Source organism: Diceros bicornis, chromosome 11 (assembly GCF_020826845.1).
Source record: "Diceros bicornis minor isolate mBicDic1 chromosome 11, mDicBic1.mat.cur, whole genome shotgun sequence".
NCBI classification, from domain to species: domain Eukaryota; kingdom Metazoa; phylum Chordata; class Mammalia; order Perissodactyla; family Rhinocerotidae; genus Diceros; species Diceros bicornis.
In genome coordinates this window covers 2,908,310-3,052,488 of record NC_080750.1, presented here as the reverse complement: position 1 = coordinate 3,052,488, position 144,179 = coordinate 2,908,310, and the positions used below count along the sequence as shown (strand labels likewise).

General features: G+C 39.5%; 1 protein-coding gene and 1 non-coding gene across 2 annotated transcripts; one reads left to right on the top strand and one right to left on the bottom strand.

The window, feature by feature from the left end:
- Positions 1–36,040: 36,040 nt before the first annotated feature.
- DKK2 (dickkopf WNT signaling pathway inhibitor 2) lies at positions 36,041–136,178 on the top strand. Its single transcript, XM_058549870.1, has 4 exons — positions 36,041–36,368; positions 131,734–131,884; positions 133,079–133,234; positions 135,912–136,178. Exons 1-4 carry the CDS (start codon positions 36,147–36,149, stop codon positions 136,160–136,162), a joined length of 780 nt encoding a protein of 259 aa, XP_058405853.1. The 5' UTR covers positions 36,041–36,146; the 3' UTR covers positions 136,163–136,178.
- On the bottom strand, positions 82,963–83,076 carry LOC131411644 (U5 spliceosomal RNA). Its single transcript, XR_009221625.1, has one exon. It is a non-coding gene; the product is annotated as a U5 spliceosomal RNA (small nuclear RNA).
- Positions 136,179–144,179: the final 8,001 nt, after the last annotated feature.

The following is a 144,179-nucleotide window of genomic DNA, read 5'->3' as shown; positions in this document are numbered from 1 at the left end:
ACTTGCCCCTGACTTTTCGTCGCATGAATCCCCAGTTCTGCAGGTGCGTGCCCTTCGGCCCTGCCGAGAAGAGGTGTTCGGGGCAGACGCTGTCAGCCCGCTCACCGTTCCCAACCCCTACACTAGCCTCCTCTGCTGTAGGGCGGTCCCGGCACCAGCAGCACCGCTTTTTCTGAAGACTCATTGGAAATGCCAGTTCTCAGGCTCCTCCTCAAACCCGCCTAATCAGAACTGTGGGGTGGGGTCCAGCAACTAGTGTTTTAATAAGCTCGAGGTGATTCTGAGGCACTAAGATTTGAGAGCCTAAATACTGTTGCAAGGGGAACACTAAACGTTCTCCAGCTTCCCTTGATGCTAAAAAGCGGCCATGCGAGATAGTCCTGGCTAGCGAGAACTAAGTGAACTCAGCTGCCTAGAGTCCTGGGAAAGACTTTTCTGTCTTTGAAAAAAAAGACAGACGCAGCTAGGGTGGCCCTTGGTCTTTCTCCCTTCTTGCTGTCTAGAATATGTATGAAAAGTCTGGAGGTACAGCAACCACTTTGTAACCATGAGGTGATACACAGTACATAAGAGAGAAAAGCCAATACACTAAGAACGGCAAGATGGGGAGAAAGAATCTGGGGTACCTGATAACTTTGTTAAGTAGCTAAACTAGTTAGCAGAAATTAACACTTCTTTTGCCATTTTTAAAAAATTTTCTACAATGCAATATATGGAATAGTTTTGAATTTTAAAAAGTTTTAAAATATAAATGCAAGTCTATTTACAGCCATATGCCCTAGTAATTACCCTGAAAAATCCTTTGGCTCCCACGCACTTAGACTAGTTCCATAACATATAAAACGCCCTATTTAAATGTAGGTTACGGAAACAAAATGAGAACTGTAGCTGGAGAGGTATGTGGAGCCTAAGCGTGGCTTTCAGCACTGAGCGGTTGAGACACTGCCAGTTTTGCCAACCAGGGGCTGAGGTCTTAACAGCCGTGCAGGGACAGTAGATGTCTAGGGATCTCCCTACATGCCTGGGGATTCGCACTGAGTTGGGTGAGGTGCTGTAGAAATAAAAGCTTTCACCTACAGAGGTAGACAAGAAGGAAAGTTGACCATCGCAGCCCAGGCTCTGGAAAGAAAAACATCTCTTGACAGTACTCATCTATGACTCTTCCACAAATGGGCTAGGTGTTTTAATTTCCTGTTGTATCTTGAAATTAACATAAGAAGTGGTCGCAAGTTCCTCAGACTTTCAGAGCACGGGGCCAGAGCAAACCCAAACCCTGGAGGGATACACCTGGAGCAGGCCAGATGGTGCTTCCCAGAAACGTGACGTCACAATCTAAAAGCACAGTGAACTCGAGATGGCAATTCACTCCAAAACAGCAGATAGTACAAGGAGAAGAATTAGACCCCTCAAAATGTCTAACTCCTTAGAATTAAAAGATAGAGGATATTAACCACTACCGTAAGCTCCACCTCACCGGCCTGCGGTTCGCGAGTTCGGATCCAGGCGCGGACCCACTCGCTGCTTGTCAATCCATGCTGTAGCAGCGTCCCATATAAAGTAGAGGAAGATGGGCACGATGTTAGCTCACAGCCAATCTTCCTTAGCAAAAAGAGGAGGATTGGCAACAGATGTTAGCTCAGGGCTAATCCTCCTCACCAAAAAAAAAAAAAGGTAGAGGATACAAGATAGTATGCTTAAATGATTAAGGATTAAAAGACAAAAAATCTGTGACTTGGACTTGGTAGAAGTGGAAGGAGTGAGAAGTTGTTAAGTTCTGGATATATTTTGAAGATAGAGCTGGCAGGATTTGTTAATGGATTGGATCTGAGGTGTGAGAGAAAGGAGACTTCAGATTTTGGGTATGGTTTTGGTCTAAGTGCAAAAATAGACATTAAGATAAAAAGCATTATTAGAGATAAAGAAGATACAATTATTTCCTCAGTAAGAAGACACAAATAATGGCGCCGGCCTGGTGGCCCAAGCGGTTAGGTGCGCGCGCTCCGCTGCGGCGGCCCGGGGTTCACTGGTTCGGATCCCGGGCGTGCACCGACGCACTGCTTGGTAAGCCATGCTGTGGCGGCGTCCCATATAAAGTGGAGGAAGATGGGCACCGATGTTAGCCCAGGGCCGTCTTCCTCAGCAAAAAAAAAAAAAGAGGAGGATTGGCAGATGTTAGCTCAGGGTTGATCTCCTCACAAAAAAAAAAAAAAAAGAAGACAAATATTCTAAGCTTATACATACCTAATAACAGAGCCTTCATATATATGATAAAATTCACAGAATTACAAAGAGTTATTGACAAACCCACTATCACAGTGGAGAATTTTAGACAAATCTCCTATAGTAATGAAGAGAGCAAAGAGAAAAAAGTTAAAACATAAAGGATTTCAATAGCACATTCAAAACTTGGATCTAATAGATATATATTAAGTTTCTGTACTCAAATACTAGTGAATACACATTTTATGCACACATGTATTTACAGGAATCAAACTCAAATTGAGCGATAAAGCAAGGCTCAGCAAACATCAAAAAGGCAACATTTTCTGACCACAATTCAGTATAGTGTAGATATTAATAAAAGAACATATTTACACCCTCCCCTGTATGTTTAGAAATTCTAAAACATTTTCCAGATGATGTATGGGTTAAAAATTAATAAAAAGGAGCAAATATTTATGACAGTTATGATAACATTTCATCTATCAAAATTTGTGAGTTGCAATTAAATTAGTATTTGAGAAAAATTTATAGTGTCAAAGGCTCACATAAAAAAATGCAAATTTTGTTGTCATCACATCTGTGACCCCATGTAAATTATTGCTGAAAATGTTGTATAGACCGAGTGCTGAGAACTCTTTCTGTGTTAATATAGACGGTAACGTTTTTTGCATATGGTTTTAAAACCAACTATGAATACACTTGTCTGTATTATAAAAAAGAACCCTTTTGTATATGATGGATTGCATCAATTTCTAACCTTTCCATCAATATTTGCCTTTATCTCAATGTTCTGTCTGAATCACTTAGATTTTCCACGCACACCGCCTCCTCTGTCTGGAATGCCTTTCTCCCTGTGTCGTCCTGGAAAATTCCCACCTTTTTTTTGACCTCTGATCAAAGTACCCTTTCTCTGATTGTGGTCTTTGGCTTCACTCTCCACTCATCACATTTCCTCCTCTATAAATGTGTCTAGTATGTATATCTGCTATTTTATATTCAGAATTGCACTGTAATGATTTTTATACACCTATCTCTTCTATTGGCCTAAACAATTTGAAAGCAAACACCCTAGCTGAATCAGCATCACCATAGTGCCTGAGGTGTAGTCCGTGCCCGGTGAACAGCTACTAAACTCCAGCAAAGGGAAATCATACGATCCCTTGACATTCTTTCTTCTTCTGTGAAGTAAAATGGATATCTCCAAAATCTTCCTCTACTCTAATGTGCATAATTGCAATTCTATATCGTCGTGCAACTAATCTACTTCTCTAGGGCATCGTCACAGAAGGATTTAAGGAACTATACAGAGACAGAGAGAGAGAGAGAGAGAGGAGATAAAGATCCGTGTATTTTAGAGTTTAACATTTGTTTTAAGCACAGATAATGTCAGTGGAAGTTCAGGAGGGAGGGACAGAGAAGGGAGGCAGTGGACAGAAAGATGCGGAGCGTTGATATTTAGGAAGTGCAAGGAGTAAGGTCAATACGTGAAAGATTTAGATAGGAATCTGCATAGTGAGGAAGGCCAGGACACTGTGGCAGAGAAGCCAAGGGAAGGAGTGGATGTCACTGAGGGAAAGACCAACACTGTAAGAGAAGCAGTTAAGAGGAGGAGGCTTGAGAAAGAGCACAGGCTGGGCCGTATGTTAGTAAAGGGCCACCTCATTGTACTGACCACAGCCGACTTCATAAGAGCTAAACCGGAGCTGAATACTCCGGGAGGACTGTTGTAATTTAGAATGACTTAAAAGGAAAAAATAAACTTTGGAAAACCTTTTAAAAGTTTATTTTTAAAGCAAATACTTTCAAAATCTTTATCCAAAGTGAAAAAGGTTTAAAGAGTAAAATTTTCTTACATTTTACCAGAATTTCTCTAATTATCTACTTGACTTTATATGTTTTCTTTCTGTTTATTCAGGACAAATCCTCATTCTCTTTGGAGAGAAGAATAAACCCAATAAATGCTATATTATTTCAAAAGTATCAACTGCCCTTTCAGGACACACTCTTTTATTTTATGTGCCTCACTCCAAACGCTGACTTCTGACAGCTGATGGTTTCCTTGTATCCCAGTGAAAGCCAGGGTGGGCTTAAGAAAAAAAAGTGAAACCTTCAGAATGAACATTTGCTATTGATTACGAGAATGTGTCAGATATGTGTGTCGGGAGGAGGGGAGTGGGAGTGGTGGGTAGTTGCACGATCTATTAATGAGAAACAGTTTAATGCAGGAGATCACTGAAGCATGGCTAATTCTGAAGCCAAAACCCACACATTCTTAACTTTCCCCCCAGCTTTAGGACCAGTCTCCACACACTCAGTGCAGGAACTGGACCATTATTCTTTGAAAGCAAAGCCAGTGTTTAGAAAATCTGAAATTGAGCTAACAGCAGAGCATATAGAAGTCACACAGGATGTTATTTTAAACTCTAATGCAGAAATGTCAGCTCATTTGATATCTTTATTTGTTACATGTGGGCTTGAAGAAAGCATGTTATGTACATTTTTGCTTTGCAGATACTCTGTTACAGAGTATATTCAACCGTCAGGGAAGTTTGAGGTCCATCAAAGAGACAGAATCTTTCCTGAACAGTTTTTGGAGCTTTGAGAAAAGAACATACAATGATTTCTCTCATCCCTTCCCCTAGAACAATAAATATATTTAAAAATATCACTCAAGGGTCATTCAGAAGGACGTCTAACTGGGAGAATCGCGTAAGTGAAATGGTTACGCAATTTAAACATCTAGTTCATAGTCTATCGACAGACTCTCTCTCGCTTGCACATAAGTCGAAGATTTAAGAAAGAAAGAGTTGTGCACTCTCCAGAGGTAATGAACCTCGTGTGGAATTGGTTGCCCTTGTCTCTTGCTTGCGCTATCACACAAACACGAGGGTCCAAAGAGCTCACGTAAACCACACCCTGCATTTACATTTTCTCTTTTTGCTGCATGACCTGTTTTGACTACTTCCAAACCGTTAAATCAGACGCTTAATGGCTAGACTTCAACTAATTGATTAGTTGCTGTAAAAGGGAAAAAATGGAATTCCCAGCTTCAAATCAATGACATGTGCTTCCATGTTCACAGCAATCTGGAGAACATACATCTCTGTTTTGTACAAAATGTATAAAAAGGATAAATACATTAGTTGAAATCTTTTATGTCTCTGTACTACAGATAAGCAGAAAACTCTTTGGGATAGAACACTAAAATAAAGCAATCCTTGGCAATTTTCTTGGAATTGTTTCCAAAGGAAAAAGAAAAGCAAAGTTAATTTTCTTTAACAAGGACATAGAACAAGAAAAATATAACGTGAGAAAGGACTTCAATTTTATCAGTAGACAAAAATGAGAAATGAAAGTCTGTAGGCTATAGTTATACCTGTATGCTGTAGCTGATGGGATATAGAAACGGTAATTTAGTAAAGGGTCTAACAAGGCAGCCTAAATACTAAAAACATAGAATTAAATGTGGAGAGATTTTGTAACTATGTATATTCCAAAAAGTAAAGCACACCTCTTTACAAATGACAGTATTGATTTTTTAAAATATGCAAAGCCAAAGATACTGAACAAATTTTAAAAAATTTATTTATTTAAAGCTTTGCACAAAAAGAGGGTAAATTTTTTTTTGCAAAAAAATTTAAAGTATTGCAAAAAATACTTTTTTTGCAAAAAAAATTACATAGCAATCATAGACAGTTTTGTTGACAACCATTAAATTACGTGCTCGTTTTCATTGCTGTTATTTTACATTTCTATGTTTTTACTTATATGCAATTATTATTTGTAGTGAAGTGGATGATATTTTATTAAAGCTTTAAACAAACGTAGGTCATACAAATCCACTGTCAAGAATACATTTTGACAGTGAATACATATTTTATCCAAGAATCCGAGAAACGCTTGTCTTTAAAATTATTTTATTTATTCATTCACTGATCCAACGAATGTACGTTGAGTGACCTTTATTTACTAGGCAGTGTTTAGACACAGGGGGCAGTGCATTCACTAGTTAATGTATTTTGATAAGTTTGTTGTCAGTCTATTTCCTGGGATTTATGTCTTGATGGGAGAATTTCAGTCTGTTTTGAAGAGAATAAAAAGGAGAGATTGATGACAGAGAAACATTGAACCATCACATGATTCTATTTTTCAATTCTTAGAGTTTGTGAGTTCCCCCTGTGGTCTATATTAAAACCATTCCCTTTTTCATGTGAGAAATATCCAGCAATGACTGAGCTGACTTTGATTTGACGAGACTTGAGTTTTCCACTTTCACTGGAAATGGGCCGTAGGAGTTAAATTCATAAAGCTAATTTAAAAAAGGCACAATTTTTGCAAATATGAATTTGTGATTGTAAACCATATACTCATTACATATACACTGCAAAGGACTTTGTGAAAAGTACAAATACACTATGTATAAACCTTCGCTAAATTAGTATCCTATTCTTCTTTGAGAAGGGAAAATTTTTGAAATTCTGGCCTTGCTCAAAGCCTCTTTCAACAACTCAAGAAGTCATGGTGTTGTTAATTACATATGGACTTTACCAACGCATAGAGATTCTAAGAGACAGAATCTCATATAGATATATAATTTTAAATTAAAAATTTAAATGGTAAACAAAATAAAATGCATTCTATTACTTTTGAGAACTTTGCATAAGAAAAAAATATGAGGAAGAGATTTTGGATAGAAAAATGGAAACAAACACTGGGCGAAGGGAGCATACTTGACAGCTTCAGAGAATATCGCCTGTTTCAACACATCAAATTCAGTGTGAGAAGAGAACCTTCAGGAAAGAACTACAAGAGCCACCCCAGACTGCACTGGCATGTCAGCGCAAATGGGCCCCACCAAACATTCGTGATGTGGACCCTCGAGGCCTGTCTGCCATGCTGCCCACGGTACAGTTGTTCAGCACGCAGACTCTGGAACCAGGCTGCCTGCGTTTCTGTCTTGGTTCTACCACTTACGAGCTATGTAACTTTAGGAAAGTTAATTTACATTCTTCTTTCTAAATTCCTTCATCCCCAAAGTAGGCTGGGAAAATTCTATAAATCATTGAGCTGCTCTGAGGTAAAAATCCTCGGCACTTGAAACAATCTCTAGTGCCCAATGGTCATTAGCGATTATCACTTTGTTTCCGTTAGTATCTATTTGAAGTATCACCACCCTCCTGAGATGTCTTATTAACCCTGCCCCATCTTATCCACAACTGACAACCTCAATGTCCAATTTACCAAAATTATTGAATTCCTTGGGTGTCATCTCCCTCTACTTCCCACTTCTTATTCATTAGCTTATCTATAAAAACGAACTCCATTACCTCGAGTCTTCTAGACTTGAGGATGTGGTATCACTCCAGTTGTGGGCGAGCTCAGCTCTATCCTTAAATTCATCTTATCTTTTTCTTGTCTCTTCCATTTGTCTTGTTTCAATCTCTTATGTTTCCCTTGGATGATTCCAACTTTCAAACTAGTTTCCTTGTCCTCTTCCAAACCATTCTGCACAATGTGGTCTGACCGGACTTTTTGTGTTATTTTTGTTCGAGTTGCTCCACTATGTGAATCCTTTTGGTGGTATCCGTTTGTTCTTAGAATGAAATCGTAATTCTGTTACATGGCCTAGCTGGTCCGGCTTCTGCTGCATCCTCTCCCACCACCGCCACCTCTTCTACTCTGTGCCTGCAGCTACCCTGCTGTTCTCTGGGCCACGTTAACAGAACAAGCTCCTTCCCACTACAGGGCTCTGCTCATGTGGTCCCCTTTGCTTGGAATATTTTTCCACCACTCCAGCATTTTTTTTTTTACTTGACTTCGTGCTATCCATCTTATTCCAATTTCAATATTACTTTGTCAAGGAGAATTTCTCTGACATTCCACACTCGTCGATCATTACTTCCTCTTAAAGTATCCTGAAATTTCTCTTCTCTCCCTAACGTATCCTGAAGTTTCCCATGATAGTTACCTAAATTGCAGATTTAATATTTACTTGTTCAATTCATTAATAACTCAACCGAAACTTCAACTAAGTTTAAGACTGTTTCTTCTTGCTCACTGTTGTATTTCTGGCACAAAATGACTTGTCAATTATTTTTGAATAAATAAATGAACCAATGCTGCCGCCATCACTAGGAATTTTGATGTTAGGAAAATTCCTTCACCCTCCTCTTCAGGCTCTCAGATTTCACAATTTACTGCATGCGTTTTGACATTAGCCTCAGCTTTAAACTCTCTGTAACCTGCAGAGAAATTGACTAGGAATTTTAACTACTTTCAATCAAAATACGATCACTCAATCTCCTCACCCTTCCAAAATTCTTTCATGGATAAGCTCTGATTTTATAACTGAACTGTACCATCAGTGACTGGGTGCATTATTTGTGGCCGTCTTATAATTTTATGCTCAATAGGTGAAACTTGGGCAGGTTAATCTCTCTTTGACTTGATTTTCTTATTTTTAAATGTGAGGATGTGCTTGATCATCTATCTAAAGTCTTTTTTTTTTGTGTGTGTGAGGAAGATCAGCCCTGAGCTAACATCTGTCAATCCTCCTCTTTTTGCTGAGGAAGACCCGCCCTGGGCTAACATCCATCCACCCATCTTCCTCCACTTTGTATGGGACGCTGACACAGCATGGCTTGCCAAGCGGTGCGTCTGTGCGCACCCGGGATCCGAACCGGCAAACCACGGGCCACCGCAGCGGAGCGCGCGCACTTAACTGCTTGCGCCACCGGGCAGGCCCCCATCTATCTAAAGTCTTTAAAGGCATTCTTGATATGTAGTAGGTAATTGATAAATGATAGAAGTTCTTTATTATTCTTATTATTAATATTAAAGCCAGATATAGCAGCTATACCTGAGGCCTGATATAGATATATATATTTGAAAAGTCTGTAAATCAGAGTATTACTTGCTAGGATACTCATTGTAATTAACCAAAGAGCAAATTATTCCATAGGAAGGGGCCAAGAACAGAATTTGGTATAGGGTAGGTATGAAGTACATTTTTTGTTGAAAGAATGAATTAATAATAGAGTGATTAAAATATTACAGATCTTCTATTTCTTAGAAATAGAAGGAAAAATGGAAGAAGCTTCAAAACTAAAGAGTTAACTTAGCAAAATTTGGATATTTTCAAATCTTATATATCCACGTTGGTTGGTAAATTTACTTTTATATATATTACTTTGGATTTTAAGTGTAATTTCAATGTAATTAAACATTTAAATTAAAAGTGATAAAAAAGTCAATAAAAAGTAATATGAATTCTTATTAATTAAAAAAACTCTTTAATACTTCCTTGTTTTGGTGGAATTCTTCTCAAAATGTTTTAAGTCCTGTGCTATCATTTCTGACAATGGACCTTGTACAGGATACTTTTTAAATGTCTCTATAATTTTCTTATCTTGGAGGTTGAGAAAAGAGTCTAGGTATCTGTCTATGGCAAATGCCCCAGGAATAATGATAAACAGGACAATGACCATGCAAGGCATTCTAGGTCTATTGTGTCGGGTGGCAGCTTGAGAGGCAGCTCTGCTCCCCACTTCTCTCAGGGAGCAGTTCTTCTCTCTCAACTAAGTATTGATAAATATTGCCTTCCTTAATAAAGTTATTGACCCCGTAGTAATACAGCCTCTGCTTCTCTAAATTGGTCTTAGATGTAGTAAGTAGATGAAGGGTAAACCCCTGCTTCTGCTGTAACCAAGTCAGGAGATGGAACCACTAAGAACACACTTTCTTCTGGCGAATTAGAGTTGGAATTCGTGATGGTCATAGTGAGAGGAAGCTCTGTGGAGTACATGAGTCCTGGTCACACACCAGGGCAGCCACAAGTGACATTCTAGAGCTATACAGTAGGGTGGCAACCAAGAGGCAACCCCACTCTCCATGTTTCTCTTTGCAGGAGCAGAGGATTCATATAACCAAACACGCTAAGAAGAGGCATTAACATCACATTAGTCAAAAGTCACAATTATTCTTAAGAAGACTACCCAGAGCTATTCTTGGCATAGAACCATGAGACAGAAAGGGAAAATTGGGAATAGATATTACTGATGCCACTTCCCTTTGTATTCACTGCATGACCTCTCTCCCTCCAGAAAATAAACATTTTAAAGGCCTATTTTCTAAGTGCTATGAGCTGAATGTTTGTGTCTCCCTAAAACTCATATGTTGAAACCTATTCGCCAATGTGATGGTATTAGAAGGTGGGGCCTTAAGGAGGTAATTAGGTCATGAGAGTGGAGCCTCATGTAGGATTCATGCCTTTCTAAAAAGGGAAGAGACATGAAATTTCTTCCTCTGAGTGTACATCCCAAGGAAAGGTCATGTGAGGACATAACCAGGAAGGGGGCCCTCCCCAAGAACTTGACCACAGTGGCACCCTGATCTCAGACTCCAGCCTCCAGAATCATGAGAAATAAATGTTTGCTGTTTAAGCTTCCCAATCTTTCATAATTTTTTATAGCAGCCCACACTGACTAAAACATGAAGTCTCTAAGATTGAGAGCTCAATTCATTCAAACTTTCAAGATCATTTTGAGGGCAATTGTCTTTCAAATTGCTTAACTTTCTTGGGAGCCACTCTGAAATGACCTCAATTGAATTAATGAAAATGTTAGACTGGAAACATGCGTGTGCACAGAGGTGGAGAGTTGGAGGGGGTGCAAATGACACCTGTCAGGTTTCGTACTCCTGAGTAAGTTCTACCACGGAGCTCCATGAGCAGAAGCTGCACAGCATAGTCATCAAGAACTTACAAGGCAGGAAATGTAATCGTTACAAAAACCCAGGGATTTGGAATCGCTCCTGCCAGCCTTCCAAACCTGGCTCCTCCACTCAGAATTTTACGTTAATTTAAGACAATCCAAGTGAAAGTTTAAATAGCAAAACATGGAAATTGGTGGGAAGAGGGGAGAGGCATATTTTATAAAATAATTTATCACTTCACAAAATGTTTAACCAAAGAATCCCTGTTCAAAGAGAATAAAAACATGAAATTACAAATACTGAACTTTTTGGTAATGAATCTACCATCTATTGTGATTCTTTCTCTTATGCAAAAAATATCCATCTCCTATGAAATTAAGAATGCAATAACTTCAGACCAACAAATTTCAAATTCTATTCCATGAAATTCTGGAGTTTGAGCAATAATTTAAAGAGGTTCATTGAAATACAATGTGGTCAGGGAAGTCATACTTTAATGCCACCACTTTGGGGACTTGATGCTGATGATGAAAACACCCGAGGGATAGCAAATAAAACTGTCTTCTCTGGTTTGGGGAAATTTGGAGTTGTGTTAGGGAAACAGTGATTAATTTACGACAGGTATTTGGAGAAGAAATTGTCTGTCAAAATAAATGTATCTTCCTCTTTTCTTGAGAGGAAGCAAGCTGTTTTATGGATTTCCTTGGAATCCTTAAAAATCACAGGAAGAGAAGCGTTTCCATCATTCATGGCACGCTTTACTCCTGCGGGTAGAGCAGACCAAGCTTCTGCACTCGTGCGGGTAAAGCTGGAAAGCCGCCCCCGGGGCAGGATCTTGAGCTCTCCAGGTGTGATCCACACCGCAGCTTCTCTCCACCGGGTCCAGTTCCCTGGGCTTCCTCAGCGTAAGGACTGGTGCCCAGTTCCATACGGGTTCTGGGATTCTGGCAATCAGGAAAGGCAGGCACAGTGGGGAGGAGAGCAGGGCACAGGGTGGCCCGAGCATTGTCGCACATGAGGTCTTGCTGTCCTCCTGGGTATAATAAAGGCAGAATTTCCACTTCAGATTCCTTGGTCACCTGGCATCAGACTGTTTAATCTGCCTGAAAAGTCTCCTGTCCTCATTAAATGTAATCCTATACTTTGTGAAGCTTCTGAAGACAGGTAAGTCTGGGGTTCAAAACTTATCCTGATCTGTGGATTGGCTGCCACATCAGCGCTTTGCAGGGACGTGATAGAGACTCAGTGAAAAGGTGTGTGCAGCCCTCCATGATTGGCCTGGCACGTCACAGGCACTCCACAGACGACAGCTTTAAATCACATATACCAAGACCCGCATCTCTATTCTTCTAACTATTGTCATAACAGTCTTATCCCAAAATGATTTTTCCCCTATCTTCAGTTACTTCAGTGAGCACTATATGTACCTGTCTTCTTATGGTCAGACAGGTAACCTGTAAGAAGATTTGACCTTGAATTTGTTCTCCACCATACATTTTTCTAGTATGCTTATAATCAGGTTGAGAAATAATCAGCCTCCTTTGTTTTATCTTTTTTTTTTTTGGCTGAGGAAGACTGGCCTTGGGCTAACATCCTGCCCATCTCCCTCTACTTTATATCTGGGATGCCTTCCACAGCACGGCTTGATAAGCGATGCGTAGGTTCGAGCCTGCGATCTGAACCTGCTAATCTGGGGCTGCCGAAGCTGAGCACAAGATCTTTAACCACTATGCCACTGGGTCGGCCCCAGCTTTGTTTTATCCTTGAGCCTATCTTAGGCACACAGTAGGAGAGCACGTGATGGGTCTTTGATTCTGAAAATGAACTTTGAGTATTTAAAGGCATTCGGGTCATGCCCCTGACCATCTATGGAAAGTGGTGCAGCTTACAGAAACAATTTCCACTCTACTAGAAACAAATGTGCAGGATAAATTTGTGGATGGTATTTGGCAGATTTAGATCCTTTTGGAAGATATGGAGGAAAATAATGCTTCATAATGATTGTAAATTCAATTTAAAATGGATTCAAAAGTCTTCCCTTTGGTTATTAGGATTGTTTAAGTTCTGGCCCTCCTCCTCTAATTACCATGATTTCTGGCCCCTGTAATCCTCCTTTACGTCTTGCCAAGGAATAAAATCAAACCCGCTGTGATGATCCTTTCTCATTTTCCCAACAAGCGTTGTCTTTTCAGGAATAGAGACAGTAAAACAGGGGAAGTGAACTTCTGGTTGGTTCTATTCGGTTCAGAAGTCCCCTCCTCTGAGAAACGTTTTTCTACACCTTCCCTCCCCGAAATCTCTGCAGAAGCAATTGCTCATAATTATTGATTCTCTGTGCTATCTTCGCCCCCGTGCATAGTCACTCTTCTATTTCCCCATGCTGCACTACCCCTTATTTCTTTGCATACCTGCCTCCTTGCCGGGATTGGGGGCCGCTGGAGGGTAGAGACTGTGCTGAGAGCATCTTTGTATCCTGAGCTGCTGTTTGAATACGCAGGTGGCAATGATTTATGGACTGAGCTCTTGAGTTCCCGAGTTGTTTCTGTCACTTTCAGTTAACACATTTTCAAAACGTCTACATGCCCATTTTCACAAGTGATCAGTGATAACTGTGTGGCTAGGCCATGATTTTGAAAAATTTTCTTTGTAATACATTCATTTTTTCTACTTTTAAAAATTAGTGTTGCTGTTGTTATGCTTTTTAATCTCTAAACTCTTGGCAATGAATTCCTTCTGCTTCACATGCAGCCCTAGGCTCTTGGTGAAGCGTCCTGCCTCTTCCGCCTTTCTGATGAACGTTTTCCTGCTGGGTGTGTTTAAGTTATTTGCTTGTTCTGTAATGACACATTCTGTCCAATGATTTAGAGCCTCTAGACCTAAGTCGTTATATAAACATCCTAGATTTAATTGCTCCCAAGGAACTAGCCTGATATTTAAAAGATTTATTTTCTCTCTTGTTTCTCTGATAAATAAATTCAGCAATTACAGAAAGGCTGTTCTTTGGAATATTATGTACCGCATTTGTATGTTTACCTTAATTTTTTTAAAAAGATAAAGGTGAGAATATATAAATTAATAACTTAATTTTGTTTATCTCTCTTCTTTATTTTCAATTTCATACTTTAATTTTTTACTTTATAAACTTCCAAATGTAATTGCATTAGAATGTTAATACTAGGTTTTTCCTATACTCATAAGAAAGAGAATAAAACAGGATATATATATATATGTATATATACATATATCGTATGAAAATGATTAATGATATGACTGCATACTAATAAAAACAGTAAAATAATTTTCTACATGCAGTTAGGGAAAAGGGCAGAGATTAATTTCACTATACATAGTGAAATTTATAGAAAATAAACTATTTTCTGAATAATAGCAAACAAGTGACATCAACCAGTGTTTTGAATATATTTGAAATTATATTTAAAGTGAAATGACCTCTGCACCTTGTTATATGATGGAGTTTAAAGGGATGTTAACATTAGTTGTCATTGTAAAGGTGAGATTAAGTTACTTGTCCAGGTCACATACCTGGTTAAGTAGCAGAGGTCTGACTTGCAGACTAAGGTCCTGTTATAATAAATCAGGAAGTCACATTAAACCACTAATCGTCCGTGCATTTCAGTTCTGTCCTTATTAACCATGAAAATTATATAATGGGCTATGTTTTTATTAATGCCAAATTTCTATTAATGCCAAGCTTCTATTAGTGCCAAATTTTTATTAATTTTCGGACTACTGTAAAATGCAGCAAGTTACTGCTGAGTGTTAGCTTCTTTCTTTACTCATTAGACATTGATTTAGCATCTTCAGTGTGCTGCACGGTGTTAGGCACTGAAGATACCAGAGCGGCGGAGACACACCTAGGCCCTGGAAGAAGAGCCGGCCACGTGAGCACATATTCTGAACATTAAATTGTCCTTTTTAATATTTGATGAAGAATGCATTTGAGCAAGCACAGATGATATTCTTGGAGTTGTCCAGGTGTAAGTAGATAAAACTTTTAGAGGAACATAACTGGACATACATGACTTGGTGAAGTAAGTCAGTGGGGCTCTCTTGTCCACACCTGAGAGACAGTTTTCCTGGGCTTGCTGCCTTTCCAGCCTCCTCTCATTTGTCCCTCGTGGATTCTATGCTCCACCCACCCAGGAGTAGTTGCTCTTTGTTAAGCTCCTGATGTGCCTTTGCAGCTCAGCATCTCTTGTCCTGTGGTCTCTGCCACCTCCCTTTAGTTCACTAATACCTGTTCTCTCCTTAAACCTCAGTTCAAATATCATCTCTGCTTGGAAGCATTTCTTGGCCCTCCAAAAGCTGAAATGCTATTTGAAATGCTACATCTTGTTGAAGTGACCACTATTATAAAATCCTGGTCTATTTACTTTGTTTTATTGTGATTTTGCACTTCATTAACTAATTTAAATAAGAATGACTCCTAACATTTTTCCAATCCTACAAATGATACGTGGCTCTCATTAGCAAAAATATGTCCTCTTCCTCAGAAATTAGATTGTTATAGTTTAAACAGATCCTGGGTTGTTTCCTACAGCGATTATTTAAATATTCCCTCATGGTATGGAGAGATGGGTTGATAAGAGTTGACTTCAGAGGTTTCATAATTTTCTGACTTGTCATTATAGGAGTGAGTCAATTCCTCTCTTGCAGTGTGGGCTCTGAAAACCTGGATCTTTGCGCCACTGAGGAGATTAGCCCACCAAGGACAGCAGGTAGAGACGAGTGTCTGCCTCCAGGAATGACAAATGGAAGATCCTTTAATCAATCTATTTCTCAAAGTTTTTTTCTATCTTTTAGCGCAAGAAGAATACTTTTATGTTCAAATTGAATTGCCAATTTGCTTTATTAATAAAATATTGTCATAATCACCTTTATAAGTTTTAAATACCAAGCAGTGTAGGCACTCTCAGCAGTTATAACGGTGTTGTGCACCATCATTTTATGTTACTTATATTATTGATTCTTCAATACGTCATTTGCCTCTTTCATCTTCTGAACTAATATCGTTTACTCAATTACCTCATCATTGCTCCTATTAGTAGAGATTATTTCAATATGTCACACTTCAGGAAAAATATCAGATCTTGGAGAGCTTGAATTTTTTGCTTTAGTTTCCTACAAAATTGCTTTGTATATTAGGTCATAAAGATTTCCTGAAACTAAATCAGACACATTTAAGTTTGTATGGTTATAATTTTTTTGTTTTAGATAAATATTATCTATAGAAATATGAATATGTTTTAAATTATTTTATGATGTCTTCAGAAATTATGTCTATTGTAGCATCAGAAACAATTTTGACTTTTTCAATTGATCACATAGGTTAGTCACTGATGTTTTTCCATTTCCCTTTCTTCTCCCTAAACTTTCCAGTGAAACCAACATCTCTAAACAATTATCAGAGTGAATGTAATGTCTGCTTTGTTTCTGAAATCCTTATTTAGTTCTGAAATATATTTATACCACACACCTATGAATGCTATAGAGGTAATACTGTCTGTTTTAAACTTTGTAAGACATAATGGGCAGAATAATTTCAAACGTGTCTAATAAATCTTCTAAGATACTTATATTTTAGTTTACTCAGTACAAACCAAAGTCTTCTGTATAGAACACAAATCACTCAATAATACTCTTAAAGTATGAATTAATGTTTCATATCATGATGCTTTATTTCTTAATGCTATCTCTTATGATTTTATCCTGTGTAAGTATTCCTGTGGTGATCAGAACAGTTTATATTACTTTTGGCAGTAGAAAAACTAATCACTGCCTCCCTGCTCACATCCTTCTGGAAAGTACCTGTCCCCCCTGCAGCGTCCATTAGGGGGATGGTGAACCCAGGCAGCTTCTTGGTACCAAGTGACCCTGCCCCTAAAGGGACCCAAACAGATTCTCTTAGCCAAGAATTTGGAATTTAGAACGATCAAACTGAATGAACTATCCAGCTAAGAAAAACGGAGTCCAAGATCATGAAGAGATGCGACCGGAAGTTGGCTCTAAAAAAAGCCAAATCCAGTTCCGGAGAGAAGACAGCCACAAGTCAGCAAAGAAAGGCGGTTTTCGCAAAGAAGCAGTGGAGTGAGCAGAAGCACGAGGCCCGGGGGAGCGGGAGCAGGCGGTCCCGTGAGACGCGGGGGGAGGGGCTGGCTGCCGGCCCCCGGGTCCGGGCAGGTGTGACGAGCTCAGCTGTGCCCTGTTTCTCGCTCTCAGATGCTTGTGCTTCAAATTTTCTATGCAAGCTTGAGTAAATTTTTGTTAACTGCAACCTAATAATCCTGAAACTTATTTAAAAATTAAAAAGTATTTATAAATTTAATAACACCTGAAGGTGTTATAAACCAAAAGAATGAAAGAGATTCTCCTTACAGTTCCATTTTGTATAGAATTACCAGATCCAAAGTATGTGAATAATAAAATATATATACTTTAATCTGAAAAAGAACTTTTCAATCTTAAGAACTTGTCAATCCGTATTAGACAATCATAAGCACCTTTTTTTTCACATGATGTCTATCACACAAGATGATCTAGTCAGAGGGCCTCTAGTAAATTCTCAAACATCTTCTTGCCCCCAATCAAAGCTAAACTCTAGCATGTGTTAAGCTTGAACTTAATGGAAAGTATGCTTTTTTGCTCAAGTAACACATTTTCTTTATGTGTTCCTACACTGGAATTTTTCCAAGTTGTGCTCTTATTTATTCTAAATTCGGTATATTTTTATATATTAGGAGTCTTTTGATTGTAAGTGACAAAAACCCCAACGTTGAAATGGGTTGGACAAAAAGGGAAATTTATTGGCTCTCATGATAGGATTCTCTAACATTAGACTTCAGGTCTGGCTCAGACCATAACTAGTAATCTTTCTCTCTTCATCTCTTCACCCTGATTCCCCCTGAAGAACCTTCTTTCTTGGGTAGGTGCTCTCCTATCTTACATCCTGCCGGTTAAGAAATCCTGGCAAAAGGAAACTTCTCATTCTCAGTGTTTCCGGCAAATGTCTAACCCTGCTGCTAAGAATCGACTTCTGTGGCCGGGGATAGAATGCTCTGAGTAGTAGGTCTGGCTCCTGTGTCCACTATGGACGTCTCATGAAGGAAGAATGGGGCAATGTGCAGTGAGTAGTTTCACAAAGGAAAACCAAGGAGAAGGACAGATGGTGCTGGGAGGTGTAGGCAAAGGTACCCCCATAGGTACTCAGCACTCGACCCATTTCTGTACTTATTCTGACTCTGCAGGCCCACCACAGTTACTACTGTCTTCCTGTTGTCAGTTATGGCCTATTGACTTAGACGTTGTTATGCACAGACAGTGCGTTCTCTTTCAAATGGGATCCACTGACTCAAAAATCATTCATCCAGGGATAGTCTTAGGAGCCGGGACCTTTTATGTGATGTGATTCAAAGAGTGACTGCAGATTTCCTCTTTTTTCCAGATAGTCCTTCCCACTACCGGACACAGAGATGCACTTTTTTGGAACCTAGGGGTCTCAGAGTTTTCCAGTTTTATTTAAGCACAATATCGCCTGAGAGCAGTAGTATCTTAAGCCACTCAAAGATAGTGCTCTCACAGGATTAGTTGATGGCTAGTGATAAAACATTCTGAGGGGCAGTATCTAAGGGAGATGGAAAAGTAGATGGTTTTTGTTGGCACAGCATCAAAGATTCACTTGGTCTAACTTCACAATTTTGCTTATGGTTATTCCTGCTCTAAGCCATCTTTTATTCTTGTTCAACTCCAATGGAAAAATACAGATAAATTATAATGGATATAAGAGAAGAGAAAAAAATGACAAAAGGATTTCTTACTCATAGATGTTGAGAAAAATGAAGGTATTTCAAGTGACAAGGAAGACGATATGATAGCTATCCATCAGTTTGTGGGACTCTAGGTCTAATAAAGAAAATGTTATTATCTTTGCAAGTTTTTCTGGTAGGAAAATCTCATTTCAGTAACAGATGTCTAGAATATGAAAACTATTATTAAATTCAAGTACAAAGCAATAATGTTTTATAGAATTGAATTGAAGAGGATTTAATTAAGTCTTTTAACAATTAGTGCCTTCTATGTGCTAGGCATTAATGTAGGTGTTTGGGATGCCTTGATACATAAAAGAGACTAAAATCCTCATCCTCATTAAGCTTACATGTTAGTAGAGGACACAGACAATAATCAACACAATAAATAAGTAAAATATGTAGAATAATAGGAACTTACAAATGCCATATGAAAAAGAAAATATAGGGTAAGTTCACAGAGATAAGGAGGGCTAGACAGGAGGGCTAGGGGTGGTAATGGTGCAATCTTAAGTAGGGTAGACTTGAGTGGGAAGATGACATTTAGGCAAAGACTTGAAATCACTGAAGGAATGAACCACACAGATGTTGGCAGGAAGAAGCTGTGGGTGGAGGGATCAGCGAGTGAGGAGTTCCCAGGTGAAGATGCATCTGGAGGGTTCAGAGACAGAAATGAGGCTGGTGTGTCAGGATTGAATGAACAGGGAGGAAAGAAGGGGGAGATGAGAATAGAGAGGACGTCATACATTTTCTACCAAAATATTTTAGTACAAATTGGTTGTAGCCTCTGAGGTTCTAAAAATTTAGCTATCACATGTTTTTAAATGTGTTTTGCTTTGTAAATATGATTAGACTGACAAGGTCTGAGCTATGGTCTACTTTAGTTAGATATTATTTTTACCTATTTTAAATTTCCTCAATTTAGCATCTATTTTACAAATAAATGTGAACTATTTCCTAAATTGGTGTCTCTCCCATGTATGCTAGAAGAGTGTTCTTAAAAATGTGTTTCCTTGACAGAGCTTAAGGATGTGAAACTGTCCTATGTGATCGTACGCAGCCACAGACCACAGAACGATAAAAGGATGTAGCCTTGCTGAAAATATGCCTAAAAGTGGATACTGCAAACAATCTCCCTCTAGTGTCCAAGAAAGAAAATGTGCAGACGTTACTTGAGAAGAATCTGTTGGAAACATTGCTTAAGTGAAGTCAGAGGGTGGAGTTCAGGTTGGGCCTTGACACCGATGCCCTGGGCAACTAAGGACCAGTTATTGACCAGAATCTTTAATAAATGAAGAGGTTTGCTTGCATCATTGTGAAGTAACTTACCAGCTGATAACATTTATTGGAGATCGATTTTTACTATGTTGTGTTTGTCAATTCTAATTATATGTAAAATTAATTTCATAAACATTTATCAGTTTCAAACTCTGTGGATGGAGCTAAGGTATTTCGGGAAAAAATTGCAAAAACAGAAAATTAGGGTCCCTGCTCTTGATAGCTATAATATACTTTGGATTTTCTGTCCTGAGTATTTATTCCCAGCCCTGCCTCTGCCACTAAGCGACACAATTTATGGTTTCTTTCTTCCAGGGAATGTAAATGCTTAGAGAATAGCAATTCTTTCAGTGTCAGCCTAAGTAAACACAAGAAAGTAGGTCTATGAAAGGAATAAAATATTATATTCCAAAAATGGGTCTTATGCTATCTCCTGTCTCTGTCAGTGGTAAAGTTGAGAATCGATAGAATATTTTTTTTGTGTGTGAGGAAGATCAGCCCTGAGCTAATATCTGCTGCCAATCCTCCTCTTTTTGCTGAGGAAGATTGGCCCTGGGCTAACATCTGTGCCCATCTTCCTCTACATTATATGGGACGCTGCCACAGCATGGCTTGACAAGTGGTGCGTCGGTGCGTGCCCGGGATCTGAACCTGCGAACCCTCGGGTTGTGAAAGTGGAGCATGAGCACTTAACGGCTGCACCACCAGGCCAGCTCGATAGGATATTTTTAATTGACAGAATTTTAGGTCTTTTACTAATTGATGTAAAGTCAGACTTTTTTCCCTCTAGGCCTTGAGTTCTTGCTTGGTGTTTCCAGGTTATAAACATTTTTAAATTTTGTTTTTCTACCTGCTCAAGTAATACTTGAATATAAGTATTTCTTTACATTTACATAAATAAAACAAAAATACAAATGAATTATAAAAATTTAAATAATATTTGAATGTATATAATAAAAAATACCCCTCACTAACCCATTTCCCTCCATCCTACTTCCCTGCCCACATCAAAACCAATGTTAGGAGTTTGAGTTTCATTTAAATATTTGGCTTGTGAGCACACACACAGACACAGTTAGACTATTTCTCTGCATTGTGCTTTTCTCACTTAACTATAAAACTTGGAGATATTTGCATGTGATAACTATTCATTTATTTCTATTACTCTATCTCTGTGTATCTATTTACCTACCTATTCATCTATCCCTCCATCCATCCACCAATCCATCCAACCATCCATCCATTTATCGATGTAATCTATCCTTTTTGACATCACCTAGAAAGTCCTCTCTCTCCATTATTCGTCTTCACCTCTTTCTGCTCATCTGCATCCATCTCTATCACCAAAGATTGACTTTCCTTCCTTCCTGTTCACAAGACAGAAGATTCTACCAACAGATTCTGAGTTTGCTGCTTCTTATATTAAGAATGCACATAGATTTATCCAGTTATTTTTAGTGCTAATTCCAAGTTTCACAGGGAAGGAAGGGACTCAAAAGCCTTACTGGGTCAGATGTAACACCAAATCCATTACTGTGGCCAGGAAGGCAGATGGGGTAGCAACATGGCCACCGAAATGGAGCGTGCGCACTTAACCGCTTGCCCTGCAGTTACAAGGACTCTAAATGAGAGGCAGTTCTCAGGGAAATGGGTTCTCTGAGAAAGAGGTGGGTCCGGGCATCCAATTCAGTAAGTGCCCACTTAAAGGTAAACTTCCCCTTAACAAATCAACTCAGTTGTAAAACCTTCCTCTCAAGGCGAGCTCTAATACCAGCAGCGTTATTTTGGACATCCTCTTTTATTCCTCTCTAGCTTTTGGACCTGCATTACCACTATCCAGTCCACACTACAAGATGCACTGCCTTGGCGTCTGAGCCAGTGAAAGCATACTGGCTATTTTTTTCCCCAACTAAAGAACACATTTTCTGAAGTGTTATTACTGAAACAAAAGGATAGTATTATTGAAATCAGGTGCCAGCTGAAAAAACTCAAAACATATTTCTTCTAGGTATATCTCCTAGTAAGGAATACATAGGGATAGTGGCGCTGAAGCCAGCTCATTGCAGAAGAGTTTAGGAGAGGTTAATTCCTCATGAGGCCCTTAGGATACTTATAGACCCAATGTTTCCAGTTCTCTTGAAGAGGTTAGATCCACACATTACAGTTGTTTAATGTGTCTCTTAATTATCTTTTAATTTATGGGTGTCTTCCAACATCACCCTTCTTTCTTTGCATTTTGTTGTTGCTGCCTTCATAAAAACTGAGTCATTTGTTATGCAGAGTTTTGCAGGTGATCAGGATTTTACTGATTTCAGCCCCATGGTGCTATTTAACATGTTCCTCCATTCCCTGAATGTCTGAAAATTTGTACTTCTAGAGGCTTGATTAGATTCAGATTCAATTTTTTTGACAAGACAACTTGATAGGTGGTAACGTGTACTTTCATCAAGCAGCACATCACGTGTGGCTGTCTCGACTTCTGTAATGTTATCGAACGCTGGTGATGACTGCCAAGTTTCCACAGCCCCTTAGGAACTGCAAAGTGGTGATATTCTAATTCTGTCATTTACTCTTTATGTATTAACCACTATATGAAGAAAACTTCTTGACAATTGATTTGGTTATCCTGAGGTCTGGTGAGACTAGGAAAGGCAGAATAAGTGCTTATTTTTTTCTCCTTTTTCATTTTTCAAAACAGTAACCTGGTTATTTTGCATCCTCTGGAGGTGACCAATGATTTTTTAATATTGTTAGGGACTGATGGGTCTAAGTCTCTTTCATATGTTTCAGTATATTGCCCTTATTCTCCTTATTGGTGCACATTTTCCCAGCAGAGACTCTTTAAGTTGGCTTCTAAATCCTTCAGGCATGATCCCAGTAGTTTATAATTTCCGTGCTGATTTGTCAAGATGATTTTGTGTATTTCCTACTTCAGACTTGTAGTTGGCCTTTTCTGGAAAGAGCCCTGGATCCTTTCAGTAGGAAGTTAATAGTGATACTGAAAATTCAAATTCCAGTATACGGGGCTTATGTATACTTAGCCTCATGGATCTTACATCTGGTTCTCCTTTCTCCATTATAAAGTCCTGGTCCCCCACCACACAAAAGTAGTTATGATCCCATGGAAGCCACAGAACAGTCTCAGGATAATGATACCACCCCTACCACTAAGAATTTGATTATTGAAAATAGTTCCATAGTGAATAATTATTTCATAGTTACGTGAGATATTTGTATGGTTACACAGCCAACACTGTCAAATAAGATGAGTTTACACCCACTGTGTCTTCCACGCTATTCCTGTCTGCCATTTTATTTTTGTGGTGGTTTAAATTTTTTTTAAATTGTAAGCAAAGACACAGATGGAGATACAGTTACAGATATGTATTTGTAACCCATGCTTTCTTAGTTAAATGATAGTACACAGTTTTCTATTTTGCTTTTTTTCACTTAATGATACAACTTGAAGATCATTCCATAGTAATATATAAATATATTACCCATTCCTTTTTACAGATACCTAGAACTCCGTTGTGGAAATGTCCTGAGTTTATTCAATCAATGTCCTACTTATGGACGTTTAGATTCTTTTCACACCCTTGATATTATAAATAGTGCTACAATAAGTACCTCTGTGTCCATGTCTTTTCCTATTTTTATTAGAGTATTTTTGAAATATATTCCTAAAAGTGGGATTACTCACTAAGTCAAAGGGAAAAAGCAGGTGTAATTTTGCTAGATTGCTAAATTCTCCTCCATATGGGGTAATGCCATTTTGTATTCCCATACACAATGTATGAGGGTGCTTGTTTTCTCATAGCCCTGCTGTAGAGACATTGTCAAACACTTGGATTTTTGCAGTCTTATAAGTAAGAAATTATTTATTGGTGTAGTTTTAATTTGCATTTCCCTTATTATGTACAAGCATTTTTTAAAATATTTTTAAGAGCCAATTAGTGTTTCCTCTAAAGTCCCTGTTCATTTCTCTGAGCTGTTTTCTTTATAGAGCTGTTGCAGTTTTCCTTTTCCATTTTTAGAAGCTCTTTATACTTTTGTCTCTGATATAAGATGCAAATATTTTTTCCTGTTTTCATTAATCTTTTAGCTTTGTTTATAGCGAATTTTACCATGAAAAAAAATCATCTTTATGAAATCAAATTTTTCAATCTTTCCTTTTATTACTCCTGGTTTTTAAATCAGAAGAGCATTTCCCTGGTTATGGAGGAATTCAGTTTATGGAGGAATTCATCCATGTTTTCTTTTTACCTCTTGCATTGTTTTATGTTTTTTTACATTTAAATTTTTGATCCATTTGGAATTTTTCTGTTAGAGCATGAGGAATAGATCTAGTTTTAACTTCTTCATATGACTTTCTAGCTAAACCAATGCCTAAAAAGTCCATCTTTTAGTCCACAGATTTGGGATGCTGCTTCTATCGTATACTGAATATCCATATGCTGAGTATAACTCTGAGTGTTCTATCATGTCACACTGGACTGTGTGTCTGTTTATGTGCCAATAACAATTAATGCCTTTTCTAGAGACTTTAATTTCTGGTAAATTTATTTTCATCTCTCCAATCACTGCTTTTCTTTTTCAGAGTTTTCCTGACTCTTCTTGTTTACTCTCCCCAAAGATTTTTGATTCAATCCGATGAATTTTTAAATCAATTTTCCCAGTTTCAGGGAAAAAGAAACGTGTATTTTTACTGAGATTATATTAAATTTATTAATTATTCCAGGTATAACTGACATCTTTATAATGTTGAGTCTTCTACTCCAAGAATATTGTATAACTTTCTATTTGTTTAAGTTTATTCTTTTATCTTTTGGGAGTATTAGTTGTTTTCATATAGATTTTGTACATTTCAGGTTGTGTTTACACCTAAGAATTGTATTATTAGTTTTTGGCAATTGACATGGGGTCTTCTCTTCCGTATAACCTCTGAATGATTTTTTTAATATATGAAGACTGTTGATTATTAGATATTAAGTTTAAAAATGGCTTCTTTAGTAAATTCTATTTTTCAGATTTTCCAGATATATACTTACATTATCTCAAAATAGAAAGAGTTTTACTTTAACCTTTCCAATTTTTATGGCTGTAATTGATTTCTGTTGCTCAACTGAAGGACTGTTACTGATGCCACAGTGCTCTGTGGTAGTGGAGACTGTGGTCATTTTAGTTTTGTTTCTGACCTTCTCATGTAAGCATCAAGTGATTCCCTATTAAGTAAAGATGCTAACTTTTGTGATGAGGTATATATATCTATGTATCTCCATAATTTCACCTTCTATTGGGTAATTTTTAACATGAATGGTGTTGGTTGGGTGCTGCCAAATGCTTTCCCTGCGTCTATGGAGATGATCCTATTATTCTGCTCCTTAGCTTTATTATACTGATGGAGCATAATAATGGATTTCCCAAACTTACAATTCTGAATAAACCCCATTTAGTCATGGTGTATTGTTTAAAAGGGCTGTTGGATTTCGTTTACTACTACTTTATTTAAGATTTCTGCACATCAGTATTTACAAGGACATTGGTCTGTTGCTCTCTCTCTTGCTCTCTCTCTTGTATAACTTGTTACTACATATAGCCATTACATAATACCGTGTCTCTTTCTCTCTCTCTCTCTCTGAAGACCATCATGTAGGCTTAGTTCTACAGGTAATCATGTATTTAGTACCAGTCCTTATTTCAGTGTCTCCCCAGTCATTGTGGTTGTCTAAATCTTATTTTCTGGTAGATTTCTAAGGAAGAGCTTATGTAATAATATTCTCTGACTTCTTGGATTCACAAACCATTTTGTCTGGAACTTTTGTACACAAAGATCAGTTTAGTTGGATTCAAAATACTTGGTTCATATTTTCTTTCTTTGAATATCTTACATATGTTACTTAATTGTCTCGTGGAAGAAAACATGGTTGTTGAAAGTGACATGATATTTTTGCCTACTGGCCAAAGGATATATTTTCAAGTTCAGTAGTTTAACTGGAATATGTTATGATGTTTTCCATTCTGGGTTGACTATTCCCTGGACATACATAACTTTATGTATGCAGTCTCAAACTTTTTGTTTTTGTTCATGATATTTTAGAAGATTTTCTGAAATTATTTTAGTGCTTGTTTTGTTCCATTGCTTGGGTTTCTTATTTGGGAAAAACTATTATAAGTATGTTGGATCTTCTTTGCCTGTCTTCTATGTTTATTATTTTTCTTGAACTCTTTTTGTCTCTTTCCTTACTTCTTTTTGGTTAATCTAAAGTCTTTCTTTTTCATCTGATATCTCTTCTAAAGCATTACGTGTTGCTCTTTTGTTCTTCCTAGTTCAATCTTCCCTTCTGAAATTATTTTTCTTGTTATATCTCTTTTCAAATCTTTCTTATCTTGGAACATATTATTAGAGTTTTTCTGATTCTGATTCACGATGCTTTTTCATAGTTTCAGTTTTGTTCTCTATTTCTTTCCATGTTTGGAATATTACGTTACTGTTTCTATGTGTTACTGGGCGTTGTTTTTTATCTTTCAGTGATGCTATTCTAGTCCTTATTCTCTTCTTTTCACATATTAAATTTATGCAGGATTGGGCCACAGTCCTTTTTTTTGCTCAATTTTAATTCAGTTAAGTTTGTCTTTGCTATGAGAGAAAGGGTTGGACCAGAATAACTTTTCTAGCTGCATTGCTCTAGCACTCCTTCTCCTACTATGTTTATGAGTGACTTTAAAAACGGCCTCATATTCTTGAGATCAACTTCTTCCCTTTGCTCATTTGTATCTAGACTTTTTCTTTTTGTCCTGATTGTTCCTCGCCTGCTAAATTTGGATTCTGTTTCCAGGAGTTTCTCTTCACTGAGGGCTTTGCTCCTTGATGTAGAGCCCACAGAACCCACTCCCTGTTGGCTTTGTCTACTGTTCTCAGCTTGGCTGTGTTCTTTCCGGTGAAGACCTGGTGGAGACATGAAGATTATCTTGTTCTCAGAGCCCCATCAGTTTCCCTCAGCACCCTTTTTCACAGAAGCTGATACCCTGTGGGCCTTATAACTACTGCTGATTTTGCCCACTCACCTTGCTGCCTAACTGTACTGTAGATGTTGTCTGTATTTCTTTGGTTTTGTTATCCTAGTGTCTTTTTCTGGTTTTGTATAGCAGAAGTTTAAAAACTATGCCATCATGTACTCCCAGACTCGACCTTCAAATTTTTACCAATTGGCTTTTTGAATAACACTGCCCCCTTGTGTTGGGGCTGCTTTATTTGATGGTTTATCACAAGCAGTAGAATAAGTGGTAACCTCATGATTGAGTGAGGAGGGAAGCAGCTTGTTGAAGTAGCTTCCTTAAAGAACCAGGACAAAAAGATGCAAACATTGTCACAGTGGTGGACAGCCACAGGAGCTAAAGGAGGGATAAGTACTGAGTTCCTTTGATTTTGTAGTATTTTTTTCAAGTAGCCAGAGAAAGTTGGAGAATAAGGTGGTAGTAAGTGAGATTAAGTAGGTGGTGTTCATTTCCAATGCATTCTGCACATTCATCAGACCATTTGCAACATCGTTCATTTGCCTTTGTTTATGAGTGGTTTGGAAGAGTTTTTACAGTAGACTTAAATGCCACATGGGCAACCTCTGCAGAGGCCTTAACAAAGGAAGACAGCCCCTTGAGTGTACTGGGTAAGAAAGCTTTCTGATTATTTTTTTAAATCTTGGCAATCTAAGATGTGAGAAGTATTCCTCATGGGAAGAACAGATGACTTCTTTTCTCAGGTCTCTTTCACTCAATAACACTGGTATAGGAAAGGCATTTAAACTCTTTTTCCCAGAGAAGTTACTTTGTAATAATCTCTAGCTCTTCATCTGTTTTACCATTTATAAATGTGCATTACCACCCTCTGCTGCATGAACTTGGACCTCTCCTACTCTTGCAGACTAATAATAACTGTGGAAGATAATTGGAACTCTTGTCAGAGAATAATATCACGATAGGTTGCAATTTCCATCCCCCACATTTATGGATTTACTTAGAGGCATTACTTAGAGTGGTTTCTGTAGAGGCATTTTAACATTAAATGGCCATTGAAAAAGAAAATCAGATGATCGTGTATGCTATATTCAGAAAGTGCTTTACAAATGAGTGACAGATAGTGTACAACTTACTTATAATTAAGTCTTAAGCTCTATCTACACTTGGCTAAAGAGAATGAAGAGTGTTGGACTGTAGTAAGCATAACTTTTGATCAGAACTTGCATCTGTGGGCTTTTTTTAAGGGATGACCTCCTAGAATTATGCAAACATTTAGAAGAAAATCAGATAATTCCATGAATTTGAAAGTAGTGCTCAGAAGAGTATAATGAGTCTTGCCTTTTCATGTTAGAAAGGGTCCCAGTTTGCATATCCCTGGCTTCAGGGCTAGCTCCAGTATTATGTGAGGGGAGAAATATACTCATTATTATAGAACCAAAGGATAATTTTTAAAATTTGAACAATCTTATTACATGCTGAGATCATATCTATATAATACTTTTTGATACCTAAAAGGCAAATTGATCAAAGATTTAAGAATTTCATTTTCTTCTTACTTAAAATACACAACATTGGTATTGGAGAAAAGGCTAACCCCATTTTAGAGAATGGAAACAGTTGTTATGTTCCAGGAGATATCATTTGATCTTAGGAATACACAAATCTTCACATATATTCTTGACACTAACAGCCAAAATAGCATTTTATGGATTTCATAAAGAACAACAACAAAAAACTAAACTAAATTTGAGCTTATTCTAACTCAGATTTCTTGATAATTTAAAAAAGAAGTGGTCAAAGTGCACATATATTAAAAAATGATTTCATGAGCAGTTTCAATGAAATTAGATATTCCCTCTGCTTCCACATATTTAGCACGGCCTTGAATTAATTAAAGGCACTCTGATTCCAAGTGACTATTAATTTACAGAGTAAATTGAACAAATCAAATTAAATAAATGGACAAATTAAGTTAGTGACAGAACAACTTGCTGATTGCTAGGTCACTCTATTTCTGATTGCCGCTTCCTTTTTCTTTGGTCTACAATGATTTCATTTCTTTATCACGTACTCCTGTATTTTATTGTTTCCATCTTGCATTAACAAAGTGCTGTTTTTAAATGTAGAAATGACCTTATCTGCTTGGCAAATAGCTTGTATTCTTTGTTTTCTTTTTCAGGGTCCCAGGGGAATCCTGCCAATCACATTCAGACTCAGTCAGCTGGGTTCATAATAGCCATAATTCACACACAGAAGAAGGTGAGGAAGTCAATATCATTAACACAGGCCAGAGGTGAAACGGTAACAGGAAAAATTTAAACAACGCTTTTAAGTGGACGTGCGACACATCTCCCACATTAAGTTTAGGAACTCTGGTAGAGTTCCAGAAATGTTACTCTTTCCCCGAATATTTAAATATGCATGATGTCTATAAATCCATCTATTATGGACTGAATTGTGTTGTCCCCCTGCAAATTCATATGTTGAAACCCTAACCCTCAGTCCCTCAGGATGTCACGGCATTTGGAGATGAGGTCTTTAAAAAGGTAATTAAGCTAAAATGAGGTCTTCAGGGAGGCCCTAATCCAATATGACTTGTGTCCTTATAAGAGCAGGAAATTTGGACAAAGACTGAGGGACAACCTCACAAGGACACAGAGAGAAGACGGCCACCTACAAGCCAGAGAGGGAGGCCTCAGGAGAAACCAAACCTGCCGACACCTTGATCTTGGACTTCTCGCCTCCAGAACTGCGAGAAAATACATTTCTGTTGTTTAAGCCACCCGGTCTGTAGTACTTTGTTATAGCAGCCCGAGCTGACTACGGCAGCATCCTTGTAGCAGAGAGCTGGTTTTGGTTCTCTGCTAAACCATCATTCCATTTCCAAGAGGATTTACCACACTGGGCAAAGCTGCGGTATCTGTGTCATCTACTTACGTTCTTGGTGTTGCCTGCAGCCTTTACCGGGTGGTTTATCTTGGCCCCTGCGGCGGAATCAACGTTAAGCCCGGCTGCAAGGATGCACAAGCACCTCCTTCCTCTTCTGACGGAGCCTCCTTTCCTCAGGTGCCAGCCACGTCGTCGCGCCGCCGGGCAGCTGCAACCACACATGAGGGCCGCGCGTGCTGCAGGCTCCTCTTTGCTCAGCATTAGTTTAATATTGGACATTGTTTTAAAGGCATGAAGCATGGGATGCAAATAAGAGACGGTACATGGAAAGTACTGAAGCCGGGGACATAGTGAGCATTCAGTATAGTTTGGTTATTATTATTATTTTTATTATTGCTATATATTCCAAGCCAGTTACCTACAAAATTCCTTAAGCTGTTTGAAGTTCAATATCTTGCCTTTCATACTCCAAACTGCTTTTGAGCATTGTAGCTTATTCCTAGAGTACCCAAAAGTAGGATCTATTTAAAAATGATCATTTGAAGATAAACTAAACACAATTTACATTTCCTATTACCATGCCCAACTATGCTTCAAACACAGATTTTAAATTGCCACTTGGGAACCTATTTCTTTATTTTCTGCAAATAGTTTTCCCATTATTTTCTATCTGTGCCACACTTTATTTTATAGATAAGGTTTTCCCCTGTTCCTTAGTCATCGGTTCGGGTCAATGACAAGGACAAACACATTGTAGCAGGACTGCATTAGCTAGTCTGCCCTTCCATTTTCTGTTATTCCCTTCTTCAAATGACCAATCACTTCTGACTGAATACACTGCCAGATTTTCAATAGTTTCCCCATTTGAGTAATGTTTTCTTTGGAAATAATCTGTAATGATAACAGGGTAGAAATCCATCCATCTTGCTGTTGACAGGTTGAGGGCTCATAGAATATGTTGCCCAACTCACTGTGGCTTCCAAACCTGAGCAGTTAACAGATTAAAACCAACCAACCAACACAACCTTCTCCCCAGTAAAAACAACAAAAACAGGCATTTAAAGATGCATGTTGCTGGACCCCTATCCCATGAGGTCCTGTCAAAAATACGGCAGCTCTAACTTCCTCATGGGACTTGTATAGAACCCTAGAGATGTAAGGCACAGAATTTGGAAACCACTGGTTCAGATTATCTAAAAGTTGTTTGTTTTGTTCCTCATCAAGATGAGATTTCTTGCAATGAACCTCTCTCAAGAATTAAGAACCTCTCTTTCACTGCCAAGTATAGGACTGTTTCCAAAGATGAATCTTGAAACAGCCTGCCAGAACTCAGCAATGGGAGTAAGTGGACCACCAAGAAGGATATGCAGCGTATAGGAAACTGTGCATCATGAAGGGAAGAGTTTGGTGTTAAACATTTGGAGATTGTTTCTAATCTCAACTCCACCTAAGGTCACTCACATGCACAAGAATCAATAGAAGTTTGTCTATCTGAGTCTCTGACTATATTATTTGCACACTTTTTATTAGTTGGGCTCAGGCTCTAGGGGAGGGATCTGTTCGGTAATTGTCTTTCATTTGGGTGGCAGACAAAGTATTGAGAAGATGATCAATATGTCAAGAGTCAAAAACCAAGCCATTGGCTAAGCAATTATTATGTTTCTGATTGATTTACTGTGAAATCCCTTGAACCATCTCATTTGTGCACATTGTGTCAAGCACAGCTAGAGATGTGAGTGATGAGACCTTCGCTCATTAGCTGGTCCTATTGTCCACAAGATCAGGGCAGAAAAGAGTTAACAGCTGAAACTACAGCAGGGGTCAAATAGGAGATGCAATTTTTCATATCTGGTATGGAAATTAGTCCTATCAAGAAACACAAAAAATGTTCATAATATTGGTGCTAACTTACCTTTATTACAAATTATTTAAAGTGTAATTGACAGCAACACATGGTGCTGTTGTTCCTAAGACAGAATGAGAAACATAAAAGTCTCATGTGATAAGATCCCAAGTGTGAGAATAGAGAAGCGGGTAGCCTGGTTTACTATGGAGAGAAGAAACCCACACAACCATATTCTCCAAATCCTTTAACATCCAACAAGATGAAGGTCTTTCACGTTCATCCTGTGTGGACAAGATGATTTGGGGTCCTATAGGACCTACTAAAATGTAATTTCCCTTCCCAAGTTTGCCATGGGATCATAATTCTGTTCTTACTAACCTAAAATGACCACAACTAGTGTCATTTCTTTGGGTTCAACCACAAATGTAGGACCGTCTCCCTGTAGACTACTAAAATGTACCTGCAACTTATAAGGAAAGGAGAGACTCTGGGGACATCTCTGAATTTTTATTCCCATAGTCACATGAATTCAGTCCAGCTCAGAAGTTCCAGATACCCTAGGAAAGACTGAGACTGGCAGAATGAGTAGTGGATGAGAACAGAGGAAGGCTCAGCGCAGCGACTCCCGAGAGCGGCCAGAGGCAGATTTCAGCGAGGCAAGGCCCTGACAGTGAACTGCAAGCCTCTCTCTGGCCGAGGCCCTGACTTACTCACCTTTGTATCGTCAAGGCCCTAAACTTAATAAATGTGCAATGAATACATGAACAACTGCTAAGTAGACTATTGTAGGAAGTGGTGACTAATACATGGAGAGAGATAATGGGATGAAAGACAAGAATAAAGCGACGAGATGTACACTTAGCTTACCTTGGGGCTACATATTCAGAAGGAAACCAGGATCCAGAAACAACTGCTGAGATGGTTGTGGTTTTTCTGTGGAACCAAAATGACCCCGCAGCTGGAGGAGTAGAGAGAAGAGGGAAAGTATGGCCAAAGGGAAAGACTTCCACGGAGGCGTTTTCATCCTATCCTTACTTATGTACACGTTGCTTTTATATGGTTACTCCCTAATGATGTTGTTGTAAAAGGCATAAAAAACCTGTTTTTCCAAGTGGAATATGAAGCTTGTGTCTTCCTACTTATGAAAACACACATGAGAAAACACATGTGGGGTTATGACAGTAATCCAAAGGATTCTGTTTATTGTGGTAGTCGATTTGGGGTATGCATATTTACTTTTCTACATACAGGTTATGTGTGTCTGTTTCTGTCTGTCGCACAGTTGTACAGAGAGCATTCGGATCATGAGTGAAATTAGTCTCTACCTCCTTTTTAGCCTGAAGTGTAATTGTCTATGATTTAGCACTTGATTCCATAAGTGTGATTTTGTTTTATACATACGTGAGAATGTCTCTGCAAGCGAACATCACGTGGACTTTGATTTTTAACTGTATTTGTACAGTTTGCTTTGGGAGCTTATAGGGTGTGGTGTGAGCTTCTGGGATAATCTCTTTTTCGCGAGACCCAGAGCCGAGGGCTTTCTTGAGAGTGAATTCGCTGAGGTCGACATTACTTTTTATTAGCACGTGTCACAAGTGGTAGGTCTGACTAGGTGGGATCCTATCTTGGTTGGAGGTAAAGAAAGAGGGAACTGACAGAAACAGGCAAAGCATCTTCCCACTTTGTCTTGGTTCACCTGAGTTTCTTCTCCAGCAAGTGGTGGACATCCACACCCCTCCAGGGGATGTAGAGTGACTGCTTCCCTACATATTTAGCTCTCTCTTGTCTTTTCTTGTGCTCTAAAATACTCGTGAAAAATATCTGAACCAGAGGACCCCTAACTTAATTTTCTCCTTTTCTCTAATGTTTTTTGATTGGCAAATCAGAATGAAGGCAAAAGATACACTCTCTGTGTAAGGTCTAAGCACAGCATCCCACTGCTTATTTGTAGGATCTGGATCGGTTTCCTTGCCCTCTGCAGTGTCTGGGATGCTTCAGCTTATCCCTACAAAGCCGTTCCTGCGCGTATTTTTAAAAAGAGAGAAAAAAATTAACGTGACAATCTCTACCCTAAGGAAGCACAAGGCAATCCAAAGAGAAGACAACATGACAGAGGGCTCCTCAAGTTTCAGTCCCCTTTTGCTTGTGTATTAAAAAAACAAATTTTTTTTTCTGAAAATGAAGAATTCCACGGCAGACAGACTCACAGATCAGGGCAGAGAAATGTGGAAAGCTGGTGCTCTCTGAGAGAACGCACGCTTTAGAACTCTGCCCTTTTCTGGGGAAAGGAAAAGATCACTAACGTTCGTACTTGGCGACCACAGGTTGACTGTATCCCACTGCACATGCTGGTGTCTGCCGGGATCAGGTGTGAAAGCAGAGGAGCTCAGGTCCGAAAATTCTAGAGTGTGGCTCCACTCTAGATTCCACCCTAATTCTAGAGAGCAGCCCCTTCCCCTGGCTCTGAGCCACCAAGTTGTGCCGCGCTGCCTCGATTTCTCCGCGCGCAGGAGAAAGGCAACAACTTCCGAACCACCGCTCTCACTGCTTTGGAAGCGTCGGTGCCTGATGGCCAAACCTCTCCAAGCCAAGCCTGCTGGGACCGCGTGTCTCCTGCAGCTCCTCCGAGCCTCGCCCGGCAGCTGCCACCCGCGCCCCCAAGCGCCGCGCGCCCGCGCGCCTTCGCCGCTCCGGGAGACTCCTTCCACCTTCGCAAAAGGGAACCGGCCCTGGGGGCCTTGGTGTCTGGCAGGAAAGTCTTCCCAAGGAATTCCCAGGGGCTAGGAGGCAGGAAGCTAAGGAAGGCGGGACCTCAAAGGCTCCCCTACCCCCGTCCATTCTTGTCTAGTGTTTCCTCTTCGCGAAGGGGCCAGTTGCCTGGCGCGGTAAAGTTGCCGGGTAGAGCTGTGAGGTTCAAACGCTCAGAGCGTCCCCGGGGGAAGCCGGTTCCTCCCAGCCCCGCAGAGACATAGACAGGCCTGCGGTGCGGTGGGTGTGGGCTGGAGGGCGGAGAAGGAGGAGACTAGAAAGTCCTAAACTAGAAAGTCTCCCGGCAAGGAGACTAGGAGCATCTTTCCCCTTCTCTTGTCCTCTTCTCCTCATCCGGATAGGTTGGGCACCCCCTGGCGCACCAACACAGCTCCAGCCTCATACATCCCCTGGGAGGCACAGGCTCAAACCCAGCGTGAGCGCGCACAGACACGGTATTAACGCCCCGACGCTCCCTTCCCTAACACTTCTCTAGGGCTTTTGCAGTGCTCCTGCCGGTGTCAGGGCCTGGACCTGGGTTGGGGACCCAAGGAACGGTGCTGGCGGCGCCGAAGCACGGGGGCAGTTTGCCCCTCTCCACTTCCACATTTGCCCTCCTCCTGTTGCCAAAGGCCCTTCCACCCACTGGAGCTGTTGTCAGGAATTAGGAGCTCTCCTGCTCCTCTGGGGGTGAATCTCACTTTCTCAGTTGTTGTGGGGCGGAAGAGGAGCGGGAGGGGGACGAGGCAGAAGCAGGAGGGGAAGCCGCAGAAGGAGCGGCCGCGGGGGAAGGGGAACAGGGGGCGGGAACGTGGGGGTTGAGGGAGACGTTTTCACTCTTTGTCACTCTTGTATTGGGGGCGGAGGAAAAAAACTCCACGGTGGGAAGCTATAAAAAGCACAGGGAGCGGCGGTGAGAGAGCAGACCGAGAGAGGGAGGCCTGGCCAGCGCAGGGCCGCTGCCAGGGCATCGCTGCCGGGTGCGCCCCGGGTACAACGCTGTGGGGCGACCTTGCGCGCGCGCGTGGGGACCGCGGCTCGCTCAGACCTGCAGGGTCCGGTCTGGAGGCGGTTCCTGATCCCCCATTCTAGCGCCCGCTAACTTTGAAAAGGAGGACTTGTGTCCTGCAGAGGTTGAGATATAAAGGATAGGGAAGGAACAGAGGAGAGAAAAGCGACTGAGGCCGGAGAAGGAGCTCGTGTAGACTCCTGAGCAATTCGGAGGAGGACTGGGCCGCGGAGACCCGGGCGGGACCGCAGAGGTGCGGGGCAAGGAGCCACGCAAGCGGTGCGGTCCGCGGGGCTGGGTCTTCTTGCACCTCGGGTCACGCCCCCTTGGCTGGAAGGCGCGTCGCTTTTGATTGCTTCCAGTTCCTGAGAACTTCCTGCCCCAGTGGAGAAGCGGGTCTGGTTTGGGTCGCGCTCGCTCCAGGTCTGAGGCGTGAGACTGAGTTCACCCGGGGCTGGGCCCCCAAAGCCAAGTGGGGTTAGGGGAACAGAGTCGGCGAGCCCCCGAGCCCCGAGTGAGGGGCCCCGAGTTGGGGTCCTCCTTCCCCTTGCATCCGCATCTCTCCTCGCTCTGCGCCTCCCCGGGGACCTCTCGCCGGGAGATGGCCGCGTTGATGTGGGGCAAGGACTCGTCCCGCTGCCTGCTCCTTCTGGCCGCGGTGCTGATGGCGGAGAGCTCACAGCTCGGCAGTTCGCGGGCCAAACTCAACTCCATCAAGTCCTCTCTGGGCGGGGAGACGCCTGCACAGGCCGCCAATCGATCTGCGGGGACATACCAAGGACTGGCTTTCGGCGGCAGTAAGAAGGGCAAAAACCTGGGGCAGGTAGGAAAACACCCCCAATACACTCTTCGGCTGGCACTCTTGCGCGCGTCATTTGCCTTTGCGCCCCTCGAGTGCGCTCCCAGGTGTGGCGCGCACGACAGCTGGGGAGGGGTTCCCTGAAGCAGGTCTGCGCGGGCGGGGGTGGCTGGGTGGCTGCTGGTGCTGGAGCGCGTGGAAAGGGCGGGTTAGGGTCTGTCCTTGCTTTGGGACATGGGACATGCACCAGGATCTAGTGCGAACCGGTGGGGAAAGTGGCCGGAATGATCCTTCTCCAAATCTAACACGGCGATGCCCAGGATGATGTTAATAGCTAACACATGGCAACGATTGTGTGTCAGGCACTGTTCTAAAAGTTTTACATGTATTTAATCTTCACAACCCTCTGAGCTAGGCGCTGTCACCGTCCCCGTTCTGCAAAGGCAGAAATTGAGGCACGGAGTAGAAGCTATTCGCCCAAGTCACACCGCTAGTGTAAGTGGCAGAGCGGGATTCCAACCAGAACTGTCGGACTCCGGGTCCTGGGCTCTTAACCATTACATTTTACAATCTGGAGGCGGAATTTACCCTTTTCAGGTTCTGCTTCCCTCCCAACCACTTTCTCCCTTCAAAGATGTGAGGTCCCAGAAAAGTTCAAAAGACGCGTATTTCTCACTCCTGTAGAATTGTAAATAAAAAAATCCAGGAGACAGCAGAATAATGAAGTGACAACGACAGCATCGGAGGCACGGGCGACCTGGGTGCCCACAAGGAAGACGCCGGGGGCATTTTTGCGAGAGGGAACTTTCCACCGGCATCTCCGTTTCTCTGTCACACAGACAGATAGATTGACAGTCACATGCAAACAGTTACACAAACAGACACACACAGAGACACGAGCGCGCACACTTGGCACCCGCTGTGGCCGGCGCGCAGCGGCCAGGAGATGGGGCTCTGTGGGCACTGGGAACCACGACAGCTCCCCCTTCCGCTCCTTTCGTAGGAAGCCAAACCGAAAGCCAGTTTGCCAAACAGCACAACACCTCGAACAGCTCAGCTGTCAACCCATGAAAGCGGCTCGTTGCCCCCAGATCCGGGCGGGGTTCTCTGTTTCATCAGGGGAGCCCGTTGCCGCCGCGCTGCGCTCTCTCGGTGCCCTCCATTGCCCCTGCCCCCAGTGCAGGCGGTAGGGTAAAGGTTGACAGTGGGGCCAGGCCTGGGTGGAAGCGAGGGAAGCCTTGGCCCGTCTTGGCCCCCTACTGCCCTCTGACGGGGACAGTTTTGCTAGTTTTGCAGTTCCAGAATGCTTCCTGGGCTTTGAAATGTCAAACATTTCAGCTATCCTCTCAAAGGAATAGGAAGTCTGCAATCACAGGATTTTTTTCAGGTCTTAAGGGAAATAAACTATATCTGGGCATACATACTACATGCAAACATCTCCTTTGCACTTTCTCACACATGTGTACATAACATCCACAATTACATGACCACTCTCATCTCTTTTTTCTCTTGCCTCGGAAGCACCCTGACGTTTTCAATAGGAATGGACTACATTCTCTTAAAAGTCCATCATGAGATGGGGAAAGGTTACAAAGGAAGGATGCTCTTAGCCCACACCATAACGCTTTTCTCTAATGCTACTGACTTCAAATTCCACACTGTCAGTGTGGAAAGAGCTTGATGTTTAGTTCAGCCAAGGACGGAGGGATGGACCCGATACTCTTTTGAGGTTCCTTTCGATTCTACTCCGTGTATGTTCTGTGAGTTTCTGTAAAGGACTTTCTGTTTCTGTCACCATTGGGCCCCAACCCCCGATGTTCCCCAAATTGTCAGTTGTGTCAGCACTGTCATTGCCATGGGGTTACATGGACTATACTGGGGGTGCACCCCAGAACCTTGCTTATCCTTTATTTTTCAGTGGTACATCTGTGTATAAGTATGTATAAAATATGTCTGTTTATTTTGCTCTCTCTCCAAATATCTGCTCCTTGAAGAGGTTGCAGCTCCACTTGCGTCTTCAAATTGAAAATTGATTGATTTATTTTACAAATGAGTTGAATTTCTTCTTTCTTTTTGAGTTGAATTTCTTATATGCTCTCCATTACTTAGTGGTTCTATGGAATATATTTCATTATATTTACTTAACTGTACTACCAGATCCTTAAAGTTTGACGTTGGGTTTGTGAGAAAATTGTAACTTATCAGAGATAATGGTCACAGAAAATAAAACATTGAGCTGACTCACAGGAAGATAGCTGGAAAATGGGAGAATTATCTTTTGTATACTGTGGCTTCTCACTTGTTTAGCGAGTGATCTAAAAATGTGTACTGTTATGAAGAAACAAGTGGAAAAATCTCTCTTCTTTCAAGTACGAAGAGGATTTCTTTGACTACTTAGGGTCTCTTTATCTTCTTTATTCCACTAATTATGTGGTGACCAAAATTCTTAGTACTCTTATTTTCAATAATAGAATGAAAATTAGAAAGACTTTTCAAAAGGCAGGATGCCACATCCTTTTGTGGAGAAAAATACTAGAATTGAAATGATGCTGAGCTGAATTTTTATCCATTGTGATAGAAAAATATGATTGATTGAGATGTTTGGAAGTGAAGTGGTAACTGATGAAACTAGGTAATTATGTAGTGCCATCCTGAGGCCAAATAAGTCTGATTCTCTCCCCTCCCCCCATCCTTATTGATGCTGCTGAAATATTCGCCTTTCAGAAATACAGGAACAAGAAACTGTAGGATGCAGCTTCAAGTGAGCATGTTAGAAACTTAGTCTTCAGTCTTCTTTTCCTTAAGTGAAAATTAAATAATCATCTATTTATTTTTTCTGATTTACTTTAAGCATACAGTATTAAAATAAAAAAATTTATTGCCATTGCAGAAGAAATTATTGCAGACATTTAATAATTCATTAATCTACAAAAGTGAAAATAAAACTAAACGAGCCCCAAGGTTTTCTCAATTCACTGTAGCCTGATTTCATGTAAAGAAGACATGCTTATTCATAGGAATTCTACTTGTTCCATAGGCAAGGTGGATTATTTGTAAATCATTTCTGGAAAAGCTGCCTTTGAAAATCAGGAAAGATTTAGAGGGCTCATAGAAAAAACGCACTGTTCTCCAGAGGTGTTGAAATTCTTGTTCTTATGTTTGTTTTCAAAGACACAGTAATGAGTTATGATGGAAACTGATATGGAAAATTGAATGTGGTGCTATTCAGTTGATGGATACGGAAGTAGCAAAAATGATTTTGCTGAATTATTCACATTAGTGTTTTCCATTGGCAACTATTGCCAATAAGTTTTATAAGGTAGTGTATGTACATACATGTACATGGGATAAATTAGGCTGTAGGACTGTTACTAACATATGTACGTGTTAATATTTATATATTTAAATTTATAAAGAGACTATTTCAAATTTCCTAAATCAAAAGTAATTTTAAACAAAATTTCAGTATCAAGTAGATAAATGTGTTCTGATTAAGGACACCGCTGCTCGACGCCACCCCTGGAGTTTGGGGTATTGACTCTCAGATGCCAGCTTAAAAACAAATTAAAAAAAAGCAATTTATAGAATCAACTTACCCTTTCAATTCACAAGTACTTTTCTGTGAATGAAAAACCTTTTGGATTTGAGTTCATAATCACTTCTTTTAGTCTTTATTCCTTGCTTTGTCTTTTTGAGACAAACAGATTAATTTGAATACAGTGCTGTAGGATTTTGAAACATTGTTAAAAGTTGTGAGTAGAACTGTGGAAAATAATTATATTTTAAGGGTAGATAAGCTTCCTGGCATGTATCTCTGAAAAGAAGCTGAAACTAGCTGAATGAAATTCAGATTCCATGATTTTCTGCCGTCGCTTGGACACTTGGAGGACGGTGGTTTGGATGAAGTCGTGTTACCCTGAAACAGCAGCTTGAGGGAGTCGGCTCGAGAGCACAAATACTCGTATATTGCGTTTTCTTTAATAAAAGTGCTGTATCTATGTGCATGCACAAACATTCACGAAAGTGCTTGGGAAATAAACCACAGACCCTGTTGTCTGCAGGTGATCTCTTCACTTTTTGAAATTATTCATGACTTTTTTTTTTAACCCCAGCCGAACATTCCCCTGCAAGAGAGTAAATGTCTGCCGTCTCCTCTGGACATCAGCTGATGCCAAATGTAATCGGGGAAGCAAATCATTTTTAAAATTAAATTTTCCAAACTAAAACGATTTTGAAATAATCCACGCTAAGGTTCCTTTTTTTCACTGTGAATAATAGAGAATTGACAGTTGACACAAGTGGCAAGTTACCTCGTGAATAGCAAGAAAAGTATTTTAATGATAATCTGGGTATGAGCAGCCATCATTTTAGTTTTGTGCAGAGTAGAGAGAGCAAGGGGCAAGGTTACCTAAACTCACTGCAGCTGTGGCTTTGATCCCACCGTGGTTTTTCTTAGGACTCCCCTCTGAAGCACACTCCTCCCCACGATGTTTCAAGTCTTACAGTTTTTAAAGTAGAGAAAGCAGTGTGATAGAAGGGTAGCTGATGCATTCTGTTCCAGGAGAATATTGCTGCCTCCTCTTCTTTTCTCTGCACAGTCATTTTAAATGTACATTAAAATCATCTTTTAAATGATAGAGGACATTTATAATACTCAATATATTTACCATTTTAGACTCAATCTCTTCTGGCTGTTCATTCTTTGGTATTAATACAACATCGAAATGAATTTCAGTCTTATTTCTCTCTGTGACTCCCTGTTGGCCTTCGACATCCTTGTACTTCATTTACCTCTGGTCACTTGTGCTCATCTGTAAAAAGGAGAGAAGGCAGCTCCTGGTTCTTTATCAGATCATTGAAAAGATTTATGTGATATTTGTGTCTGCCTGTGCCTCTTACCGGGTCATTTAAAATAAAAATCTGAAGCAAAACCTAAAGGGAAACAAGACTGTTATTAATTAATTAATTAATTAATAGATTTTGGCATTGTATAGGATTGCTTTACGGTTCCATGGAAAGATTAAAAATAAAATGCATGATGAAAATTTAGTATTCCCATTTCAGGGAAGCAGAAGTTAATTTTGTCTCCCTCCTCTGTCCATTCTTGCCAGGGACTAGAGAAGAACGGCAATTTTTCTCTAATTGGTGTATTTTTAGGACAAATGTAAACCAGTCTCCCAAGCAAAGAGGTCAACTGATATAAAATATGGGAGACTGTTTTGATCGGAACATTTGTCCGCAGGAAGAAAAGTCTCCATCCAAATATTTTCAAAAGTGGCTTCCCAGTGAGTCTCTCGTGCTAACAACTTTGGGTCACTGCCCACTTCTTTGGTTCAAATCAGCGATGGGCAAGTCATTCACACCAGCGTCTCGGCAGATGTCCTTCGGGAGAGATCATCCCTTGAATCTATGTCTTTGTGATGGTAAATCGAATCAGAAACGTTTACAGCAGAGGGATTTCAGTATCATACCTAAATTACTGTATTTTAACTCAAGTAGTTTCTGTAGCACTAAAAACAGAATTATTATTCTAATGCTTATTCCACAACCACTGAACCTATATAACAGGTTATGTTTGTGGGATCTTAATACTGCTTTAGATCTATCTATGTGCTCCAAATAATATATGTAAAAATAAAATCAACAAGAGCACAAGAGGAGTAAACTTTAAAAAGTTACTTATCTCTCCTCCACAGTCAAATAAAAGAGAGAAATGTGCATTGGATGTACTTTTAAATATACAACAATGTCTAATTTAATGGATTGGTTCTATTTATGTATTATAATTTGGTACACAGAATAGCTTAAATGTAAACATTTTGTGATTGTATGACATTTTAACTGTCCCACCCTGTCTAAACAAACAAATAAATAAAATCAGTGAGTGAATAAGCACACTAAGTGGCAAATCAAATGGAAACATCACAATTAGGAGGGGTGATTTCTTAAAGTGGTGGCTCCATCCAGACATTTCCTAAAGGATATTCGTTCTCCATGTGATGCTTTCTCATGTGAAATAAGAATGTTCTTTCTTCTGGGGGCTGGAAGAAGTGAGTGATCTTCAGACATATTATTTCTTTAAATTGGCTTGCAAGTAGTTATAACACACATTAAATTATAGCAAGAGGTTCCATTTCTTGATTATTTGTTCCGTGCCAGGCACTGGTCCAAATGCCTCATTTGAATTAATTCATTTTGATTTAACTCTTGGCAGCCCTTTGAAGCAAGTCCTAGTATCATCCTTATTTTTATAAATGATGAAATATTTTATAAATGTTATAACAATAATTTTCCTGAGACACAGAGAGGTTATGCAATTTGTACAAGTCACACAGCAGTAAGTGGAGAAAGCCAAAATACGAACCTAAGCAATCTGATGTTAGAGCCTGCCTACCTAACTACCCGGCAGTGGTGCTACAATATGCTGAGGTTGTTCTGGATTTAAGAGGGAACATGGACCTTCATTTTACCCTTCCCTCATATTTTCTAATGCCGTGAGTATCCCTCTAGGTTCCTTAAAAACTGCAACAAAACCTGAGCCCTACAGTAGCTGTAGCAGCCCAAATCTGTTAGTACCTCATGAACACAAAGGCAGGCTCCCCAGCCATTCATCATTTTCGTCTCTGCCTCTTCTTGCCTCCCTGCCAGGGTTAGTTCCCCAAAATCAAGGAAAACACCGCACCACACACTCACCCCTTTTCTCTCTTCTACTCTTTGCCATTAAATTATAGTGTTGCCCCAAGTAGAAGGGAATGCTGTGGGATAAATCCTATCTTCTCTTCTTTTCTCATGGCAACCACTACCCACTGCCCAGTACCCATGTCCCTGTGTCTGAGTGCCACCAGTCACCCATGGGTGTCAGCGAGGCAGAGGTCTTCTCAGTGACCTCTCCACAATGGCTTTATGTCAGTTTGGCCACACAGCTCACGCTCACAGTCCGATGGTCAGATCGGAGAGGGGGAAATTGTCTAGGGTTAGAGCCTGTTATTGCTTTTCCTTTACCCTTACTTTTGTGTGTGTGTGTGGGTGTGAGGAAGATCAGCCCTGAACTCACATCTGTTGCCAATTCTCCTCTTTTTTGCTGAAGAAGAATGGCCCTGGGCTAACATCCACGCCCATCTTCCTCTACTTTACATATGGGACGCCATCACAACATGGCTTGATGAGCGGTGTGTAGGTCCCTGCCTGGGATCCGAACCTGCAAACCCTGGGCCGCCAAAGCAGATTGCTGAACTTAACCACTATGCCACCAGGCCTGCCGCCCTTTTTCCTTACTTTTGACCCCTCCTGGCTGCCTTTCAGAGAATCAGACACTCTGTAGCAGCACCACAGCACTACAGTTTTCCAACAGGTTCTAAATCCCGGCTTGCCACTGACTAACTTAGTGTCTTCGGAAAATCACTTAATCTCTGGTTCTTTTTTAAAAAAATATGTAAAATAGGATAACAATAACAATAGCAATCATAATAGTAATGATACTTCCCTTACTGGGCCACAGGGAGGAGGAGGAAGGAGCACTTAGCAACCGTGCTGATGTCACTGTTACTCCTACCGTTGCAGAGATAAGCCGGTCCAAGCACTCTGCACAGAATGGAAAGTGGCTGCCTGCTCTCCCCCCACGCTGGGCAGAGGTGACCAAGCGAACGCATGTGGTGTGCGTGGAGGAAACAAATGAACTCCTCAGTTACGCCACTTGTAAAACACACAACGCAAGACAAAAGAAACACACACACACACACAAACACACACACTATAACATTTCCTGTAATGAATGTTAACATTAAGAGGGATGGTAAGTCAGTGTTGTCTTGTAAAAAGTAAGACAATAGCACATAGTTGAGTAACTGGTGAAATTACGCAGAAGCAAGGGTACGTCAGACATTAGCAATGTAATCGCGGTAAGTGGAGGTCCTAACAACCACGGTGATATTACTTAGGCACAAGAACAAAAATAATTGAACAACATGTTTGAGTCGGCTACTGACGGCATTAATCTGATATTCTCTGAAGTCAGAGAGCCTCTGCTGGCCGGCCCGTGGCTTAGTGGTTAAGTGCGCGCGCTCCGCTGCTGGCTGCCGGGACCGGATCCCGGGCGCTCACCAGTGCACCGCTTCTGTGGCCATGCTGAGGCCGCGTGTCCCACATGCAGCAGCTAGAAGGGTGTGCAGCTATGACATACAACTATCTACTGGGGACTTTGGGGGGAAAAAAAGAAAAAAAAAGAAAATACACTACTTAAAAAAAAAAGAGAGCCTCTGAGAGGCAAATTTCTTGACACTGTCTGCACAGTGCCTGGGGCTCAGAGAGCTTGCTGAGAGTCTGAGAGTCTGGGAAGATTACAACCCTCTTTGAGTGTTAGCTGTCCCGCCAGGAGGACTCACAAATTCAGGGCTCCTTGTTCCCATTCCGTCCCTTTCTCTTTCTTTTCTTGTTTTATTTGAGTTATTTTTTTCAAAATTCAGGTAATTTGGAATTATTTTAATAATGTTAAATTGAGAGCGAAAGTCATCTTATTGAAGTATGTGATATGTTTCTTTTAACATATTGGAAACCAGCTGTTTGCCAATAAGCGTTTCTATCTAGAAGTGAACTAAAAAACTTCACCCAAATGGGAGGACAGGGGGAAATTGTCATTTGAAACCAACTGAAATGACAGCTCACATTCAAGTAATGGTCTTCACTTGCTCACTCTAGCTTCACTTCATCTGAACTCTTTGAAACTTGGCTTAACGACATTTTGTTGATTTGTCCCTGGAAATACAGCCTTTTTCCAGCGTCTGTCCTCTGCTCTCTGCAGCCTGTTGTCTTCCCTTTACACCGAATAGGTCCCCTTGCTTCTGTACTGTTCCACGTTTCTCTTGTCCTTTCTGGCTCATTCCTCTGTATTGCTTTTGCTGATTCCTCCACAACCTTCTACCCACAAACGGGGGCATACCTCACGAACGCCCTCTTTCCTTCTGTTCCACTTTCCTCTGCTGATGTGATTTCCTTCTTTGCAGTCGTTTGTCACATATGCAGCTAACCACCTTTAGCCTGACAGAACTTCTGAGCCCCCTTGCCTGCTCAACAGTTTGGAAGTCCTTCCAGAGACAAACAAGCAAAAAATCCCCATATCAAAAATTAAGTCTTTTGTGTCTGACTTCAAGTTGTCTGGAGTTGGACAACCGAGCTTTCTGATTTCTCAAGGCAGTCAAAGAGCCTGGTAAAGGTGCCCCGGGTCAGACGAACACCAGCTGCAACGGCATGATGGCAATCGCGTCAGTAGGATTTAACACAACTAGTGAAAAGAAGTGGGTTGACCGTACTGTCCTGGCTCTCTTCTTCAGTCGTGATACTTTAATGACATGATTAGCTAGAAGCCTGGCAGGAGAGAGTCTGCATTGGGACGGCAGGAGCACACGACAGAAGGGGGATAACAGTGGCCTGCGGGACAAAGGATGGCTTGACCTCTGTCCAAGCATCATCTCGGATAGGCCAATGGTTTTAAAACTTTCTGACAGAGATGCATGGAGAGAAATACATTTTACCTTGTGATCCAGTACACACACTCCTGAAAAAATAGTTTCGAAAATGAATACTCTTACGATGGGTAAGGCAGTGAGACATTTTTTATTTTAGTCCTTTCCTTTTGTTCTGCTCAGTACTATTCCCTATTCTGCCCTATTCTCCCTCTTTCTGTCTCTCTTTTTAATGCTGGTCGTGACTCAGCATTAATTGAATGGAATTGATTGATCAAAACCTGTGGTTTGAAAACCACGGATGGTTAAACTGCTGTCTTGCCCCGCAGGAAACTCAGGGCTCTCTGCTTGGAGGTCAGCGGCCCTTCAGGAGTCAGCCCTAGGGAGGGAGGTGGACAGCAGAGCCAGGCAGGTCTTCATGGAGAGAAGCGTCCACCATCTCAGCCCTATCCCCCTTTCCCTTCTGCAAGTGCTTGTCAGCCTCTGTCTGTGTGTGGTGACCTCTTCCCCCAGGGGTGTGCTGGACCTCTGCCTCTTCCTCCACTTCTGGGAGGAAGGGACTGATAACTATGCTGCGTTTGGTCCTTGGAGGTTTCAGGCATGTTTGATCTGCATCTGTTATCCCACATTAGTACTGTTCTTTCTGGGTGGGTGTGTGTGTGCCGTCATACTTTATTTCTGAGACTATGCAGCGGAAGATGGCTACAGTCTCTACATGGGGCGGCAGGTGAATCTGGAAGAGCACACGATATACATTCAGAAGACTTGGTGAGCCCACAGTTTAACCTGCTGGATCTTGAAGAAATCGTCCAACACTTTTAAGTGTTAGTTTTCTCCTCAGTAATATGGTAGTCATAATCATAGTGTCTTTTCTTGTCTCTTTGCAAAATATAAAACATTGCTTATTTACATTAACATCATTAGAAGTTGTTTTACGAAAGACAAAATTAAGACCTTTCCACTCCGAGTTTATGAAGGGCAAATTTGAATTAGACAGAATCCACTCAAGAATGAGTTAATCTAGTTGGATTTTGTGATTCTGGAATCATAAATTCAGTTTTTGTTTTTATAGATTGCCTTTTTTTTTATAGGCAGAGAGATTGAAAGTGGAAGACGTTTTTTGGTTTTGTTTTCTTTTTTTACTTGTTTTAATTTTCCTGGAGTTCTTCAAAAATTTGAGTACCAGTAGTAATATTTCCACCTTTCACATTAAAACTTAGGGTTTTTTGATTTTTATTTTTTGTTTCTTCAGGCTACACACAGCTCTCTTGCCTGTTGTTGGAATATCCTGCCTACGACATTCAAGAAGACCCTTGCCTCTTTTTGCTGTCATGTCTGAGATGTGATACTATTTATATATTTTTAAAACATCTTGGGAAGGCATATTAAGGGTCTCGATAATAGAAATAAGTGTATTTTTAAAGCTCTGAAACTAAGCTTGAGAGTCATATTTTGGGCACATTATAAATTACAGGGTTCAGAATGGATAAAGTTCAGGGAAATAGCCGATTGTAAAGTCAGGCTTTATGGGTGTGAAATCACACGGGCTGTGACAGAGGAAACGCATTTTGCCAAAAACTCTTCAGACAGGAAAGTGGGTATTTTTCAAAGCTGATTGCTAAGGAGGCGTTTCCTAGTGAACAATGTAATAACTCTGATCATTCATGTTACATGTGCAGGAATCTCACCCAACCATTTGCCCACGCTGGAAACGGTCTAGGCTTCCTGCTGTCTATCCCTGCTCCTAAGCAATTATTCTCTACTTTATGGGATTCTACCAGTTCCCTAATATTGATCCCTTTTGCTGATCTTTTTTATTGTCATCCCAATTGGCCTTGCCTTGATTCAGACCATTATCATTTCCCAATGGACTATTACAGTATTGTAACAGTCTTGGACTTCTCCAAACCATCCTCCACACTACTGCTAAAGTGAGATTTCTAAAGTAAAAATCTGATCAGGCTATTCTCCATCTTACGTCCATTTCTAGAGCATGAAGTCTAAACTTGTCAACACGGCACATACTGTCGCGAGTTATCTTGTTTCTCTCCACTCTGTCCCGGGGTCTGCACAGCCAATGAGTGGATTAGAGGCAGAGCTGGCGTTTAAAGCCAGCCAGTCTTACTTGAGTGTCTGTGCTCAATCACTGTGCTGTGCTGCTGCCTCGTGTAAATCGGAGGCCAGGGAAACCAGCTAGAGACTTTTTACTGGTACGTTTCAAAATTCAGATGTGATTAAATTCTTCAGGTGAGCCAGTCAACTTGCTAATTGCTTACTTACTTTTTAGATGTATTAAATGCTATGATCACAGTCAACAAACATTGATTAGACATGTATGCTATGCTGGATCATTGGTATAGGTACCCAGAAAAACAAATGTGGTCTTCTTGTGGAATCCAGCTGGAATTTTAAGGTTGAAAGAGGCACCCAGAAATTGTCTAGTTCATGCCTCTATTTCCAGTACAATATTAGAACTGTACAACTTGATGAGTTTTCCTTTTTATAAAGATTTCTAAGGATGAACACTTGTATTGCATCTCTTAGTTATCTTAACTTTAATTATGTAAAGAATGGGAACATTCTGCTTTCTGCTGCAAGTGAAGCATGAATAAAACAAAGCCGGATATCAATCTCTATGTCAAACTCTTCCTCGTTCACAGAAAATGTAATCAGGTTATTTTAGTCATTCTTCACAGATGCCACTCTGGTTCCCTTGATGGACGGTAAGGCTGACCTGGAAGAGTAAGATTATCTCCATAAACAGTCATGAAAAGGTCTATTCGTGTTGGATATTATGGTGACAATGTAAAGAGGTGGTGTCTGCCTTTTCTTTTCCAAATACTTTAGAAGGAATTAAATTTTTATTTCTTTTTTCCTCTTTAAATGCCTCACTGTTCCCTGAGGAAGTCTGATCCTAATTTTGTCATTTGCAAAGCACTAAAGAAACATCAGTGGGAAGAGGCAGGCTTACAAGGAATTAGAAGCATGGTAAGAAATAACAAAGTTGTTGGGCTGGCCCCGGGGCGTAGCAGTTAAGTGCACGCGCTCCGCTGCTGGCGGCCCGGGTTCGGATCCCCGGTGCACATTGATGCGCCGCTTGTCAGGCCATGCTGTGGGGTCATCCCACATAAAGTGGAGGAAGTTAGCTCAGGGCCAGTCTTCCTCAGCAAAAAGAGGAGGATTGGCAGATGTTAGCTCAGGGATGAGCTTCCTCACAGAAAATAACAAAGTTGCCCTACAACTAAATAAGGAAGTTTGCGCTTCCAAAGTGGGAAGGCCCGAGTCTGGTAGCCTCAGAGTGGATTGGTGGAGGGGTGTGTTGAGTAAGGAGGACAAGGTCTTAGTACAGGTGGAGCAGAGGGACGGTGTGTGTGCTGAACTATATCAAAGAAAGAAACTTGATAATGATGCAAGTTTAAAATGATCTCATAGGTTTTTTTAAACAAGCACACTCAAACATTGTTTTTCCAAATTAGTCATTGCAGAAATCTTGTTCCTTGGGCTCTGTCCTTTAGACTTTTCTTTTGAAACTAACTTCACACGTAGCTTACGTGGTTATTTATTCTAGGCCATAACTTGATGACCATAAATAACATTATGCATATTTATTAACACACCACATTCAAAATACTTGGCTCTGAGTGGCTTTGTGTCATTTCCATAAACCAAATAAACCCTGCAGAGATGAGGATGTCAAAGAAGTGAGATGTCGTTTCTGAAAATACTTCCGAAAAGCTGCACAAGACAAACTGAGCTGTGGGATGGATGGTGTGCTCACACCGTAAACCCTTCAGTGTTGACTGTTTTATGATGGAATATCCTCGGTTGCCTTTATTGTCTCAAAATTAACAATGTTTATGTGTAATTTTATCTTCTAATCAGATGTTGTCCGTTGGCAGAACCTGGTCAGAATTTATGTAACATGGTTGCTATTCTCAGAGAATCATGATGTCCAGGAAGCAGTTAATGAGCACAAGCTAGCAATATGTCCCCAATCCAAAACCCACTCTTTTCCTGAAAGAAGAGGCGGGAACGAAACAGGCCCAGTGCAATTCCCTAGAGCCCAGGCTGGTGACACATGTTACTTCATGCGTGGCTTGTTAGAGAAAATGAGTGGGCTGAGGCCAAAAGAATAGAAATAAAAGTCTGTCAAAAGTTATTTTTTTAATGCAAACACATTCTATTAAAATTTCCGAGAAAAAGCTAAACCACTTAAATCAGTAAAAATGTTCCTGCAATTGTTCAAATTAATACAATGCTTCCAAAGTGCTCTTGGACATCCTTGCAAATTTCCTTGCTTGCCTATTTGGCCTACTGCTATCTTCCCAACGCTCTGCCAAAGGAAATGGCTTTTGGGGGCCGACCCGGTGGCTTAGCGGTTAAGTGCTCGCGCTCCGCTACTGGCGGCCTGGGTTTGGATCCCGGGCGTGCACCAACGCACTGCTTGTCCAGCCATGCTGAGGCGGCGTCCCACATACAGCAACTAGAAGGATGTGCGACTATGACATACAACTATCTACTGGGGCTTTGGGGAGAGAAAGGGGAAAAAAAGGAGAAGGATTGGCAGTAGATGTTAGCTTAGGGCCGGTCTTCCTCAGCAAAAAGAGAAGGATTGGCATGGATGTTAGCTCAGGGCTGATCTTCCTCACAAAAAAAAAAAAAAAGAAAAAAAGAAGGAAATGGCTTTTTAACAAGAAAAATCTTCTTGAAATTATGTTTCCAATGGTGTCCTGGCCACACCAGCTGCAACACATTGTAACTGAATTTTAGTCTCTGTTGGTTCTCATTGTTAAAAGCACCAATGACCAACACTCAGGCTTTATGCCACAGCCATCCCAGTGTTGCTCACAAATTGGATTGGAGTGTGCTCTGTAAATTGTCTTGTTAGAAAATACAAGCTTTCAACACAAAAAAAGCAAATATAGTTGATGACCTGGCACTTAAAAAATTAAGTAATAGCAAAAAATATAATTCTGGTTCTCAGTAAACATAATAAAAGAGAGTATAGCTCAACTTCATCAGTAATTCTGTTTTTTAAAAGAGTCTACTTTTGGGAGAGTCAGAGACTAAATGGAGAGAATGCTCTGGTGATTGGTACCAAGATGTTCTGCATTTTCAAGGACTGCTTAAAATATCTTAGGGAATCAAGGCAGAGTGGTCAGAACAAGGGACAAATTATTGATTTCAAATCCATGCTCTTAGCTTTAAGAATTGCATCCTCAGTGAAGAGCCTACAGCAATCATCATAAAGAGATTTAGTGTAAGGACTTGACAGAATGATATTCTGAAGCTAAGATGTATGGAAAGGAAAGGAAGAGCGTAACGGAAAGCGACTTGTCACTCAAGCATAAAATCAAGCGCGATGAACAGGCCAACCTCCACACCAAGATCATCGCCTTTCCACGGGTAATGCAGTCTGATACTAAACCTGGTGTCACTATACCTCTGCACTACATTCCTAGCACCGCCTACAGCCAGCATTAAGTGTGGTTGGATATCTGAGCAACATATAGTGCCTTGCTCCTAGAAGATAGGACAACTGACATTCGTTGAGCACCTACTTTATGTTATCTCACTTAACCTTCTCAATACCCTGCACATGCTCTGTATTTACATGTGCAGAGAACTCAGTAAATGTTTGAGAAAGGCAGTCAGGCAAGAAGGAAGATGCTGGAAAAGTGACCATATACATTATGAGTAAACTCAACATTTAGTATCTGTGGTCCCATGATGGCTCAGCTTCAAACTCAGAGTTAACTGGTTACAGTTTTAATGTAGAATAGTTTTGCCTTGCCGAGTTAAGTGGAGAGACCACTGAAGTGTTTTTTTTTTTTTTAATTTGTAAAAGTGAATGAGATTCAGATGGCCATCAAGTCACAGGCTATCATACAGATGGCCAACAGATACATGAAAAGATGCTCAATATCATTAATGATCAGGGAAATGCACATCAAAGCCACAATGAGATATTACCTCACACCTGTTAGAATGGCTTTTATCAAAACAACGAAAGATAACAAGTGTTGGAGAGGATGTGGAGACAAGGGAACCCTTGTGCACTGTTGGTGGAAATGTAAATTGGTGAAGTCACCATGGAAAACAGAAAGGAGATTCCTCAGATAAATAGAACTACCATATGATTCAGCAATTCTACTTCTAGGTATTTATCAGAAGAACACTAAAACTAACTCGAAAAGATATACGCATCCCCACGTTCATTGCAGCATTATTTACAATAGCCAAGACTTGGAAGCAACCTAAGTGTCCATGGATGGATGAATGGATAAAGAAGATGTGGTACATATGTATGATGGAATATTATTGAGCCACAAAAAGGAATGAAATCTTGCCATTTGTGACAACATGGATGGGCCTTGAGGGCATTATGCTAAGTGAAGTAAGACCGAGAAAGACAAATACCATGTGATCTCATACGTGGAATCTAAAAGCAAAAACAAACAGAAACCAAGCTTACAGTTATGAAGAACAGATTGGTGGTTGCCACAGTCAGGCGGTGGGGTATGGGAGAATAAAAAATTTTTTAAAAAATGGATAAACAAAGAAAGTGGAGAGACATAATCTGATCACTGAAACTAGAGACTGTCACAACTCCATGGGAAATTAGTTTAGAAAGTGTCTGATTATTCTTTTACATACTTCATTCCTTTTACAAAATATTTTTTAATTATACAGAAATCTAAAAGCATGTTTTGCTGAAGCAGGTCTTGCATGAACAAGAAAGAAAAATGATCAGTGGCGTTTAATCTGAATTGTGAGTAATTTCTCTAGTCAGTCTATGTTCTTGGCTTAATTAAGATTATGAGTTCTTGGTTCAAGTCCCTGAAAATTAAGGTGAATATTCTGATTGGGTCAAATTGGGATCTATTGAATGGGATTTGTGAAATCTTTGTCATAGTTACTGCATTTTCAGGATGATATTGCAACTACAGGTGTATTTTAAAATCTACGTTTCCTTTCCATTTCCTTACCAAGCTGAGAAAAAAAAAGTGAAGGAGATTGTTTTCCCCATATTGGAGTTTTATGTTGTTTTGTTTTAGGAGCTTAGCAACTTAGAATTTTTGTGCCTGGAAACTCTAGAAACATAATCAAAGTCCCTGTCTTCTCGCCTCTGAAGAGGAAACCAAAATTGCCATAATCTTCAAGGGAAACACACTATAAATTTCCATTAAAGGAAAAAAAAACATTTTAAATATCTGATCATTACTAATGGTTACTAAAAGGTAACTGATTGTCAAACAAGGACTTTAAGGATAGCTTGTTGGAAATTCAGCCCCCAAAATTGCAAAAAGGTGAGTGTCAGTTCTTCTAGATATCAGTTTTAGTGGGGGGAAAAGGCAATTAATACTAATTCTTCAGTAGATCCTGGCTTGTCCACCGTGTTTTCTCTGACCAGACTTCCATTAATGAGCAGGAAGTCGAGGTGTGGGCCACACGTCCCACTACATTTAGAAGGACTCGGGAAGAGAGACATTCTCTCATTGGTGTGATTGTTGCAAACCCGGCAACAGGAGCATGGAGCATTTTTGGAACGTGCACATGCTTAGCACCTGGGATTTTCTGAGAGCGAAAGTCATACTTCATCCGTCACCAGAATAAAAAGCCAAATGCCGATCTGAAGGAGGACTTCTGAGGCCATTCTTCTGGAGCTAGCACTACACCCTACTTGTCATCTCTCAGACATAAGCCTTTAATCCCTCTTCCTAAAATTGTTTATTTTAAAATATGAGAAAGGCTAAGGATGTCACAGCTGAGCTGTGCTTTCTCTGTAAAGAATCCCATCCTTCAACCCCATCTTCAGTGGAGAAGCTGGCATTTCATGTGCTGAGCAGATGGCGTCCTGCAGCCCTGGCTGGCCCGTATGTGCAGCTGTGCTGCTCTGGCACACAGGTGTCCTGATTTGGACCTTCTTGGAATTCTGACACCACACTTTCCTCCATTGGGAAGCATGCCTTGGCTATGCTCTTTTCCAGTGACAACAGACATACTGGCCTCACAAGACCAGCTCTGACTAAGGTGATAACCCTCCAGCTCATATTTAACTGGGAGCTAGGGCGTGGAGTTCGTTCTAAGATTCTGGGCCAACATTTTGGTTTTGATTTCCTCTTTTGTGTTGTGTTTTGTCATTCCATCTCCTCCCTTCACCTCTCTGAAGTTTAGGTACTTCTCAGAAGGGTGGGAAGTCCCTCTGAGGCAGAAATTGGTGCTGTAATAAACAAACAAATGAAGCTAAAAATTGTCCATAAAATGGGTGGCTTTTCCAATCATTGGCAAATATTGGGCAACCACATTCCAATGTTAAGTAACCTTCAAGGGTTTAAAAATGAGGAAAACTAGACAAATTCATTAAACTTTTCATAGCATTTAACAAAAACTACTGTCAATGTAAAAGGAGATTTCAAAAATGTAGGCAAAAGAGAAATTTAGTGGCTGTTCCTTCTGCATAATCTTTTGCATAATCATTTCAGACTCACCAAAAATATTCCTCAGTGCAGAGCCCAGATGTTTTGAAGTTTGTTTTTTTAAAGAACACAATATTTAAGAACTTTCCCATTTCCTTCCGTCTTAGTAACAGCTGCCTCTAACAACTGCTCGTAATGAATATGGCATACGGTAAGAAAAGCTTTAGTGGAAATAACGAAGGAAGTAGATAGTGCCACAATTTACAACGTTAGACAGTGTTCTTGCCCTGTCTCTGATTCTTTCTTTCTCAAAAGATAGTTTTGAAAATTATGTCTCATTTATTAAAAGCTACTGCTCTTCGCTCAAGTGTGCCCTACAAAATTGCTTGGCTCTGCCTTTAGAGAAGCAGATATTATTACTCAGCTCAGGAGGGAACTAGAAGTTTATTACCCAGAAGTGATTTCATCCCACTGCATTAAGATAATTCAACCATTGCCATTGATCTAAAAAGAATCATATAATTGGAAGAGACATTCTGATCTTCAAAAAGTGAAGGTTTATTTTATAGAATGATGAGTTTGATACTGGTTCTGGACTACATTACAAAGAAGATTATAAAATTAAGTACCTAGGGAAATAGACATATGTAAGAAATAACACAGGTTTACTTAGAATAAATCATGACAAACTAATTTTATTATTTCCTGAGCAAGGGAACTGGCCTGCTCTCAGGATGATGTGTATTGCCATCTATGCTCATTCCCTTTGTGACTGAATGGTCTTGTGGCTTTAAAGACCACCATGCGCCCATATTTATATCTCCAGGCAAAACCTCTCTCTTGAACTTCAGAATAATATATCCAAGTGTCAACCTAACATTTCCACTAAGAGCTATTTTATACCTACCATATCAAAATCTCGTGTTTTCCCTTTTCCAAACCTGCACCTCCCATGTATTTCCTCATCTCATTTGATGGCAAATCCATTTTTATAATTGCTCAAGCAGAAGTCTTGGATTCATCTCTAACTTTTCTCTTTCCCGCACACTCACATTCAGCCCATCAGGAAAGCCCCTTAGCTCCATCTTCAAAATATATCCATAGATCAAAACAGGCATTGCTACAAAGGTGTGAGTTACCAGTAGCTCACAGAAAAGTGACTTAGAAATTTAAATTAGGCTGAACAAGATACACACAGGGCAGAGCAGACCTTCCTAAGAAAATAACTTCATACAGATGTGAGAAACATATTTATTTTATAGTCTAAGAGGTGTTTTATCTGTGTGCATTTAGAACATTAAAAAATTTTATATTCTGGAAACCAATTCAATCATCAAGTCAGCCATTACCAGGTCAGGAAAAATTATTCAAGTGACATTTATTAACCATACCCTATAAAACACTTCGTAAATCCTATTCTTTGTTAGTAAGACTGGATTCCTCAATCATTTTTTTAGTGACTAGACAACATCAAAACCCATGTATTTGTTGTGTTTCCTTGATACCTTCCAAATGTTTTGTTTTAGTTTTTTCCTATGTTATGTACACATATAGCTAGCAGTGGATGCTAAACAGACAAGGAGAATGATTTCTTTGATTGGCCATGTTGTTCCCTAATAGTCTTATATTGAGATGTGATTTTGCCCCTCAGACTCAGACTTTCAAATAACTTTGCTCCAATTTGACTCTTTGAGAGGGCAAGCCTTATTTATTGTTTGGGGTTGGGGAAAAAATATCACACAAGAGGTATTATGATATTGTTATCACTCCATTTATCATAGTCCAATTTTGATCATGAGAATTAAATTTCTCTCCTTTAATGTTCCTGTATATTATCAACATGATTTGTCTGTCATACTGGTACTTAGACATTTGAAGAAAATTGTATTTCATTTTAGCAACTACAAGTATCTTCTTTTGTCTAAAGTTCAGGTCACTCTGTAATCGTATTTACAAGACTTAGAATTTGTGTCTCAAGAGAGATGAAAGATACAAAGGTATATTAATTAACATTGGGGTATTGACAAATTAACCAATGAAACAGACTAGAGAGCCTAGATATAGATTGAGACATTGATCATTGAAAGAAGGAGGGACTATTTAAAAACTCATGTTGGAAAAACTGAGTATCCATAAGGAAAAGACCGACATTGTAACACTACCTTGCTGCATACAAAAATCAATTCCAAATGGATTAGTGTTTATAAGTAAAAAGAAAAAAATGTAAAATGTTTAGAAGAAAATATAGCAAATATCCTTCCAACCTTGGGTAAGAAATGATTTTTTTAAGCAAGACACTAACCAAAAGAAAAAAATAATAAATTTGACTACATTAAAAGTAATAGTACAGGCCTACCCAATGACGGCATAAAGAAAGTAGAAAACAGGCCTCTAAATGGGAGATGTATGAGTGCAGATGGTCAACCCAGATCTGGTATGACTGAGGATTAGTGTCCAGAATATTCAAGAAATTCCTATAAATCAACAAGGAATTAAAATGGAGCTAAACAACCCAATAAAAATGGGAAAAACACATGAACAAGCATTTAACAGAAGAGTAATAAAATGGCCAATAAATATTTGAATAGAGCCTCAGTCTTATTAGTAGTGAAAAGAATGCAAATTAAGATATTGACCTTCCATTTTATATACCTTGGATGATCAAAAATTAAGAATTTGATAATACCAAGTGTGTAGGAGAATATGTAGAACTTTAATACACTGTTCATGGGAGTGAAATCACTACAACCACTTGGAAATATCTTGTAATTCTGAACATTCGTATGTTCTATGACCTAGCAATTCTACTCCTAAGAATATAACCCAGAGAAATGTTTATTTACGTGCACCAGATTATATGTATAAAAAGGGCTATAGCAACACTGCTTGTAATATAAAAAAACAGGGAACAACCAGTTCATCGATGAGAGAATGAGTACATACATTACGGTGGATTAATACCATGGAGTGTTATGGAGCAGTAAAATAAATAAATGAACTATAGCTCTAGGTAAGCATGAATGAAGCTTTGAAATATAATGGCTAATGACAGAAAGAAAAAAATACATATATAATATTGAGGATAGTGTTAATTTTGGAGAGAGTCAGGGGCTTGGCATATGGGAGATATACTAAACAGAGGCAAGTTATTGTTCTAATTCTTGAGTGGGATGGTGGGTTCAAGGTCGTGTTTGATAACTTACAAATATTCAAATATATTTTGCATGTATCAAATATATTTTAAGACATTTAAGAAATAAAAAAATTAAAGGTAATACAAAAGAAAGATCTGAGAATCTTGTACAACTTAGGGATCTTCCATTCAGGTGGGATATCTGCAGATGAGAGTCGAGAGAGGTAAATATGTCTGAGCACATCCTCTAAAATGTGTCACTTTAAAAGTAACTTTTAGAGGTCAGATGTTGACAACACTGTGATAAACAGTATTAGACAAAGTTGTGTAAAAGCAGGACTCAGACCGTAGAGGATGTGGTTAAAGTTTTTAAGAGTTTCTTTCCCAACCAATGGTGAACACTTGTCCCACTCTCACATCCCCACCTCCTGGCATATTCCCCTCATACATGAGGGACCTGGATATCCCTCTGCTTACTCATCATCTCTGAAAACATAATGGTTTTGGGTGTTTTCCACTGAACCCAGCATCTAGAGACTTTTTTTTTTTTTTTTCTTTTAGAAAAGCATTCATGGCTCCAATAAAAAAAACCTTCTGCAAAACATATATCTATCTTATTGCAGTAACATCCTAGGATATTGGATAGAGATGAAATTACTTATAATAAATGAGAATAATGAATTTTAAGATCTCAACACTGAAACTGACAAATTCTAGATGAAGTTTATTTTAATCACATCTACAAAAAAATTGCTGCTGAATTGTTCCACTGGGAATGTTATGAAACCTACGTGCTCCTTGAGAACCTTGCTGGTCGAGTAGGTGATAATTCTTAAGCTGTAGTAAAAAAGGTTGAAATCTCTTTAAAGTCTGTATTTAATTCTCCTTTCAGCAATATTATATACATGGGGTGTGAGATCTTTCAGCAGTTTGGCTTTTAAGCATTTTGCATCTTGGAGAGAGTAGTTAAAATGATTTTGTTATTGAAATGGTAAGTTATATCTAGTTGACAACTCCCTGGTCTAAAGATGGTAGGGATGGGTGCTGTAACTCTTCTCTTTAAGAGCAAAATGGAAAATTACTCTTTCTAATTTATTGACGTAAAAAAGTTGCCTTTGCTAGTGGTTCTCAAAGTTTGGTCCATGGACTCTTGGGTACGTCCAGGACCCTTTCAAGAATTCTGAAAGGTCAAAACACTTTTCACAATAACACTAAGATGTTATTTGCCTTTTTTCATTGTTGACATTTATTATTGTTGGTGCAAAACGATGGTGAGTAAAATTGCTGTTGCCTTCGCTCGAATCAAGATCCTGGCACCAGATTCTACCAGTGGCCATTGTGTTCTTCATTAACACACTCATCATAAAATTATACACACACACACACATACATATGTGTATGACACTTCCCCTTAAGAGTGTCCTTGATGAAGCAGTAAAAGTCCATTAATTGTATTACATCTTGACGCTTGAGTACATACCTTTTGAACATTCAAGCACTTTTGCTGCATACTGTAACATGACTGCAACCTTTGAGGTGCAAGTTGAACCAACTGCTTTTCTTTAGGAACATCATTTTTTTACCTGAAAGAATGACTGAAATGCTAGCTGTGGTTATTCAGGCTTAGCAAGTATTTTCTCAGAAATGAACCTGTTACTTCAAGGAAAATAATTCATGACATTTGTTGCCATGATAAGATTTTGCCTTTCAAGGTCTGCATAACTCCATGAACCAACATTTTCTAAATGATCAATGGATGATATTGCAAAATCATCATGCAAAGTAACCCAAAGGATTTTGGTGTAATGGAGTATGAAAGGTTCATTGATATGGTTTCAGATTCCACATTGCAACCGACCTTTAAGAAACTTCCATCTGTCAAGTTTTGATGTAATAATTAAAGAAGAATATTCACAATTATATGAAAAAGCTATGAAAATTCTCCTCCCCCCTCAAACTACATGTCTGTGTGAAGCCAAATTTTCTTTATTTCAACCAAAATAACATATCACAAGAAATTAAATGCAGAAGTAGATAAGAGAATCCAGCTGACTTCTACTAAGTCCGACATTAAAGAGGTTTTCAAAAATGTAAAATAATGCCACTATTCTCACTACATTTTTCTTCTGTTCTTGAAAATATAGTTATTTTTCATAAACATATACTGAGCTTATTGTTATTTTTAATATAATATTTTATATAAATATAATAAATATATTTTTTAAAGTTTTAACTTCTAATATGGTCACTATGGATAGATACAACAAACATAAACAAAAGCTTTTTGGGGCCTCAATAGTTTTTAAGACTCAAATAAGGGCCTTAGACTCAAAACTTTGAGAACAACTTTCTTCTGCAAACTCTTGGTCTTTCTTTTCCAGTGGTTCGGAGCAAAGTAAATAGAAAACTTTTAGCAGTTTCAGAACTTAACAGGAGAGCTAGGAAGGCAACTTGGTCCATTATCCTTAGCTTAATGTTCTAGTTGCTGAGACTTAACAACTCTTACTAAGGCTGAACCCCACATTTAGTCTCTTAACCAATATTTATTGAGAACCTTCTATGGGATAAGTACTGTTCTAGAACTGAGAATACAGAAATAAGACAAATGCCCCATCTTCTCTTATAAACGATATTTAAATTAAATACTGGATTTAGCTGAAATTGATAATAGTGAAAGATTTGTAGAAGCACTGACGTGTACTTAGTAGACTATTTCAATTTAGAAAACAGGAATAGAAGTATTATCTTTTTTATTGCCTACCCACTCTCATGTTTTGATGTCATAATAAAGGGTCAACCTATAATTTTAAAGGGAATCATTGGACATTTTATAGCTTTAGGTTGATAGGTCTTTAAGCAAGAATCAGAGCTGTCCTCTAACTCAGAGCACACACTGCGAGTACAGACATCACACAGTTAGTCCTTTCCTAACCTGTGGGAAGGCAGCCTCCTTGTAGGGAAATCAGATCATTTCAATGGAGGAAAAAACCCCACAGGTTTGTTTTGTTTTTAGTGGAAAAGGCAGCTCATCTAAGTCTATAAAGTGATGGTAAACTTCACGGATGGCAAAATGCTTTGGGATCCTTAGAGGAAAATAAATCCTTTAGAAGTACAAATTTGAGGAATTGAGGAGCTGTCACCTGGGGCCAAATTCTTATTCCCTGTAATTCCAGAAGAATTCCCACAGAATTACAGAGATTTAGAAACTGGTTAGCAAGTACTCATTTAAAGAAAAATCTCTGTTAGCCGTGGAGCCTAAAATTGCTTTTTGCATAACAACATGCCTGATTCCACTTTGATACTGATTCAAGAGCGTCCATTCCAACGCTGTGTCAAAGTGAGGGCTGGCCTATTTTATTAAAGTGACTTACTTAAAAAACATTGTTGTCCCTTTGCCCTCCCCCAGCTGCAAGTTCCTTTGTTGAAGCATGATTTCATAAATTTATTCTGAAATAAAAGTTAATTTTTCCTTTGCTCTGCCCCTTCCAGCTGCAAACTCCTACTGGCTTTGTGCAATAATTAATACATATGTTTAAAGTAAGAGCTCATCTTCTCCCCTCTACCCTCCCAGCTGCAGACTTCTAGCCCTCTCGTGGTTTTTCCAGCTTTCTGTTTGTAGTGATATTTCATAAAGACAGAACCAGTCCAGACTCTCCGGTCCCCCTTTCCAGCCCACACTCTCATCCTGAGTCTCAGTGGTTCTGATTCTCGCCAGTGGAGATCAGCCTAGGCCCTTTCTCAGTTGCAGCATTACTTTTAAATTCCGCTATTTAAATTTTATTTTTGAAATCTTCAGTCCTCAAAACATAACTAAGTGTGCATTAGCCAAGAAAGGGCATGTTATAATTTTCTAGTGTCGAAATTAAGGGGAATTTTTTTTCTACGCTTGAAGGCGACAGATCCTTTAGTAGGTAATCTATACTGCTTTCATATTAAAAATGTAAAGATATGAAAGCATTTTGGTTGTTGAGAAGACATATTTGGTTCTACTTGGATAACCCTGATGTTCATGTTTGTTTTCATTTATTTATCAGATTTGCAACCACAAAATTCTCTATTTGGCAGTTTATGAAAAGACATTACAAATAATCAAATATTCCTGGTTGTAGAGTAAGGAATTGATATTTCTGTTATACAATCCAATTTTGATTATATTTATTTGTCATCTTTCTAAATACTCATGAAAATTTCTGCTTAGTAAAATATAAAGGTTAAGAAACACTTCCATGTTATTACTACTATTAATTTTATTTGATTTATAATTTTCTTAGACTGTTAAACCCTAAAAACTTGGAAACAACTATAAGCTTAATTAGACACTAAACAAATAATTTGAAGTCTCCAGAAGGTTCAGTTTGCACATGTGTGTGTGTTGAAGGTGTTGTGTGTGAGAAACATTAAAGGAGCATTGGCCCTCTCCCTTCGCTCTTCACATTGTGGCTGGAGCGAGCTTTCAAAATTGCAAATCTGGTGGTGTCTCTCCCCTCTAATTGCCTTAACGTGACTTCAAGCCCATGACTTACAAGACCACTTACCTTTGCCTGCACATGGTGCTGCTTCCTTTTCCCATTAAACCTTTCACTTGGTTAACTCTTACTCATGATACAGGCCTTATTGAACTTTTCAGGAGAAAACAAGGTTCCTGGGTGTTCCCATAGAACCCTGTATTTGCTCTCGTTATAACTGTTGCTATTCTGAATATTTTTGGTCAGTTTCACCCCTCACCGCCTATTCCTGCCCAGACTGAAAGATCAGATCTTTTCCCCATTGTATACCCAGTGTTTAGCACAGTAACAAAGAGTAGATGTGTAGCATCATTTGAGTGTATGGATGAATGTGAATTATAAATCCTTTAAAGTCCCTCTCAACCCTGAAGTATGCTTCTATGTGTCTTTTTATGTAGGCTCCTTAGGTTTCAATGGCAGTGAGTAGAGAACACCTATTTTCTTCTGACCCTGTTTGATCAGAGGCTGAAACATAAGTAGGGACATAACTAGAAGAGGGCATTGGAGTTAAATCGAGCAAGGTGCAGCCAAGAAAGGAGTGGAGTCAGAGATGATGTGGGGGTCTCTTGGGGAGTTCTTTTTCTGAGAGTGGGTGTTTCCCAAGGATTCAGCAAACTGGCATAATGACATGAGTCGCCCCACTGTTGACCTCCGGTCTTAACAATATCAAGTATGTTGTTATGTGTCCACACTCGCCATGCAGCATGACTTCATCCGCTAGTGCTTAACTACACACCAGAGTTGCCAGAGGCCCAGGCTGCACCTCAGGCCAACTGAGTCAAATCTTCTGGTGTAAAATCCCCAGCATCGTTAGGTTTTAAAGCTCTTCAGGCAATTTCAAAGTGCAGCCAACTTGAATCCACTGCGCTTGAAGATGACGGCAGAACTGTCGATTTGGAATCACATTTAATCCCATGAGCACGCTCATGGAAAGGCATCTTTGGCTTAAAAAGTCACCTCTAGTTGTGAGCTATGGCACCACCATACCTAAGGTATTTGATTTCTCCTCAAAACGTTCTTATTTTGTAATGGTATAATTTAAAACCAGATTTATTTAAAAATATGAATGGAGTCTCAAATGGAGTTGCTCATTGTTTTCAGGAGTGCTGAAATAAATGGCTGCTTTGGTAAGGAAAGACAATACATGCGAAAAAATAATGTTTCCCTACTGCCACCTTCCTTAAACCCATGCTGAAAAAGAACTTGAATTTTTCATGACCATATAAAGAGAAAATAGAGCCTCCGTTACTCTTGAGTTCATTGACACAGAAGAGATATTAAAGTTCCATGCGGGAGCTTCAATTCAAGCACAAACTTAAAAATTAACACAAATCTGCCTTTTTTTTTTTTAAATGAATTTGGGCTCATTCTACTGGGTAAAAATCATTAACATAAAAAAGAAAAATTACTATGATCATTGCTCTTTCAAGATATATACACCCATTTATTTTCTTCATTAGCTCTAAAAATTTGAAGTTCTGTTTTAAAGAATATCTTCTCTTTACAACATCGAAAACACTGTTCCTTTGAAAAGTTTTCACAGCCTATCAACTTTTGACATATTTGTCACATGAACACTCCTTGTTTCCCTCACTTTCCCCTCAGAAATAGATGCATTTTACAACCAAAGAAGGTTAAGATTTCATTTCAGTTTGTTCTCAAAATGCTGTACTTCCCAATCAAAATTTGAGAACAATATTTTTGACAAAAGTTTCTTATTTAACAGTTACATGTTTCCTTAATTTTCATTTGACTTGCTTTGTACAAAAACAGGACACAAGCCAGAGATTGTCGCCTGCCCGCTCACTTCCTTCACTTAAGTCAAACTGGGGGTGTGTGAGGGAGCAGAGAGCAAAAAGGAAAGTGGGAACCACCTGCACTCAATTCAGCCAACAAATGAATCATACAGATTTTAACACTTGACAAATACTGTGCACTTAACATGATCCTGGAGTCACTAAAGATGTCAACCAGATCCTAGAAATTCAATCTGGACAAACAAACCTTGGTTACCAAAAGATTGTTTGCTGAAGGTACTTTTTTTCCCACAACCAGGTGCTGCCAAGCATGGAAAGAGGATCTGAGACCAAGGAAGACTCCCTCCCTGGGGTTTAGTTAGGTATATAGAAAAATAGACTGCTTGGAAATTATCGTTGAGATGTTGAAATTCCTCCTTCTGGTTCATGCTGTAACACTCTACCCACATTACCAAAATTATATATTCAAACATGAGTATCATTAATAGCACAGAAAGAAAGGCTTGTTTTTTAAAAAAGCCATTTTAATGTGAGTCCTCAAACCACTACCTTCTAGCCTTTTAATTTTTATTTCCGACATTTACCTTCTAGCTCATTAGCTACACTCAAGCTCTTTGATTACCTTCTTAACTCCTTAGCTTTTATTTCCAACGTTTTCTTAAATGTTGGAATTGGTCGTGAGGCCAATGACTGGTTTTTATGCAGAAAGGTGCCGTTTATTTTAACACCCATTGGCATTACAATTCTAGTTCTGTACAGTTATGCTGCTTTAAAGCAGGAGACCACAGTCTTCCCCGAGGAGCTTCTGCAGTGATTCTGGTGTGCTGCTGGAGTTGGGAACCCACTGCTCTAGAAACAACAGTGTTTATTAAATGAGACTGAAAACTGTCTTCTTGTACCTAGTGTAGCCTAATCAGTGGAAGAAGATCCTTCGTGGAACTCTACTGATAATCAAAGGATCATAATATGGTTTGTCTAACGGAGAGTGTATGAGACCCTGAGAAACTAAAACCAAAATAAAATAAAAATCTCTGCATTTTGTCTCCCCACTTACAAAATTCTGAAAATACCCTCTCCCTCTTTAATTGCAAGTTCAGAATAATAATGAAATGGGATGCATGGGGCATATAGGTGAATTAAGAGAATGGGGCACACCAAACACCATATAAGGAAGAAAGAATGGAATAACGTTATCAAAATATCTCCATATATTTTGGGGAGAACTTTGTTAAAGGCATCAAGAAGGAAGAAACAGATCCTCTAGGTCTTCCTGCTGTTTCAGATTGTTTTATTTTCTATTTCTTGTTTTCTCTTGCTGCCATAACAAATTACCACAAACTTACTGGCTTAAATCAACACAGATTAATTATCTTACAGATCTACATGTCAGAAGTTTGACATTGGTCTCTTTGGGCTAAAATCAAGGTGTCAACAGGGCTGAGCTCCTCTCTGGAGCTCTAGGGGGGAATTCACTTGCTGGACTTTTCCAGTTTCTAGAGGCTACCCACATTCCTTGGACCATGGGACCCCGTTCCTCCATCTTCAAAGGTGGCAACAGAAGGTCGAGTCCTTTCTCATCCCATCTCTCTGAACTTCTTCCTTACTAGCACCTCTAAACCTTAGAGTCCTCTGACCATAGCCTGGAAAGCTTTTCCAGTTTTAAAGACTTATGTGATTGGATTGGGCCTGCCCAGATGTTCCCGAGTAATCTCCCCATCCCAAGGCCTTTAATATTTGCAAAGTCCCTTTTGTCACGTGAGGTAATGTATTCACAAGTTCTAGGGATTAGCATATGGACATCATTCAGGGGCCTTTATTCAGCCTACTACAACCCTCGTGACCTCTAGGCAGTTATTCTGTATACCACATTTTCTATAATTTTATTGTATTATAGAATTATAGAATGAGGTAAATTAAAAATCTTTATTAGAAGTACTTTTTTGGCAACTGCAGATGACTTTTGGTTAATGACAGAATAAATGTTAATAGATCCTTAACTGGGGCTTTGGTCTAAATTATCCTTGAAAATTTCTTAGGAAGACGTTGTGACTCCTAGCATGGCTCTATCAATAATAACCAATGCGATCCGCTTTTTCTTCATTACGGATATAGATCACTAGAATTGTGACCTGTCTGAGTAGTTAGTCAATGGAAAATGCAGATCTCCTGACATTCGAATCACAGTGAAGGGAGACACCACAATATCACAATGTAAGACACACTTCGGAACTGAGTCAGTAATTCAATAGCATATTTACACACCCGACACCTCACTCACTCTGATTACACAATCTGGAACAGTGGGCTTGATCTAAATTGTTCTCTCTCTTGCACTCCATTTCATAGATTCTTGCTCTTTCTCTTTCCTCCAATCCACATAATGTTATGAATATAAGTTATGTTGGGCCACGTGGCTTCATTGGTTCTAATTTTGACCATGCCTCATAAGAGGAGAAATAAGTCAAACAAACAGGGAGTATGAATTCCATCCCTATGAGCTTTTCCCCCATCTAGTAGTTCAGTTTGGAATGCAAGACTTACACAACTTCTAGAGCAGTGCTTCTCAAATTACAATGAGCATACAAATTACCCGGAGATCTTATTAGAATGCAAATTCTGATTTAGCAGATCTGGGGTGGAGCCTAATATTTTGCATTTTAACAAGGTCCCAGGTGATGTGACGGTGATGGACCCAGTCTGAGACAGGTTAGTTGTTCCCTACTGATGATCTGTTGTTGCATGGCAACCCTGCTCGGTAGGACAGGAAACTGTCCAGGCAGGGTCAGGCATTTGGTGTATGTGCTTGGCTGAGGAGCCACACAGGCAAAGCTACCATCTGTGGGATTATGACTGAATCCCTCTAAGTGAGAACCCTGCTAAGGCAGAACCTAGGACAGTGTCACCGAGCCTCATATAGCCCTTGGCTCAATGATGGCGAAGGTCCCAGTCCTCTCCAGTTGGCCAAGGGCACACTGGGGAGCGGGGATGGTAGTGGAGCCTGAGCACTTCAGTTGAACTGGAATGATGGTAAACGATGGGCAGAGTGAAGCCAGAGGGAACTCTGGTGGAGGTCCGTAGTGTCCTGTGCAGATCCTTCATCTGACCTGGCTGTAGGGGAGAAAGACTGAGCCACCCAGTAGCTAGTTCCCTTCAAAGTTTCCCCCAGGATAGCAGGTGAACATGGAGAATGCCTTGTGAAGAGGAAGGCAGAGATCCACAACCCAGGACCACTAAAGGTTGCCAACAACCATCAGAAGCTATGGGAGAGGCAAGGAGCAAATTCCTCTCAGCACCCTCAGATGGAACCACCCCTGCCACCACCTTTTAAGTGCCAAGCTTTTGGCACTTTTTGGACTTGAACTCTGAAGCTCACTTTCAATCTATCCATAATCCTGTAGTAGGTTCCACGAATTATATACTATTAATCATTTACGGAATGTAGTAACTTATATGACACTATACTAAGCGTTTTATATGTGTTATCTAATTTAATCCCCACAATGGTGCCAAGAGATGAGTATTATCCCCATTTTACAGAAAAGGAAGCAAAAACTGAGAAAAGTTAAATGATTTGTCCAAGATCACACAATTTATAAGTGGCACAGCTGAATAGACATGCAATTTTAATCTCTGTGCCATGGTAAATATTTCAACAGAGAGTAGACCCAGAACCCCAGGTCCAGAAGTTAGAATATTAGAATGAGATTTTTAATTTTTTACACCATATTTAGGGCATACCAAATTTGCTTTTGACTCAACATTTGTTCAACGACTAGTGATTTTCTCTTCCTTTTTCTTTTCTCTCTCTCTCTTTTTTTTTTTTGGCAGTAGAAATCATTGAGCCAGCAAAGCAGAAGCATGCGAAGCCCTCTAGCAGATAAACATTTTCCATTCACATTTTGAAGAGAATTAAAAAGCCAAATAAAAGAACCCAAATGGCAAACACTGTAAAGCCATTCCTTCATAAAAATAAATTTTTCGGTGAAGAGGTCTTTCATTTGGAAATTAGATCCAGCTTCTGCTTATGGAAAAAGCAAGTCAAAGGCAGGGAGATCCAGTAGGTCTGCTGACTATATGGCCACACGGTGATGCCTAGAGTTCCAGACTGCAAAGACGTAGACAGAAGATTTGAACAATTCGTTTGCGTATCTCTGCACTGTGAAATCAGGGGTTGTAAAGAAACAGCGTCCTGTAGCTAGTTCCGAACGATATAATTCAGGACAGATTGTTTTTTTCCAACACATGGTTTTGAAATCGAAGATTTCTTCTCTTTGAAGGAAGATGGAAAAGTCATTACATACCAAGTACAAAAACTTAAGCTTGGAGTAAGATTTTCATGGCACGTAACATTTCACTTCCTGCTTATCTTTGATTGGGTGGGCGTAGTTCTCATCGCCGAGACCGGTGGGTTTTCCGAGCCTGAAGTCTGTCGTAGTCCAGTGAAGGTAATGATGTAATGTTAAGGCTTTCCCATTCCAAAGGATGATGATTTTTGTCTGTTGTGAAATCAAATGTGTATTTTTCCTAATTATTCCAGAAATTGTCTTTAATGCATTGATAGATGCCTTTCCTTATGGAAAACAAGAAGCTTTCATTTCTTTAGGTTAAAAAAATAATAGTTCATTCTTTTGTACACACAATATATTGTCCTTTATGAGCAAGACAAAGCACCGAATGGTGTGAGGGGTGTGCAGTCTCTGCCCTCTAGGATCTACAACCTGCAAATACTCTGGGAGGAGAAGGAAGAAAAAGAAAGAGAATGCACTGTTCTTTCCCAAGGACGAGACACTTCTCAGGTTGTGGCTAAGAGCTTTAAATATATTATTTAATCCTCACAACAACCAGTATCAGTTGCTTTAAACCCCAGTTCTGTTGTCTCAAAAAGCTATTTCCTTAATTTAGTCCTGAAATTACAAATATCATCACATAAGACTTAAATTATTTATTTAGAAAATTCGTAGAAGAGGAAAGGCTTTAGGATTACCAAGATCTCTATTAGTTTCCTGGAACTGCTGTAACAAAGGGCCACAAACGGGGGGCTTAAAGCAACAGAAAGTTTTTTCTCTCACAGGCTGGAGGGGAGAAGTCTGACATCCGTGTTGCAGAACCGTGCTCTCTGTGAAGGCTCTGAGGAAGGTTCTTTCTTGCCTCTCCCTGGCTTCTGACAGCTATTGGCAATCCGTGGCGTTCCTTAGCTCTGTGTGTTCCTTTGTGTGTTGTCCAGGCTGGTGATGCTGGAGTGTTATAACACCTGGTCTCATTGGGGCTCTCTGTTTCTAAGCCAAGAGTAAGTTTTCTGGGTTTTTTATTTTGTTTTGTTTTTAGCAGAGAGAAGAGCCCTGTCTGTATGATATGGAGAGACGTGGAAGAGGTCAATCCACAGACCAGCCGTCCCTGGGTTTTCCCTCCCAGGAGCTTCAAATCTATGCTTTTAGAACAAGTCGCAGTTAGTGCAGTTCAAGGAGTTGTGGGCTGAGAACAACTACTCACCTCAACTCTCACGGCCTTTGCAGGTAGTGAGACCTAACCCCTCCCTGCCCAGCTGTGTAGCCATGGACAAGAAACTTCCTTGAAAGGTCAAGTTCTTCATCTGTGAAATGGAGATAATGAGCATTGCCTGAGGATTTTATGAGTCAATACATTGAAAGACTCTGGCATCATGTCTGGCACATAATGGACCAGAGCAGTTTGCCCTCTTTGTCCTTTGGCTGATGTGGGCACACTATATCCCACAAAGGGGTCACAATCTAGGAAACCTGGAACAGGGCCCCCTATTAGCATGTCGAATAGGAAAAATAGTAAAATGAACCCAAGTTAGCACATAACACAACAGAAAGATACTGAATAGTCACCAAATAACAGATTGAGGTTTGCAGGTTTAAATTGCACTTTTGATCCTTAAGTGGAAACCTCCATTATGAGTAATGTTTCAGGTGCGACAAGTAGTTTAGTGTTCAGTGTTACAAAATTGATGGTGCAAGTTTTGCTTAGATTGAAAAAGCTGTAACATTGTAAGCAACCTTCTTTATTCTAATTGAAATGAGTGCTATATTGTTGATGAATTAAACAGAAACACTGTAATTTAATCTCTAGTTATTAACATCATTTCAAAACTGTTGGACTATGGTTTTTCAGTCTGTACCACCAGCAAAGAAAAATCCACAGTAAAGGCAAATTTGCCATTAATCAAGGACTTTTCTTCTTAAAAGTACGAATTTATTAGCTATATAGCAAATCAAGTCCAATAAATAAGTTTTAGTTGGTTTTTATTGTTGATTATTCATAAAACTATGCATTGTTTTAACTAGTTTGGCCAGTTGATGTTTACATTTCTGTCTTATCACCCTTTACACACTTTCCTTTGCTCCAGTTACAAATGCTCTTATCACCTCTTTATGTATTTCTTTTCACATTACATATTTCATTATCATGTTTATTCATTTTCATAGCGATAAGGTTTCAAAACATTCCCTTTCCTTTCACAGGCACAGTTCTTTCTACCATAATTATTTGAAGAGTTGAAATCTTACCAATTTAAAATACTCCCGGTTATACTTAAAATTGAAAGTGTACATATGTCTATAAAATAGTAAGTGAAAAAGATGAAAAAAATACAAAATTTGACTTAGAGTTTTTAGTTAGAAATTTGTTTTTTATGAGGCCATATCCTTTCTAACTAAAGAAATAAAGACTGAATTAAAAAAGAAGTCCCTTAAAAAAAAAGATATGTACATATATGTTCACATACACACACACACAAACACATATATATTTAAAGATTTCCTTTATAAAGTAGAGTCACATATAATGCATTCCTAAAACCCTACAACCTGCCACGAGCCAGGCCTTGGCGAGGTGGTTTACAAACCTCAGTTGTGATTCTCGCAGCAACCCTAGAAGGCAGGCATAGGGTTATTTTCAGAAAAAGTGAAGTAACTTGCCTAAGAACACAAAAGCTAAACTCTGAGGTCAGGATGTTAATCCAGGTCTTTCTCATTCCAGAGTTTGTCTGCTTTCCCTGAAGCCAATTCCTGTCTTTTTTCCCCTGAAGAAACTTAAAGTGGATGACTCTAAGGAGTTACCTTATGTGCATGTTGGTTAAGCCAGTGACCCCCATTTTTAATGCTTCCACTGTTCCTTTGATAGTTTTTCACATAGTATTGAAGAAGCTACATGTTTCAGTTGCAAAATCACATACTTATAATATGGTGAATTTATGTGGTAGCAGAATTACTTGGGATTTTATTTCCTCAAATGTAAACTCTCTGATATGGTCCTCAATATGAAGTATTATATGACGCTCTCTGTGCTTAGCACAAATACACTGATTTCTCTGTCTAAACAGAACATGGGGCAATTTTCCTGATTATCTATAGCTCTTTGGATATGGCTCATCTTAAGCAAATTTCCCAACAAATTATTAAACATACACTTTTGGGAAGTATTATCAATATTTTATACAATTATTCCTTTTACATGAGAATCTGTTGGATATTTTCATTTAAAATTATTATTATAATTTTTTAAAATCACCCTTTTTTTTTTGACTGGCGCTACTGAGTTAGTGGGATTTGTTGTAATCTGCTTGCTGGCATCTACTTCAGAGATGGCTCATGGAAGGAGCACTGACTGCTTGTCCTTACTGGAGTAAAGGAAGGGATGTGGATAGACCTTTATGCCCATAAAAGTGAATACGACAATTGACAGAAAAATGTGGATACACTGTATGCACTATTCTTCCAGAAGATATTTAGGCAAAATAACTTGTTTTGTGGCCGGATGAAGGGCTACCACATTGTGAGATTGAAACAGAACGGACTAGAAAATCCAAGTGCATTCAAAATAGATTAGAAAATATGATTCATATATTTTGTGGGAAAACAGAATGTCTTGACAATGAGAAGAAAAGAAGATATCCTTCTGCTAGGATTATTTCAAGCTCTCCATGCCAGTTGTTTAGCATTCTCCTGCCTCACCTACCTAAACATTCATAAAAAGGGTCTTTCATATGCCGAAGCAGCTCCAGATCATCCCTGTTCTTGAGCAGTCCTGACAGCTTTAAGGCTGTAATTCTAGCAACAGGAGACTGATATTAAGCATCGGCACATGTTCTCCATTATTTCCTCCGGAAGAAAGAAATAGATGGGTAAGACTACACTCTAATGGAATTCATTTTCACTAAATAGGTATGTTTAGTCAGATGTAACTTAGTAGACCCTAAAAGAGAAAAAGAAGAAACTATTCAAAATGGGAAGAGCAAGTATCTGAGTAACCGATTACACATACATGCATAATTGCTGACCTGAATATTTATTTCAATACAACTGAGTCTTGGAGACTTTTGAGAAGTAAAATCAGTATTTAAGCCACCAGGAACTTTATCATGGATGTTTTGGTTTGTGGACATAATATATTCCTCTCCTTCAATAATATTTTTTTTGGATAAAATTGCAAGGAAATTTTTCAGTTGACACAATAAAGGAAGAATTGGACTCTGAGGAAATTAGGAAGTATATCTCTCAGGTGCCTGCATAGCTGATTGTCCCCATTAAGTTAATCTTGTTGATCCCCTTAGTAATTTCCTGTATTTCAGGAGGAATTGAATCTATTTGCCTATTGATATTACATGTATAAATACGATCTACATATTCCCACCAAGACATACAGCACTTGGCTGGTAAAAAATCTGAAAACCATTTCACAGGATGAACAAATAAAGTAATTGAAACTTCTAGCCCTGGAAAGAATGTCTAGTAATATTTTAAGTGTTGATATGGAGTAACTGTTCACTCATTCATTCAACCATTTGTTTAATAACACTCACTGGACGCCTACTGTGTGGCAGGCCCTGTGCTAAGTGCTGAGGCTATGGAAAGAGCTCTTGCACTATATAGCTAGTGGGAGGGGAACAGTTATATAGGTAGTGGGAGGGGAACAGTTATATAGGTAGCGGGAGGGGAACAGTTATATAGCTAGTGGGAGGGGAATAGTTATATAGCTGTTACGAGGGGAACAGTTATTCTCTGCAAGTGGAGGAAAGAACTGGGACTAATGGATGGGCGTTGGAGAGATTCAAATCTTGAGTTTTGCATAAGGTAAAAATTTTTAAAAATCAGGGATTTTGTAAGAATAAACTGGTTGTTTTATGTTATAGAACTCTCTAAGAGTCTGCTAAAGGTAACTGTGTGTCACTTTGTAGGAAATATTTAATATGATAGTTGCTGTAACTTTCCACGCTTCCTCTCAACTCAATGATTTATTTTTAAAATCACACATAATTTACTACTAGTCAAATTACAATTAGGTTCCCAGAGTTAACCTTGGCCTACAGAAAAGGTGTCAGACAGACACTTTTCAGCAAAGCAGGAAACAAACCAACCAGTTATCTTCCTGTCACAACTGCCTTAGAAAGGAGAGAGCCAATCTCATGCAGCTGTTTCTCCTCGTTCTGCTAGTTTCTAGATTAACACAACAAGTCACCGAGGGGACTCTGAAAACCTGTCTCTCCCTCCTGACTCAGTAACTCTGTGTGTGAGGTTCATGGCAGATGGTGCCCTCTCTTTGATGTCTTGGAGTGTGAGGGCAGTGGTGGCCTCCAAGACCTGGCAGCTTCCACACCCCCGTGATTTCGTGGTTTACCTTAGAACTCTGGGCTCCAAAGAACTTCATTCAAAAACATTTCTCGGCAGCATACTAAACTTACAACCTGCTTCTAGGAGAGGCGCTCAGTTACCTTTCCTAGAAATAGAATGGAATCCTGATCAGAATACTTGAAACAAGAAATCTCTGTTGATACTTTTTCCCTTAGAGTTGCATATTCTATATCCTCCATAGATTGAATCATAGATTATTTTTTAAATCTGATCTACAAATTATTGTAGGTGATTTGTATCTGAACATTTATCATTTAAGAGCTTCTGTGACTCTGGAGGTCCAGAATGACAAATATACACTGTCTCTCTACATTCTATTTGATTTTCATTACAAATGAAAGATTTCTGAAGTCCAAACTTTTTTGATTTTTAATTCTTCAGGACTATTTTCCTGCCTTTAAGATTTCACAGTGTCTCAGATTTAAGAGTTTGGGGCAGATATTCTCAAGGGTGATCAAGTGAAAATATGGAAGTAAAATTTCTCTTGGCTTTCTCATGGCGAAAGGGTACTTAAAGGTCCACAGAGTCCTGTTCCTCAGTGACCTCATTCTGCATGGGATAGTGATGTGCTTTTCCTCCTGCATTATGTAGGATTATGAAAATTCATATGGTGAATTTATTTTTTAAAGATTCCTTCAGCAAAAAGCGAGTAAGCAGGAGCAAACAATAGAACATCCATTGAGACTTTTATCTAATCTGAAAAATGACAACAAATGGGATGCTGGTGAAATTTCTGAGATAAAGTTTAATTTTAACTTATAAATTCTTATATAAAGTAGTGTAAGTAGGAAAAAGACTTTCAGAACTCTAATCAACATAGTTACAATAATGTCCATAGCTAAAGAAAAATGAAATAAAGAGATTAACAAAAATACTATACATTTTAACTCCCGACTCATTAATTCTCAAAGATGTTGTCTTAGAAAATGACATTAAGACTATAATTAATCTTTATATAACATTTAATATTATTAAATTCTGGAAAGAGAAAAAAGGAAACAAATTGGATTATAGGAAATTAATATTTTAGGTAATAGTTCTAGTATTATATAGAATTCATACTGTTAATGGTATTAATACTATTATCTATAGCAAATGAAACCAGATTTTTAAATAAAATAATCTGCTAGTCTTGAGAAATTTTCTGTGTAGAACAGCAGCATATTTTACTAGACAAATGATTGAGGAAGTGAGACCTACCGTCTCCCTACAGCTGCTGGAGCAGAGCTGCTGCGTGTGCCCCTGGGATGGTCACACGAGAGCCCGGTAGCACTTGCTCTAGTGTCAGGGGTGCAAGACAGTCCCCAGAGGGGCACCAGGACTTCAGAGGAGAGCAGCTGGGGCCAGACGGGGCCCCGGGAGCCGGGAAAGTGTTACCTTGGTAAGTTCCTCAGCCAGGTCTTCTTCCTCTTCCCTGGTTACTCTCCTATGATTTACACAAAGAAACTCATGGTGTTGAACTATAAAAGAGAAGAAGAGAATTGGGCTCTAACTCTCAAATGATTTTTTTCAGCAATAGCTCGTGCACTCAGTATAACCCACTCTTTGAATTATTTAATTCAGAATTATTATAAACTTGAATTGTGAACTTGTAATGGGATCATTTGTGAGTGTGTGTGCATGAGTGTGTGTGTGGTTGTTTTGGAAGACTTCTTACTAGAAGGAAGAGGGAGGGATGGATGCGTCTAAATCCTGGACCAAATTTTTATAAGTGGACTCTGAAAAATTATCTTAAGGAAACGTAAGCAAACCTTCGAATGTGTCGTGGCCACTTTGGTCTTTGGAAATAGCAGCAACGCGCGGGCATTGCATTGCATCTCTGAAAGCTTGGCTTTTGTCCTCAAGAGGTCTTACAGAGGTCAGTAACAACCCAGAGATAAAGAAAGCTAACTGGCCCCGCTGGTGAGAAGAGAGGATGGTATGAACCTAATAGTGGAGAGGCTGCTAAATACAGTGTCTGCTGGCAGTTTCCACAAACCACAAAATGCTCTTTAAGTTCTTCAAACCAAATTACTTCAACCACTAGATAAGGTTTCAATGCATGATATTATTAAGCTGCAGGCTTTTTTCCCCCTCCAAGTTAATATCTTTGTTTTGATTTTGGCTGGGGAAGTTCCTTTGTTGGTCAGCCACAGCATTTCCATTAACTCACATAAATTCCCCATCCCACCATGCTTGCCAGCTTTCTCCCTGCCCAAACAGGATAGATAACATTAGCAGTGTTGAATGAAACATCTAAAATTAAAATTATTTTTCCCACAGCTTCCGACCACTGGATTGTGAATAACTTCAGTATTATTCACAACCTTCCTAATCAAAGCAATGAACTTGGGAATACTTTTTATTTTAACTAGGAACTAAATCGTTATGCATGATATTAGAAATTGTTTATAGGTTTTAGAAAATAAAGGAGTACAAGAGTTGCGTCAGAGATTACTTCTTGATCCTGTGAAATCCAGTTTTCCCTTTCTGCCTACCCAGAGCAGTGGTCACAGAGTGTGTATGGCTTCCCCCTTCAAGTCCTAGAGCATGGAGTTACCGGTAGGCCTCCTAGGCCTAATCCAGCAGTCCAATCGGTCAGCAATCCAAGTGGCCAACACGTTTACTAAATATCTAATCAGTGTGAAGCAAGTCGGTCCTCATGGATGCTGTGGCAATGACTGCGTGAGTAAAGTTAGCTAGTATTTTACAGTTTAAATAAACTAGAGAATTGAGTCTATTACTGGGATAATTAGCAAGTTCCATTCATTGAGCATTTTACGATGCATCAGGCTTGAACTAAATACTTCATATACATAATCTCTTGAATTACTGACAACAAACCAGAAAGATAAATATTATTTTTCAAATTTTAAAGATTTATAGGCACAGTTCCTTTAAACAATTTGCCCAAGGATATATGGTCACCAATAGAAAGACCATGATTTAAGCAGGACTCCGAGGTCTGTGCTCTGAACCATTAACTCCGTGCTGTTTAATTGAACCCTCGTGAGCCAGGCTTTGGGAAGAATGGAAAAGAATAAACTTCTCCGCACTTGAACTAGTTTCTGATTCAAAGGAACCCAAGAGAGGTCTATATTGGTTCTGTGCAGTAGCCATTTGAGATCTCCATTGCTCCTGAAAAGATCCCTACTCAATCCACATGCAGCTCTGTTTCTTTCTCAGAGGACACAGGAACACCTGGTGAGGGCTCAGTTAGACATCTGTGTGACAACAGTGATAGCAACAAGCCCAAACAGTTTTCATCTTCTGCCAGGCACTGCTCTAAGTACTTTCCATGCAATTACTCATTTACAATAACTCAAGAACTCTCATGTTCTAGAGGCAGGGTGCAGTAGGGGGAGAGTTTTCTATTCAAAATGTGTGTCAAATGCTACCTACCATATTCTCTTTTTAATGATTCACATTTCACGTTAGCCTAGTAAAGGTGCTGAGAAGTTCTGTAGTAAAGAAACTTAACTTTGTTCTAGTTAACATATCCCCAGTTTATTTTAATCTATACTCCCATCTCCACTGATACCTATTAACATCTCACAGAGTACAGATTAAGGATTGCTGTTCCAGATCTTCAATAATAAATAGCCTGAATCCAGAAGCAAACCCATGGGCAAAACTTTAATGGTCTGGAGGTAGACAGGGGGGCAGCAGGTGGGGAGGGATGTTACTCCAGCAATTGTAAAGACCACACTAGAGACACTGGGCTCAGGTGAGCAAAGCTGCATTCCATGTGTCAATCAGAAAGTTGTTTACCAATGCAGAAAGAAATATAGAAAAATATTGGCACTTAACCACAGGTTGGCACTTAACCAACCCAAAGCTTTAGCATTTATGCTATTTCCTATTGCAAATCTTTCATCTACTAATATGGTGATTCCAGGACTCAGGGCAGGCTAGCACCAATATGTAACCATTGATGACAGGACAAATCTGTTCAAGCACAGATAATCTTGTTACCTGTACTTGCAAAAATTGTTGGTCTTTCATAGCCTGCTGTTCATTTCAGAACTCAGAGGAAAAGTTCAGGAAGTGACTTAGATTCAAAATCTGGTCACCTTTCTGGCTCCAATGGGGTCACTTTAGACTTTAGCATTAGGATGGAAACAAAAAGGAGTGAGGCAAAGTTGGCCATGGAAACAACTGGAGAGAGGACTCAAGGGGCAAAATGAGGAGGGGATTAACTGTCATCGGAGTTCAGGGTTTGGAGCTGAGGATGCTGGCAGATGGGCCATGAAGACTTCAGAAAGTTTAAGCCTCAATGATGAACCTCAATGGTGGGTGGGATTTGGAAAAATACAGATGAGGAGAAGTAATATTCTGATGTGCATACATGTGTACTTGCTTACATGCATGTATTTGTGCGTTTACGTGTGCGTGTGTGTGTCAGAGGCCAGGCAAAAAGAAGGCGTCAGTGGGGAACAAAGGCACTGAGGCAAATTGGGCCTGCACTCTGGGATTGCAGTAACTTGATTTGGCTACGTAGAAGTATGCATATGAAACATCAGAAATGTAGGTTAAACTCAAGTTACGGAGTTCTTTATAGGCCAGGCCAAGAATTTCGACTTGTTTCAGTAGTCAAAAGAGAGCCCTGAAGGTTCTTGAGCAGTGGGACGGCATAGGAAGCGGTGTCTTAGGAAGACTCACCCAGTGTTGCTAGGTGGGGTAATCTGGAAAGAAAGAGAGAAGGCAGAGAGCTATACAGCAGGTGGGGTGTAGTATGCAGCATGGTGAGGACCTGGCTTTGGATTGCAGTGGAATGGAACTAAAGGGTAGATTTGAAGGATTACTATGTGTAAGGGTGAAGACAGCTTTAGAAGAACACAGGTGTACAAACCTAGGTGATTCCTATAATGGAAGTTGAAATAATTAACTCTGGATCACACTTTATGTATGCAGCATATCAGTTTTGAATAACTATACTATTAATATAAATAAACTCATTGTTTCATACCAAAAAAGTAACATTTCAATAATTGTCTGTAAAAATTCTTTTCACAAAGGAATTTTCCTAATCCATTGCCAAAAAAAAAAAAAAAAGAAATGTACTATCATAATTTGTGAGGCTATATTACTATTTTTCCCAAGTGATGTCCACCACGGATTTATATTGGAAGGGCATTCTTCATTTAGAAGGGCGTTCTATACTCACATAAAACAAAAATTTTTAATCTAGAAAGAAATAATCGGATGCCTGTTCTATTTAACATCCTACCTTCAAAGTCTGTGCTATAGATTTCAGCTTCCTTATTGTCATCATTTTCTTCTATATGTGCAGAAGGAAAAGAGAAAAAGATAGACAAGTCATCTTTATTTTGAACATTGAGTATATTTTCCTCTTGCCCTTTCTGATCCTTCTCCAACTTGGTCAGTACCCTAGGAGGCTGACCTGCAAGAAATGCATCAGGGTTACCCTTGCCTCTGGTTGCCAGTTGAGTTTGGCTATCAGAAGAGGCTAGCAGGAGATTGAATGGTAGGGAGGAGATGCAGTGGTGTGTTGGAGAGAGCCAATTCTGCACATTTTCCCCCAACTCTGTTTTCAGTGACATCATGTTGTTAGCTTGCAATCAGCCATGATGGGAGAATTTATACCAGGGAAACCAGCAAATGTTACAAATCAGAGTTTTTACTTTTGGACAATCAGGTTGCCAGCATGCCACTAGAGGAGCGTGGCTCCAGGTAGTCACACCTGTTGTTCCCTCTGTACTTGGCCATCTAGGTTGGCTATGTACCTCACCAAAGGTGTATGGATGGACTCTCTCCGTACAGGAACACTATTCAGGTTTCTGTAACCACTGCTTCCTCTTCAGGCTTAAAAGAGATAGTGGTTTCCTGCCCTGCTCACCTCGGAACACTGCACCATCTCTTTTGTTTCTCTAAACCTGTGCCATCCAATATGGTAGCCTTGGCTACCTGGCTATTGACCACTTGGTGGTATGACTATCATAATAGTATAACTGATGAATTTTTTATTTTATTCAGTTAAAACTAATTAATTAAAATTTAAATTTAAAAACAGAATTAGTATAAAACATTTTTCCATTAAACACAACTTTATTGTTTTAGTATGACTACATTTTACTTGAGAATTGATTATTTGAACTGAGATTAACTGAGAATGTGAAATATACACCAGATTTCAAGGGCTTACTATGAAGAAAAAGAAACACATCTTGCTAATAACTTCTTTATATTTATTACATGTTAAAATATTTTAGATATATTGGGTTAAACTAAATATATTATTAAGATTAATCTTACCTGTTTCTTTTCACTTTTTTAATGTGGTTACCAGAAAATTCTACATTACTGTATGTCTCCCACTGTTGGACATTCCTGCTCTAAACCTTGCCCACACCACTGTGAATAGCCCCTTTATACTCTTTTCAAATACACGGCTTAAATACACCGTCAGTTTCTGCCTGGTGGGACCCCAGCTGATACCACCACCAAAAAGAAAAATCTGTGACTAATTCATTTTATTCCTTATGAGCTAAATTTCCACTTTATTTTTAGAGAAAAGAAACAGACTCCTGTTGGTGGATGTATTCAGTGGGCGCTGTTAGATAGCTAACACTTGCTTCTAATGATGTTTCCTAAACAATTTTTACAGAATGCTCGAGTGGAATAATCCTCAAAAGTGTTTCCCTAATGGAAGGAAGTATCAATAATGTTAAGTAGCTATCATATGCCAGACAATTTTTAGACAGATTATCCAGTTCAATTCTCCCAGTAATCCTGAGAGATAGAAATGTTTTGAGGTAACTCATTTTACAGACCAGGGAACTGAGGCATGGAGAAGTGTCTACTGGCTGAAGTGCCATGCAGGACCTACCTGGTGAAGGTCACACAGCTGGTGAGCATGGAGACCAAAGTCAAGCCCAGATTTGCTTGCCTTTATAGCCAAGCATCATGCTAGCTCACCAAACAATAAATATTCCTTACTCTAAGGCATTTTAAACAAAATTTAGGGGGGGAAATTGTTGATTTTACTAGATACTGATTTTAAAACTTTCCTGGCAACCTAGGTGGTCTTTGGCACTCCTTTTCCCTCCCACCCAATCTCTCAGACCACATTCCACTTCTTCCTCGGCCCAAGGGTAACCACTTTGGAACAGACCTAGAAAAGACCATAGCTGCCATAAAAAGTTGCTTCTAGGGGTGACTTGTCAGGACACTTGCAGGAAAGGAGAGCCAGAGGTTTGGTGTCATAAATCAGGCTAGTTTGGGTGGGCTGCATTCTGCTTAGCCCAGCCCCAACCCCAGCCGCGGTCTCACGCCGTCCTGCCTTGATCCTTAATCTGAGTGCTACGTGGACCGTTAGATTGTCTTGCTTCCCTTTGATGACACGGTGAAGGATGAAAACAGAACTCAGAGATGTAAACCGTACTCAAGTCACAAAACGGACGAAGATCCTTGACCTTGAGGCTGAAGAAGTCACATGCTGCCTCCCATTCTTATTTTCAATTTATGCATAATTAGACCCTCCTGCATTTGACTCTGACTTACAGTGTAATTCTTCATGGGGGTTTTAAAGTGATGTTTACACACATGTTAGCACTTGTGACATCGGGCTTCACACATCCTCCCTTTCTAAATGGGTGTGAAATAAAAATATTTTTTTAAATGCAGGTAAGGAGTGTACTTGAACCCATGTTAATTCTGAAATTGTGCACAGCTGTGTAACAGTAAACACTAAAAAGAGAATGACAGGAACCTCCTGATCACTGCAAAATTGGTCATGGCTTTGTACTCCTTTGTACTATGTGATTAAATGGAACAAAGCAAGGAATGTTTCTTCCTATATTTTATATTTTTGGTCTGATCTAATATGACTGTGTGACCACCTAGATCTCCTCTCATCTGATCTCTTCTGAAACTGAAGACAGAGGTAAGGTTACTTAGGGATTAAAAGCAGAGCTTGGAACCAGGCCGACCTGAGTTCAGCTGTTACCTAAACGCTGTGTGATTGTGGACAGTTCCTTCATCTCTCTGCACCTCAGTTTCCTCATCTGTAAGAAGAGGGTGACTTCAAGTGTAAGCAAAAGAATTCAACTCTTAAGAGATTTACACAAATATTTTTTGAAAAAGGAATTTATTGTAAGGATGTGGAGTAGGTAAATGAATCAAATGATAGAATGAACTGGACCTCAGAAGAGTATGGACCCATGGAGCTCCAGGATTCTAGAAAACAAGACTATGGGTGCTATTAGGGCACCTCAACCAGAATGAAAGAGCTCTAATCAAATTTCATCCTTTGGCCTCTCTACTCAAGATGCAAATTCCAGAAAGAGTCTGAGTGGCCTAGTTGGGGTCCTGCATTCCTTTCCTTGGCCAAGAGAGGGCAGGGGCAGGTAGTTCCCCGACTGACAAACTAGAGGAAATGAGGGAGGCTCAGTTCTTACACAAAACATCAGGGTGGTGCTACCCAGGAAAGGGACATGGGTGTTGGACAAGCAAGGAAATGAAGTGTTTTTACAGACTCTTGACTTCTAGAGTCATCATGCCATTCAAATGAGGTCATTGGCATAGCATACAGTAACAGTACACATGAGTTGTCAATAAAGATAATTTAGGGCCGGCCCCGTGGCTTAGCGGTTAAGTGCGTGCACTCCACTACTGGTGGCCTGGGTTCTGATCTGGGGCGCGCACCCACGCACTGCTTCTCCAGCCATGCTGAGGCCGCATCCCACATACAGCAACTAGAAGGATGTGCAACTATGACATACAACTATCTACTGGGGCTTTGGTGGGGGGGGGGATAAAAAAAAAAAGATAATTTAAAAAACTATGATTAGGAAAGAGTTTATAATCCAGTTTATTCTTCTCTACTAAAAATGGTCATATTCTCAAAGAGCATATTTTACACATACATGCCCACACACGGCAGTCCCTTAGATTTTACTAACAAGGTATTGTAACAATTTGCTATCTGGAGATATTTGAAAAACAAAATAACTAATTATGTCCCAAATAGCATTCAATTGTTTAATTCAAAATCTGCCTTTGCTATTTCAAACATAAGCCAACAATAAATCCCACGCCATCTATTTTAGTTATGGTAAATCATAGTCATATGTGGTCATGATTACGGGTGATTGTGGGATAAAGGATTTAATTTTAAAGTATGAATGAAATACACTCTTGTTGACATTTATGCATGTCAGTTGGGAAGCAATAGGGAAAATCTAACAGCTATGTGGTATAAATCCCCTAAAGGAAGAATAATAAAGAACATTTAAATCAAGGATTCTGATTCTTAATAATAGTACTGATGATTCTGGAAGCCTGGGCTCTCCATATTTAGAATGCACCAGCTGCTTCAAAAGAGAGACACTGTACACTCTTCTGACAAGGGTTCATTGATGGTGTGTGTGTGTGGGTGTGTGTGTGTGAATAAGTCTCTCCAGATATGTACAGACAGAAAATCTTGAATACTTCCCTGAACTATCAGTTTATAGAGGAATATATTTGGTGCTAACCTGTTATTCCACACTAAGACTGCCAATCTACATTGACATTTGTAACTTTTTAAAGAACATTAAGAAGAAATCTATAATTTGCTTACACTTGGCCTGAAGTTGCTTATGGACCACATGACAACACCAGCGGCTTAAAAGGAACCAACTCTGTATTTTTTTTTTTAACTTCTTTCACTTCACAACAGACAACGTCTTCCATTGAAACTGAGCAATTGGTGCCGTCAAAGTAAGGCCTCAAACAATTAGCACAAGACTCAGAGCTTTTTCTCTCATCAGAAATCTTTAGTAAAAGGCACAATATTTATCCAAAACGAAGAGGAACCATAGTATGCCCTCTGCTTCCGTAACACATCTCCGCTGAGAGAAGCTCCCACTGCACTGATGGTGGCTATTTGGTGTCAAGATATAGTGCCTGGCAAAACTTTTTAGGGAATTCTGTAAATAAATATGAGTTAAAGGAAATTTAAAATTGTCCCATTTTATAGTTGTACTGTGTTGCGGTACACTGGGTATTCCAGTGACTCTGTCACCACCCTTTCCATTCTGGAAATACCTTAATATTCACACAGGGCCTCTGGGCCACCATTAGGGGGCGATGTGGAGGAAGCTGGGCTGGTTGGGACGGAAACCAGGTCCTGATGAAAGACTCAGGTTGGTTTTGTGTTGTGTATTTGTATATCTGAGTAAGGTTCCTTTCCTTCCTCCCTCCTCTCTTTCCTTCCTCCCTCCCTCCCTCACTTTCTTTCTTTTAGTTAAATATTTTGTTTTGTAACAATGGTAGATTCACACACAGTTGTAATAAACAACATAGAGAGGTCTGGAATACCCGTTGCCCAGTTTCCCGCAGTGATAACATCTTGCAAAACTGTAGTATAATATCACAACCAGGATATTGACATTGATATAAGTCAAGATACAGAACATTTCCATTCCACAGGGATCTATCATGCTGCCTTTTATAGGCACATCCACTTCTCCCCTGCCCTAATTCTGTCATTTCAGAATGTTCCATAGATGGAATCATAGAGTATATAATCTTTGGGGATTGGCTTATGTCACTCAGCACAATCCTCTGGAACTCCATACAGGCTGTCGTGTGTATCAATAATTCATTCCTTTTTTATTGCTGAATAGTATTCCATGGGATGGATACAGCAGTTTGTTTAACCATTCGTCTGTTGAAAGACATCTGGGTTTGTTCCAGATTTTGTCTATTAGAAATAAAGCTGCTACAGATAATTGCATCCCAGTGTTCATAGCAGCATTATTCACAATAGCCAAAAGGTAGGAACAACCTGAATGTACATCAACAGACAATGGATTTTTGTATGAACAAAATGAAAGTCTTCATTTCTCTGAGATAAAAGCCCAGGAGTGCAATTGCTGTGTTGTATGATAGTTGCATTTTTTTTTTTTTAAGAAAATACCAAACTGTTTTCCAGAGTATTGCACTGGTTTTCATTCCCATCAGCAATGTATGAGTGATCTGGGTTCTCTGCAGCCTCACCAACATTTGGTATTGTCACTAATTTTTTTTTTTTAATTTTAACCCTTCTAATAGGTGTGTACTGACATCTCATTGTGGTTTTAATTTGTGTTTCCCTAATAACAAATGATGCTGAGCATCTTTTCAGATGCATTTGCCATCTGTATATCTTCTTAGGTGAAATGTCTCTTCCTGTCTTTTGCCTACTTTCTAATTGGATTATTTGTCTTTTTACTGTTGAGTTTTCAGAGTTCTTTATGTATTCTATATACTAGACCTTTGTCAGAGATGTAGTTTGCAAACATTTTCACCTACTCTGTCACTTTTCTTTTAACCTTTTTAACAGAGTCTTTCATAGAGCAAAAATTTTAAATTTTGATGAAGTCCAATTTGTTGTTTTTTCTTTTTGTGGATTACGTTTTTGATCTCGAGTCTAAGAACTCTACCTAGCCCTAGACCCCAAAGTTTTCTCCTACATTTTTTTCCTAAAAGTTTTATAGTTTTATACTTACATTAAATCCATGATTCATGTTGAGTTAATTTTTTGTATAAGGTATGAGATTTAGCTCAAGGTTATTATTATTTTTTTCTATGGATAGCCATTTGTAAGAGCCAAAAAGAAAGAGAAAGAGGGGGGGAGGAAGGAAAGGGCATCATTTTAGGGTAAATTAAAAAATTCAATGGAGCAGGGATAGTCTTTTTAATAAATTTATCCAATTTATTGTTTTTGGCTACTGCTTTACATAATCTATGGTATCTTCACTGTGGCTGGTTTTACCTTCTGTAAACTTAGGTTTCAGCACCTTTGTACTACGAGGTTTGACTCTTAACACGTATATGGAAGGCACAAATTTATATTTTCTTACATATTTAAGTAACACCTAAATCAGCATTTTACTGGTCCAGTTATGTACTTTCATAATTACCATGTTAATTAACGTAAAAAAGAGAGATGGAAACAGGTAAAGCATTTTCAGTGTTCTCTTTGTTATACAATGTCCCCATGTCAGCAGCTCCAATTCCTCTGGGTTTATTTCTGTTCTGGTATATTAGGAGCACCAGAAACTAGGGAAGGAGGCACAGGTGACTTTCTAGTTAGTGAAAGTGGTGACGAGAGCAGTAACTTATGCAAACAGATCCTGTACATTCCTTCTTCCCTCCATTCCTCCCTCCTTCCTTCCACAAGTATTTAATAAATACCTGGGCACAAATTGTTGAACAAGGTAGACAGGTCTTTGTTTTCACAGAGGCTTTATTCTAGTGGAAGAGGAAGAAAATAAGTAAATAAAGCAAATAATCACAAATTGGAATAAATGCCATTTCATAAGGTTTTATCATTGTCATACATCGAAATACTCCAAATCTTCGAATATTAGCTATGTTGATTGTAATAATAGAAATATTTTATTGATTTGCCCAATATTTATTGAGTATACTAACATTGTCCTAGTTGTTGCTATAATCCCAAATAAAAAAATTGCATAAGTTTTGATCTCTAAGAATTTATAATTTAGGTGAAGAGATAAGCATATACATAAACACATAAATATATGAAATGTGTCACATAAAGACAATGAATGATAAATAAAGATTAAAAACAAAAATAGTTTGGGGAAGAGGAAAAGTCCCTTCTCTTGGGAATGATCATGGAAAAGCATCATTGAGCAACATCATAAAGATGGGTTTTGCAGCAAACCTTAAGGGGAGATAGGATTTCAAATAGTCCAAGACCACGGAGGAGGCAAGGGACAGTGAAGACTGCCCTATGAAAGGCTCAGTGTGGAGAGAGAACACGGCACTCTGTTTCAGCAGTGACGGAACAACCAGCTTGAGAGTATAGCTTAGAAATTAGGCGACTCAAATACAAAGGGCACAAATGCGAGGTGATGCATGCTGAGAGCTACTGGAAAGATGTCTATTTGAACCTAGACTCTCTGCTTGCAACAGCTTCCAGAAGAATTCAAACAAGATTCAGGCTTTAAATAGGATGGAAGAGACTTTCTTTTCTCCATTGTATGTTCTTGGCTCCTTTGTCGAAGATTAGCTGTCCATAGATGTGTGGGTTTATTTCTGGGCTTTCGATTCTATTCCACTGATCTGTGTGTCTGTTTTTGTGCCAGTACCATGCTGTTTTGGTTACTATAGCTTTGTAGTATATTTTGAAATCAGGGAGCGTGATACCTCCAGGTTTGTTCTTTTTTCTCAGGATTCCTTTACCTATTCGGGGTCTTTTGTTGTTCCACATAAATTTTAGGATTCTTTGTTCTATTTCTGTGAAAAATGTTGTTGGAACTTTGATAGGGATTACACTGAATCTATAGATTGCTTTAGGAAGTATGGACATCTTAACTATGTTAATTCTTCCAATCCAAGAGCACGGAATATCTTTCCATTTCTTTGTGTCTTCTTCAATTTCTTTCAGCGATGTTTTATAGTTTTCCATGTACAGCTCTTTCACCTCTTTGGTTAAGTTTATTCCTAGGTATTTTATTCTTTTTGTTGCAATTGTAAATGGGATGGTATTCTTAATTTCTCTTTCTGCTACTTCATTGTTAGTGTATAGAAATGCAACTGATTTTTGTATGTTGATTTTGTATCCTGCAACTTTACCATATTCGTTTATTACTTAAAGAAAGTCTCTTCAACAAATGGTGTTGGGAAAACTGGATAGCCACATGCAAAAAAATGAAAGTAGACCCTGACCTTACACCATACACAAAAATTAACTCTAAATGGATTAAAGACTTGAATGTAAGACCTGAAACTATGAAACTTCTAGAAGAAAACATAGGCAGTACGCTCTTCGACATCGGTCTTAGCAACATCTTTTCAAACACCACGCCTGACCGGGCAAGAGAAACAATAGAAAAAATAAACAAATGGGACTACGTCAAACTAAAAAGCTTCTGCACAGCAAAGGAAACCATCAACAAAACGAAAAGACAACCTAACAATTGGGAGAAGATATTTGCAAACCATACATCTGATAAGGGCTTAATCTCCAAAATATATAAAGAACTCATGCATCTCAACAACAAAAAAACTACCAACCCAATTAAAAAATGGGCAAAAGACCTGAACATACATTTCTCCAAAGAAGATATACAGATGGCCAACAGACACATGAAAAGATGTTCAACATCATTAACTATCAGGGAAATTCAAATCAAAACTACAATGAGATATCACCTCATGCCCCTCAGAATGGCTATAATTAACAAGGCAGGAAACAACATGTGTTGGAGAGGATGTGGAGAGAAGGGAACTCTCATACACTGCTGGTGGGAGTGCAAACTGGTGCCGCCACTATGGAAAACAGTATGGAGATTCCTCAAAAAATCAAGGATAGAACTAGCATATGATCCAGCTATTCCACTGCTGGGTATTTATCCAAAGAACTTGAAAACACCAACGCGTAAAGATACATGCACCCCTATGTTCTTTGCAGTGTTATTCACAATAGCCAAGACTTGGAAGCAACCTAAGCGCCCATCAAGGGATGAATAGATAAAGTAGATGTGGTATATTTACACAATGGAATACTACTCAGCCATAAGAAACGATGAAATCCAGCCATTTGTGACAACATGGATGGACATTGAGGGTATTATGCAAAGTGAAATAAGTCAGAGGGAGAAGGTCAAATACCGTATGATTTCCTTCATTAAGTAGTAGATAATAACAACAATAAACAAACACATAGGGACAGAGATTGGATTGGTGGTTACCAGAGGGGACGGGGGTAGGGAGGAGGGTGAAAGGGATAATTCGGCACATGTGTGTGGTGATGGGTTGTAATTAGTATTCGGGTGGTGAACATGATGTAATCTATGCAGAAATAGAAGTATAATGATGTACACCTGAAATTTATACAATGTTATATACCAATGTTACTGCAATAAAAAAAATTTAAAAACAAAATAAATAAATAACTAAATAAATAGGATGGAAGAATGTTTTCATTTGTGTAATTGTTTTCTAAAATTTTAGACTGAATAATGGATAAAATGTAATGTTTTAGAAGACAAATCTTTATTTTCTAATTAAAGGCTAGAAATATTTGTTTGTGTAATGTGTCAACATGAAATCACAATAATTTTATTAACTCAATTCACTTTTTAAAAAAATTCAGTCCACTCCTTCATGAATCCATAGAGCACAATTTTGCTTTACTCTGATTCCATCCTTTTTTCCCATAGAGGCTGACCCTCTGATAACAGCAGAGTCCATCAATACTTTAAATAATTTTCAAGTTATTATGTGCTGCGTCGGCAAAATTATGAGCAGATCCTTTTCACCTGGGTGTTTTTCAGTCGGGCAGCATGTTCAAGGGTTGGAGTCCTGACTTGTGCTGATTCCACGCTCAGGCCACTTGCCCTCTTTGAGTGGGGAGATAACAACAGTATTTACTTCATATTGCTGTCGTAAGGATAAAATGAGACCATGCATGCAAGTTTGTTTTTAAAGCTGGTGGAGCGGTCGTCTAATATTAGTAGATGATAAACTCCGTGATGTCTTGGGCTACCCACATGTCCCTGCCTCTCCAAGGGCCTCCTGCAGTAGCCAGCGCATAGTGCCTGGTTATTGTTGGTAGCATTACTGAAAATAACAATACCACAGTACATTTATTTGCCTGTACACATAGAATCTGTTTAATAAGTTTGCTGATGAATAAATGAATGTTCTATGAACTTGTTCACAAAGAATTTAGCATATAATTATCTTATTTAATCATAGTCAATCATCCAGAATAGAAAAGTCATACTACTTGTGTCCAAAAAAAAGCACCCCGAAACTCACAGAATTATTCCTTGCTATACTTCTGGGATGATAAATGTAGTGTATTTGAATAAAGGTCAAATTCCATGTCTTCCATTGGCTTCATTTCGTGTTTAAGCAGACATAATACATGATATAATATGCAGAAAATTAAATAAGCTTAAGTTTAAAAGGTTTGAGCCTAAACATTTAAACTTAATTTTTGATAACATATGGATACATATATGTATATATGTGTATATATATAGCAGTACGCAGAAATATATCTATAGGTAAATATCTATACATGTAAATCCCTGAATGTATAGACATTATAGATACATAACCGTATAGTCTAAGTTGAAATTAATAACACTAGTGTCTCGGAATGTGCTGAGTTTCAAATCACATTGCTAGAGAAACAAAATAAACATATATAGCTATACAGCAATTGACTTGTTAAGATTAAAACTTTATTTCGGAGCTCTGATAGCGTCCTATATGGGAGAAGCTTTCCCTAACCTAGATTGGTGTAGCAGAAACCATAATACACTCACCAAAATGAGATTTTGTGTGTAAGTTTGCGAATGCATGCTTTAAGACTCACGATAGTAAACTGAAGTGATCGGTTTTATGAATTGTCCCCTTATGAATCTATTTGACCATTTAGAAACTTCTGAGGTGGTTAAACATCACGGTTTAACAAACGAACACACCCCTGGGTCCTGTGGTGTGTGAGAAAGCATGAAGCCTGCCCCTATGCCCCAGTGCAGTGTGTGTAAGTTAGTAGTAAGTGTATTCCACACCTAGCAGAGCAGACCCTGGGCACACGCAAGCCCTCACGGCTTGGTGAACAACACTGTCGCACAGTGATGTGGGGCTCCTTCTAGGAGAAGTCACCAGTGTGTAATTTACCGTGGAGTGGCTTATTTATGGTACACAGGAGGATACCTTGCTGGTTGTTTCTCCCACAATTATTAAATCTTAGTGACAGTTAAAATCCAAGATACTTTATGACTTTGCACCAGATGACAGGATGCTTCCTACACTCTTCCTGTCTTTGAATAAATGATTGTAAGTAGTCTGATCAGAACTCAAAGAATGGGAAAAATGTGAGTTTTTGAGCCAGATGAACTTGCCTTGAAATCCTGGCTCTTTATTTAACTTTTGTTGGCTCATATTTTAGTTTTTTTGCACAACAGACAAAACAATATGTACCTTGTGTGGCCATTTTGAGTTTTAAATGAGATAATGGATGCAAATATACAATATAATGCCCAACATCTATTAGATGATCACATTCCCTCATCCTCCACCACCACATCTCCTCCGCATTTCCTATCATCCGGGGGGAAATTAACAAAAGAATCTTAGAGTTTTATAAATTCTAAAATTAAAAACTTCAAATGTTTTCTTATTCAAAATTAATGCTAATTTATATGAGAAGAATGCAATTGTTTCTCATATTGGTGCCTATAAGAAAAAGCCAGAAACTGTTCTAAGAACTTGATGTATGTTATGATTTTAGTCCATTCTTTAATAAATATCCCATTCCATGGATATTATTATAAACATTTTGCAGATGCTTATCATCATAATCATAAGAAAAAAGTACCAACTTACTCATATTAGCTTTATAACAAGAATGCAGACATGTTTATCCTCCTTGTGTTTCGAAGTGCTTTGCTTTACACTCAATAGGTAGTCAAGAACATGAAGTGATTTTTTTCTTGAGAACTCTCATTGCTGAACCTAAAAAGATGACGTTACATAGACTGCCTCTCTGATCCGAGCACCAATCAAGAAGCTCTAGGTGGAAAGATCTATCTGAGTAGGAAGTGGAAAACCAAGAGTTTTGCTCCATAATTTGTGAATAACCTTGATAAATTTTGCTTCTGTGAACAGGTTTGTTCAGTTATGTAAAGATGGGGGTAGAGGAGAGGGGAGAAAGAGAAGGAGAGGGAGGGAGGGAGGGAGGGAGAGAGATGACACAATCCTCTAAGTTCTCAGGTGTGAGAAATTACTAGTGAATTATCCTTGAAATTATCAGATTGCATTTCAGGAGGTTGAGCTAAAAAAGATATGTGAGCAAACAATTTATCATAGCATTACCAGCCTGAAGCCTTTACTTCTCTGGACCTGTTAACTAACATCACAAATAAATGGATGCTCCATAGCAATGGATTTAGAGTACCAAAGAAAGTAGTGTCAGATTGCTACATCTGGATTATTTTCAGAGTGGAAAATAAAATAATGAGATACCCACTGGGCCACCCACTGCAAAATGCGGGTGACCAAATGAGGCAGCGGAACCTCTAATGAGTATTTACTCCAAAAGACTCTGCATGTAAACTACTTCCAGACTGATGCTGTGCCAAGCTTAGAGGATTGAGCCTTCCAAGGGCTTTTGTTGATTAGCAGCCAAGGCATCTAGGAACAAAGGAGGGGTCTCCTTATTAAAAGTATCAAGAATATTACTTTCAGACAAGAAGAATGCAAAGAATGGATCAAAGAACACTGTAAAATAGATGAAAGACAGTAGAAATAAGTAATAGCAGCCTCATTCATACTCTGGATTTAGAGTGATTTGTTGAGTTAAGGTGTTATTTTTCAGAAGACTGAAGCTTTGCATGTATGTGGTCCGGCCTCTATTAGAGGTAGTTGTGTACATGTCTTTGGTTTTGATGACCTTGAGGGCAGGAGTTTCTCTGCTCTGTCTCATCAGTGTACCATTTATCTTCTAGTCCTTTCCTCCTCCAGCACGAAGCAAAGTATAGACATAAGTTGTTTAATAGTTATTTTTGAAATACATTAAATTGAATTATGTAGCTACTATTGCTTTAGTAATATGGAAAGCATGGGGAGGAGCATAACATAGTTTTCTTTTAGGAGAGATAAATCTGTAATACAAAGAAATTGCACGTCTAGGGGGAATAGCTCAATATCATTTAGAAAGTTCGTGGCTGGGTTTATCCTGACTCAGAGATCTTGTATATCTCAGACTAATCTAATCCCCCGAAGCAATGCAAATGACAGAGTACATATGGAAAATCACATTCTCTATATGTTTACCCAGAGAAAACACAAAGCAAGAAAATGTTTGCACACTGTGACAAAAGTCAGTGCTAGAATAGGTCCTAAGATGGCCACCCAAACAAATGTTTACTTCTGCAAGGCAAAGCAAAGCAAAGCAAAACAAACCTAATTTGGTATTTCAAAAGTCTGAAACATAATAACAACAGTTATTTGATTCTTTTTTTCTGTTTCCAAATAATTGTGCTAACATTTCGGAAATTTTACCTTTCTGGTCCTTCTCAGAGAAGTGGTTAATTGCATTTAGTAGTAAGATTTCCTGAGAAGCACCGTCCAATGTAAATTGTGGCCATGAGTTTTCCCTCTTTGGGTACAAGGTAGCCCTATGGGTATGAGGAGCTGACCTTCAGTTCTGGAACTGCGCTGTCTGGGTTAAAGTGTCTTCCATTGATCAGTAATGCAGTTTTGCCACAGTCCTATCATTCTGTGGGCTCAACAGGCCCCATGCAGATGTAGCAGCTCACAAACTAGACCAGAGCAGTGAAAATTAGATCGAATTTCAACCAAAATCAGTGAGTACGTGTTGGATTAACCATTTGAGAAGTTCTGTAGACTGCCAATCGAGATACCCTGATGGATGTGCCACGGGAAAAAGAGGGTGTCTTGTAATAATAATGCATGATGAGGAGGAGGAGGATGAGGATGGGAATAGTCATGATGACAGCTACTGTGGAGTGCCCGCTCTATGATGAGTACTTTGCTGAGAATTTCATATTCATCATCTCACTGAGTCTTTAGAGTGATAACTGCAAAAATAGATAACTATTACACTTTCTAAATGGACTATAATTGCATGCTTGCAGTTATACACGTATTCAGAAAGCTTCCAAAATGTTTATTTATATTCTTAATCTAACAATCCCATAGGGTGCCAGAAAATGTCCTCACTTCTTTACATTAATTAATTCACTCAATCTTGACAATAGCCCTGTAAAGCAGGTAGCAATATTGCCCCTATTTTATAAATGTGAAAACTGAGGTTAAATAAATTGTCAAAGGTCATGCATCTCAAATGTGGAAGAACTGAGATTCAAACCCAAGCCACTGGGCTCGAGCTCGCTTAAGTGACCCAAACTCAAAAATACACATTCTGAGGAAAACGATGACAGTGGTTGGGTTTTCATAAAGTCTTATCCAACTCATAATATCCCTGAAATTGTGTGGTGAGCCTTTCCCTCCTCTATTCTGCATCCAGCTTTGCAGTAGAAGCAGGAAGTTCTCCAGGTCGTATGTCCCGGTCAGGGTGCTGCAGAATGGAGCTCGAGGAAGATTGGAATTACGAGAGTGGGAGAAATCTCGGACCAGTTTAACCCCAGGATATTCCTATGCTCTCGAGGACCCCTGTCTGCCTCTGTCAGCTCCTGTTCTTTGCCACCACCCGTCAGTTCCAGGTGGCTTTTTTCTCCCTGCGTTCTGTAGTTCAGAGAGCAGTAGAATGTTTTTCACACCTGAAGCGAGCACTCGAGTTAAATATCAAAAGTCCCAAACTGCAGCCTGGAAGTCTGAGCACAGGCAGAGTATGGGGGCCAGGCTTCGACTCTAAGCAAAGATCATGAAACTGCTTCTTTGGGGTAACTGACTCTTAACTTTTTTTTAAAGTGTAAATCAGCCTCATCCTCCAAGAACCTAGCACTCAACTTGATTCCAGAAAGAAACTGGGATTTGTTTTAGGTCAAGTGCTAAATCCTCTTCTCAAGTACTTTTCACTCTGGGAGTGTCTCTACTTTGACCACTTACGCTTCTGTGGAGTCCAAATTGGCAACGTGGGGAAGGGAGGAAGGACATGACCCATAGATCTTGAGGGAGTGTCTCTGTATCTTCTCTTCAGTGGGGCAGTCAACAATGTGAACTCCTCTCCTCTTGACCTGAAGGAACTACAACCAGAGCCAGCTCTTCAATTTTCCGTAAACCCCATGTGTGATGACAATTCAGAAATCTTGCCAACACATTCAAAGCCAAGCTGCGCAGACAGCCATGTGGAAATGAAGACTCAATGACTTCACTGTGCAGTCCATTTTATGCATTAGGTATTTCTGCTATCTGTTGGGCACACTGTTTCACAGAAACTTTAATCAGAAGTCAATGTAGGAGGCGGGGTCAAGATGGCGGCGTAGGCAGACTCGGAACTCACCTCCTCCTGTGGACACAGCCAATTTACAACTACTCGTGGAAACATTACCCCTGAGACAGAACTGAAAACTGGATGAGAGGAACTCCTGCAACAACGGACAATCCTAACTGAGGTGGAAGAGGCAGACACTCCCTTCTGGAGAGGAAAAACGCCGCCTTCACAAGCCGCCAGCTTCACGGCCGCCGGGAGCAGCTCACAGGTACGCAGCCTCCCTGGAGGCGGGGGGCCCTGAGCCGGGGAGCGCCCCCGCTGTGGGCATTTTGTGGACCCAGCACAATCGACACCAGCGGCATGATATCTGACTTTGCCTGCTACTAAAGCATTGGGGAATACCCCCAGAAAACCCGGTTCACAAAGAAACTAAAACTGGCTCTTAAAGGGCCCGCGCGCAAACTCACCCATTTCAGAAAGCATCCTAAAATCACCAGAAAGAAAGGTGCACAGTGCTTTGGTGACAAGAGACTCACCTAATAGGCCCTGAGTGCATCTCGGTGAGGAGTGAGACCTCTCCAGGGACTGGGACATTGGCGGCAGCCATTGTTGTGGCCTGGTGTCGGCATGCTGACACAGACGCCATTGGAGTTCTCCCTGAGGCCTGCTAGCACAGGGTCTGTCCCACCCGCTAGAGCACCGATTTAATCCAGCTCAGCCAGGGCAGGCAGCCCACCCTAGAGACTGGCCCCACCCAACAACAAGCCCTCAGGCAACTTGTGGGCCTGCATAGATTGGTGACTGGATTCTCTGCAGCCTGGCAACTGAGCCGAATTGAGCAGGGCAGGGTGTGCACAAGGAGCGGGTGGAGAGTGTGGGGCGGTGGCAGAGTGTGTGGGGCTCCCGCCGTGGAGAGACTGGGTCCGCTTGTGGAGGTCAGGGCGCGCACACAGGGTAGGACTGTGTTGACTGTGTGTGGACCTGTGGGCGGCAGGGCTTGTCAGCTGCAGAAGACTTGTGCTTCTCAAAGACCCACATAGGAGGTTTGCCCCACCTTCCAAAGCCTGAAACAATTGGGTGCTCCTGTGCCTGAGGCCAGCCCCACCCAGCTGCAATCCTCAGAGAGCTGACAAGAGACCTAATAGGCTAGAGGCTTACAGCAATTGTAAGACCCTGAGCCTAACAACCTGCCGCGCTGGGGCCCTACTCACTTAAAAGAAATACTGCAACACAAATGTGGTATTAGAACTTGCAGCCAACTGTGCTGGGGCTCCCCACACCTGATAAAGAGACTGAAGGGGCCACAACAACTACAAGCAGCTGAGCATTACAACAGCTGGCCAGGAGCATAACTCGGCCTCCCTGGGCACCTACAGGGAGAGCAAACAGGCCACAACAGAAGGACACACGTAGCCCACATAGGAGTCACCCCTGGAACATTGAGAACTGAGGGAAGCACACTGGAAGCCTCCTAAGGCATCACTTACATAAGGTCACCTATCCAAGAGCAGGAGACATAGCTGACCTATCTAATATGTAGACACAAGCACACGGAAAGAGGCAAAATGAGGAGGCAAAGGAATACATTCCAAGTAAGGGAACAGGACAAAACCCCAGAAAAGGAACTAAGTGAAACAGAAATGAGCAACCTACCCAACAGAGAGTTCAAACTAAGAGTGTTAAGGATGCTCACTGATCTGGGGAGAAGAATAGATGAACTTAGTGAGAACGTCAACAAAGAAATGGAAGATATAAAAAAGAACCAATCAGAAATGAAGAATACAATATTGGAAATGAAAAATTCATTAGAGGGACTCAAAAGCAGAGTAGAGGATACAGAAGAACGGATCTGTGAGCTGGACGAAAGACTAGAAGAAATTCCCCAAGGTGAACAGGTAAAAGAGAAAAGAATTAAAAAGAGTGAGGACAGTCTAAGGGACCTCTGGGACAACATCAAGTACACTAACATCTGTGTTATAGGTGTCCTGGAAGGAGAAGAGCGAGACAAGGGGGCAGAGAACCTATTTCAGGAAATAATAGATGAAAACTTCCCTAACCTAAGGAAGGAAACAGACATTCAGGTACAGGAAGCACAGAGAGCCTCAAACAAGATAAACCCAAAGAAGCCCACACCAAGACACATCATAATCAAAAAGTCCAGAATTAAAGATAAAGAGAGAATCCTAAAAGCCGCAAGAGAATGTCAAGTTACATACAAAGGAAACCCCATAAGGCTATCAGCTCACTTCTCAGCAGAAACTTTACAGGCTAGAAGAGAATGGCATGATATATTTAAAGTGCTAAAAGGAAAAAATTTACAGACAAGAATACTCTACCCAGCAAGGTGATCATTCAAAATGGAAGGAGAGATCAAAATTTTCCCAGACAAGCAAAAATTAAAGGAGTTTGTCACCAAGAAACCAGTGCTACAAGAAATGTTAAAGGTACTGATTTAAGGGGAAAAGAGAAGACCACAAATAGGAAAAATTATCTATTTCCATGATAAGAACATAATGGATACAAATGCACTAAAAAGAGGTTAGATATGATGTAAGAAACATAAAAGGAGGGAGGAGGGGAGTTAAAGAGTAGAGCTTTCAGACAGAGGTCAAACTAACGTGACCATCAATTCTGTATAGAAGAAGAAAGGAACAGAGAAGGACTACTAAAACACTGAGAAAAAAAAAAAGTTAAAAAATGGCAGTAAGTACATACTTACCAATAGCTACTTTAAACGTCAATGGACTCACTGCTCCAATTAAAAGGCATAGGGTGGCTGATTGGATAAAAAAACAAGACCCATATATATGCTGCATACAAGAGACACATTTCAGGCCTAAAGACACTCACAAACTGAAAGTGAAGGGATGGAAAAAGATACTCCACACAAATGGCAATGAAAAGAAAGCTGGGGTAGCAGTACTTATATCGGAAAAAATAGACTTTAAAACAAAAACTGTAAAAAGAAAAAGAAGGGCATTACATAATGATCAAGGGAACAATTCAACAAGAGGATATAACGCTTGTAAATATCTACGCACCCAATGTAGGTGCACCTAAATATATAAAGCAATTATTAACAAACATAAAAACAGAAATAGACAGTAACACAATAATAGTAGGGGACTTTAACACTCCACTTACACCAACGGATAGATCATCCAAACAGAAGATCAATAAGGAAACATTGGCCTTAAACGACACACTAGAACAGATGGACCTAGTAGATATATACAGAGCATTCCGTCCAAAAACCGAAGAATACACGTTCTTTTCAAATGCACGTGGAACATTCTCTAGGACTGATCACATATTAGTCCACAAAACAAGTCTCCATAAATTTAAGAAAATTGAAATAATACCAAGCATCTTTTCTGACCACAACGGTATGAAACTACAAATCAACTATAGGAAGAAAATCAGAAAAGCCACAAATATGTGGAGATTAAACAAAATGCTACTGAACAATGACTCGGTTAACGAAGAAATCAAAGAAGAAATCAAAAAATACCTGGAGACAAATGAAAATGAAAATACGACATGCCAGAATTTATGGGATACAGCAAAAGCGGTTCTAAGAGGGAAGTTTATAGTGATACAGGCCTATCTCAACAAACAAGAAAAATCTCAAATAAACAATCTAACAATGCACCTAAAGGAACTGGAAAAAGAAGAACAAACCAAGCCCAAAATCAGTAGAAGAAGGGAAATAATAAAAATCAGAGCAGAAATAAATGAAATAGAGACCAAAAAAACAATAGAAAAAATTAATAAAACCAAGAGCTGATTCTTTGAAAAGATCAACAAAATTGACAAACCTTCAGCTACACTCACCAAGAAAAAAAGAGAGAAGGCACAAACAAGTAAAATCAGAAATGAAAGAGGAGAGTTTACAACAGACTCCTCAGAAATACAAAAGATTATAAGAGAATACTATGAAAAGCTATATGCCAACCAATAGGACAATCTGGAAGAAATGGATAAATTCTTAGAATCATACAACCTTCCAAAACTGGATCAAGAAGAAGTAGAGAATTTGAATAGACCAATCACCAGTAAGGAGATCGAAACAGTAATCACAAACCTCCCCAAAAATAAAAGTCCAGGACCAGATGGCTTCCCTGCCGAATTCTACCAAACATTCAAAGAAGACTTAGTACCTATCCTTCTCAAACTCTTCCAAAAAATTGAGGGGGGGGGAAGCTCCCTAACGCATTCTACGAAGCTGACATTACCCTGATACCAAAACCAGACAAGGACAACACAAAAAATGAAAATTACAGGCCAATATCACTGATGAACATCGATGCAAAAATCCTCAACAAAATACTAGCAAATCGCATACAACAATACATTAAAAAGATTATACACCATAATCAAGTGGGATTTATTCCAGGTATGCAGGGATGGTTTAACATTTGTAAATCAATCAACGTAATACACCACATTAATAAAATGAAGACTAAAAATCACATGATCATCTCAATAGATGCAGAGAAAGCATTTGACAAGATACAGCATCCATTTATGATAAAAACTCTGAATAAAATGGGTATAGAAGGAAAGTACCTCAACATAATAAAGACCATATATGAGAAACCCACAGTTAATATCATCCCCAATGGTGAAAAACTGAAAGCTATCCCTCTAAGAACGGGAACCAGACAAGGATGCCCACTCTCACCACTCCTATTTAACATAGTACTGGAGGTCCTAGCCAGAGCAATCAGGCAAGAGAAAGAAATAAAAGGGATCCAAATTGGAAAGGAAGAAGTGAAACTGTCACTATTTGCAGATGACATGATTTTATATATAGAAAACCCTAAAGTATCCACCAGAAAACTTTTAGAGGTAATGAACGAATATGGTAAAGTTGCAGGATACAAAATCAACATACAAAAATCAGTTGCATTTCTGTACACTAACAACGAAGTAGCAGAAAGAGAAATTAAGAATACCATCCCATTCACAATTGCAACAAAAAGAATAAAATACCTAGGAATAAACTTAACCAAAGAGGTGAAAGATCTGTACATGGAAAACTATAAAACATTTCTGAAAGAAATCAAAGAAGGCACAAAGAAATGGAAAGATATTCCGTGCTCTTGGATTGGAAGAATTAACATAGTTAAGATGTCCATACTTCCTAAAGCCATCTATAGATTCAATGCAATCCCTATCAAAGTTCCAACAACATTTTTCACAGAAATAGAACAAAGAATCCTAAAATTTATATGGAACAACAAAAGACCCGGAATAGCTAAAGGAATCCTGAGAAAAAAGAACAAAGCTGGAGGTATCACATTCCCTGATTTCAAAATATACTACAAAGCTATAGTAACCAAAACAGCATGGTACTGGCACAAAAACAGACACACAGATCAATGGAATAGAATCGAAAGCCCAGAAATAAACCCACACATCTATGGACAGCTAATCTTTGACAAAGGAGCTAAGAACATACAATGGGGAAAAGAAAGTCTCTTCCACAAATGGTGTTGGGAAAACTGGATAGCCATATGCAAAAAAATGAAAGTAGACCCTGACCTTACACCATACACAAAAATTAACTCCAAATGGATTAAAGACTTGAATGTAAGACCTGAAACTGTGAAACTTCTAGAAGAAAACATAGGCAGTACGCTCTTCGACATTGGTCTTAGCAACATCTTTTCAAACACCACGTCTAACTGGGCAAGAGAAACAATAAAAAAAATAAACAAATGGGACTACATCAAACTAAAAATCTTCTGCACAGCAAAGGAAACCATCAACAAAACGAAAAGACAACCTAACAATTGGGAGAAGATATTTGCAAACCATACTTCTGATAAGGGCTTAATCTCCAAAATATATAAAGAACTCATGCATCTCAACAACAAAAAAACTACCAATCCAATTAAAAAATGGGCAAAAGACCTGAACAGACATTTCTCCAAAGAAGATATACAGATGGCCAACAGACACATGAAAAGATGTTCAAAATCACTAACTATCAGGGAAATGCAAATCAAAACTACAATGAGATATCACCTCACGCTCATCAGAATGGCTATAATTAACAAGACAGGAAACAACATGTGTTGGAGAAGATGTGGAGAGAAGGGAACTCGCATACACTGCTGATGGGAGTGCAAACTGGTGCAGCCACTATGGAAAACAGTATGGAGATTCCTCAAAAAATCAAGGATAGAACTACCATATGATCCAGCTATTCCACTGTTGGGTATTTATCCAAAGAACTTGAAAACACCAATTTGTAAAGGTACATGCACCCCTGTGTTCATTGCAGCGTTATTCGCAATAGCCAAGACTTGGAAGCAACCTAAGTGCCCATCAAGGGACGAATGGATAAAGAAGACGTGTTATATATACACAATGGAATACTACTCAGCCATAAGAAACAATGAAATCCAGCCATTTGTGACAACATGGATGGACATTGAGGGTATAATGCAAAGTGAAATAAGTCAGAGGGAGAAGGTCAAATACCGCATGATTTCCTTCATTAAGTAGTAGATAATAACAACAATAAACAAACACATAGGGACAGAGATTGGATTGGTGGTTACCAGAGGGGAAGGGGGTAGAGAGGAGGGTGAAAGGGATAATTCGGTACATGCGTATGGTGATGGGTTGTAATTAGTATTTTGGTGGTGAACATGATGTAATCTATGCAGAAATAGAAGTACAATAATGTACACCTGAAATTTTTACAATGTTATAAACCAATGTTACTGCAATAAACAAAAAAATTTAAAAAAAGTCAATGTAATATTTGCAATAATTTTAATAATATGGAGCATGATTCCATTATTTAGACTCCTACTTTAAATCTTAATCATGATCAAGACCTCCTCAGTGGAGAGAGAAAAAAATGATATGTGTGCACGCACACACACACACACACACACACACACACAAATGTACTAGTATGCTGGAGGGATGGCCAGTATGAGTACTCGTTGTACCACCTTAAGCAAGTTGCTTCACTAGCCTGGTTTTATTATCCTCCTCTACAAAAATGATGATGGGGGCCGGCCCCGTGGCTTAGCGGTTAAGTGCACGCACTCCGCTACTGGCGGCCTGGGTTTGGATCCCGGGCACGCACCGAGTCACCGCTTGTCCGGCTGTGCTGAGGTGGTGTCCCACATACAACAACTAGAAGGATGTGCAGCTATGACATACAACTATATACTGGGGCTGGCTTTGGGGAGAAAAAGGGGGAAAAAAGGAGAAGGATTGGCAATAGATGTTGGCTCAGGGCCAGTCTTCCTCAGCAAAAAAAGAGGAGGATTAGCATGGATGTTAGCTCAGGGCTGATCTTCCTCACAAAAAAAAAAAAAACAGAAAAAAATGGTGATGATGACCAAAATGAGACCAGCTCTGGAATATTTGCCTTAGATGTCTCTACATCTTGTACCTGTACTCCGTCTCACCCTCTGAGGTTTCCTTCCCCCGCTCTCTTCATTCCTTCTTTCTCTCTTTTAAGAAGTATTTATCAACTCTACTAAGTGCCCGGCACTGTGTTCTGGTATTTAACAAAATCCCAACAGAGAAGAAGCTCTGTGCCCTAGGATCGTGTCATCATTCTCCTTAAGATCCTTCCGTGACTTCCTCTTTCCTTTACACTAAAGACCAATATCTGGGTCCAGCTGAGCAAGCCTCCTCTTGCTCCGTCTGCACCTTGCTCTCATCCCTCTGGACACTGTGGCCTTCGTTTTCATCATGCTGTCTCCCGCCACAGGGCTTTACACAAACTACTTCCAATTTCTGGAACTTTTCCTCAGAGCGGCTCTCCCTTCAACCAGTTACCTCCCTGACATCCTTCAGATCTCAGCTCAAATGTCACTTCTTTGGGTAAACTTTCCCTGCCTCTTCATCTGGATGAGGTTCTTTTGCTACGTGCTTCTACAGCACTGAGCCGCATTTACTCAGCGTACTCGCCTAAGCTGATCGTATTTACGTTTTACTCTCTACTCCACCAAACAGCAAGCTCCATAAGAGCAAACGTTGTGTTGATCTTCTTCCACCATTGTGAAGCCAGTGCCTCCCCCGGTGCCTGACCTGTGATAAGGTCTCAATGTTTATTAGTTGAATGAATGAGTTAATGAATGAGTGAGTGGATCCACCAAGGAACTTCACTGTCATCAATTCTTGTTGCTATCAGTGACTGTAAAGCTTTAAATAAGCACTCCCTCCTTTAAACTTAAAAAAATAAAAAAAATTGTGCACATCTGTAATACACCAATGGAATATGATAATGAAGACGATTCTTTGAAGACAGTTCCTTATTGTGACCTTTCTTCTTCTTGTAATCTGTTATTAACCAGAAACCTATGGCTGAAAAGCCTGGTAGTTCTGAGACAGCCTCCAGAGAATTATGACTTCCAGGCTCTTCATTAAGATGCATGTTGTTTAAAGAAAGAAAGAACCAGAGGCTTCCAATATGCTCTTTCAGACACGACTATTTGTGAACAATGGTCAAGGCATTTCGTTTACTTTCTAACAGATGAGATTTAAATAAAAAACACACGTACATTCTTGGGAAAATTAGAAGGCTTGAAAATCTAGAAGGGATGGAGAGTTGGCTACTAGTGAGAGCCCCAGGAAATGGACGAGGCTGGTGTTCAGTTGCAGCTTTTGTGGCTGGAGTTGAAGTAATGCTACACACACTTTGGCGTATAATGCATGTTCCCACATAAATTCCATTGTGTAGGAAAAAAATGAATGAATCGCACACTTTTCTTTAAACTTAGAATCTGATTCCAAAGTTTGGAAACGTTTGTTATTACTCTTCAGTGAAGGAATATTATGTCACAAAAGCCAAATTTTTACTAGAGTCAGTATTTTAGCTCCTGTTTTTTGGCAAATTATTGTGTTAAATTACTACTTGGTCATTATCTCATAATTTCAATCATGTTACAAGTATAAATTAATTATCCATGACTTATTACAGACATCCAAATCTAATATCATTTGTAACTATGTACTTAAAAGCCTTCACATTTTCCCAAGTTATTTTTAAATCTTAAATTACTATATGTATCACTGGATTTCTCACTGGACTTCAAATACAACCAAGAACTTCTCAATGTTATTAATACTTTGGAAGAAAATAGAAAGAATTACCTAAAATATTAAAAGCAAGGGAAGTAGGTTACACACGTTAAATCTCGTTTTTGGTTGGAGGCTCCAGTTTTTATTGCTTTTTAATTGCGAGGACCAGTATGACTTGGCTTTGACATTCTTGGGAAACCTACTCCTGCCAAACTTTTGGAAATAACTCAGGAGGCTCACAAAAAGAAACGTTGCCATAGTTTTAACACAATGGTTGATATTAACTATTCCAAGAAATAAGTTATCTGGATATTAACAAAATAAGATAAAAGTATATTTCTCTTTTGTATTTTCAAAACTGCTTCTTAGGTGGCATTTAAATGTCAAGAAACAAAATTTATAAGACAGATAAAGTGAAAAGGATGTAGGAGTATGAGAAAATTATAGAAGGAGAAAGATTTCTTCTTTTACCTTGATTCTATTTAAAATCATGTAGTTTGAGTGTTAACAAACACTGTATCGGTCAGGGCTTTCCAAAGAAACAGAACCAATAGGAGAGATACAGAATATACTTATAGATATATATAGATAGAGACAGAGAGAGAGATATATAGATCTCTATCTCTATCTCTTTCTAGCTAGCTGTCTAGCTAGCTATATTTTACAAGAAATCAGCTCACATGGTTGTGCGACTGGCAAGTCTGAAATCCATAGGCTGGAAACTCAGACAGAGTTGGCACTGAGTCTTCAGATAGATAGAATTTCTTCTTCTCTGGGAAACCTCAGGTTTTGTTCTTAAGGCCTTTCAACTGATTGGATGAGGCCCACCCACATTACCAAGAACAATCTCCTTTACTTATTCTTTTCTTTCTTTCTTTATTTTTTTCCCCCAAAGCCCCAGTAGATAGTTGTATGTCATAGCTGCACATCCTTCTAGTTGCTGTATGTGGGATGCAGCCTCAGCATGGCCAGAGAAGCGGTGCGTTGGTGCGTGCCCGGGATCCGAACCCGGGCCGCCAGTAGTGGAGCGCGTGCGCTTAACCGCTAAGCCACGGGGCCGGCCCATCCTTTACTTAAAGTCAACTGATTGTAGATATTAACCACATCTACAGAATACCTGACAGCAACACCTAGATAGATCAGTTGGATTAAATGACTGGGTACATTAGCCTACCAAAGTTGACACTTAAAACAAACCATCACAAACACCAATTTGCTTATTAGTTTCTAACTTTCTTATCTGCCCTTTGCTGGCAATTCAATTCATATTCTTCATTTAAATTTCAAAATAAAGCAGTTTTGAAAATTCTGGTACTTCTGATAATTACCTTTTCTTCCTTTAGTTGCTCACCCTTTAGTCATGTTGTTGTACGTTGGTACATTCATCTGAGACTTAGAAAGGGAAGAGAGAGTACATGAGGCTGGCTCTATCCATCCATCTACTTGATCACTATGTCAAGTATACAAGACCCCTTTGGCAGCCTGGTGAAACTTAGGGACCCCTTCTCAGAATAATGTGTAAGTAGAATAGTGGAACTAAAAGGAACACTATTTATAGTGAAATATAATTAACTGAATTTGTGATATAGCAATATATGTTTATTTATACATTAAATAACAAGATCTAGCTATAAGTTTAATAGCTACCATAATTTTAAAGTGGTGTTGAGTGGAAAGAGTATCTTGAGATCCAGAAATAACTGTAATGTGATGTGAATGTATCTGTGATTTCTGTTGTTGACAAAGTCACAGATACTGCTGATCCCATTGTGACCCGCTGTGTGCATTCACAATTGAAGGACATGCAGTTAGAAGTTAGTGAAAATAAAGATATCGTATTTTCCCAAACAAGTTCAGAGAGCTCTGGTTAAGAACCAGTCCTCTGTGTGATGAGAAAAGTAATGATGGTTTGAGCAACTGAGACTTGGCGATTCCACAGATTTAATTTCTCAAGCTTTGCCCTGATGACAAGAATAACAATAGCAGTAGCTAACACTTATAGCACTTGTTGAGTGCCAAACATTGTTCTAAGTGCTTTATATAAGTCTCATCACATCGTTCTTAGAAAAACTCCACGAGGTAAGATTGTACAGATACACAGAGAGGTGAAGTAACTTGCCCAAATTCATACAGCTTTGTAAGTAATGGAGTCAGGTCCATTATGGTCTTTTAACCACTGTGCTATACAATTAACAGCTGGTTTCTTTGTATTTGCCTGAGTTTTGCAGCAAATGATGGAAGGGCAGGATTATGTGAGTAATTTGTAGAAAAACTTACAGAACATATTTTGAGTATCATAAATTTGCATAAGAGGTTTATTATTGTCTATCTAATTTATAAATTGTTGTAGCTAAATTATTAATGTCAGAAGCACAAGAAAGAGAAAACTCGTGTTTACTAAGAAAGACTGTGGCTATTAACTATTATCAGACTTTTTTTTTTTTTTTGGTACAAGCTGTTGGTGGTTGCAAACGTAAGAGTTTGAAATTTCTTTATAAGGTTAAAACATTTTAAAATTTATTGTTATACGGTTGTTTAACTCTGCTGGAATTCTAGATCCACTTTGTTGTGAAAATGTCAAGGTCTCAGAAGTTTTAATAAGGTAAAACATTTAGGAAAATTAATATAGTGTTAAAACATGGCTAATTAAAACATTATAATTAAATGTTAAATGTTTTTCAACTCTAAAAGTTTTGCAAAAGGGACAACCCACAACATGTACCGACTTTTCAACAGGGTCAAAACACTTTTTTTTTTTTTTTGAACATTTAATGAGCTGCGCATTGCTATTTTAGAACTCTCAGAAATTTAGCCAAACCTTGATTTTTCAGAGAAAGAGAGGGTGAGATGGCATAAGGATTCATATGTAGCATCATTCCAAAATTACTATTTAATATTACTATAAACATTCTCCCTTATCAAAATACTAAACTTCTAACAAATAGAGGAATTATTTAAATACAATTAACCTCTTCATATATTAACTTGTCAAAAGAGAAAAATTCAAATAAAAAGAAAGAAAAAGATCAAATGCTTGGATCCCCCAAGTATGCATAATTTTGTGAACAATAAATATACAGTGACCATATTGTTAAACCATTTTCCTCAAGTAGAGCAGGCCTATGACAATAGAATGAACAAACCAGTAGGAAAGAAGAAAATAGGAAAAATATAAACCTGCTCACTTTATTGTTCTTTTACAATTTAATTAACCATTATTAAGATTCAGTAGGAAAAGAGAATTTAATTAATTAGTTATAAGCATTTTTTCTAATTATAAATTATAAATAATGTGAAGGAAAGTTTACACATTTTATAACAATATGAATGTCAACATGAAACATCCTGAAACTTCAGTCCCTGTGTTTTAAGGCTAGTTGATCTTCTATTTAATGAGCTATAAATCACTGTTTATGAATTTATAATGGGTATCTAGACATCCAAGTTCTTCTTTCTATACATAACTAGTTTTATCCTTTTTGTCTAAGTTTGCACCCTCTCAGTTCAGTTTTCATGCCAGTGAGCAAACTGTTTCATAAATTGATGACATGTTGAGCAAACTCAGAAATTACATGTTAAAAGGTACTTGAGCTTCATTGTGTATGAGCTTAAATGAATATCTATACACTCTATGGTAGGAAGGGAAAATTGGTTTCACAAGGGGCAAAAAAATATTTGTTGGGTGAATGAATAAGAGAGAGGAGCGAACCACAACTTTTTCAATATCTTTCACTTTTGCAAACTACTATTGTCATGGATTTCCTCATGTTTTGGATTTTTACCTTATTCTTTATTAAGCATAGTCCATATTTAAATTTTTTTTTGGAAATTCCCATTAAAATCTGACCATTCTGTTCTAGGAATAAAGTTACTTATGGGAATTTTACAAATTGTGGGTCTAGGTCCCAGTTAATCTCTGTATCCTCTTAAGAAACATTTGAAAAAATATGCATAAAGAAGCAAATAGACTTCCCAGATAAACAGAGCGATTTACATGAAAGGAAAAGGGGTAATTTCCTTGGACTGAGTGCTGTAAGCCACTGTTTCTTAATGGCATGAAAGACCAATTTTCTAGAGTCCCTGAGAAAGAAGAATGAGATCAATCAGGTTAAGTGCGCGCGCTCTGCTTCGGTGGCCAGGGGTTCGCACGTTCAGATCTCAGGCGCGCACCGATGCACCGCTTGGCAAGCCATGCTGTGGCAGCGTCCCATATAAAGTTGAGGAAGAATGGCATGGATGTTAGCCCAGGGCCAATCTTCCTGAGCACAAAAGAGAAGGATTGGCATCGGATGTTAGCTCGGGGCTAATCTTCCTCACACACACACATACACACAAAAAGAACATAGGCTTATGTGAAGCAATCAGGCGCTCATAAAAACAGCTTAATGTAGTGAATTTTTGTGATGTGGAGATGTGGGATATTTCGTTCCTAATCCACCAGGAAAAACCTTTTATATGTTTGGAATATTTTCCCACACAGGCAAATAAAATCTTTTTTTAGACATCTTGTGATTTTAGAAAGTCAAATACAGTCATTGGGCATATATGTTTGGCTTTCCAAAATATCGTCTGCTTGATATGATCAACTATGAAGAAAAGAAATGTAAACGTATGTGTATATTTAATGTCATTTTTTTCATCTCTCACGTTTTTAATAATAGCCTTTATGGGCATTTTATTTGTGGAGTGTAAAGAACATGAGGGAAACTGAGTCTATTAGGCAGGAGAGCAGTCGGTTGAACTGGTCACCAAACATTGGAAGCAGTTGTGCTCAAGCACATAACTTTTGTCCTCCTTGGTCACTTAAATTTTACCAAACTAGACCCTTTAAAACTGATGTTAGGCGTGCATCTATGAATTTAGACTTCCCTCACAGTGCCTACCATATACGCAGTGCAGGAGGACTCTTTTTTTTAATGGAATATTGAAAGTGACAATAACACCCTTGTTTGTTGAATACAGGTGCAAATCTTGGAAATGGTAGGTAATGTGTAATCCAGGCATATTATCATAGATCTCACATTCACATTTATTTTTGATTGATCCTCTTAAAAAGGATTGTGATTAGTATCCATACTTGAGCTGAGTGTAATTAATATTTTGTTAATAAAACTCGCAACAAAGATAAAAGATAGTAAAAGTCCATTCCAAGGACCCTTAATATAATTATATATACAATATACCTTTTAATATACATTATCATGTTATCAGTTATTTCTATCCTAGGTCATAGAAATTGCAGAAAAAAGTTTTGCAATGTGGACAATTCTGAATAAATTCTCAGTTCTTTTACTTCAATATAAGTGGTCAGCTAAATTTTTTGAAGAGTTCTATTTCTTTTTTAAAATGCTACTAGAGTATCATCTTAACAAATATGGACTACACTCTCTTACTCCTTAGATTAAATGCTCTTTAGAGTTCAGAATTCCCATGTTTGATAATTATTCACTGATCCTTTCCTATGCATCAGAAACCGTATCATGATCTTACATATAGAGATGAGCTAAACACTCTACTTGCCCTTAGAGAAACTGCTAAACAACTACAGCAAATTGCGATAAACACTGCAGTAAATGGAAATAAGTTCAGTTGGGAGCCCAGGTGGGAGTTGTGTTTCCAGGGCTGGAGGGCCGGAGGAGAGGGCTCTGCAGAGGGGTAACATCCACTTAACTCTTCACTGGGCTACGTCACGACTTAACGGTAAGATTTCTCCTCTTGTCCATATTCTGTAGTTAATAGCAACGGCTTACCACCAAGAGGTGTTTTTCGTTTGCTGTCTTTATATTTCTGATTATGACAAATAACACCATTTGACCTATTTAGGTGTAGCTGCAATTTCACCAAAGGTTTCCATGGTACATCAGATAATTGTTGATTTTTATTGGAAAAAAGTAATAATTTGCTTCTCCCCTTGAATTGCTAAGCGTGAAAGATGAGTTGTGGTGAATTCACAGGTGATGTGTGGTGTGTTGGCTGTGACTCCGCAGGAGGGAAAGAAATTATCCAACAGACACACTATGGTGTGGTGGCTCCGTTGCCAGCCCTGTAAAACACCGCCAGATGTCACACTCCAGCCTAACAAGTGGAGCCAGCAACGAGGCTAGATTAGAATTGTGTTCACCTCACTCTTACTTCCAGACGGGCTCAGCTCGGGTGATGCTTTACTTTCCTGAGTTTAGAAGGATAGGAGGAAAATATGGGTAAGGAAGAGGGGCAAAAAGCCACTCAGCCTCCAGCTTTGGAGAGGGCATGAGTGTAAAATTAAAAGAGACAATAAAATTTATTACATTTTCAGTAAGTTATTTTAGAAGATAATTAATGTTAAAATCTAGCACACTCTGTCTTGTTCATTATTACTTGATTTATGAATACAAAAAATTTCCATTGAGAAGACATGTGAGGTTGTCTCACTGTGCAATTTCCTAAGGCTCTCCATTTGAAGCAAAGCAGTGTTATTAATTATGAGCTTGTGAGGTCATATTCCACAGTAGGGAACCCCCTTCACATTGTCCAGAAATGTTTCCATTCCAGTCTCTACAGACACGGCCTTCTGTTGAATACTGACGGTGGTTTCTGCGTAACATGAACTGCCAAAGACTTGCTTTTCTCTGTCACATAAAAATGGGCATCTCTCAAATCTGACGTAGGCTGTCATTTGAAATAGTGGAGTGGTATATTAAAGAATGTGTTGTGACTATTAAAATGCAATGACAACTGTCATCTCTTCTTCCTCTCTTATTTTCCTGTGATAAAAACAGACTTTTAGGTAGTCCAAATGGAAAATATAAGCAAGTGATGATAACAGTATATCACGCAAAATGAATCAACAAACAAAACAACAACTCAAAACTTCAAAACTCATATGCATAATCCTAGGATGTTTAGATAATGGCTTACCTTCTAAATCTTTTGTCTGTGAAATTTTAGCGGGCACAGTGGGTGCTTTGGCTACATATGGGAGAGGAGACAACTTTCCATCACATGGGTTAATTTCTGTTTTAGGGTTTTTATGTAAATCATTGAGAATAATAACACTTTTACAACATTTACAATGTACTTTAGATAATATGTTATCTCATTTGACTGCTCCATGGTATATAAGTAGAATAGTACTTATTACTATACTAATTGTGTATTTGTGGAAACTGAGGCTTGGCTGATAATTTGCAAGAGATGGCACTCACAGTCTATCCACGACTTGGATTTTCCTCGCCATACTGCACCGCAGGGCTTTCACGCCGTAAGAAAACCAGACAGCAAGAGCTTAAGATAAATTTACTAGAATCACAAAGTAAATGAGTACAGACTTGAAGTCTGAAATATTTGATTTCATTACCTGAGAGGGATAGAGTTGTACTACATTATCATAAGTTCTATGTCCTATGATTCTGTGATTCCAGAATGTCAGGAGGCTGAAGTGGTCCCCTTTCTGCAGGGAACACTCTGAATCTCTTGATTAACTCTTCACTGGGCTATGCTGTAGCTTAAATGTAGGATTTCACATTTTATGTGAGGGACTGCCTCACAAGGACACAGAAAAAAAGTCTCAGTAGCCTCTGAGCTTCTGAGGGAAGGGAAGGAAGGATGAGAAGTCTCAGAGCTTTCCCTTTTCATCTGTTGAGTGGCGCAACTCATCTATAACCTTGAAAATCACCAAAATGTAATCAATCCTCCACGTGGTAATGGTTAAAGCCTTCTTTGTCTCCCATTTTTCTGTATTAAATGCTTGTTACTTTGTTCTTCTTATGTAGAGCAGAACCACTGGGAAGGTATGAACAGAGTTTACACCAGAAGGGTGGTCTAGCCACCTCTTTAAGTTTGTGCTCCATGTGTGTTTTTGTCTGTTTTATTTCCATAGAGAAAGGTGAAGTTCAGTCCCCCCTTTGACTCCAAGCAGTGATGGGAATGGCCAGCACTCAGTGCCAGTTGCCCTGGTAACAGCATCTCAAATCTTATACTAACATCTGGTGTTCTTAAGCTTAACAGCTGGTTGTCTACAGAAAAATTTGAACAAGGAGTTGAAACACAAATGGGAACACCACAAAATAAAAGTGGTTACCTAGGAGGAATACCAAGAAATAACTAAGCTAAAGCAGGAAATTAAATGCAACTTGCAAAAGACAGAGAGAAATATATCAGGGATAAAAAAAAATGGATAAAAGATAATGTTGCTCCCCCAAAATAAAATAAGATGAAGATTGTGAGTTTAAGTTTTGCATTATTTTTATAAGCAAATTGGCCAACATGTTAGGAAGATGAAAGATCAAGATTAAATTCTGTAGAATTTGAACTAACAGAAGCAGACAATTTTTTGGAGTCTCTACAAATTCTGACAGAAGGGCAACCATGATTATCAGTTCAGTTAAACCTCTTGAGAATTCGTGGTAAAGTGTTTGAATGTTAGAAATTGCTCAGGCCTTCTGCTAGAAGTTGTTGACTGATAACTTTTAACTTCTTATTTCTTTTCATGGAATTAAACATCTTACCATTATGTTTGAAGAATTTGAAGCAATTTTCATTTTTTAAAAGGTTGTTTTTACTTGAAGGACTCACTGAATACATATTGACATTGAGGTAGTGCTCATTTTAAATCATAACCTTAATACAAATAAAGAATTTTGGCATCAGCATCACTCTTCATTTTGAAGGGCACAGTATCTGATTATTTATAAAATGTTAACAGAGAGTCATAGTGATACCTCTTCACCATCATCTCTTAAGCTGGAAAGTTCATTGAATTCCTAATTCCTATAGTTAAAAAAAATTCCTGCTATACCTACTGTCATATTAGGTGATATCAGAACATCTGAAATAGAAATAGGTCCCTTCCTACGAGGAGATTGACCAAAGTTAGGCAGAGGCTTTCTTGTGGTTTAAGATATAACCACAGAAAGTTAACTAAAACCGCTGGACGGATAAGATGTAAGACTGATTCTGAGTAGACTGAATAGGCAGACCCAGAAAAACTGGGTAGGAATAAAGAAGGAATTGGACTTTTACTTGATATAGTGAAGAACAGTTTAGGAATTTGTTTCCAAAACGGAATGTACAGCGCTTCGAGGTCATAATTTCCTCACTGGAGCCAAGGTGGGGTGGCCACTTGTCGAAGATGCTGAATACAAGATTCATGTTGAGTTAAATAACTGCTAAGTTCACACCCAAATCTAAGATTTAGTTTTCTTGTTGTTTAGTCAATGCCACGCTAAACATGCAATTATTTCCAAACTTGCATTTTTGTTTAATGGCATTTAGAAAAAAATAAGCAAGTAACTGACTTCATTATTTTCCACTTAATGCAAATGTTTTCCCAAATAGTAAACATAACAATTTTTTTTTTCTTAAGAGCCGTATTTTTGGAGAAAATTTTAAAACATTAAAAATTTAAAAGAATAATTAAGTCCCTGACTTCCACCACCCAGAATTAAGAGCTTTTAATGTTTTTTCATATTTGATTAAACAATAAAATGTTAGAGTTTAACATGTTTAACTTTATTGTTAAGAATGCTCTGAACACTGCTCCCCTTCGCTCCCTCCACAATCTCGTCCCTTACTCCCTTAGTCACAAGGTTTTGTTGGTCTCCTTTTAAACCTTTTGAACCACTACAAGTTTTCACCATTTTGGAGGATGTTTAAAAAGAAATAGGAAAGTCATGAGGAAGAGATGGTTTTGGTTGAATCTTGGTGGATGCAGATGTAAATGTGCAACATTTAGGATGCTGGAAGAGGTCCAGAAGACGGTAGGCAGTGAATGGGAAACGTCTGGTATTGCAAGGGACAAGTTTTAGTGATTATGGTTTAGAATACCACCTGCACAAGGTAGTCAAATCAGTAGAAGTGGATAGAACTCTGGAGTAAAAGATTCTACAAAAAAATTAACAATCTGAGGCCAGCGCTGTATAGAATTACTACGTTAGAAAGGTGAGAGAATGAAGAGGACCCATTTAAGACAAGATGAAGAGCCAGGATAATGTGTTCTGGAAGCTAAGGAGAAAAGGATGGTCCATAAAGGACAACCATGTCCTGCAGGAAGTATGGGGAATGATCCAATCAAGGACAACCCTTTGAGTTGAGCTCTTGGAAGGTTCAGTATGACCAGGGATGAGTGATGAGCTTTGGGATATGGGTAGCATCAGATTAAGTTAAGTGGTGAATTAAGGAATAAATTAGTGGCCAGAAAGAAGGGACTGTGTATGTAAATTACTCTTTCAAGAAATTTACCAAAGAAAGAGAGAAAATGTCATTGGCAAAATTTTAGAGACTTTGTTAGAAACTCTGTTTAGAGACTTTGTTTTTAATAAGAGATTTTTGCAAGGGAAAGAAAATTTGCTAGTAGATGGGGAGAAATAAAAAAATACACTGTCTCTTTTTAACTAAACTCTCACTAGTCAAATTCAAGAAAACAACTTATTCAGGTAGCTGGGCAAACTTTTACAAGAGAAAGGAAAAACAATTGGGGGAGGAGTTGTCTGTGGAGCCTTAAAGAGAGAGGTAGGGGGAAAAAGACCTCTTTAATGCTAGATGGGCAAAGCTATATTTATAAAATATATCTCTTTGTTCATTCATTTATTAAGCATCTATTACAGGCCAGATGCAGTTCTGGATGTTGGAGATACTGTCATAAATAAAACAAAATAAAAAATCCCTGCCCTCATGATGCTTATACTTCAGTGAGGAGAGAGACAATAAGCAAATAAACAATTAAAATATATGGCTTGTCAGATGGTGAGAAATCTAGAAATAGAGAAAAATAAAGTGTAAAGGAGGTGAGGGAGCAGTCTAGTGGGGTGTCAGGGATGCCTCAATAACAAGGTGACATAAGAGCAGAGACTTGAAAGAGAGGAGGGGCTGGGCCACCTGGCTCTCTGGGGAAGAGCCTCCCAGGCAAAGAGAAGAGCCTGTGCTGGGCCCAAAGTTGGAGGACACCTGGTGTGGAGGAATCATAGAAAGGAGACCAGTGGAGCTGGAGCTGGAGCTGGAGCGAGTGGTAAGGAAGAAATACAGCGTCAGCTCATATCAAACAGAAGGGGCTCAGGCCCTCGTGCTGAGTGAGACAGAAAGCCAGTGGACGATTTTCAGCGAGTAACTGACAAGGTTGAAATTCCATTCCAACAGGCCCACTAGGGCTGCTGTGTTGAGGATCAAGTGGTGCAGGAGAGTTCTGGGACGCAGGGCAAGGATGCAAGCCTTGGAGCAGTGCAGACGTTGAGAAGAAGCTGGATTCTCAAAACAATTTGAAGATAGAGCAGGCTGGATTCGCTGACGGATTTGGAGTCAGGAGTGAAAGACAGGAAGCGGGGTCGGCTCCAAGGTCTTGGCCAGACAAGTGCCGTTGCAGACTTGCCATTCACTGAGATGGGAAGGACCACTGTGGAAAAGAAATAGAATAGCATTTGTGATATTTGTTGAAGATCTACAGAGGATCATCCCTACCTATATGGATTTTCACAGGGCATACATATCTACTGGGACCTTTTTGAATTGGATTGAATTGTTAAAATTTTGCAATTCAAGACATATTTTCCACTATGATTACTTGTATGATCGCCTATAAAGCACTAACACAGAGTACGGTGCATAGTAAACATTCAATAAATATTGTTTTTGTAATACCAGACTGTGTTAACAATGTTGATGCTATTTCATAGTCATCAAATGTTCTGTCTAGATACCTAGATTGTTCTTCTCTTTGGAAACAAACAATAAAAGGAGGTAATATCATAATATTTCTGTAATGCAAAAGAAAAGCAGACTAATGACAAACAGCCCCTCGGAAATTGGCAATATTTTTATTAGCTGTGACAGATAGCTTGTTAAAAACAAACACCAAAACAGAATTTTGTTTTTAGGTGATTTCTTTCATTCTATAGATGAAAAACCAGAAGCCCACAGATGTTAAACGATATGTGTGAAGTCTACATGCTAACTGATGGCCCGGTCAGGACCGGGACCCAGAGTCAGTCTCGCAGTCCTCGGCATCTTGGACCACAATATGTTATCTCCTTTATTTGAATCCAGAAACCATTTGTACAAAGATTTTATGTGTTTTCAAGCAACTGCTCTTATAGTCATCAGAGCAATACAGGGTTTGTCTTTCCCCCTGATTGTTTGTGCCTGTATTTGATATATGGGCAGAAAATAAATAGAAGTCATAGCAGTGTGACCAGAGCTGTCACCTTTTTAACCAAAGTAAAAAAAGAGTCAAAACAGCCACCCACCCACAGATCAGAGACCTAGAAATGTGTGAGTAATTCAAGTCACCTGGTACCATGGGCTCCGCAGGTGTCTGTAACATACTCCCTTTGCTAGTAAATGGTTTCCTGGTGTTTCATTTGGTCCCAGTGTCACTGCATAAAGAAGGAAATCTCAGACATCAAAGGAAGAAAGAAGATTAAAGGATCCCAGCACTTGAGAAACAAGACATTGCAGCTCTACCGTTTACTCTCCTGCGAGGCTCCTCCTCACTCAGCCTCAAGCTGAGTGACCAGGAGAGCACACACAGATCTGGTGGGCAGATGTGGGAATATATGTTGGCTATATTGTAAGTTGTCATCCATACACATGTACACACAGGGGGAGCAAAGAAAGTGGTTTTAACTTGATGCTAAAACACTGGCATGAAGTCATGTAGAGATCCAGGGCAGGAGGGATGCCCCAATCATGCTTTTAAGACCTTTGGGTGCAGGTAGACTAGGACCCTGGCATGAAACCTGATGGGTATGGATTAACCTATGTGTAAAGCTCTGCCCATAATGTCAATCAGATAGGGTGCTTCGTAGCCGTCTATTTAGAAGTGCCTCGAGAAATACTAAAGAAGCCCTAGTCCCTTGATTGTTAAGTGAACTCATTCATTCAACATTTCATGACCATGCTGTGCAGGCACCACTCTCTGTCAGACCCATGAGAGGAGACGCCTCTGGTTCTGGCCTTTTGGAAAAACAAACTTACATGGTTTAGTAGTTTCCTCAGACATGCTGGAAGAGATAATAAGTTTAGCTATTTATAGGACTGAGTTTCAGCAAGAAATAAGATTCTAATTTACATGGTAGTTTTTAAGCTGACCAAATGCTTTCACCCACATGTTTTCATTTTGATGTCGATCCATCCAACAAACCTGTGAGGTAGAGAAAGCAGACACCTCCTGTAAGCCTGCTTTGTTTAAATGTACAACATCCCTGATCAAATTAGCAAAACCTATAATTAGAAAATAGAGAGCAGGCAACTCAGTATAGCACAGTGGTTCTCAAAGTATGTTCTCCGGACCAGCAACATCGGTACCACTTGGGAACTTTTTAGAAATGCAAACTCTCAGGCCCCACTCCAGACTTAACTGAGTCAGGAGCATTGAGGCTGGAGCCCTGCCATCTGTGTTATAACATGTTCTCTACGTGATTCTGCTGTAGGCTGAAGTTTGAGAACTGCTGTCTGGTCAAGAGTTCAGAGTTAGAAAACCTGGGTTCTGTTTCTGGCTCGAGCACTTCCTAACCACAGGTCACTTAACAGTGGCCGAATAAGCTCCCTACCTGTAAAGCTGAAGTTAGTGAAGCCTACTCAAACTGCTGAATGGGTGTGGGGAGTGGTATCTTGGAGTGATGGAAACATTTTGGAACTGGGTAGGGGTAGTGGTTGCACAACACTGTGAAAGTACTAAATACCACTGAATTATTCACTTTACAATGGTTAATTTTATGTCATGTGAATTTCATATCAATACATTTTTTAAAAATGCCTACCCAACTCACCTCCCTAATCGGATGAGAGAACGTGTGTGAAGGTTCTTTGCCAATCAGAAGGCACTATACAGACATGAGCTTATGGGAAGGCTGCTCAGAGAGTAACTATCCTTTGCTACTTTTATTTTTGCCAAAAAACAGAGAGCCCTGCCATGTCAATTAGACAGGCATTTAGCAAGTGTTGCCAAACAATGTGACATTTTAAAGAAAACATTTTATGTTTACAGTACCTTTCCAAGTAGCTGTCATGGGGTGAATCTGGGGTGGGCGGAGGGGAACACCAGCTGTAGCTGATGTGCTTAGTACCAAGAGAGAATCTTAAGCCTCAGGTCATACATACACCCGGTTATTCCAAAACCAAACGAATAAATAAATAGAGACTCCCCATACTTAGAAAATTTTCACTCAGTCTGGTGTCCATTCTCTTTCCCTTGTTTGCCCATTCCAGGATAATGGAGCTCCGGTGTGATCCCTGAAAAGATGGGCTGAGAGTAAGTGTACCGTCACTGCCCACAAAAGCAATGGTTTGTTTCTGCCCTATTAATATGAGTCTCTTGAGGGCAGTGACCATGTCTGATGCATCTTTACCACCCCTAAGACGCCCACATTGGTAGCGCTTCAGTAAACAGTCAATGGATGGCAATGGCTCAAAGTGGATGCTTCCTGTGGGCTCCTGGGATAACTTTCACTCTAGAAATTTGAGGATCAGAGGCTGGAGCACTAACGTATAAATCCAAAGAACTCATGGCTACCTCCGTGTAGTAGATTGTGAATAATCCAGCTTGTAGAAGCTCAGAAGTTTACTCACACTACAGAGGTCTTGTCAGCCTGAGACACCCTTATCAGAGGTTGGCTTTCCAGCCTCTCCAAGGTGAGGATGGAATCAAGAGGAGAAAATTTTGATTCCATGTTGTTAGGATGCTTCCTGTGCTCTATGAGTGGAACCAAGTGATTTCAGATTATGTCTGGAGGTGGCTTCACCTTGAAGACTGGTTTTAGAGTTCTGCTTATGTTGCAGGAATTCTTTAGTGTTTTTTATTTAATGGAAATTTCAAATATACACAAAAGTAGAGAGAATAGTATGAGTGACCCCCACATGCCCATCCTGTAGCTTCGACAATTTTTAACTCACAGCTGATCTTGCTTCCTCCACATTCCCCAACTCATCCCCACTTCCTGCAGATCACCTTAAAATAAATCCTGCACATCATGTTATTTCATCCACAAATATTCCAGTTGTTTCCTTAAGAGAAAAAAAGTTTTAAAAAATAACTGCAATACTGTTATCAAAACTAAGAGTTAACAATAATTCTTTAATATCATTAAATATCCAGTAAGTAGAATTCCTGAATGCTTACAATTTCGGAAATTATCAGGGAAAAGTGATTACAATTAAAATTTGTGATTCGTAATAAAGACCAGTGGTTGGTCTTTATTTGTCTGTAAAGTGACACATTGATAACATGCCTAATCAAATTGCGAAATCGTTTCCTAAAAAGCACATCTTCGGGGTCGGTCCAGTGGCGCAAGCGATTAAATGCGTGCACTCTGCTGCGATGGCCTGGGGTTCGCTGGTTCAGATCCTGGGTGCACACCGACGCACTGCTTGTCAAGCCATGTTGTGGCGGCGTCCCATATAAAGTGGAGGAAGATGGGCACGGATGTTAGCCCAGGGCCAGTCTTCCTCAGCAAAAAACGAGGAGGATTGGCAGATGTTAGCTCAGGGCTGATCTTCTTCACCAAAAAAAAAAAAAAAAAGCACATCTGCAAAATATCTGTAGTTTCCAGGATGCTGTTGTTTTCAGGGTCTCATGAAAATACATGCAGTTGTAGAGAAGCTCCAGCCACCGTGGCATCTATTAGCAGGAGGAGGCTTTTTGGCTGGTGAGATGGTGAATTTAAGGATCCACGCCTGGGCTGGCTTTATGTGGAGAGTTACTGAGCTCTAGTGAGAAATGTGAAAAGCTCATCCTTACCACACCCAGGTTATGCACCCAAATTCCCAGACAATTTTTGTATTATTTTCAGCAGAGTGTGTCCTCAATGAAAACCATGCTGCTCTATCACTGAAAACACATTTTTGCCTGTGATTGGGTATTGGTGGAGGACTCAGCAGTGAACCAGCCAGACAGCAGGACATGGGTGTGCATGATTACCCCATCTCTGTACATCTGAACATGTTTATCTAACAATGGAAAGATTCGCCTGCAGACGTTGCAGGGACATGGACGTTAAATAAAGTTCTCCCTAGAGTGCTCCAAACATACGTTGGCAGTTGTGCCAGAGAGAGTTAATACCTAAGGAGTTCACTATTTTGAAGACAAATAGCTCTATGTACAGTTGCTGTTAAATATTAATATTAATTATTATTATATAATCAGTAATTGGCTGATTACTCTTTTAATCGATTCATTCTGTGAAACTGTGTTTTAAAGATCTGTCATTTCTTTTTGGAAGGTTCCCAGAAAGCAGGACTGGACTTTTTTAGCAAATTTGCTGTTATTTACTAATGTCTCTATATAAGAAAGTCATCCTAATGTTTCTTGGAGTCATCATTTGCAAGTTGTAAACAGTTTTTAACGTACCATTTATAAAAGTACAGCTCTGATTCTCGTTACTCTGGGATGAGCAGTCTTATTTGAAGAGCTCATTCTTGGCTTTTCCAAACCGCCCTGTTTAAAATCCCAGGCAGAATTTGGTCAGTGCGCATTAGACAGTGCTGTGCTCAAGGAGGGGAGATGAAAAGCAGCACATGACCAGGTCCTTATGCTTTTGATCTGCCCTCAGAAAGGAGCCTGGCTGGTGGTGGGCTTTGTAATAAAAATCACTTATTCCAACATTAATGTGGAAACGACTTGTTTTGTGAATAAAGTTCTGGTGATCTCATTTAAACCCAGGAAATGTTATAGTCAGACCGTAATCCATCCTGTGTGATACCTGCTGTGCCCAGGTGTGGCTGTGTCGCCTCCTCCTGCAGAACAAGGGAGTCCAATCACTCTGGTCACTCGGCTGTGAAGCTACACCGTACAGGGGTCTTAGGGAGACCTAACCTTTTCAAACACACAGCGACATCCCTGCCTGGACTGAAAACATGTAGCTTAGGAAATTTGACCTAGAAGGTAGAGTTCTTATTTCTTGCCTCTTTGCTCAGGCAACAGGCTCACATCATCTTTCTACAAATACCAAATATGAACCTAGCTTAGGCTGAATAAAGTCCTTTAAGTTTTTAAACTCAGGAGCAGGGCCTGAAAAACATATGGGTGTCTAAAATTCTGATGTGTGGGCATATTGAGGGGTGTTGAATAGACCATGTACAAGAATCATAGACATGATGTAAAGTGAATTTGGTTCAAAACCTAGAAACACTGTCCACAGTCTTTGTAAAAATTGACATGCCAATGAAATTAAAGTAATTTAACATGGCTGGTGAGAACCTTGTTTTGCTCAATTTGTTTAGAATCATGAACAAGTTAGACATCAAATAAATGATTTGGTGTGGCATTCCAGGAGGCAAGATTTAGAAAAATTTCTTTAGCTGTAATGTACTGGTTGCTATATTGCTGTGACTAAGGTGTATCAAGAAATTGAATCTCTTAATATTCCACCTACGTAGTCCCAAGATGTTTAAAGAAAGCCATCATGATGAGGCCAGCCTGGTGGCACAGGCAGTTAAGTGTGTGCGCTCCGCTGTGGCGGCCCAGGGTTCGCCGGTTTGGATCCCTGGTGCCCACTGACGCACCACTTGGCAAGCCATGCTGTGGCAGCGTCCCATATAAAGTGGAGGAAGATGGGCACGGATGTTAGCCCAGGGCCAGTCTTCCTCAGGAAAAAAAAAGAGGAGGATTGGCAGATGTTAGCGCAGGGCTGATCTTCCTCACACACACACACAAAAAAGCCATCACGAGTTATTCACCTTCTTGCTTCTTGACAATAATACCTCATACTGGTGGAGGTTAACTAGGAATACTCTCAGATATGATCCACCAATGAGAAAAATATTGAGAGACAAAGGCAAAAAAGTTAGAAAGAATTATTTGGGATGGAGTGTCACCAGCTTCATCTGATCCTCAAAAGTACCCAGTGTCATAGTTTCCACCCACCCATAGGCTTAAACAAGCCCCCCAGGACCATTAGGAAAGAGGAGAAACACAGAGACATTGCTGCAAATGGCTGTGGCAGAGACCACTGATATCACTTAGAAATGCAAGCGCCTACTTTTCACTTTAGATAACTTGTATGTGAACAATCTCATCCCCCCTAGGAACGTAATGTGAAGGACTGATGACAGCACTTGCAAATGTGAATCTGAGCCTTCACATGCAACACTTGCAGCCAAGCTGCCGTCTGGAAAATTCCTCATCAACTAACGTCCTTTCTTCTTGAACACATATGATGTCATTAGCTGTGTAGTCGTAGGTTATAAATGGTGTGTGTAGGACTTCACTGAATTTTTAAAATTGATTGCAAAATATATCCAAAATCACCTCTTGATTTTCAAGTTCTTTATTTTTACCATCTTCTGATGGGTACTTATGTGAGAATTTTTGCCAATTCAATGGTACAAATTTCCAACCACTATTGCAACAAAATCTCCTCCATTAATTCATTACTGGACAAAATGTGGAATGCTAAATTACTCCAGGCATTATGTGACCACTGGGGATACAGAGATGGAAGATGATTTCCACAATCAAAGAGTATAAAGAAAGCAGGTGAAGAAGTCAGCAGAGCATAATCTATATCATGGTATAGACAAGCATGTGGTAGTGGCAGGGTGCAGGTTCAATGGGACATCCAAATCAGCTGGGAGTGAGGAGTCAGCCCGGAGTTTTCCCCAAAGGGAAGTTACTGGATATAATCTCTGCACGATGAGTAGGAATTATTCTGATGATGAAGTGAATGGAGGGAAGGTGTTCTCAGCAGAGGAAAGTGTTTGCACGTGCATAGTCACGAGGGAGTATGGCTGACTGAGCGATGTGCAAGTAGCCCTGTGTGGCTGGAGTGTGGAACGCAAGCGCAGGGGAGGCAGATGGGGATCACAGGCCGTGCTAAACACAAAAGCGCTTTCTGCTCATCCGTACTGTAACGTGGACGCCTTCTTTGGTTAAAACAAACAAAAACAAATGGGACAGATTTCAGATATAGCATTCCAAACAGTTCTAGAAATACTTTACTGTTGGATGTGAGGGGAAAAAATTTGAAAAAATGTATAGGATTAGAGATTGACCCTAGCAAAGTTGTATAAAAACTCTGTTAACCATTTAGCTAGTGAATTTTGTTCAATTTGTTGCCTAGACTTCTTATTAACCAAAATAGCACTCAAGTTGTGTGGGGGCAGGACAGATCTACCCCAATCCCTGGGGGATCCTTGCTTTCTTAGCCTCACTCCACTTCTCTTTCCCACTGCCCCTCTCCCATCTCACATTTTAAAGCCCCATATTTACTGCAAAGTCTGCTGGAATGTGAGGCCAGACACAGAGGTGTTAAAAAGAGTCCAATGCCAGTACGTCAGGGGATTCTTAGTAGCGAACAACGGCCAAGAAAAGAAGCAGCAGAAATACAGAGGAGCATACTCTGCACAGTCTGGAAGGACCAGTGGGGTGGAGGGGAGGTGACCTAAACCTGGAGACATGATTTCATTTTTTTTCATCTAGTAACAAATCATCTGACCTCTGTCGCACTCTTGAGAATGTGCTAGTCAACACGCCAAACCCGGTGTCCTAGGATGTGAGTGGTGTGGGGGACCAACATCTTTAATGTGTGTTTTCTGGGATCACTAACACGTTATGCTGTCACAAGATGTACACATTTCTGAGGCTGAGATTTGAACACGAGGGTCACACAAACCAAAGGATCTTTTACGACTCTAAATTTGAATGGTAACATTTCATATTTTCAAGCAATATTTATACAAGGCTTAAAGTAGTTCTTAAACAGAAGTTAAAAGTCTTCTCACTGCAAATGAATTTTGAGGATTATAGTTTGCTGTGCTATTTTCTGTTTTCCCAACCGTAAAAGAGCAATCTTTTCAATTTATCAGCTTCCATCAATTGTTTCCTCAAAATCAGAATAGAATGTGGTGAGTGGCCATTTGACTATTAGTCCAGCCTAATTCCCGGAGGAAATGAAAGAGAATTAAATGAGATAAGAGAAGCATAAAGTCTGCAGGTTCTATGCTAAATGAAATCAGCCAACAATAGACATTAGCTCAATCAAATAATTGTTGGAACAATGGATTGTTTATATATACATAATTTGAATGTTGCATTGATAGTCTGATTCTGCTAATAAGGTGACATTTGTGAAACAAAAGAGAAAATTTTTAACCAAGAAACTTCCGTCTGGATTCTTGACACTATCGCATGAAGCCCTGACTCTAGGAAACCCAAGTTCTTCCAAGCCTTCCTAATACGAAAACCGTGAGGCATAATTAGCAAAGAATAAGAAATTTCACTTTGAATCTCATAATGTTAGTTCTTTTTAAAATTTTATTAATTTTAATAGATAATACATGCACCCAGTTTTTAATGGATAATACATGCAAATTATAAAATGTTTAAAAGGGTTTACGTGGAAACTAAATTTTCCTCTTTTCTCTGTTCTCAACAACACTCTCTGCCTTCCCCTGGGTGAATTCTGTTACATATTTCTTCGGTATACTTCCTGAGATAATGCAAGATAACGCAAGATAACTTATGCACATGTGTGTATATACACACACACACAAACATATATATATACACACAGACATACATCTTCACAGGATTCTCATATCCTCATTTCTAAACCCATGATAAGTGAAAAATGACTCAAATTCATATAACATTTAAAATTCACAAATGTTTACATTTGGCCTCAGAGATATTTACCAGCATTGTCCTATTCTATAATCATAAAGAAGGTCTTTTCCAAACAGCAATTTGAAAGTATGTTATGTTTTCCTCTCTACCTGGTCGTCAATACTTGAATTTTAAATGTGATTTTCATTGAAAAGGGAAATTTGATGCTATACAAAAAATAGAAAATAATAAAAACAGACATCATCTATTTATCATACTTGATATGGAGAGGAAGAGTACTTGTTTTGAAACGACTCACAGGATACAAGATGCAAAGAACACTGCAAAACTCTGCGCTGCCAAGAAGACACAGGTGTATGCCACATGAGGCCATGAGCAATCCAGCCATCACGGGTGTGTTGACAGCTCTGAGTCCACACTGTGTTTCTCCCAAAGTGCACTGGTGTGTTTGCTATGTGTTACTTTACTTTTTCATATAGTCTTAGAAATTCTCAAGCCCACCCCTAAGCACAGTGGCTAAGTACTGGGAGTGCAGATGAACCCTCCTGGAAAGAGTTGCTGTTGTCAGTGAGTTTCTCACCTAGACTCATCTTGATGTCAGGGAACCACTCCGCACTTAGACCCAAGTCTACCTGGGAGATGATATCGAGTCCATATCACATGAGGACCAGACATTGTCTGTATGATATACGTATGGGAGGCATGCCTAATCTTTGCAACAATTCTGTAGAGCAGTGTTTCCCTATCGTACCTTATCATATGATCACCAGAATGGTATTTATTAAAAATATGAATTCTTAGACCACTTCCAGTCCTACAGAATTAGAGTCTCTATGAGAAGGAGTCTGTGAACAAGTAGTTTTTAAAGAAACCCTGTGAGATTTTTAAGATTATGTAAGTAGAGAAACACTGCTGACAGTAGGAATTATATCCATCTCATCAAGAAGGAAACAAACTCAGTTAAGTAACTTGCACCAAAAAGTTAATTGTAGAGGCATAATTCAAATTGCAGTATAACTCCAAAATTCTTCCTTCCATGTCACCTTTCTGAAGGTCATGAAGATCAGGCAAATTTGTAAGACTACAATGAAAATTTTATATTAGAGACATTCAATCTTGGATGTGGAAGAAAACTTGAAATTGCGTAGTTTCTTCCTCCCGGTTAGGATCATTATACTCAAACAATCACAGGATTATAAAAGGCTTTATAATCATACTGGAAGTGTAAAGGGCTCCAACCACTGCTGCAAAAGCTCTCCCAAGACGCTGCTGTTGAAGCACAGAAGAGAAGGGTTTTGTCCCATATGTTCCAAATGAGGGGGAAATGGGGCAAAAACAAGAAAAAATAAAAAGTAGGTAAACTAGGTAGTTAGATTTCTCTAGGTGCTGAGACCATATGGGAAGCGTTAGCTCTCCCCATTTACCCAGCGATCAATAGCAGTAATACATATGTTACAGTTGAGAATTCAGTCCGTGTTCAAGGTAGAGTATTCCCCGGAATCTCCTTTCTGCTTATTGACATGCAGAAAACAGCGTGGAGCAGCCCAAGTTAGAGAGGGCCTTGTCTTCATTTCACAAAATTATTGTTTCTTAGGATCTAAGTGAAGCTTGAGAACACTGGGGAGGTTAACGGACCACTGGCAGAAATCCATCCTTTCTAACTTATAATCCAGGCAGTATTAGTAGAAATTCTCTCAGCTCTGAACTTTTACATAAAAAAACAAATGTCTAACAACCTTAGCCTTAAAATGACCATGTGTAAAAGGTACTCGAAGGTCTCCATGGTGTGCACAGCATGAATTGTTTTAAGGGAATCAGTTTCCAGATCTTTGACTTCCATGGTTCTTTTTCTTAAAATTATCTGGGAATATGCCTGTGTTTACAAGTCTTTTGCCATTTTATGGGGCAAAAAACGCAAACCATCACACATTCTAAATCTTGAGAGACCGCAATAGCCAAAGGTACAAAAACTTTTTTTGGATGACAAACTAAAGTAGAATTTGGAATATTGGTTTTAACAAAGATATTTTTAATGTTTGATCAGGGCATCCTAAACACACACTAATTCTCTTTTCACTAATTCTTTAAAAGTGAAGCTTTCCGGTTGGAAAGTTCTGGATGCAAAACATTCAAAATAGTTGTGACGATTTGTATATTTTAAAATTTAACTGAATGTCTTCTAAAACTCTCTAATTTTTTCAAGGAAAAATACCCACCGATAGACATGTTGTGATTTATTTTAGGGTCAGTATGCATTGATCAGTAAGGTAGGTAAATCTATTTTATCGATTCATGTCAAATTACTATGAACTTCATCTTATAAGGTGTTTAACATATATAATATTAACAAAACAAATTTAGACTTATGCTGAAACATTTTACGTGTCAAATATATGAGAGGCTATATGTTTGTCAAAACTATTTTAGGGGTAACAGAGGCAAAACGTTTGTAGATCACTGACCTAGTTGTAAGTGTCTGGATCACAGTTGGTTCTCAATAAATAAATGCTGAATAAATAATTATTGAATATTGAATGAGCACCCAAGCAGCTGCCTTGATGAACCAATGGCACACATCTAGAACATCACAAAATATCTGAACTCTTCCCCTCAAATTTAATATAGCTCAATCCTCCTGGCTTTGTGTTCAGGAATCCTTGGAGATGTGTCTAGTACACCCTTATCCCCTGGAGGAAATTGTGGACAGAGAACAAGATCAGATTTCGCAGCCTTTGGCACGCAGTGTATAACTTCATGTTGACCAGATTGAGGTCTGTGTCCCTGCACCTCCCACTTGCAATTTTAGCGTATGATTTTGAAATGACCACCTTAAAGGGTAGCTTACCCTGCATGTTCATCAAAAGATAAATTTATCATGTGGAATGTCATGACCAGGGAGATTAATCTTTTCTCTAAGGACCTACGGGGAGCCAGTCTTATCTGGTTTCCCACGTGTAATTGCCAACCTTCTGTTGTGCTCTCTTTGAGACCCCAGACATGTTCTGGTCCCAAGCCCTGTGCTGCCACCTCTCTCCCTCTGTCCACTTGCCCCAAATGTTCTTCATTCCCACAGCTGTGTCTTCCCCCTGCAGGCTTTCTCCTGCCTCTCCAGCTGATGACGATTTTTTGGCTCCAGAAAACTTCCAAGATTGTTACAAACAGTGCTGGTGGGGCCAAAGGATTGTCCCTATTAAAACAGTAACAAAACTGGGCCGGTCTTGCAAGAATCTGGATGGGTGGCCTTCCCACATGAACACTTTTGTATGTTTCTCTCTTCTTCCCCACCCCGCCATCATTAAACAGGAACAAAGTCATTATTTGAAAACTTTGGAGTTAAACCAAGGATTTAGTTGTGACCAAAGGTCTGTTCAGTAGTTAGTGCTGCTGCGAGACCAGAAACACTTTTCCTCCTTTCCTTTTTCTTAGGGAGGTGATTACTTCCTTGCTGCATTTGCATGTTCTAAGGGATGAGCAGTAACTGAAGAAAAAGAATAATTCTACCCTAAATCTAAGTCTCGAATTAATAGGCCTTTTCTCCCTGCAGTTTTGAGAATAACCGAAAAAAAAAAAAAAAAAGCCTCAGTTCAAATAAGACGCAGTTACATTTCCTTTTATTTTGTTCATTAGAATATTGTTTAATTATCATGATTTGCACGATTGGCTTTTGCTTATAACTCTGATTACATTGAGTTTAAGTGGACATGGAACTGTGGTCAAGAAACGGAATGAGAAAATGCTGTTTACAGTCTTGTCGGTGTTTTCCGCGGTTGTTCTTGTCTTTCCAGCAGCTGCAGCAGGACGTGCTGCTGGTATTTGGAGGCTTCTAGAAAGAGAAGAGGCCAAGTTTGCTTTTCTAATCTGTAAATTCAGCACGAGGTCACCAGGCAGAGGCCTTCTCTGTGAGTGTGTGAAACAATCACTGTTACTTTCTCTTCGACACCTTGCAGTGAGCCCTGGCAGCCAGGCAGGGCTCCGGATCCCCGAGTTCCCTGCCGCTGGGCACATGTGACATTTGCAGAAGTTACTTAACCTCTCTTCACTTCATTCCTAAAATTGTAAATAATGATTCCAAATTAGCACAGAGTAAATGGACTTAAAAAGAAAATGCCTTATACTAAAAAGAAATGCTCATTTCTGATAGACTTTATTTTCAAGCTTTGTCCAATGTGTTCATTCTTTTTTTAGTTCATGTCAGGGTTGTAATGATAACTGGCTCTGCTATTCATGGAAAGCTCTCTATTTTTTAGCCTAGAAAGTGGACTGGGCACAATTCCTTTGTTTGTTGGCCTAATCATGGATGATTCTCACACATTCTTCATTTATGGCCCATCATCTGCTATGATTTGATGTCTCAGATGAATTCATCTCCTGGTTGTGACTGAGGCTAAGTCATGAATGGTTCTGCACGAAGGCAAGCAGTCCTGGATGCTCACAAGGCCGGGTTTCTGATTCGGTTTGGAACATTTCAGTATGGGTTGGGCGTACTAAGGTTTCTCGCTGATTCTTTCACTTGGTTCCCGGGTTCCACACTGACTATCACTGCTCCTTAGACTGTTCACTGGAAGTCAAGTAAATGAAGAGCCATAAAAATCCACAGTTAATAATTTCCAAAGCAGATAAAAAAAAAATCAGTCTTTTTATTCATTTATAAAATAAGTACCAGGGAAACATATCATTGTTTTTGTTAAATGGAAACTTAGACTAAGCTACTCAAATTCACTTTTTTTTGTCACAAAACTATCATCAAATGGGACAGGAAGAGCCTTTGGAGGCCAAAATAAAGATCTTCCATGGGACGGTGTCTGGATGGCACTTTTTTAATGGATGTAATTTCCTCCAGTGGTCTGCTGATTGCCGTAGTCGTCACTTCTTCAGGACCCTCCATAACTACTTTAACCAAGTGCTTCTGTCTCTCCACCCCTCCCTGCCTCCCTTTCTCCTCTACTATGACACCATTTCCGGAAACGTTAAAGCAGTTAATGTAGGGAAAAAACAATAGCAAGCCGCAGAGCCCTCAAGCTCTAGTTGAAAATGCCTTGTTTAAAACTCTTTACTCAAAAATAATGCATTAGGCTGAAAACACGAGAATTGTTATTAATGGATCAAATCCATATTTTCTTATGTTCTGTGTTTTCTTGCTAATGGTTATGCCTGGGAAACCTTATGGCTGAGTAGATCCTTGCTGGGGGACATGGATTTCAGAAGGTAAGGCATGCCCCCAAATATCACTCACTTTCCCTGCAACCTGCTTCCATCAATTTCTCTCATCCTTAGTTGATTTGATTCATATATAAAGGCTGTTTATTGGGGCCAAGGGTTTCATAAGCATACTAGGAGCTGTGTAATATAACCTCGCATTTCAATTATTAAAATTTATGTTTTTAATTGTTAAAGAATTCCTCTTAATATTATGTTCTGGGATTCTATTCTAAGTACAAGTTCACGTTAACAATAACCTTCCATTAAAAAATATTTCCTGGCCCGGCCCGGTGGAGCAAGCAGTTAAGTGCGGGCACTCCGCTGCAGTGGCCTGGGATTTGTCGGTTTGGATCCCGGGCGCACACCAACGAACTGCTTGTAGAGCCATGCTGTGGCCTCTTCCCATATAAACTGGAGGAGGATGGGCATGGATGTTAGCCCAGGGCCAATCTTCCTCAGCAAAAAGACGAGGATTGGCAGATGTTAGCTCAGTGCTGATCTTCCTCACAAAAAAAAAATATATATATACATATATCCTGCCTACCTTTTCTGCTTGCGTCATTTCTATTTCAAGCCAATTAAAAGATATGTTGGAACATAATAAACTACATATCCTCCCACATATTTTCTCTCTTAGACAAATGAGCTCCCCTCTGAAAAAACTGAGAATTTTACCATAATCCCATTCTAATAGAGGACTACTGTGTATATTACTTTTTGTGATAACATCTGCATCAAATATTTTCCATTTCAAGTATTTTCCATTTCAATATTTTCCATTTCCCATCGACTGAGAATGGAAAGATGATGATGTGCCTTCCACAATTTTCTGCATAAATGAACTGCTACTTTTAGCAAACAATTTTCTTTCTACCATATAGACTATTTTTTTAGGAATGGAATCAAATATCATTCTAAAGTCGAATCCCTTAAAGATTTGTTGTTTGAGTTGTAAATTGCACATGATGTTTTGGGTGGCATGTGTTTATTTCTGTTGAAGGAACATGTCCTATTTTTGAGGAAGGAAAAAGACTTGTAAGACATCAAATGTTTCTTGCAAAACAATTTGATGAAATAAATGTTAATGAATCAGAAACATGTGAATTGTATTTCATTTAAAATTAATGGGTTCAAATACAAAGGAAGAGAAGTGCTTGGGGGAAGGAGTGTGGCAAGGCGGGAAGTGTTTTCATCAGTATTGCATTCTTGAAAAATGGCCTAATACTCTGAATTCAACCTCATTCTCTCTTAAACCTAATGACGGAGTTCCAGAATGGGACAGTAATATGCAAGTTCATTTTATAGCTTTATCTGGCTCCAATTATAATGTACACATCAAACATTGCCACTGTGCAATCCTTCAAAAGCACTTTCAATTTGAAGTTAGTGGTTTTTCTATTTTCTTTTTGTAATGATGCTGAAAGTATATTTTTTCCCATAGAACAGCATGTGAAGTTTCCAGCCTCATACGTCAGCTTCATATTTATTTCCCCTTTCTCACTGAAGACGATCAGATCTAAATGGAAAACACATGGGGGTTGAATGTATACAACACGTGCGGGAGGAGGGGGGCTATGGAGGAAACAGAGAGAGAGAGAGAGAGAGAGAAGGGGAAGGAATAAGAAATGCACACAGAGTTAGGCCCTTAAACCTCATTTCATAAGTAAAACACTCAAACCACACTAATGATTTGAGTCACAAAAATTTTATCCTATAGTTTATATCATTTATACTTGCTTAAAAACAACTACATAGCTTCTTTTTATTTATTGTATATTTCAATTAAATGAATAACCATGTATTACTCTGAAAATCAGAAAAAAAAGAACTACAAAAAGAACAAAAAGACTCACAAATAAGTCTCCCTGTCAATATCCCTCAAAATAGGAGTAAGTTTGAGGTGTGCTGTGACATCTCAGCTTCTCACGTCTCAGTCTCTGAAAACAGGGACATTTTAAGTGTTCCAATAACTTCCAAGAGGCAAGGAGTACAAAACTGGAGACTGTATTTTTATTTTTTGAGATAATATATGACATGCTTATGTAGCCTTCTGAACATACACGTGGCAGAGAAATGTATCAACGGAAGCCCCTTCTGTATAAATTGAGGGTGCAGCAGCGTGTAGGACTATTTTTGTGTGTAAGGAGCCTGTTGTTTCGTTTCCCAAGAACACGATGATGTAACTGGAGTTTAGCATCTCTCTGACCACTCAGAACTCTGCTGCTGCTCCTTCCCGAGTTTAGAACGAGGACACCGCTCCTTGATTTCTTTGTGCCAAACAGTTCATTGCCTCAAACTGTTCTGGAAGTGGTTCCCCTCTTTGCTCCTCAGAGGCAGGAATTGTGAGGAGTCACTCTTAAAATATTTGTTCCGTAATTGGGCAGAAGATGTGTTTTAGCTTCTAGCACGGCCTTAGTGGTTTTATTTAACCCTCCCCTCATCCTAGTTCAGCAGATGAACCACAGAGTGGCTAGGCTGTTTCATTTGCACCTTAAATCAGTGACAATACAACAGCTAAGACTGTTTCTGAGCACCCCAATCAATACAAAGTCTGAATCCTAACATCGTGTGTCGATGAAAATATATGAAGAGTGTCAACTTCATCATTGTCACCATCAACAATCAGTATTTATAGGTTCTCAGTTAAGTCAGTGTCACTACGTAGAACATTATTACAATGGTGTCCTTCCTTTGAGGAGGGACGTATTTTCCATCATGATTTACTGCAGTCGCTTTTCGTTAAGTGTTACAGGGTCTAATCTACTTTGCTTTTGGTGTTGTTGTCCCACTTCCTGACAGGCCTACCCTTGCAGCAGCGATAAGGAATGTGAAGTTGGGAGATACTGCCACAGTCCCCACCAGGGATCGTCGGCCTGCATGGCGTGTCGACGGAAGAAGAAGCGTTGCCACAGAGATGGCATGTGCTGTCCTGGCACCCGCTGCAATAACGGTAAAGATCACGCTCTGCGCTGGCGGGCCTCTTCCTTTGTAAGTGGGATGCCTGCCTAGCAAGTTAGGCGACATTCTCCTTAGACCACTGAAATGTAAGGAGCCTTTCTCAGCTGGCAGGGATTGGATCATGATTTAGATATGGGTAAGACTACCTCCCAAATGTTAGTTCCCCTGGGCTCTGATCATCTTCTGTATTTTGTAATCTATGCTGAGCTAGGATTTGTCCCTTGGAAGTGTTGCATATAATCACTAGATGTTCTGTTCCACTAAACACATAAGCGAATACATGCAAAAGAACAAAAGAAAGGAAACTGCTGTGATTTAGCCACACAGTTGTGAGTCTGTCTTCCAATTTCAGCCCAGTTTCACACCTCGATTCTTAGACTCAGGTGTCCTCCTTCAAAGGCCCCACCTTGTGGCACACTCAGATGTTGATGGACTGAGTGATGGGTTCTACCAAAAGGAGACACAGGAGTCTATTCCCCGGCCTTTCCATAAGCATGGCTTCACCCAATCTCAATGAATTCATAGGCAGACAATTCCGTGTTGATGATGAAATGAAGAACCTAAGACAACACATGGTAAAACCATTAAATAATTGCAGAAGGTGATCAGAAACATACACTCAGAAAACAACACGATCAGTCTCATGTTCCTATACTTGTTCCTGACCTCTGGGCATAGTCCTACTGGGAGTACCTTGGACAGGAGTTGATGGGAAGAAGACGCATACCATTAGGGCTATTTATGGTATAGACTAGGATTGTGTTGCTGGTTGAACCAAGGAACCTGGATCCTGAAAATGGATGTCTGGTCAATTTTAAAGTACTAATAGCTAATATTAATTTAATACATGCTGTACTGTGTCACTATTCTAAGCACTTCACACATATTCACAATAACTTAGCTAAATGAATTCTGTTTTTTTCCTATTTTTGCCCAGGGTCACTTGATCTTGAGAGAGACAAGATTCAAATCAAAGAAGCCTGGCTCAGGGCCGAACTAGTAAATACTCAGTCTCAATAAATTTGTAAATACATGAATGGATGAATGAAGAGATACGTGATAGATAGATAGGTGGATAGATAGATGATAGATAGGTGGCTTCATACCTCACATCGGGAGCATACTTGGCTAATAACCACATTTGATGGAACTGACTAAGTCTAACTGCTTACCTGGCCATCTCCAGGCATCTGTATCCCGGTCACCGAGAGCATCTTAACCCCTCATATCCCGGCTTTGGACGGCACTCGGCACAGAGATGGAAACCATGGTCACTACTCAAACCACGACTTGGGATGGCAGAACCTAGGAAGACCACACGCTAAGATGTCCCATATGAAAGGTAGTGATATCTGTAGTTCTATGTTTACTTTTCCTTGTTTTATAAAGAAGTAAAAGAAAAATACAGACAATTAATTCTATTGGTTTTTGAAAAAAATACAAGGGAGGTACTTTCATGGTGAGATTTTAACTGATTTATTAATTCTTTTTTTTGTGTGTGTGTGTGAGAAAGATCAGCCCTGAGCTAACATCCATGCCAGTCCTCCTATTTTTGCCAAGGAAGACTGGCTCTGAGCTAACATCTGTGCCCATCTTCCTCCACTTTATGTGGGATGCCACCACAGCATGGCCTGACAAGCAGTGCGTTGGTGTGCGCCCAGGATCCGAACCCGGGCCGCCAGCAGTGGAGCGCGTGCACTTAACTGCTACGCCACGGGGCCGGCCACCTGATTTATTAATTCTTAATTTTGCGGATGCTAGATGTTTCTTAGAGATCTTGAGTTGTTAGAAAACCTCTATTATGAGACTTGCAGCACCTGATCAAGCATGCCATTTTCTAAACAGTCCTGCTTTTTTACACGGAATTTAGAAGAAATCTCCTATACAAGCATTTCTGTCACAGATCAAAGCATAAAGCACTCTGAAAAGTAAATGGGAAAATGTCTGCTGACATGTCACTATCTCTCTAAGATTTTGAGTATTTTTCTCACCTTTGCAGATTCAGAAATTTTATTTCACTAAACAACCAGATAAACAACTAGATTCATAAACCAACTTAACAAAAATAATTGGGTTCCAGTGGAATTATGCATGGCTATAAAATCCCCTTCCTTGTATCAAAATATTTGGGAAGCCTAATCACTAATAGTAAAATTTGAACTTATGAAATTATTGAACCTAATTACTAATAGTAAAATTTTAAAAGCATGAAACATCTCCATTTTTAAAGGAGGCTTTTTGCAAGTGTAATCTCTGTAGCACTACTCTTTCCAGACATTCTGTGAATAAAAGTGCCTTGTGTTCAAGAGTTTTGTAACAATGCATCTCCCCATTTTTGGAACTTCATAATAAACATTGGTATGTTGAAGGCTCTGAGAAGTCCAGCAATGAGGAAAACTGGTTAACTCTCTTGAACACTGTATTTCCCCAGGTTGCTTGTCCACAAGACCGTTTCCCCACATTTTCGTGTTCTGCAGAGCTAGTTCCTATAGAATATCTGACCTCTTAGTCTGACCTGGAATACTAATGGTCACATGGATAGTGCCAGAGAGACTGACAATTATCTTCAATTATCCTTTGTCTACACTCCCTGAGGGACTAAGCTCTTTACTCATATCTCCTATTTCTAGTCCACCAAATTCACACACATTTGTTAGTACAGGAGTAGCCTTCTTTATTCCAATAGATATCTGTGCCACAGTACAGTTTCCAATTTGCTAATTATTTTTATATAATTACATGTGTAATATTCTGATGGTAACTAGAAAGAGATCTTATGTCAATGGCTAGTGAGTTCTGTCCACATCACACAGTGAGATTGATGACATCTGGGATGACAGAGAGCCTTTTAGAGCAGGGTTGGGACACTGCGGCCTTTGAGCCAAGTCTGTCCTGCTGCCTGTTTTTGTAAATAAAGCTTTATTGTAACACAGACGTGCCTGTTCGTTTAGGCATATCGGTAGATGCAATACAGCAGCAGAATTGGGGAGTTGTGACACAGATCATACAGTCTAAAAAGCCTAAAATATGTACAACCTGGTGCGTGACAGAGAAGTTTGCTGACTCCCTCTTTCTGGGTGCCCTTTGCTGACTTAATCCTTTTTTTCTGAATTAAATACCCAGATTTGTGCTTCCACGTGTTTCTTATGACGGGTTCTTGGTCAACCTGGGGCTGTCTGTCCTTTCTCTGCTCCGCCCTGTGTCACAGCTCTTTATAGACTGCATTTCCTGGAGTCCCTGTCAGGAGGCTTCTGGCCAGGTGGTTTTGGCTGTGGTGGGAGCCTGAGAGGCAGAAGAGGGAAAAAGCCAACATTTATTCTCCCTGCCTCAGGTAATATTTCTGGCAGAGCTGTGTCTCCATCTCCTTGGGGCTTCAGCTCCTGCCAGTGGGTCTGTTGGGCTTCTAGTCCCAGCCCGTGATTCCAGCCCCTGGGTTCTGGCATCACCTGCTCCTTTGGATCCTCCAGCCTACATGTGGTGGTGGCTTCCTGCTGTGCCACTTTACCACCGTCTGGTATTTCTTAGCCCTGCCACTCTCTGTTTTGAATACTCAGGGTTTCTCTCTTCCTGGCTAGACTCTAACTGATACATGGTCTTAGGAGTCCCTGAGAGTTTCAGCCTTCTTCTTGAATCAGAGTTTGTTTGCACCTTCCAAGAAAGTATCAAATTAATTTAAAAGCAATTCTTTTCATTTACTTATTTTTCACTCACCTAGTAAAAAAAAAAACACACAATAATGATCAGGGAAATATCTAAATGCAGACGATGACAAAGTAAAGAGAAGCATAGTCCTAGCTGTTCGTTAAACTTGATATTCAGACAGCAAATAATGGAAATAAACAATAATGGATTTACATGATTATAGGGACAGCCAATTGATATGAATCCAAGACTTTTCATTATAAATGGTGACATTATAGAAGATAGTATAAGTAAAAATATTTCATGTGCTTCTGATTGCAAAGTAGGATTTTTTTCTGAAGTGTCATGGTAATATCTTTTGGTCATCGTCTCTGCAGGGCATGAAGGAGACCCCTGCCTGCGCTCTTCAGACTGCATTGAAGGCTTTTGCTGTGCTCGTCACTTCTGGACCAAAATCTGCAAACCGGTGCTCCATCAGGGGGAAGTCTGCACCAAACAGCGCAAGAAGGGTTCTCATGGGCTGGAAATTTTCCAGCGGTGTGACTGTGCGAAAGGCCTGTCCTGTAAAGTGTGGAAAGATGCCACCTACTCCTCCAAAGCCAGACTCCACGTGTGTCAGAAAATATGATCACCTCTGAGGAGAAGCGTCATTAGCAGACCGTGAATTTGTGTATTTAATGCATTATCACATGGTGGAAAAGAGGATTTGGATCTCAGAAGAATGGCTAAAATAAGGAATGTGATGAGAATATAGATCACAGAAGGAGAGAAAGACAGAGACCTGAGCGGATGAGAAAGGGTGACAAACATAGTACAGCCAGTGTGTTTCCATGATGCAGCTTGTTTATGTAAATAATGTACACATTTGTGAAAATGCTGTTACTGAAGAAAAAGCACACCGTGAAAATTACTGACAGACACGTGTGACTTTCCAAGAGTTTAGGTTGTGCTGGAGGATCGGTTTCCTTCAGATTGGTGATTGCCTGTAAAAATAACCTAAAAGTCATATTTCCATTCAAAGTTACAGTTTAACAAAATACTCCCAGTATATCTTGGCTCTAAAACGTGAGAAGAGTCGTTCAGTAGGAAATGAAAGCATGGAGTGTAGTTAATTGGCAACACAGAACCACCTTTTAACTTGGAACACTGCGTCTACTGCTCAAAGGCCTTGGGAGACAAGAAAAAAAGGAGTCAGTATTTTCCAAATATTTTCAAAATAGTTGCAGGGCTTTTCTCAAGGCCTTTTGAGAAAAACAAGCTTGTTTTTCCTCAAACTGCTTATTTACAGTTTTCAAAATTTTGATTTCACCTATAATGAGTAAGAACTGGTATAAGACAAAAACAGTCCATCAGATTCTAAAGGAATAACGTTGCATCTCTCTTGATTGTATGCGATTCCCAACCTGAACATATTTTATTTTCCAAACTATACCAGTTAATTGTGAATAGCACAGAGCAGAATTTTCACAGGTTGCAAATATTTTTAAGATATCCAAAATATGTGGGAAACAAAGCTAATAGAGCCATCATTATTTTTTAAAGCTTTGGCATTCCCTATGTTTTGATAGATTTAGGCTGGTAAACACATGTATTCTTTGCACACTCGGCCGTACAGTAGGGAAAGCTGGCCACAGAGCTTGAGCTGCATCTGTCCTGCACTGAAGCACAGCAACGAAATGGAGGAAACTTTGTCAAGCATCCAGGTTTGGGCAATATGTAGATCATAGGTCTGAAGCACAAACTGACTTTGCGTAGTTGAAGCTTGCGGCTGCACAACCTAAATGGAAACTTTCCATGGGATTAGCCATCAAAATATTTACTATGCAGAGGAGTTCAGTGTGAGGTCATTCGACCTCAAAATATTTATTTTATATTTTTGAGGTCCTAAGATAATCTTAGTGTGACGAGGTCTCATGGAATGACCTCCCAAGGAGGTGGTATAGTGAGGTTCCATTGCCCTTGGTAAGCTTCCAACTGGCCAACAGCACCATCGGATTTTTCTGCACAAACCTCTCTCTGCAACAGCTGTTTTATTGCCAAAGTTATAGTTTCTGTTTTCTGCAGCCACTGAGATTAAAAAATATAAATGGAATAACTTGTAAAATCTACATATCACTAATCTATAGAAACCACAGGTTCTAAATTCTTTGAAACCATTTTATTACTTTTTTACATTACTCAGTTCTAAATGTTATGTCTAGAGCATAAAGCAAAAAAAGTTATCTTATAGTTGTTACTTTTGACCTTTTCTTTTATATTCTGAGAGTCAATCCTTAGTTTTCTTTTACATAAATCCCATCTGCAGTCTCAAATTCAAGTTCTCCCAGTAGAAACTGGACCTGAGCCTGCATGTCTATTAAGAATTTCAGCTTCCCACACACATTCACTAAGACGATTAAGATTTACATTTTCCCCACATGTCTGCTAAAACAAAAATTACAAGCTAATCTATCCAAGAACCAAAGTCTGTCCAAACAGGTTTCTATAAGCTTGGCAATGTGAAAATGGAACATTTCAGTCAAACATTTCCTATATTGCAATTACATTTACAATCTGGTTTCTGCATTATTTCCCTTATGTACATCCCTTCAAAAATTATTATTTGAACTAATTTATTTACAGGAAATGTTAATGAGATGTATTTTCTTATAGAGATATTTCTTACAGAAAGCTTTGTAGCAGAATATATTTGCAGCTATTGACTTGGTAATTTAGGGGAAATGTATAATAAGATAAAATATATTAAATTTTTCTCCTCCAAAAATTGAATTCAAATTTCCTTGTGTTTTGCTTATGGGAAAAACTTGCATTGAATCATGGATTCTGAGCTCAACTGGACTTGGTCTGATTTTGAAGTCTGAGCAGGAATCCTTTGGACGACACTACCACGAGATGATCCAAGGCAGCTTACCATTACTGCAGGCAGCCTATTTCACGGCAGCACAGCTGTAATTGATAGAAAGTTATTTTTGCATTAAACTAAAGTATTCCAGCTTGTGTTTTCCACCCATTTATTCTGACTTTGCCTTCTGGAACATCTTGGAACAAGGGCTCTCCACAAAATTCAAATCCACCTAGAATATTTCCCATAATCTTCTCTCCAGGTTAAAATTTTCCAAAATAGATATGCCAACATGCTTAGGATATTGCTTCATTCCTGCTGGCACAAAGAAGCTGTAAAATATCTTTATCCCTGTATGGCTACAGACGGAGTTACCTGGCCTGAGTGAACTCAAATCCACTCCCTGGGAAGGTCTTTCCTCTGCTTCCTGAACCCAGAGGTGTCAGGAGTGTTTGACAAATAGCACTCACCAATTATGACACCAGGAGGGGTTGTAAGAGTCCATTTGTGTTAACGATGTTAATGGGCTGGAAATGTGGAAAATCAACATTCTGTGACCCATTCTGTGGAATGGGCTAATCATAGCTATGGCAGCTTAAGGAAGCTAAAAAAGTCTGATAGCTAGAGGTCAGAGTTGAAGATACCCCCACTGCTGAAATAATTCCCACATTATTCTAATCAGTCACTTAAGTATATTCTTAAATAGTTATCCACTTCCTCAAATTGAGAACAGTTATATTTCCTAGCTACAGAGTGTTTTCAGACTATAACAATCATATGGGTGATATTTTTCTTTTCCGCTGAGTTCAGTGAGATGCTCTGAGAAGTGACAAATTGTCCTAACTTCCCTTTTAGCCAAGAAACAAAATACACTCTCGTAGCATTAGGATTTGAGAGGGGACCCAATCAATTGTACTTTTCTCCTCCCCCAAATTCAGGCCATTCCGATGACAGATGACCATATGGCTGACAGAGTTAATACTGGAGAATGGAGTGTGTGTCTGTGGACAGGAGGACACCAGGAAGAGACAGACTCTGTGCCCATTCCCAGCACCACCAGCCAGCACCAGTCCCACCTGTGGGAGCTGCCCTGTGGACTGTACAACGCGGATGGGCGGAACAGGAATGACACACTTTCTTCCGGCGGCTAGCGCCAAAGAAGAAGGGCAGGGAATGGACAGAACTATGCACTTCTCATTCAAGAATCTCAATTGAATTCTCCAAAACTGGGTAATTCATACCTCATGAGAGAAGTGAGTGAGGAATGGAGTAAGACAAAGATTATTATACACTCCTCATTAAACTAACATTAAGAATTAGAAACAAAGAACCTCCCCATGTCATTCCCCAGATCTTTATATTCTTAACCCATTGTACATAACCATTTGTCTATGGTGAAGATATGGGTTTTAACCAAAATCTGACAGCCGTCTCCTAGAGCAGCGCCTAAGGAGGTCATCCTCCAATGCCAACCACTGAGTCCTCTCAGGACCAAAGGCTGGCAATTTAGATTTTATCTCCAGAAGATTGCAAAATGGATGAAAATAGTTCATTAATTCAATCAACTCCACATTACACTCAGGACTGGTAAATAACTCCTTTTTCTTTTTACAATCCCAAATTATATCCATCATATTATCCAACACAGTCTCTCAGAGGTTGTGCAGTGAGGTTAAATGACACACTGGGTACCTGATAATAAAATGTATAAAAGCACTTCAATCATAAATTTTCAACAGTATAAAAGATGCCCTACTTTTGAATATAAATCTTCTCCATTAAAAAATCCCTAGGAGATATGGGGCCGGCCCGGTGGCGCAAGCGGTTAAGTGCGCACTCTCCACTGCGGCGGCCCAGGGTTCGCCGGTTAGGATCCCAGGCGCGCACGGACGCACTGCTTGGCAAGCCATGCTGTGGTGGCGTCCCATATAAAGTGAAGGAAGAGGAGCACGGATGTTAGCCCAGGGCCAGTCTTCCTCAGCAAAAAATAAGAGGAGAATTGGCAGATGTTAGCACAGGGCCTGATCTCCTCACAAAAAAAAAAAAAAAAAAACCCTAGGAGAAATTAAAGTAGAAAATTTAAATCCTTTTGCATATTAAAGTCAAAATAAGTTGAAGTCCAAAGAAATCAAAGTCTGTATTTATTATCTTCCTCTTTAGAATGAGGAGTCCAAAGAAATTGAAATTCAAAATCCTCAAGTTAATGCCTGAAGTTTCCCTCCCTTGTTTCATTTTCTGCTCTGTCTCAGCCAGGGGGTTCTTGATGCCTGGGAGAAGCGCATCTCCTTCAGTAGCTACGGCCGGCACAGTGTCTCACTGGAATGAGAGACTCCATTTTTAATAAAGTGCAATGAATTTTTAAGACACACAAGATTAAGCTAAAGATGTCACCACATTTAGAAAACAAGCCCATCTCTAGCTCTTAGAGCAGATATCTCAGACAATGTGCTGTTAACACATCTAGGACATGGTGTGGTCAAAAACCATACCAGAGATGCTGGGAATCTGAGTGCAGGAAGATAGATGGAGAAAATTTTTGGTTTTGCTTTGCTAAAAATAACCAATCCAAATCAGTTGTCTGGAACCCATGACCTATGTACTTACACTTACTTGGGAAAAATGTCCCACCAAGACGTTAGATATGGCACTCTTTTTTACCATATGGTAGGGTGGCAGGAGAATCCACCTGTGTGCTCCATCTATGTAAAATTCCATCATTTTAGAGAGTGAGTAGTATTTGAGGCATTACTGCCTTCACGTAAAACTAGTCAGGTTTAGAAATTGGCTATGGTATTAGCCTCATTGGGGCTTCTTTCTTATGCACCTAGCATATTCAAAGCATCACCAGTGCTTAAATGAGAATAGGTTTGGTTTGGAGATATGGTCTCCACAATATGTTGCAATCTGGCTTTTTTTAAGGGTGACACAGCGGCTGCTTCCACTGGTTCATGCTGTGGAATTACTCCCTCACTCCTGTGTTGGTTCTAGTTGCAGAAGTGCATCAACAGATTCCTAAAATAAAATTGCTATTGATCTTTCTGAAAATTATTTTAGCAAATGGTGCCCAGGGGCACAGAAGACACTCCCAACTCACCTTCCTTCACTCAACACATACTCGCTGAGAGCACCTTCTATGTCCTAGGCAGCTGTGTAGGCACGGTGGGTAGAAGCAGAGAAACAAACCAATAAAGTTCATCCTCTCATTGTCTTTACATTCCAGTTATTTTTAGGGCAATAGCTGTGAGGCAGAATATAATTAAGTAACAATTCAATAAATACTATGGGAGACAGAGAGGAGCACTATGAAGAAAATTGAAGCAGGGTGAAGGAAGAGATTGTGTGAGAAGATCTCTTAGAGGAGGAAAATATGAGCAGAAATCTGAGTGAAGTGAAAGGTTAGCAATGGAAAGTTTTGGAGAAACAGTGGCACAGGAAGAGGAAGAGCAAATGTAAACGTTTAACAATGGGAAGGAGCTGAGGGGGAGGTGGGGGTGGCATAGGGAAGGGGGAGAGGCAGAGGATGAGGTCAGAGAAGGAGTTGGGTCAGATGGTGAAGAACATTAATTGACTGTCATAAGCACTTTATTTTGAAAGAGACATGGAGCTGGCGAGAGCATCTGAGCATGCGAGTAGCATGAGCTGATGTGCTCACCAGGCAGCTGTGTGGAGAGGAGGCTGTAGGGCATCCAGGCAAGAACCCCTGTGACTTAGACTAGCGAGGGAAGGTGGAAGTCATGAGAAATCGATGGATTCAGGGTAGGCTGGAGGTAGAGCCAACTGGATTTGCTGTTGGACTGGAGGCAGATTGTAAGAAAAAGAGTGGAATCTCTCCAGCCCAGCATGAGGATCAGGAACACAGAAAAAGAAACTGTTGATAAGAAAAGAAAGGTTAAAAATGTCTCCTACCTGTACTGTTCCCTTGTGTAAAGAACGAATTGCCCTCGGTAGAATACTGAGAATTCTTTAGAAAATCGCCCTTTGTAAGTGTCTCACCACTTGAGAACTTACGTAAAAATTCTATGAAGGAAGGATTGCAACTACAAAAAGAGAGAACTTGTTGGATGTGCTAAGGGAAACAGTTGGACAAATGGAAGAATTTGGGGGGATGGGGCAGGAAGATAGAGAAAGGAGAATAAATAGGGGCCCGAGTGCAGAGATTGAGCAGAGGTTCCTGTGAGAGTGTAAGAAAGAAATGCATCAAGTAGAATGTTGGAAATCCTAACAGGTGCTAATAAGAAGCTTCAATTTGATACAGATGTCAAGGGGTGTCAAGGAAAACTTACGGGAAGAGAACAGTCGACTCACAGCAGTAGGGTTAGAAAATTATTTTAGCAAAAAGTGTGGCTCAGGCAGCACTCCCATTGACATTGGGCCAATGAATTGCATTAAAGGGTAATTTGTCAAAGCAAGTCCTAGTTCTCTTTGAGTCTTAAGTAATTGTATAGTGTAGGACCTGGGAATGCTAAAGAAATAGCAATAGGCAAGTAATTGAAGTACTTTCATGAGAAATACATTTGCCATCATACCTCTCACACATACGTCATGAATACCACCGTGTGCAACCTTTTAAAATTTCCTGGAGTCAACAGTTCTTATAGATGCCATGGACTTGTTTTATTTGCTCCACACCTTCCCACTTCACTGCACCTGCTACACCAGTCATCATTCTGTGTTTAATGGCCAGTCAGTCTCCAGGGCCTGGTAACAGATGGAGAACATCAGATCAGCGAGTACGTGTAAAATATTCTAAGTCCTACTTAAGCTTTTCAGGCAGACTTTGAAATTGAGATCATTTCATCTTCCATTTCTTTTCCTACCTTGCCTCTTGCTCCTTACAGCTGTATTCTCATTTGTTCCAATAGCCATTTATTCTGTGCCCAATCGTATGCTATCCTTAAAGCTTATTTAGGTAACAGTAAAACTGAGCCATGTCTATGGAAATTTCACAGTAACTTGAAAGCTTTTTAACACACGTCCATGCCTTATAATTTTGCAAGATCCAAATATAATGATGCTGTCTTTTATGATGCCTGAAATGAATACACAGAAAAACTCTTTTCTACATGTTTCAAGGGACTCAGAATTCTCTTTGGGGAGTAAACTCCCCAATAACTCTGGGCTTCAGTTTGGAACTGTTACAAATCAATGTTATCTGTGGAGAAATGTGGGGATGCTGTGCCAAACTTTCCTTAAAATAAAAGTGGTCAAGATAACTTGACAGCAGTTAGGATTTATTTCTTTAATGAGTGTGAACTTGTTCAAAACACTGTTTTAAGATTACAGAAGAGAATGAGTATCTGCTGTTTAACAGGGAAAAACAATTCCAGGAAAAACTTATCAGTGTTAAGAGTGGGACAGGCTGAAGACACTGGCCCCCTGGAAGAAAGGGACAAGCAGAGACAATTCAAGACCATGCTCAGGGGGCAGGAGATGAGTGAACTTTCCTTTAGGAAAAACTTTTGTTTTCATAGCCTTGAAATAAGTCAAAGGAAAGGATTGATTGGGTGAAAACTGACTGTTAGGGGTGGGAGCTTCACAGAAAAACCAATGATTTAGGGACATCCAAATAGAATATTGTGCTAGTCCAGCATTCTCTGATTCTTCAGGCATCTTACTGAGAATCCAGATCTTATCTCACCGTCAGTTGGCAAAGATTGCTCCTAAGGCTTGCTCTTTTATAGGATTCAGACAACAGTTACACAGCACTTTGTATTTTACTCCAGAATGCCATCACATGTGTCACTACATTTTATTCCTTATAACAGGCTTGTAACCCTTGTCTCTCTCCAATGTTCACCAGGTG

Excerpts from the sequence above, each read along its gene's own strand:
- DKK2 (XM_058549870.1), top strand. The coding sequence starts at position 36,147 with ATGGCCGCGTTGATGTGGGGCAAGGACTCGTCCCGCTGCCTGCTCCTT. Across the intron at positions 36,369-131,733 it reads AGGGCAAAAACCTGGGGCAG|GCCTACCCTTGCAGCAGCGA; the intron begins GTAGGAAAACAC and ends ACTTCCTGACAG. Across the intron at positions 131,885-133,078 it reads TGGCACCCGCTGCAATAACG|GCATCTGTATCCCGGTCACC; the intron begins GTAAAGATCACG and ends GGCCATCTCCAG.